This window comes from Brachyistius frenatus, unplaced genomic scaffold (assembly GCF_029030835.1).
Source record: "Brachyistius frenatus isolate BFR_SWC_R1_liver_20210118 unplaced genomic scaffold, ASM2903083v1 Contig_175, whole genome shotgun sequence".
NCBI lineage: Eukaryota > Metazoa > Chordata > Actinopteri > Embiotocidae > Brachyistius > Brachyistius frenatus.
Genome location: NW_027210774.1, coordinates 61733 through 205911, shown reverse-complemented (window position 1 = coordinate 205911; position 144179 = coordinate 61733). Strand labels below are relative to the sequence as shown.

The 144179-nt window shown below is 41.6% G+C and overlaps 1 protein-coding gene across 8 annotated transcripts; it reads left to right on the top strand.

Moving 5' to 3' along the window:
- The first annotated feature begins 39203 nt into the window (after window positions 1-39203).
- Window positions 39204-139907, top strand: myt1lb (myelin transcription factor 1-like, b). Of its 8 annotated transcripts, XR_011311793.1 has the most exons (23): window positions 40006-40305; window positions 71200-71313; window positions 76702-76747; window positions 79137-79170; window positions 104588-105069; window positions 108629-109801; window positions 114028-114162; window positions 116863-116953; window positions 118313-118423; window positions 119269-119495; window positions 119883-120169; window positions 125639-125872; window positions 127806-127927; window positions 129289-129357; window positions 130521-130583; window positions 130795-130878; window positions 133650-133871; window positions 134561-134655; window positions 135296-135399; window positions 135530-135577; window positions 136246-136320; window positions 136638-136700; window positions 137205-137231. XR_011311793.1 is itself a non-coding variant. In XM_069717446.1 (22 exons), the coding sequence occupies exons 3-22, from the start codon at window positions 76702-76704 to the stop codon at window positions 137343-137345; spliced, it is 3927 nt and encodes a 1308-aa protein (XP_069573547.1). In that variant the 5' UTR covers window positions 39204-39646; window positions 71200-71313; the 3' UTR covers window positions 137346-139907. The 8 variants fall into 8 exon arrangements, 7 of the variants coding, with proteins under 7 accessions (XP_069573547.1, XP_069573548.1, XP_069573549.1 ...); XM_069717446.1 differs by lacking the exons at window positions 40006-40305; window positions 136246-136320 and adding an exon at window positions 39204-39646 and having other exon boundaries at window positions 135530-135673; window positions 137205-139907; XM_069717447.1 differs by lacking the exon at window positions 136246-136320 and having other exon boundaries at window positions 119335-119495; window positions 135530-135673; window positions 137205-139907.
- Window positions 139908-144179: the final 4272 nt, after the last annotated feature.

The window sequence follows — 144179 nt, the reverse complement described above, 5'->3', positions numbered from 1 at the left end:
AAATCCTGCAGCCTGCATGGCTGATCAAAACAGAACACACACGGTTGGCATACATTCTCTTGCTCTGATTCTCTGGAACTTTTTTCTTCTCATGTTGCTGGAGAGAAAAGCAATCTCTATGCTGACTGCACACATCAAACCAACAGCACCAGCAAAAAAAAAAACCAAAACCTGAGTAATGATTGATTGAAAGATGAAATAATCTTCAGAACTTTTGTTACTTCAAAATTCTCTGTATTTCTGCTTTCATTTGTCTTGATAGACTGTTCCTTCTGTTTTCTTCAATGCCATGCATTGTAATTGCCAAAGCAAACTGAAAGAATTTCAAGGCGGAAAACTGCCCCGCAATTAACAACTTTTTAACTGGCCTTTAATTAAGTGACGAGAGCAGTATTATATTTGAGCCAAAACAATTAGTGGCTTCTGCTCTATTTACAACTGATGAGATAAACGTTTGTCTTCTGCGGTGTGTATTTGAGAAGGACGACCGTGTGGTGCTTGACCCAAGATGTCCACTTGCTGTTGCCTCATTTCAGGCCGCGTGGCCACGTGAATGCGCGGAAAAATTCAATCACACACAAAAATACAAATCAGTCCTTCGTGTGCAGGCACACAGACGTGTACACAAACAAACGTACAGACAGACTGCATAGCACTGCCAAATGATGGGATCCTGAGAGGCGGTGGCTTTGACCTTGGCTGCCCTTGTGTGTGCCTGACTCCAGCTGGGCATCCATTAGAGGGCTCCACAACAGACGCTGGCATCTGCTGAGAGCCAAGGGTCGGATGCTAGACACACATACATGCGCACACTCAGACAGGCACACACACACACACACAAAGAAGTGCACAGATAACGCTAATGCACAGTTAGGTATAGATAGCATGTGTGTATCTAAGCATGTGTACGTGAGGGCATTTCATAAACACAACCCCAGTGGAACATGCCTGCTTGTGTGTAATGAAACACACAAATAGCCAATGTCACCATAGATGTGTGCATATTTACCGGTGCGTGTATGATGGAGAGTGACAGCGAGCTGGGATCGAGGGATGGGATGTTTGACCGGTGATTTGGAACCTGATTTGGAACCTGAGATTATATGCAAGAACGGAACAGGTGGATGTGATCATAAAACGTGTCATTTATTTTACATTAAATGATAGGTTTACAAATTTCCAAGTCTGTCACAGAACAGGCAGACATGACTATTTTGCGACAGGTCTTGCTTGCTGTAATCATTTCCCCCTGTGCATATTGGCCATTAAGACATCTCCTCATAATGCAAGTGTAAATGTCTTCATTCTGTACAAACGTGTATTGAAATACTATTTGAATACATGTTTGCACAATGTTGCAGAACTTTTATTACAAAATGTCCTCCTAATGTTACTGTCCCACTACTTCACTTTTCTTGGAGAACACAAACAGGGAATTCTATAACTTTACGACTGCTGAAGCCTCATATTATCTTCACATATAGAATTGAATGGTTGTTGTTGTTGTTTTTTGCACAGAAGGATTTGTCAAAATTGCTGAGGTTCATTGATTTTTATAGAAAGAAACCTTTTGAGGAGGTTTTTTTTTCTGTCAAGTTACATGTTCTCTAAAATAAAAAATAAAAACATTCTCATACTGATGTTTCCTATGTGTTCTTTGCAAACGTTGGCATAAATAATGTAGCAGTCTGCATGCTAAGACAAGATATCAGCGTGGGAAACCATTGCATTGATGCAGTCAAGGTGCCAAATCAGGATTCTGGCAAAGAAAAACAAGCAGTGTTGTTGGAAATGAACAAAATGTGGATCAGCTTTTGTTGCAACGCACCGCAACACCACCTGGCCATTTAAAAAAAAAAAAAAATTGTGCCTCATATACGTGTTATGCTGGTGCACTTCAGTGATAGATTAATTTCTAACTTCATAATATAATAAAAAAATAAATAACAATGGCACTTTTATTTATTGTTTGCAATATTTTGCCAACAAAAGAAGTTTTTAAAGTTTTTTTATTGGTTAAATCAGATTGGTGGCTGGTTGGTTTGCTGGCTCTGGGAAACCGTCTGATCCTCTCTGCATGCAGCCTTCTCAGTAGCACTCGTAGCAGCTGTTTGCTAACCCCCAACGTATAGCTAATGTTACATTACTTGCGTAAATGTTTGCTATATATCACCATGTGTTTGTGAACAGCCACGGAGATGTAAAAAAAAAAAAATAGGTTGCTAGCCACAGTGGGATGTTTGGATTGATGCATAATCTCAAGTGCTATGCAAGATAATGTTATCGTCCTTCTTAGTTTAGCTGCAAACTTTTCTTTGAACTCTGTAGTTTTGTACAAAACAACATTTTTGATTTGGATACTGTGTTTGTGTGCTTGTATGCAGTTCATTTAATTCCTTTTATAATGTTTGTTTTGCTTCAGCTTTGAGAAGGAGACATTCTCTTCCACACTTTGAAAGGCTGGATTGTCAAGCTTGCCCAGTTGTTAGTGTCGTTGACTTGTCAATGTGCATCCATGACCTTTGGTGGGCGCAGCTTCTGAAGGAGCACTGAAAGGAAGGGTGCATTTGTTTCAATGTTAAGTTAAAATATCAAGATTGTTTCTGTAGAATTGCTGACTTCATCTTTAAAACCACATTAAGTGATGAAGGTGGAATTCATCTTGCTGCATTGCAACAGTGGGGCCAACCATACTTTACTGACCTCCCTTTTCAGGCCTGGAAGCTACGTCCACTTTTCTATACAGTCTGTTACTGTTAATATGCGGTGTCAATATTTAATGTTGTTAATATGCAGTGTCAATATTTTTCAAAATGGTTACAGGGTTTCAAAAAGTTGTTTCAATGCTTCAGTCTTTAAGAAACGTGAACAAAAAAAATGAAATAGGTTTTGAAATATATTTAAAATCTGTTTCAGCATTTCAGTGTTTTAAAAAACTGTTTTCAGGGAGCTAAAAACTTTTTCAGTGTTGTAAAAAGCTTAGTTAGTATTTTCAGACCCAATGCTTAAGATTTAGTAGATACTGCAGCCTTCCACTTCTATAGTCCTTCATTGGTTTTCATATCATAATTGCACGCGTGGTACACTCACAGACACACACACAGTATAAACATGTATGTTATATATTGTTAATTCAAATTATTTTTTATTGTGCTCCTAGATTTCCAAGTGTGGGTCTTAATTGAATCTTTTGCACATGTAGGCCTACTCCTTTGTTAGCGTAAAAGTTAGCATAGAGCCCTGGTACGGTTTTACAACTTCATAAAAATACTCCTTGATTGTCTGTCAAGGAGAGTTTCAGACTTCAATTTCGATGGAAAGGTAGGAAACTCGATAGCAGAGGTCTGTATCATTTAGGAACCAAGAACAAAAGAATAAGGTAGTTCAAAGGAATATTCCCATTTATTTATTTCTACCAACTTTGCTTCAATACAACTACTAACGAGAACAACAAATATAGCCTATACACTAAAATAGTCACAGAAACAACACAACAGTGACCACACAGTAATAGATGGATACGGAGACTGATAGCTAATGACTAAATGGAAAGCACAATATTATTGTGTTTATTGTGTAGAGTAATTAAATGTGTAAGAACTGTTACCTGAGCGCAGCCAGTAATTAAGGTAGTAATTGGAAATAAATCTAATCTCAAATTGGGTAAATTTGGAGTAGGAAGAGATAGCTTTAGATATAGCACTGGGTTAGCACGATGTGAAAGCTTACTTGTATGCTGTGGCGTTGGAGCAGTTGTAGGGATGCAGTGAGGAATCTGATGATAATTGCACATTGAAGCGATGACTCAGTGGAGAGTCTTGAGGTTGAACTCCATAATATGCTCAGGTAACAACCTTTTTTTTTTAAAAACAATTAAAAAACAGAAGGGGTGGGGGCTAGTCTAAGTGTGCTGCACAAACAGTGGGAATCAAATGACATCATGCCACATGAAGCAGCGCTGCACGGTTGACTTGTTTTCTTCAGCTATCTCTTGACATTATTGATAGATGGATAAATAAATGTTAAATGAGGAACCTTTGCACAGTGAATGTACTTACCCTAAAAGCAATTGTAAAAGGAGGAAATCCAGAAACCGACATTTTAGCTTCAGTCTGTGGCAATAGATTTCGGGCAGCTCCTTCAGCTGGCTGGCCTTTCCCCTTCCTCCTGACAAAAAGAGAGGAAGACTAATTTTACCCTGTCTGCTGTCTGCAGTGTAGCCACTGAGCCACAACACCGGTATGCTGCAGACACCACCTCACAGCACGCCATCCTTCTCTCCCGCTCTATCTCTCTGCGTAAGCCGGTCAACTCCAGCACCACAACCATCATTAAAGCGTTCTGGCTGATCACACGCTTTAATTGGACCATACCAGCAGCCTGGGCAAAATGGCGCCTTGTTAGTTCAGCTGCAGAGCACAGCGAACACACAAACAAACAAGCAAACAAATGAGGATATAAACAAACCCCATGGAAACTCACTTGGAACGCAGAGTAGGCTGAGAAGCAGAGACGGAGCTGACCTGCAAACAAAGGACCTCATGAGAAGACATGTAGAAACAGAGTGCAGAAGGATAAGGAGCTTTCATATCAGCAATGTTCTTTTTGACAAGTTTCTAATGGTTTTTTTTTTTTTTTTTTTTTTGAGAAATGCTTCTTTCGTGTAGCAGTTTCTCTTTCACCAGCTGACTAGTCAGCGAATCCCTAATATACTGAATATGACATGTTAGCCAGAATAAGGACAAATGAGCACCAAGCATTCATTAGTACCACCTGTGGCCTCTGTTGGACTCGGAAATGAAGTCAATTAACGTGTGGTTTACCTTCGAAAAGAACATTTTCTTATTGATGGATTGATTTTTGGACAATAAGAAAAACATAAATACAGGGTATGGGCTCCATGTACATATGCAGAAATCACCCAGCTTCCCACCGACAGTTCATTTAATAAAACAATAAAATCGGGCTAACAATCTACACCCCCCATTTTTTTCTCACTATAGCTCAACAATAACAATAAATAGAGCACATTTGATAGAAAATTAAAAACAAATATAACATATAGTTCTCTTACTCTTGTGAGCATAAACATTGCTCTGAAACTCAGTTATGTGGCTGTGGTAGTTTTTTAACAAATAATTGCTGATCAACCCATATCAGGCTTAAATAAAGGCCTAAATTAATAACTTCCCATACTCCACACCTCTTTCAGTGCAGCTGCCGCCCACATCCGGATTAAGCCCCGCCCCATCCAAGTACAGATACGGATAGAGATCATTTAGTTGGTTTAACAGATACAGATACAGCTAATGCTGTACTCACTCATCCCTAGTAGGACCCAATAAGATATACTCTGGTTTGCCAACATTGAGACATGGCAACATGGAGCTTATTCTTACTTGGCCACCTACCAACTAATGGCCTGTGCTTAAGTATGCTGAACTTGTTCTCATGTTCATGAAACCAACTGCTTTTGCTTTGTTACACGGTGCATTGACGTGTTGAAAATATGATGCGAAATTGGAGCCAAATGATGCACATGGTCGGCAATCCATCCATCCATCCATTATCTATACCCGCTTTATCCTGAACAGGGTCACGGGGGGCTGGAGCCTATCCCAGCTCACTTAGGGCGAAGGCAGGGTACACCCTCGACAGATCGCCAGTCCATCACAGATGGTCGGCAATGATACTCACAATTTTATCTTTGTGACATAAGTGAGGCTGAATCATTTGCATAAATGAAGAAAAGCACATGAACATGTTGCTTTTAAATTACTTACATACAGCAGGAATAAAAGAGGCCCGAGGACACATACCGGGGGAACTTTTTGTGGGGCTGGATAGTAATTCATTAAAGTCCATCATTTGTACTCTGGCTTTTAGATAAGAGCCTATCAATTTGACGACTGACTCACTGAACCCCAAAGCTTTCAGCTTCATCAGTAGTGTAGTGATTAACAGCGTCAAATTTCTTTTGAATGCCTAACATCACCATTCCACAGAGTTCCCCCCCATCAATTTCTTTTGTAATGTAATCAGTCAGATAGAGCAAACTTGATTCAGTGGAGTGAGATTTCCTAAATCCGGATTGAAATTCATAGAGAAGGAGATATGACAATCAATTTGCTGAGACACTATCTTTTCTATGATCTAAGATATTATTTATAAGATTGACACTGGTTTGTTAAGACTGGTATCATTTATTTTCTTTTTTGAATAATGGAAAAACCTTTGCAGTCTTTATTTTATTAGAAAGTACAGTCAGAGATACACAAGGTTGATGATGCATTTGAAGTAAGGTGTAACATACAATTTCAGCTAGGCAGCCTGTAGGTATAAGTATATTCAGCTATTTTTCTACACACAGCATAAAGCTTCCACAAAATATTCAACAACAGTTTGCTCTCATCCTCTATTCCTAAGTGGTGCTTAATTTCGTGGTGGGAGTGCAATGATAATGTTATATATTTAGAACTAAGGGACTTGGAGAATCCAGTGGGTTGTTTCACTTTCACGCTTTGCTGAAGAAAATCCAAGGACCATCTGACAACAGTTGCTACAAGTCACCTTGGCGCTGCCAACAGGATGGCAGATAATTCAAAGTTGTTAATGCAGCACAGTTACCACTAAATCAAGAACAGTAGGTACAGAGTAGATCCTCTAATAACCAACAGCAGTTTGCTGTTGTTGCTTCACTGATTAAAAAGATAACTGTATTGATATGGGATCCTGCTGCTCAAATTTGAGCAGTTGGTACTGGAAATTGTCTGTTCCACTCAATCTGACAATCTGAACTTAACCAAAGACTTCTACAAACTACTTTGCTGTCCAGGTATGCAGATGCAGTATGTTGGGCATGTTGTCACACCAGTAAGAATGCCAAAATCAAAAACCATTTATACAGGTTACTTAAAAAGATACTGACAAATTACCTATTGAGTCGTATCCTGAGTGACTTGAATGCACTGTCATGACATGACAGTGAACAGATATTCAAATGCACAACACGTAGAACTCAATAAAGGATTTAAGCAGTTCACCTTTGTTAAATGTGATGGAGCTAAAATCAGGCCAGTCAGCTCCAAAACTGAATAGATGGATAAACAGGACCAACAGAAAAGCTACAGCAGCTAATCGACAATCTGGCAGAGAATGAGAAGAAGTGAACTGGTATACTGTATACACCCTGCCTTCTGAATCGCATACTATTTCTTTTCTCTTTTAGTACGTACTGCAGTTTTACAGTATATCCTTCAAAAGTATGCACTGTTGCATGTAGTATGTATACAATTGGGACATACTATTTCATCATGAAAATTTGCCTTGAACTTTGACCCTCTTGGTCATATCCGTCGCAATCCGTAGCACAGATGCAATTTGGAAAGAGTATGCTTCCTTTTATTGCCTCTTCTTCTTCTTCCTCTCATTATTCCTTTTTGCGGGTGGATCATTAGCGCCACCAACTGTCTTGGGAGCTCAATCGATGTGACATAGCCTCCGCCGCGCAGAGGATTGTGGGTCAAAACAACCAGAGTAGCATGTTGGCCTGCATCCTGCAAAATACGACCGGGTGTAGTAGGGCATTCTGCTACTTTTGGAGTACGACGTTTAACGTATTGGGACATATTAAATATTTTTCATGCACACTAAATAGTAGGGTAGTGTGAATACTGGAATGCAGGGACAGTATACCAAGGAAGTTAATAAGGTAATGGAAACATGGTGTATAAGTGGTTGTGGAGGATCAGGTGAATGGAGAAGTTGGAAAGGGTGGGGTTATTGCATAGAAGTTGGGAATGACAAAAGACAATGAATTTGTAAATATGGCAAAGGCTGGTGGGTACAAATAAGTTAAATGACAAAATGTATGAGCCTTGACAGGGATAATGGCAACCAAACCCAAAATGGGAAAACAGAGCAATTGAGCTAATTTAGTTGTTGAGCTATCACCCACAACTGAAATATTGTTTTTTATAGTTATTCAATTATTCTAAGAATGTCCATCTTCTGTGGAAGTGTTTTTTTTTTCTTGAGAGAACATGTTTCATCATTTCTTGGATTGCTGACTGTATTGTCCCTCTCGCAGCGTCTTCACCCACAGCCCTGCTGGTGATCTGAAGTTATGAAAGCTCTACTGTGAAATAAGTGATGACATTTTGGACATCTTCAATTGTCATATCTGAAACAACTGGAACAATAAGACCCTGGTTTAAGAACTGTAATCATGCTTTGAAGCACACTCAGTAGATGAGAAATGTGTTGTTTGGCTGGGAAAGGTTGCATTCGGGGCTCTGCTGTAGTGCTCTCTATTTGGTGCACTAAACAGGACACCTTATTTAGGACAAAGTGAGAGAGGAGAGGAGTGCTCCCTCCCTCCCTCTGACTCTCTGACCTTCTCAAAATGGGTGGAACGAGAGAAAGCGAGCAGAGGGAGGAGAGGAGAAAGATAGAGGCCATTTATCTATTCCCCCCTGTGCTCACCACTACCATCCAATTGGGACAGTGACGCTGAAGGTGAGTGGTGCAGCCCCGGAGCCTGTAGACATCAGACTCAAACCCGTCACCATTTTCCATACCAACATAGTTTTAATGTATTAATTATTAAAGTAGGACTTAATATCAAGTGACAAAGGAAAAATCTGAATAATGCTTTACATAGTAGAAGAAGATGCCCCCCCTCATATCCCTCCACACACACACACACACACACACACACACACACACACACACACACACACACACACACACACACACACACACACACACACACACACACACACACACACACACACACACACACACACACACACACCTTCTGTCACATGACAGAACACTTCTTTCTGACAAAACATTTTACAGCAGTGTTATCATGGCAACATCCATTATATTTTTCATAATGACTGTTGCCAGGTAAACAGTATAACTGCACAATTTATCGAAGTGAGCACATATTTTATCAGGCAATGTAGTGCTTGTCTTGATGATGTTAATTTTTATTTTGCCCAACCCTGTCTTTTTTGCAAGAACCCTTTGTGTTGTCGTTGAGTTAACACAAAGGGCTTTTTTTTTTTTTTTTACCAATGCAGAACCGGGTATGTTATAGTTTGCATATAGTTTGTATTTCCAATCAGAAAAAAGGTTCAGAACTTGAAAAGTTTGGACCTGAAGCACAAACTGTGAAGAAAACCTTTGACATGTCTTACTTGTCTTTGTCTGAGCAATATCTAGAATTGTCTCGTGTAACTTCGTTGGATGCAATATTTTGTATGTAAATATTTTAAATGAGATGCCAAAAGCGTGCAGATGATCAATACAATCTTAAAACATTTCATTTCACAAACTGATGTTGTGATATCATGATGCAACGTTTCCACTAGAAATTGGTGGAAATGCGGACTGGTGTAGTAGGTGTTTGTTGTGCAACATTTTAAGTTCTCATCAAATATGTTGCAGTTTTATGCTGGAGATGATAAGTTGCCCCTCATCTGCCACCCAGTGGATACTTTATAATCCTCCTGGTGCGAGCCAAATTTGAAGACAGGTACTATATATACTCAATGGAATCACAGCTGATATTACAGCACTCTCCACCACCATCACCGGTACAACAAATTAGGAAATACCTTTTTGTAAAAATGCTGTTTATCCCTCCAGCACACCTTTTTTGTAGACATGGAATGTTTTCCAAGAAGCCGTGAATCTATTGTGGAGGCTAATGAAAATCACCTCACTAAGACTCTGTATGCCCTTTACTTCCATTTGTCTCTCATCCGCATGTATGTTTTTTACCAACGTGTCACCATCTAAAAATAGAGCTTTAGAATCATCACTGATGCTCTCACTGTGTTGGTGAAATCCAGAGGTGTTATAGAACAAAGTGAAAGAAAGCAATGAACACTAATTAAGTAAGTAATAATCAGTGTAACACATCACCCCCACGTGCCATGAGCTGCAGCCTTCTCTGCACCAGAGCTATCAAACTGTGCAGCTTGCTTAATTAGCAAACAGTTAACTGCGACAATCCGCCTTGAGTGTCCCTCGCCAGACGTTCACATCTTTTCCATTTTGATGCTTGGAAATGACCCAAACCTGCTGATGTAGAAAATAATAACAATAAATGTGAAACTCTCACATGGTCGGTGAACTCGGGCTGTTAAAGTGTGGCAGCAGTGAAGTGTGCATGGGGTAACAGGGTATGTGTGAGGGGGCTTGAGGCCATCGGTGCTAGATAAGGCTCCATCATCACCATCAGCCAAGTATAAATAGCTTTGCCCTGGTTTGGTTGCTGGCATCCTTTAAAAACCACGCACACACACACAGTGTAACCCCAATCCAGTTGCCACCGTGCTGCCTCTCTGTGTGGCTTGGCTGTCCTTCAAGAAGTGTGTGCGTGTGTGTGTGTGTGTGTGTCTGTATTTGGGAAGGGGAATTTGTTGAGCTGCCTCTAACTGAATCTGTGTGTGTGTGTGTGTGTGTGTGTGTGTGTGTGTGTGTGTGTGTGTGTGTGTGTGTGTGTGTGTGTGTGTGTGTGTGTGTGTGTGTGTGTGTGTGTGTGTGTGTGTGTGTGTGTGTCCAAGAGGGTCCATGTGTACTTTTTAATACCCTGTTTGGCTCTCTCTGCAAACAGATGGAAAAAAAAATGGTAACTGCTGTAAATTACAAGTTTTGCATGTTTACACCTGTATTTTTGCAGCATTGGGCTCCTAAATACACACAAATGACACACACCCGCACACATACGGATACCCCTCCACAAATGAGCGTCATACACGTTCAAATGGAAATGAATAAAACACATTTCCCCAAATTTTAGCAGTGTAAGAACTCGTACTTCAATTAGTTTTCCTTCCTCGTCCAAACTTTTCCATCTCTCTTGAGGAGGGGAAGTGAAAAATTCTCCAAAATCTCCTCTAATCCCTGACAGGTTTTGTGTTTCTTCCTGCGTCACAGCCATATTGTGCTAATCTTAAAACCTCTAAACGAACTGCTGGAGTCTCCGTTTCACATGCTGAGGGGCCAGTAAACCACTGAGCGCTTGATAGGATATAGTTTGAGAGAGCTGGACAGGAAATAAAATGGTGTGAAATATCACTTCAGAGCATTCTGAGAGAGGGTTACAGTAACTGGGCTGCTACGTACACTTGCAGACCAGGCCGAGTCATAATCCTGACCTCACGCTATCTGTTCGACTGCAGCTGAATGTGAGCATGAGACATAATAGGGCAGATTAATTTGGTCTCTTGTGAACAGATGACTGTGAAAGAACATGAATGAATCAATGTCCAGTGTTTTACCAGTAATTTAATTTACCGGTTTTTTTCATATTCATTGTAATGTTTATATCATTTAACTTTGATTGACTCAGTATTGTTCTGAGATAGGGTGATGGGTGTCCATGTAAGTGTTTGTCGGTGTTTCCGGCAGTCACTAACATTTTTGCAGACCAGTCCAACACTTGAAATATCTCAACGACTGGATATCGCCATTAAACCTTGTACAGGCATTTGTGCTCCCCAGAGGAGGAATCTTGACGACTTTGGCGATCCCTTAAGTTTATGATATTATAATATTGAAGATGTTAGAAAGATGTAAGTCACTCGTTTGATAATTGCTTTATTTTGCTTTGTTTTTATTTTCCCTTTGGACCTTCTGTCCTTGTATTTGGTTGTCTGTAGCATCCATGTATCTTTTATGCAACCCTCCTCATCCTCCCTCCCTACATTTATACAGTATATATACACAGTATACACCTGACTTCAGTATAGAGTAAGCCAACTGTGTGTGTGTGACAACAAGCATGTGGGTATTACGGACTCGTCTGTCACCGCTACCGTCTGGCACCCCTGCCAATGACCTGACCACTGCCGTTGCCAAGATACTGGTGCTTGAGAATGTGTGTGTGGGTGGGTGCATGGATGCATATGCCTTTTTCCACATTTACAAACAATACAACCTATTCCCACAAATGATTGAATGATGAATTTCCACACTTACACAGACAAATAATGTGCTTCAACATAGCTGATGTATATGCTGCACACTGTCATAAATCTGTAAGTGGAATAGTGAGTCACAGTTTGTGCGGAGGAATCATTTACATTGGGAATTAATGGTTCTCCCAACAACAAAAAATTAAAATAAACTTCTGTCATTTCACATATTTCACCATGTACATTTGTTGTTTAGATTGTTAAACTGAGACATAAATAATTCACACGAGTCAAAAGAAATGCAAAATGCCACCTGACCTGTGGGGGAAGCAGTTCACTGCAGAAAAACTCACTGTATGCATAATATCATAGGAATACACTGGAAATATCAAAATGGTCTGCACTTATATAATGCTTTTTCACCATAGCTCTCTCTAAGCACTCTACAATGTGCTTCCCATTCACACACTCACACATCAGTGGTGACAGAGCTGCCACGCAAGGTGCTCACTTGTCATTGGGAGCAACACACGCAAGGGACTTTCAGGGGTGCATTAGTTTATGAAACAATTCCTTTACTGGAAACACAGAAACCCGAGCACATCAGTTTAACGCTGCCACACACTGCAGGCTGTCTATTTGCTAAACTTACACCATATAAACATTCACGGTCATTTGAATGTGCATGAAACATAAAATGTCCGACTAACACTCTGATGATGTTCTGCGCACTCACACAATTTGCATTTTAGTAGTCTATAGGTAGTCACAGTACATCTTCTTTCTTTTTTTTTTTTTATCACTTTGGCTCACCTGGACACAGAAACACAATCAGCAGGTGGCTGCATACTGCAGGCTGTCTGTTTGCTCAACTCACACAACTCTGCATTGCTCAAAAGGACCTCGAGCTGCCCCAAGTGACTGTGTGTGAGTGTACGCATTGTAACCATAAATTAACCGACTTAAATAATTCCTGAGAAAAATAAACGGGTGTGTCCCGCTTCCATCATGTCGAACTACTGTGCCAAAGACACTTTGGCATGTGGACAGGATGACCTGGGGATTGTACCACCAACCTTATGATTATTGGGCAACAAGCCCTACCATGTCAACCACAGCAGCCCCATATTACAGAACTGTATCATTTTATATTAGTTTATTATGAGAATGTGCTCAAAACAAAACTGAGATGCTGAGATTAATTTTACATGCTAAAATAAATGTATTAGTAGGTGTTAACCAGGTATGGAGTTGTCCACCGAGTTGCATTATGGGAAGCACAGCACCCAGTGTTTTTTGCGTCTGTTGCTTTCCTTGTGACCATTATTTTTTAAACTGGACCTCAAAAGTCTTCGGTTTCTTGAGTACCGGGTGAAAAGTCCCATTTCAAAAGTTATATTAATTACAATTTGAATATCTGGATTGCCATTCCATACTGTGCCAGAGAACAGACTTGAACTGAATAATGTTTTGTTTTTTGTTTTTTCAGTTTTTCAATAAACTTGAAAAACAAGAATATTGGTTGCTAATTTTGATACAATAACTGTCTCCGAGATGAAAAAAAAAAAAGTTGCCTTCCAAATTCTGAAAAAATATTTTACTGCCATTTCTTTTGCACAGAACACATTACAAACTACCACTTTATTTCTTAACATGGAACCCAATGTAATTCTGCTGTACCCGTTTCAACATTTAAATGAGAACTATAGCTCTTAATCAGATCTGTTATTTAAAACCAGGGAACTTATACAATTAATGATAATAATGCTACATGTTCTGTGCAGCAGGGTTAGCCTGTCTCACACTGTCTTAACAATGTACATTGTCACACACTACATCATCATAAAATGTCATAAAAGGATTTGTATCATAAAGTGATTCACAAAAGCATAAAACAATTAATTAAACAAAATACACTAAAACTCAGACCGAAATATGTAATTCGATGGTAATAGTTGAAAAGAGACAACCAATGGTGATTTCCATAACACGCAACAGGATTTTGAGTCTCACCTCCTTCTCTCATTAAAATCCACAGAGAAATCCTTGTCTCGACCATCCTGTCAATATCAACAAATACTGCCTGTTTGCTGTGTTTCAAGAAAAAAACAAGCAGTTTAACAGAAAAAGTGGAAGAGACTTTGAGAAACGTGGTCTGAAATGCAATTACAGCAGCCACGCTAGTAGGGCATATCGTCTGACAATTAAAGGTTATTGATTATATCAGTAAACACAATAGCATTAGTTTAGATTATTTTGAGCACTAAGGATAACGTTGCTCTATTTTTCCCCTGGAAGTCAACATTGCTGAGGTCCAAAGGTCTATGTCCAGCCTGTTTCCATCTGAAGACAATGTCATATGACCCCGTAATTGCACTATGAAACAAAGCAGAGAATGTGACCAAAGAGATGATTGATCTTCATCTGTGGGGCTAGATGGATTTGACCTGGAGCAAAAACTTCCTGAAGAGTACATAGAGAAGGGTCTGCAGCGCTATCCTCACTGTAAGGAGGGTGAAATCTGCAGCACATCATCAGTGACAACTGCAAGGGGAAACTTTGGATATATGATGATTGGTTGACAGACTGTGTGGGGCAGCCTGAATGTTTGAGGGTTAAAAGGAGGAAGACAGTTGACAGACTTGACAGTGTGAGATACATGGATAAATAAAAACAAGCATGCGCAAGACAATTAGTCTGCCTAACTTAACTTTTTGCTGAAACTGCCCACACATGCACAGATAGAGTTTCAAATTTATTTTCTGAAACCTGAAAGTCAGAAATTAACTTAAACAAACACTATAAAAAAAAAAAAAAAAAGTAGAGAATTCTGTTACCACCCACATTTATGCAGACATACACAACTCACAAAACTTGAGTTTTCCAAATAAATTGTATTGCCGGAGGTGCCTTCCCACACAAGCACATTTGACTTTTTAATACATACAGTCATACCCACCACATCTCCCACCTTGCATATTGGAATTTGGAGGCCCACCCGCAACTTTCATGGACATGAAATACTTTTCTGAGGAGAAATGTGAGAACATTTATTCTGTTGTCTATTGAGCCTCAAACTCACTTTGTTCAACAAGAAAATTCAATGAAGCATTTTACCCTGGGATTTTGAGATGTAATAAACAGAAACAGAGGTCAAACAAAACTCCCTTCATCCATGTTAGTTAAAAACTGGTGCAAAGATGGTTGTAACTGGGTTTTTTTTCTCCCAGTTTCTCCAATCCATAACACCATTTTACTACATTGTTTTCTTAGTATAATAAATGTTCAGGAACATAGGAGTCTTTGAGGAAGTCAGGAGCTTAACCAGCTTTTTGATTAAAGGAAGCAGAACCTAACTTCCCGGCTGCAGTTCCTGTGTCCCAAAAAGTTCCCAGTTTGGAGGCATGGCTTTCTGGTAGGCTTGAAGTTTCTGAAATCAAGCTGACTGGTCAAATAAACCTGTTGCTGCATCTTGTGCATTACATTTTCTCACACAGAAAGAAAACATTGGTTAACTCTATAAGTATAGCATTTAATTAAATTTTATTTATATAGCGCCAAATCACAACACAAGTCATTTCAGGTCCCTAACATAGTAAAGTCCTTGCAGCAGAGCTTCACAACATGATACAAAATAGTCTTACAATTCCCAAATGAGCAACAACTGGAAGAAAAATACGTCCCTTTAACTGGAAGAAAAATCTCTGACAGAACTAGGCATATGGGTCTCCACTGGTTGGAGTGAGGGGAGAAAAAAAGAGAAAAAAACAGCAAAGCTTACATGTAAACAAACAAACAGGTCACTGTGGGAAATCATCTTACTCAGGAAATTACCAGGGCTGCCCCCAAATACTCGATGAAGCATTTAAAAAAGAAAAGTCTCAGTCGTCCAAGTTTTCACGAGTCATTTAGTCATATAATAACAAAGAAAGTTGCGCCTTGTCAAAGACATGTATTACTAGATAACTGCAATATTACAAAAGTGTCTCTCTTTCTCCTCATCATGGCAGAGTTGCTTTGACAGTAAAGGCAAGTTACGAAACACACACACCGGCGGGTGCTTATCCTCCTATACCCTGACTGTCAATAATCGGTTAGTAGCCTCGATACTGACACTGTTAGGTTAAGATACAACATACCTTTTGAGATAAATTAACATTTGGGCTCTGTTTTTGTTATTGTAGGTGCAGCACAGGTAGTTTTGTGCGCTGGGAGCGCATGTAGGCGTGGCCAATTTGTTGGTCATTTGACGAACACAAACACTGGCACGTCTGTGGGCGCAGCGCAGCGGTAAAGTAGGAGGAATTACTAATTACAAGGCGTGTTACAGCTGACTTTAGTCATGGCTGATCAAATCAGCTCCTCTTGTCTCCTTTAAAACCACTGCAGAGCAGTATTGTAAATGTATTAATTGTTGAAGAAGGAGCAGACTGGCACCGCCAGGCAAAGTTTACGCAGGAGAAAACTGACCCACTAAGAGGATCAGTGTCTGAGACACGCAACCATGCGGAGGGTGTAGCAGCTTCAACAGTCTCAGCTGTGAGTTCCGGGCGGCATCGAGGTCAGCACATCAGGTGATGCATTTGAAATGTGGATAATTCAACTAAAAACTTTATTTGCTATTTCATCATTAATTACATTTCAAAGTGAGCAAAGAAGCATCATCCAATAAAGTAATCAGGTGCTGGAACAATGTTGAGGATTAATTATAAGTAAATTACGTACACTCAAATCCCCTGATGCGATTCATTTATTAACAACATTGATGAATCATCACTAGTATTTTGGAGTTGATAAATGAATTTCATCGTGAGCTTCGAGTGTGCATAATTTACTATCCAATTATTTATTAATTGGCCTAGGCTGCCGTGCTTAAATTGCCCCAACCCTTTTGTGCACAAATGATGTAGTGTTACACTATGTTGCTGGGCTGGGTAGATTACCCAACCAGATAAGTAGGTGAAAAGGCTTCTGAATTGTTATCCATTTATGTGTTATTTAATAGCAATTTATTTGTAGTTAACCCGAGTTGCCTTTGATATTACCTGGTTGAGTTTGGCTTCTGCCAACTACCTGATTCACATTTTTCTATATGATTAAGTGAATCAAAATGTTGCATTCAAAACATTTTGTGTTCATTATTTATGTAGTGGGATGAAATATGTAGGACATCCACCAAACCTGTCTGTAAGATTTTGGATATCTCATGTTCATGTGTGCTACTTGTCCACTTAAATCAATATAAAAAAAAAAAAAGTGGTTGCACTTGCATCTGGTTTGAGCTGGCGGAAACACAAGCTTGATTTCATCTCAAAATCACACGGACATTGCACTGCCCAAACATCACAGTCCACCCATATACGACCCTATGTCATAAGGCTGAGACCGTTGAGGCTTGACCCTTCGTCTTATATCATTAAACTGCTTCCTACACTAGGCAGCGGTTCTCATAATACCAGGAGAAGAAGCATTTAAAATAGTAGTTACCTCCTCCATCACCAGTTTAACATCATCCTGTGGAGGCCTTCTTGAAGTATCATTAATTCAGTGATTACGAGCCTGAACCTCCCTGGACAAGTTTCCTTCTACGTAAAGTTTGACTGGTCTGCTCATTCTGCAGCCATTACATTTGATAAAATGCTGTCGGCTGTGACAAACCTTCTAATTATCTGGTCCTCCTAATTGTACTACTGCAACACAGATGCAGTTGCGTTCGTGTTCACCAAATTATTAAACATTAAACATCCATTGGTTTTGTTTACTGCTGGGAAAATATTTGTTTCTTTAGCAGTTAGATGCTCCCTTTCACCTGCTAGGATTACAGATAGGGGGACAGGTTAGTTGCTAGCTGGTAGTGGGGAGGGTTTATCAGAGCATTTTAGCAGAAAACATTTACCTGCTGCAGAAGTTGATGAGACCATTTGATTTAACTAAAATAATAATGTTTTGGACTGTAAAATGAGAATAAGTACACTGAATTTTTTTATATATAATACACTGTAAAACTGTGGTAAACTGTAGAGTTGAGTGATCATTCTCTGTGGGTCACTTTTAGTTTCACTTAACATTTCAAAATACTTGAAACCAGTTCTTCCATTGTTACTATAAAAGATGGATTCGAGCAGCTTAAACCAAGATGTTTTCAAAGAGAAACAAAGACAAATAAAACAGTACTTACGAGCCAGAAAGTAATAAACCACAAATGTCCTTTAAAACATCTATTTTTAATGTTTAGTTATTTTTGTTACGCAGCTCAAGCTGAATCTGAAGTATTGTGGCTCTGAGAAAAATATTACTCACGACGCATGAAATCAACAACTTGAGTTCATGTGGAGAGTTTTTCCAAATGGGGTGAAACAGTTGTTTGCTGTTGTAAAACCAACATCTACCTGTTTTGCTTTAGTTTCCTAAATGTTTGTTGTTATGTGCCTTCAAAAACAGATGTACTCATATGATATTCTGCTGTAGCTGGGTAGATTGAAGTGAGGGAAAGGATTGTTTTTGCATGTGGATAAGAAACTGAAAACAAAAAAAAGAGGCAGCTTTGAGCTTCGGAGCCTTGTTGGAAATCATTAATAAAGGTAAACAAGCAGTGAATTAAAAATAACAACAAACTTTAGTTTGCTGTGTCATTTACTAAGGAACAACCAGCTGCTGAATAACTCTAACTCTGACAATGATTTATGTTTTCACTGTGCGACTATAAGTGTGCTTGTGTTTGACCGTTTGTCCATGTGGGTTGGCGTGTTCTCATTCTTATGTGTGTGTGTGTCTTGTGGTTGTGTGTGTGTGTATGTGTGCGTGTCGAAAGAAATGAGGTGACCTGCTGCCTGTGAACATGCTCTGACAGAATGCCTCGTCAGATGTCTGGGGAGCGCCGGCCAATCAGCTCTCCTGTCTGTCTGCTCGCCCAGCTTTGTCCCAGACACAGACACACATACTTGCACACACACAGTGACAAAACACACATGTATGACCACATACAGACACACTAAAGATGAAACAAAAGACATAAGGAGGGATACACATTGGAGCTGTGGTCATACGCTGTGGTATTAATATGTAAACACACACACACACACACACACACACACACACACACACACACACACACACACACACACACATTCATGGAAGTGAGTCTGAGTCACTGCTTTGTGTGTGTGTGTGTGTGTGTGTGTGTGTGTGTGTGTGTGTGTGTGTGTGTGTGTGTGTGTGTGTGTGTGTGTGTGTGTGTGTGTGTGTGTGTGTGTGTGTGTGTGTGTGTGTGAACATCATATGGCTTCCACTGAAAGGGAAAGGAAAGGTGTAACTGCTCTTCTATATGTGTGTCTGTGTGTGTGCTGCATGGGGTTTACAGCTATACAGAGCTCAAATCCTTGTAGTCAGAACAACTGTGTGTGAACCATGAAACAAAAAGGAGGACAAGAGGGAGGGAGGGACCGAGGAAGGAAATAAAGAAATTAGAACAACAGACAGGAAGAAAGAAATCCAGAATGGAGAGAGGGAGGATGAAAGGGAGGCTGAAAAAGATTAAAAAAAATTTTTTTTTTAAAGTAACTACAAAAGGAGAGATGCAAGAAGTTTGGAAGCAAGGACATGGAGAAGTAAGATGGTGGGAGACAGATGCAGGTACTGAGGCATAGATGAAGGATAAGAAAGAACAGATGGAGCCTGGCAGAAGAGAAAAGGTGAAGACGACAAAGAAAGGAGGAAGGAAAAGGTTGGAAGAAAGGAATGAAAGAAAGAAGGTGTGGAAGGAGAACAGAAGCCCAGGAGGTCAGGAGCTCTCCCTGAGAAACCCCAACAAGGCAACTGCAGACGTTACAACAGCAGCATATCAATAAGCACACATGACTACCGAGCAGCTTAACATACACAAACACAGATCGTCCCCCAGGGCCCGTCCTATCTGCAACACACCATCTGAAACTTTGAAACGTCTCAACTCAGCTCTAACACATTGACAGTGAAAGTAATAGAATTAATAATACAAAAATAGTAATAGTAAATCAGTAGATCATAAGGCATTGACACTGATGTGGAGACTGCAGTTCTGTGTAGTGTAATCTGTCATGTTGAATTTTGGCATGGTAAGTGTTGGGCAAGTTATTTACATTGCTACTAAATGCAGAGCATTTACTTACTTATGTTGCTTGCTACATTACTGTATATTGGGAAGCCCAACCCTGTCAGAAATGATCAGCTTTAAAACTGCAATACCCATATGGTTTATGTTTTTTTTACATGTGAAAACATGTAAAAGAAAGTTTAAAGAAGCATTACCAGCAGCAGCAGCGAGATTAACATCAGTGACAACAGCATGCTAGGAACCTGTTGTCATGGTGAAACCTGCTGCAACTAGTGGCTTACCTGAGGATATCGAGCTATAAAGAAGACACAACATATGAAGAAGACAGCTACTAAGGACAACCCTACGGTGAAATTGATGGCGTTGTGTCACATTGTGGTTGCATCACGGAGTGATAATTGTTATTTCAGAAGTGGAAAGTCTCTAAAGGCTGGATTCCACTGCATTGCATTCTGGCTGCGATATGGCCACTGGGGTTTATAGACAATGATTTTCATTCCACCAAATGCGTCGCTCCACATTTCAGAAGAAATGTGTTCTCCCCCTGCTAAAAGACTGCATGTGTAACACAGATACAAACAAAAACAAAATCAAGAATTCATGTTTTTTAATAGTTAAATCACAACAAACAGACAAACAAGAGGAACTAGAATGAACAAGAATTACACTTTCTTGAAGCACAAAAATCAAGGAAAAAAGACATAGGTAGACTAGGTGACATAGTGGCTGTATACAGTTAATACCGTTAATTGTTGAAAGAAGATGGAATGGAGCCTGAATGCAACTCTGCCAGGTGCTGTAAACATAGAGGTAACAAGCCACAGGTCAGTTTCTCCAGAGACTAAAAAAAAAAACTCTCACATCTTTTCTTTCATTGAAAGATGAATGTTTGAGAGTCAAACCTTAGATTTCAGTATCCTTGAACACACCAACACATATGGGGCTTTAATTTTGGGTTAACAGGCTGATAGTCCGGAGGTTTTACCTGACCAACACACATTTTTCCTCTTACCATAGTAAAGGTAATACTGACCTACAACTCCATAAGAAATACAGTTTCTCCAACTCTCCACAAAGCACACCGACCAACACAAGCTGACATGGCAACATTCGATAAACTCATTAACAATCTCAGGTGAATCACAGCATGCTGTGAGGGCCCACACTGCGTTGTAGATCCCCTGGATCTGTCCTCGGAGGAAGCCCTGCCAATCGTTCTGTCCAACACCACACAGAGACCTGATGTTTCTAACCTCAACTGCAGCTGCAGAGAAAAACTTGCTCTTCGCTTTCTCCAAACTCTGCAGTAGAAAGCACAGCAGCATCCCACCCTCCTCCTGCCAGCCTTCTGTCTCAGCTCACGCTCTCAGTGAGGGGGAAACAGGAGGCTCCTCCACTCATGAATAGTTGAATAACTCCAGTATAAGGCGAGACAGTGGATCCAAGAAGTAACCTCACTTAAGAGTAGCTATACAGCACAGTCATCGCTGTGTTATTCTCGATACTTGTAGTGGCCTTGTGTTGCCTTATTTATGTAGACCAGAGCGGATCCCAGATTTCAATGCAGAGGTTTATATATCCTTGATAATTCGGAGAAGAAAATAAGTTAAATTCCCTTTGATTTGGTTTTAGGTACCTCCTGAATGATGTGATCGTCTTTGTTTCCCAGTGCTTCATGTTGATCCTCAAGGTCGTCCTGTTGAATTCCCTGATGCATTTTAATGTTGAATGTATTTCTAAAGATTGTACTGATAATTGACTGATAGACTGTACAATGTCAAATGCCTTCGGACCGTCTGAACGGAGACAGGCAGAACTGAGGCACTGATGGACTAAATGCTCAATGTCCATGTGTATCTGAGGATAAAAAAAAACATTTCTACTGAAATTATGTTATTTAGGTTAAAATGCATATACCTTAAATGACTTTTGATTCATTGTGCAACAGCCAATCGTTGCATTCACTGTTGATATTTGAATTCAACAGTAAAACACATACACCCCTACTTTAGTGCTCCTTCAGAATCTCCGCCCCTTAACTTCATCGATGTGCATTGCCAAACAATGACTTTAACATCTGGGCTAGACGTTCCAGTCGTGTTAAGCATCGAGGTGAATTTCTCTTTGGCTGTGTGTCAAACACAGTCAGATGTACATATTTTGTACAATCAATATCTAGTAAAGTTATTTGTGGCTATATAAAAAAAAAAGAAAAGACAAGAGAAAGAATTAGTAACATGTTGTAATTCGAAAGAAACTGGAGAAAAAGAAAAAAAAAACTTGACACCTAAGAGTGCTGCTTCTAAATTTAGAAAAGTTTATTTGGTGGCAGCAGCAGAGATGAGCAGTTAGCTAGACTGCAGAGCGTACATAATACAGGAATAAAAATGGTCCCTTGAAGAAACCCTGAGGAACCCTATTTCATAGCATGATAATTTCACATGATAGTTTTAAAACTTTGCATCAGCAGTCATACCTCATTTGTGCCTTTCAATATGACATGATCAAGATGTGGCTCATCTTAAAATATATATATATTTTTAAAGTGTTATAATTTTAAGTGTGGTACATGTGGTCAGAGTGTTTACTATTTTAAACACATTTCAGATAATGTTTCAAAAGTGTAAAAATAATTGTCTTATACTGTACAGGGTTAAAAAGCAAGTACATAAGAATCTGCAAACACATACAAAACCAACAATTGCATACAAACATTTTAGAAAATCAACATGCACACACACACACACAGGTTTAAGTCAAAATGTATTCTGTATGCCCTCTGCAGCCCTCGGGTTAACTCATGTAACCTACTTTCATTCAACAGAGACATAATGATGCCTTAATATGGACCCATTAACATTAGCCGAGAAAGCACTATATTTACCTGCAGCTTGCAAGGCATGCTTTGGTCTGAGGCATTATCTACATAGACGGGGACAGTGATGTCTGTAATTATTCTAAGCTCTGCTGCCCTTCGGTCTCGATTTTGGTCTCAATCTGCAATTTTCTGTGCAAAAGAGTAAGTAGATGTCTCGTAGCTAAAGTGTACATCTACTGTACCTCGATAGCTGCCCAGCAGGCCACCGTGCTTAGAGCTGCATCCCGCCTGCGCCGGCCTGCTAAGACCCCCTGCCACAGCGACAGAGAGAGAGGAAGAGCGGAAGAGATGTTGGGGGTCCGCAGGAGATGAGGATGTAGGGAGGAGCAAGGGAGGAAACACAAGTGAGGAGGAGAGAGGCTATGATTGCCAGCCAGCATGTAGCCGGTAATTAGAATGTTGAGTTCCCTCTCCTCCTCTCTCCATCTTTCTGCCTCACTCTCGCAGCCATTCACACCTTCCTGTCTTACATGCTTGTGTGCTCAAGGTTAATGGAAAGTTGGGGGTGATTGGCTCAATAAAGATACATACACACATGACACATACAGACATCAGACTTTCTGTGCACTTTGAAACAGAGTGCAACTGTGTTAGACGCAGTAACATGGGTCATTTCTTTCCTCTTTTGTTTTAAGGGCATTTATTTATATTTGTCACAGACATAGTCCAAAAAGTAACGTAACATGTAGGTATGGTTTTATTTCCTCTGATGGGAGTATTGGTATGCAACTAAAGCGTGACAAACACGAGAATTCAATTCTGTTACTGAACGTAATAACAGTTTGTTTTTCTCTTTTCAAATAGGTGTAGCAGACAAAGATCAGGGAAAAGTAAATTTAATAGTCAAAATGGGATTTAAACCTCAGTGAGCCTCCAAAAAACCCAATACTTTGCATTTTAAAGTTGCACTTAGGAAGGTTTTATCTAAAAAAAAAAAAGTATCCAATTGCTACATGGAAGTAACCCATAGTAATGAATACACAGATCATTTTCACCAGTCTCTATAAAGCTCCCTTGCGTTTTTCAGAGTGATTTAGAATCATTCAAGTCATTTATTTGGTTTTACCGAATGCATCTTTAAAGTTTTAGTTCAAGTTCGCTGCTCTCATTAACCAGGCAGCTATTTTTTTTTTTTAGCTTTGATTAAATCACGATACATTACTTGTCAAACGCACAAAGGATACATAAGGTTAGCAGCTGGCCAGTGAACATATTGTCACAATAGCAGCAGCATAAGACATGTAGCAGCTGAACACCCAGGATGTTACTATTTGGAGTTGGTAGAGATCAGGAGGGGGGGGTGTCTGAGTGAGAACCTGAGGACACAATGCCCGCCCACCTATATTGGTAAACTGACTACACCTCAGGCATGTCAATCAACTCCAGTTATGTCTCCAAATATACCTCCCTTTTAGGCCAATATCTGATTAATAATGTAATTATTTTGAGAAGAACCATGAGAGCACTGGTGGCAAAGACCCCATAACACCATGAAGACTAAAGGAAAAAAAATGACTGACTTTGTATATCATGAGAAAAGGTGATGCTTTTTGATGAACATCTATTGAAACCAGGTTTTTTTTTTTGAGCTGGCCCTTATTGTCCTCAGTGGTATTGCATTTTAAGACACTTCCACATACGCTTCACTTTTCAGACCCTGAGTTTACGTCCTTCCTTACAGTCTTCGATCGAGGCTTCTTGACCAGTATTGATCAAGATTTATGAATCTTAGATGAATTACTGCTTGACGTGTCCATTTTATATTTTTGTGTGTTTTGTGTCAAGCAGGCCGACTTGATGTTCAACATTGTGGTCTGCTGAAGCCTGTCAGACAAATCACATTATGTTTTAGAGGTAAGTACAAGACAAAGTGTGTGTGTGTGTGTGTGTGTGTGTGTGTGTGTGTGTGTGTGTGTGTGTGTGTGTGTGTGTGTGTGTGTGTGTGTGTGTGTGTGTGTGTGTGTGTGTGTGTGTGTGTGTGTGGTCCCTCCAGCCACAAGATTCATTATTTACACGAGTGGTTAAACTAGGACAGCATGGCCTTCAAAGCTACCTGAAAACCCTGATATCTTCTGATATCTTCTCAGATGATGTCTTGCTCTCCTTTCTCTCAATCCTTCTTTCTCAGCCTTTCTTACCCCAACCATCTCCTCTTTCCTCCTTTTACCACTTCACAATAACCACCACCACTTTTTGCCGTCTCTTTCGCTCTCATTCACTCCTGCTGTCTTGTGTCATTTCTTACTTTTTTTCTCGCTCACCTGTCTGTTGTCTCTCCCACTGTCTTGCTCATTGAATTATATTTCTGCCTTTGCTTGATTCATCTCCATCTCCCCTCTTGCTCTCTATCACACATACTAACACACAAACATATATATATATATACACACATATATACATACATATACATATATGTAAATATACATACATATATAAATATACACACACACACACACACACACACACACACACACACACACACACACACACACACACACACACACACACACACACACACACACACACACACACACACACACACACACCTTAGGCTGCTCTACATGAGCATGTCCTCTCCTCCCTCCCTCTCTCCTCCCACTCATTCACCCCAATCTCCATCTCTCCCCTGGCCCTCACTCATTTTTATTACTGTCACAGGAGCCTTTCTCTCTCTCTCCCTGCCTCTTTCTCTCTTTGTCTCTGTGTTTATGAGCAGAGCTATATTGAGAGCGTCTGGCTGGTAGACACAGAGGAAAAGAGGGGGCGAGAGTGCATGAGGAGGCTAAAGGAGAGAGGATGAGAGAGAGATGGAGAGACAGCAGATGACAAGCAAGACAAAGATAGAAAAGGGTTAGATAATGCAGTAGAACATGCAGAAAATACACAGCCATGACCAGTTAATTGAACGACTACATGAACTTTAGATTTGAAGCTAAAACACGTTTTCTAATCAATGTAAAGGAGATCTAAAAGTGGGAGACAGGTAAATAACATCAATTCCAAGAAATTAATGTTTTGTCATGAAAACATTGAAAATTTACCATGGGTAAATTTATTCACAAAATAGTAATCAGCAACTACTGATGAATGCTATTTTGATATTTTTAAATCAACAATGGCTCCTATGACTACATGTATCTTGTATCTTAAAAGTTATCATCTGACTCCCCAGTTCTGATCACCTCAATAAAACATCTCAGCATCTTTTCAACTCATTTTGGTTTTATGGGGCAACATGTATTTCGTTTAGGTTCACCTCACCGCTCTGGTCGAATCCAGTCACTGCCGGCAGCTGTTTCCCATAAACTTATAAAAACCAATTGTGCACTACCTGCCCAGCACCAAATAGCAGACAGACAAAGGCTGTTAATGGCTGTAATGGTTCACTTTTACAAATTATGTAGCGTAGTTTTCAGCTGCAGAGAGCAGCTGCTTAAATTTTTTTCTGTAAACTCTAAAGACCAACTAAACACTACTTTCGACACACCAAACAGCAGACATACAAAGCTGACAAGGTGGTGAAGTACGTAGCAGTGATGGAGCTTAAAAGAGAGCAACAACAAAAGTGTATGCAGGACTTACATTCGTATAGTGGACACAAACACGTTTGCAAATTAAAGGGAAACTTCCCTAAACTTTGTACTGAATGTGAAAATAAATGTCTCTTTCCTTAAACTTTTTGCATTAACTTACTATTTTGGCCGTTTGCAGGCAGTGTAGGCAAGCTTTAGATGCAAATCTTCCTCAATGATCATATAATTTTGTCTCTATCCTCTGATACAACCCATAGGAGCATTTCCTGAATTAGTGCAACCATTACACAATTAGCACAAATGTTTTTCGTCCCAGCAACAACAATAGCTATCGCACCATTTGCTTTTATAAAACGAAAAGTAGTGCGCAGTTCCAACCGTGTGCTTTAAAAGAAAACAAAACCACATGCAAACTCACGTGATTGGGGTTAGAGAAAAAGACACACGACAAAATTAAAACTGCAAGCAGTGATATACGGGCCCTCGCACGCTGGTGAGTCGTTTGGCCACGCCCACTCGCAAAATACACATCAGATGTATCGTCTCACCACGCCGGATGTATGTGACATGTTTTGTGAGTTTCAAGCATCCTTTGACCTTAAACATCAACTTCCTGTGTTACGGCGAGACATCAAAATTTTCCGCATCGTCACGGTGACGCCCATTGACAAAGTCGAACGAATTTTCTCAATATATTATCAACCACATGTTGAAGCTATTCTGACCCGACTTTAGGTTCATGTGATCAACCAGCTCGACGTAGCTTATGAAAGTATGAAAAGTGTAATTTTGGGTTGTCAGCAGGTGGCGCTATGACTATGAGCGAATATTACCCCACAGGGGTCTTCAGGGCGGGGCTGCTATCATACCTGTAATGTTTGGAGAAGGTCGGTCCATGTACATAAGATTTAAAGCAACTTGTAGTTTCATGGCGAGACGCTCAAAATGGCCACCACTTCACGGGCACATGAATCGACGAAAACAAATTCTTTGAACAACTTTTAATACCAAACATGTTAACTGTGCCTCGAAAAAATGTCCAGGTCGGTCCGACAAAATCCTTAGGACAAGTTCGTTAAAGTACAACATGTGCGAATCACCCAAAATGGCGAATACATTTTAAATGGTGGACTTCCTGTTGAGTTGACGTAACGGTGCAATGTAACTTTTTTGTGTGTCTAGGTGTGATACACGTGTCCACCGGATTTTGTGCATGTAGGTAAATGTGGCCGCCGGGGCATCTCTTTAGGGGGCGCTAGCGAGCCATTTGGCCACGCCCACTCGCGACTCCACTAGAATGCAACATTTTTCGCCGGGAGAGATGTGTGTAAAAACTTTCACGAGTTTTTGAATATGATAAAGCCTCCAAAAATGCAGTTCTTTGCGGAGAAAAATAAGGAACGAGAATAATCATTTTACCAATATCAATAGGGCTTTCGCAGCTTTGGTGCTCGGGCCCTAAAAATAAACAAAAACACATTGCTAATGCATTTACTGGATTGAGGAAAACACTGTGAATTCCCCGGGTATGCAGGCGAAGAGAAAAGCAATCGATCTCAGGATAGCTGATCAGGCTACTCAGCAGATGATTGATAAACAAAGATGAATTAACTTTGAACAAAAACGGATGAAATAAACAATGAATAAATCACTCAGTATTTCAACCTTTTTATGAATATGAATGGACTCCTTTCAAAATGATAACAGATCATCAATATTTATACTTGTCACACTGCCGGGCGTGTGTATTACACGCTTTACTGTGACACACATGTCGTCTAACGATACGTTGTTGCTATAGAAATAGCAACAAGTCGATAAAATGCCAGTGTTTCTGCTGCCTCAAGTAGCTACAAAAATATGAATGCAGGTTTCAGAGATAGTCAGGCTTATTCCAACTTCATCTCTTTTAGTTTGGATACCGTTGTGCCCGTCAAAGTCTTGCAAAGGTCTGGGCACCCAGCATTATTGCTGTAATAGCAAGAAAGTCTGGCAAATTGACAGTTTAGTTAAGTTTATGTGAAAAAGAAAACAAGGGAATTGTAAATCTTTAACCAAAATGTGTGTTGTAAACATCCATCACAGTTTACTGACTGACTTCCTGGTTCATCTTTGATTTATTCTAGATGTTTGCATACTGTTTTCTCATAATGAGGGATTATTACAGAAACGTTGTCATTGCTTTCAATTTCCCTTCCAATTAAAGCATTTTTAATATTCTTGCGAAACTTATTGACTCTTGCTTATATCTGAAGATGCATAACCAGCCGAAGGAGCACAAGACCTGCAGCCTTGAGCAATGGAAAATCATCTGATGAGTCATCCAGTATTTTCCCTCCATCCATGGGTTTATATTTGGAGAAAGACAAGAAAGAAGCCTGCAGCTCTTAGTATCTATTGAAGTTGGAGGTGGGTGTGTAATGGCAGCAACCACAGTGAATCATTAGCTGAAAAGTTTCTTGTGTGATTACCACAACTACTCCTGCCTACAGGCAGAAAAAAAATGCCACAACTGGAAGGCAAATTACAAAACCTGATTCTTTCTATGGTGCAAATACAGCTCTCTTTTGATGTTTCTATTATTGTTAAGGTCTCCTGAACTAAGACAAACAGTAGATGAAACCAAAGGGGGGTGGCAAGAGCAAGTAAATCCCAAGGGCAGAAGGATATGCATCTGCAAGTATCGCTTTATTTGTCTTGCTGTGACATCACAGTCAAGGCTAAACATTTTTACAATGCCTTTTCAAAAGCAGCTATAGGTTTTGAAAACAAAGGCGTTGCTCGTTGTGATTTACCTATCACAGTTATTATTACCTGAATCTGCAGCTCCATTCGACTGTGTGGAGATTCATAACACGTTTCAGCTCATTGTTTACTCACCCTCACCTCCCCCATAGCCACAGTTTTATTAACTGCTGTTATTAGCTACATTTCTGCAGTTAACTAACTACAAAGTTAGTAAACTACCTGGTAAACATTGCATTCAGCAAATAAAGATCCAAGTTCTAGGAGCTGTTCGAGACCAAAATGGAACTAAAAGACATTGACTATTGGACACAATGTTAATCAGGTAGCAACAAAGAGGACTCTCAATGAATAGTTTTATTTCTCTGTAACATGTGTGTGGTGGTGGTGGTGGTGGGGCGTGGTTTAGCTCAGCTGCAGGAGGGACTGATTGGGGAGTGGTTCAGGGAACGGTGCCTAGAAGGAGCTTAATTAGCCCCAGCTGAATCACATCCCTGATTGTCCCTCCCTAACCCACATAAAAACACAAGCAGGTGACCAGATGTGTGGAGAGGACACGGAGTTGCAGGCTGTGGCTGTGAGACAGACAAAGGACATAGAAATTGTGTACGTGTGTTTGTGGTGGACTAAACACCTTCAGAAACCAGACTTCAGCTGACTGTTGTCGTTCATGCTGGGAGAAGCCACCACTGGTAGGAAGATGCATGCCACAATGTGAAAATGTATCATTTACATCTAAATCAATAATCACCTGAAAACAGTTAGTTCTAAGAGTGGCAATGTCAGTTGTCTACAAGATGGGTCAGACATGGGAGGGTTCCAAATATATTTTTTAACTTTATGATATCAACTTCCTATGGTTATAAGAAGTCAAAATTGTGTTCAAATGTTTTTGTTTTGATGCAGTCCCAAAATTATGTCCAAAAGTCATACTGATGTTATTATTTTTGAGGTGACAGAAGTACCAGACATGTCCTTTTCTGCCTGCTGGCCTCATGATCAGAACAGTGCAGACACTCTTTCAATGATCTTTACAGTCAGCAGTTCTTCATGTTTTACCCTGTGCTATAAACAGATTTCTACTTAATCCAACAAAGAATTGGAAACTTTTTTGTATTTACTGAAAAGTCCAAAAATCTATCATAAAGTTCCAAGTGGAGTGTGACAACAGTAAAAAAAAAATATATATATATATATATATATATATACTCAAGACTTAACACTTTTACTTTACCATGACGTGATGTAATGTTAGGTTTTGATGTTATATGTACATCGAAGAATAAGTGAAGAGAGAACAGGTTACAGCAATCCATCAATTAAATGCGTGTTTAAGCAGTATAGAGAAAACAAAGGCACAATAGGTGTCGTCAAGGCAATGGCGCTACCGTATGGTATTTGTGCTTTGAGCAGGTGTTTGCTGAAACGAGGCGAAAGCATGAGTACTCAACCATATGTGATTTAGCAACTGTTTAATAAAGACAAAGATGATGTTGAAAACAGCCCCCAAGGTCAGTTTATTGTGAACAAGAATTACATTGCATCGGCAAATCTGTGTCTCTGTGCTTCTTAAAAAAAAAAAAAAAAAAAAAAAAAGCCTCTCTTTCCTTGTTGTGAACACTGGAAGTTAAATTCCCCATCCTGGCCCATACTTGGGCAATAATCACTGTTTTCATCAGGACCCGTGTTGCTGGGGCTTGAGATTAAATAATGGAAAAATAAATCAGCTCTGTAATTAGGCAAACCATGATGCAAAAGAGAGCAGAGCTCCAGTGCTGTCTGCAAATACGTATTTTTTTTCTGTATGGCCCAAAATCAGCGGAATTTTACAAATTCAACTATTTTTCTTATGCAGCTCACGACCTTTTTTTCCACAGCGATAATGGCAGCGCATTAGATTGAACATATACGTTTAAAGTTCAATGGGAGTTGCACTGGCTCTGTCAAACCGTGGTTTTCAATTAAAAGGCGGTGCACAAAGTTAACAAAGCTGTTTTCAAAAGTGGTGCATAGAAATGTAGAATACTAGAACCGAATTTGATGTCCTTGAAAGAATAAAAGCTGATCTGGCAGCCTTATCGCTAGGATTTTTCAATTTTCCTTAGAGTGTGTAGTTATTAAGCTTAGTAATGAGAGTTGGGATCGATCCATATTTCAGTAGTTTATTGCTGAAGTAGAACCCTAAGCACTATATCTTCTAGTTTTAGTTGATACATGTCAAAAGGAGTGCTGCCATTTCATTGTAAAATCCCACGTTTCAACAGTCACACCCTCCTGCCCTTTACCTGAACAAAAATTATGGTAATTATGGCTTGGCCACGTCGGCAAGCTCTGATTGGTGGCCCTGTTTCATAGATTGGATGATTCATTGAACTTCCTACTGTAGAAAAGGGAAGCCAAAATATTGCTGATTGTTCACATCTTGGCAACCCAAAAGTTGTTCTAAATACAGTCTTTAGTCTGTAAAGCGCTGGAATATAAGTTGTAATATAACTGACTTTATAAAAGGGGTAGAGGATTGTTCACACTGAAACATCGAAAAGTTGCTCTGTTAAAGTGAACTAGTTAATTTTTTTTTAAGACGTCACTATGGCATAACCTCTGTAGACCCCCCACGGTGCCTTACAGAGTCAACCAAACTTTCCAAGAGACTTGCCCCCCCCTTCCCTCCCTCCTCCCCTTGGCCTATCCCATCATGGGAGGTTTTGATTCACAGGACTGACAACCTTATTATGCGGCACACTTATTATTGATATTACGCCGCAGAGGCGCGGTTGCCATGGTCACCGAGCGAGAGACATTTAATTTTCTCTCCTCCATCATCATTATCTATGGGGCCATCTGTTGTGGAAAATGAATTCAGCCTCATTTGCATGACTGATAAGCACATTCTTTATCTGTCCCACAGAAGGTCATATGCCATGGATTTGGGGACTGAGAGAGAGAAAGAGAGTGAGGGGGTGAAATGATGCGTGGTCTTACCTCTATGAATGAGGTAAATGGGGTGTATGTGTGTGTTGGAGTGTCTATCGGAGCTCGGATGTGCGCATGTGTTTGCATAATGCATGGCCATGTAATGTTTATGTATGCCCTCTTGCCATGCCTTTGTTCTCATGTGGGATGCTTCTGAATTTACATAAGCATGTGCCTGCGTGTGTTTGTGTGTGTGTGTGTTTGTGTAAGTACGCATCATCACGACTGCATGCAGTAATTTGGTGTGCGAATGTGTATATTTCCACCACAGTACGTGCGTCTGTTTGTGTTCTTGTGTAGGTTGGTGTTTGTGGGGACTATTTTTATTTGGAGTTTTCAACCCCAGAGGAAGGATATTTTTGCAAAATAATTTGATTTTAACCAAGTTTTAGTTTTCAAGGGTTACTTTTGGGCTTTGTTTTAATATGAGCATTCATATGGAGTCCTGTTTCTCAACACCTGATGAATAATGAAAGTCCAATATTCACTCCCCGTTTTAGCTCTGTTTTGGTCTCCAAAAGCAGCTAAATGTTACACTATGTTCACCAACTATTGCTGCTTAGCTGTAAATACAGTTTTGAAAGCCGTCTTCACACTGCTAGGAATAAATGATCGAGAATAAGTGAATCTTTCCTTTGCTATTTCATGTATTTTTGCCTTTGAAATACTCCATTTTCACATGTAAAATGTAAAAGAAGACAGTCACGCTCCATGTGTGATTAAATTGGGTATTTCATACATCATAACTGTCCTTTTTTTTCTTTTGCCACCTGAAGCCTGTACTACAGAGCAGGATTTGTTGTTCTTGAGGTAGGTTCAAGGTTACCTCAGGTTTCATTCTGGGATTTTATAGTACTCTGGAGGTGGTTCACTTAACCTCGCTGCGGCCACCTTTGAAAACAGATTTGATCTAATCTGTTTTTATCTGGTTAGATAATGATAATGGTTGGTATTTTTGTAAGAGTACATATTGACTGTGAAATCAAAAAATAGCGGAACCAAGCAAGTAGCCAACAAATGTAAATTATTATTTGAAGAATTAAACTTTAATTAAAAGAGGCTAAAAAAAAAGAAGCTCCTATAACCTGAAAGGACCTGCAGAATCAGATGACAGTTCTCTATGATTTTGTTTCTCTGAGTGACTTCACATTACAGGTAGTCCTTTAATATTTTGCTAATAAACAATTATTGATTAGCAACATTCAATCAGTTTATAATACTGGTGAGAATCAGGGTGAGGTTAGGCATATATTTCTGATGATTAAAACTGCAATAGGTTTCAGGACCATGAACTAGATGCAGTCAGTGGGGGTCCTTATAAGTATAGCAATGCAAACTCTCTCTCTCTCTCTCTGTGTGTGTGTGTGTGTGTGTGTGTGTGTGTGTGTGTGTGTGTGTGTGTGTGTGTGTGTGTGTGTGTGTGTGTGTGTGTGTGTGTGTGTGTGTGTGTGTGTGTGTGTCCCTATGGGTTTGTGTGCTCTGGTCTTTCATGTCTGGCACATTTGTCATCCCATTCTAAAGACCCAAGTCTCTCTCTCTCTCACACACACACACACACACACACACACACACAAAGAAACACGCAGTACTGTACATAAGCAGGCTGACGCTTGTTATTCCTCCTCTCTCTTACTCCCAGTGCACCAGCAACACAACCTCTCCTCCCTTATACATCTCGCTCATTCTTTCTCTTCTTCCTCTTCTCCTTCTCCTTCCCCCTCACCCCCCACCCGCTCTTCTCCCTCGGTCCCACTGAACAACAAGCCTTCACCTTCTCCCACGCTATCTTCTCAAGTCCCAAAACACACAGATTGTCTTCCTCCCCCTCTTTCGGCTCCCTGGCGCTAGCCTGCTTCCACTCTGCAGCATCAACACCTCTAACCTCAGCAACAACCCTCTCCCCTGCTCCTTCCATCCCAACTGCAGCTTTAGGTTTCCCTTCATTGCTTTCACTCTTGCTTAATCTATTTCCCTGTATTCCATCACTCTCTCATTTGAAACAGGAAGTCGTATCGTCTTTTTCAATGTACATAAGCATTTCTATGCCTACATGGTACACAATCATGAGTTTATCGACCTGTAAATAATTCACGAATTATTCATAATTATATATATCATATATATATATATATGATATATATATACTTATTCATAATAATAAGAATAATAAGAATTCATAATTCTTTTCATTTCACAACTGATATCTGTGATGTCACTCTATACTTTTTGTAGGGTTTGTTTTGAGACTATCAATTTTGACTGACATCATCAGCAGGTGAAATTTGCTCAGCTGTCACTGGAACAGACGATATTTAGGCATAGCATAGTCCGGGGTATTTGAAGGACTTCTTTTTGAATTTGCCTAAAGGTTGATCTTCAGTGTTTCTCAAACAGCAGATGACAAAACAATCCAAATTTATGGCCCACTTAATGAGCTTTAAACTCTGTCACAGCCTTCAACAGCAGGTTAATTATGCTCAAAGCTTTGGAAAAAGAGATTGTTTTCAAGGTCATTAATTGTCAAGTTCAATCCACATGATGTTTGTTTTCTGGATAAATATTGTATCTTTGCACCAGCAATTTATCAAATTTGTTTAAAGATGTTAACAAGGTTGCAGGCTTACTCTTAAAAAAACAAAACAAAGAGCTTTGTGAGAGTTCCAAGAATAGTTTGTCAAGAAAGGTTTTATCTCAAGCAGTGTAATTGATGGCAAGGTACAATATTTTAGAGCAAAGGGTCGGCCAAACCTTTAAAGAGAGCGCATTACAATAGTAAGTAAGTAACAACAGAACAAATGTGATGAGGGAATTTGTTTCTCAAATGTCTCAGATGCAGCTCATTAAAAAAGTGAAGACATCACACTGCCCATTTTGATCAATTTAGTCTGTGCCTATTACACATAATGCCCTTCTTTGTATCAGTAACCACGAGCATTGGGCTTGATTGGCTTAAGCCTTCAGTAAAATAGCCTCACCGAATGATCTTAATGTTTGATTTCTTTTTTTGTATACCCTGGGGACAGATGACTGCTGCTTGATTAAATTAATGTGGGTGTCGGATGATAATTTTGGGCATCAGTTGCTTTGTTTGATTTGGTGGCCACATGTTCTGCCTGCTCACAAAGGTACCTGAACACTGCCACATTAAGTCTTTTATTTTCGGCTTGGCTGCAACAGCAGGGCCATCCCTAAAATGTTAATGCCTGTCGCTTACCGACTGAATTGAGTGACATAGTGAGTAAATTATACCATCGGTGAGCAGAATGCTGCGACTTTCTATGTCCGTTTCAAATTAGAAGCCCCGTGTGCTTCATACATTGTCTAGCTATTGCGGCGGCCCGCCTGTTATTTTTTTTTTTATCTATACGCTTTAGCTCTGTGTTGTAGGAAGCTGGCGCCAGGCATCAGACGGATTGGGGACACCTGGGCCCGGTGTCTCCACATCATAAAGTCTCTGCCCTTCTTCACTTCAGAGAGACTTCTCCACTCACACGCATGCTTTTGTCATGCCACACAACACCTTCACACCATACTACTCACCCATCCATCCATCCATCCATCCATCCATCCATCCATCCATCCATCCATTTCATTACAGACTTAACTGACTACCATACATCATGTGTTTTCCTTTGTTCTTTTGGGTTTCATTTGGTTTAAGTTTGAATCAAGTAGTTTTGTTTGGCCTTCAACCTGCGTCTCCTCAGTTTTCGCATGGCTTTTGAGCTGGACTATGACACTATATACATGCTTTTGTTTTGCTCTAAATGGTGTACAATGATGAGATATTCTTTCAACTTGTTGTTTTGGAAGCAACACGTCTGGAAATGTGTAATAAATAGATGTGCGATTTCGTTGAAAGTAACCTACGTCAGAAACAGCCCAGGACCACCATCCATGGCAGACAATTTTACCGGTCACAGTCAGTAAAGCAACAGAAGTATAAATGATCGCTCAGTCCCATTAAGCATTCCAGCAAGCCTTAACAGTTAACAGAAGCACGAGCTACCCGTAAGTGGAATGCAGCCATCATTAATGCACCTGTGCCTTCCCTACTGGGACTAGTTAAAATGGCAGCTGTTAAAAAGGGTCGAATGTCCCTGTTTGGTGACTGAGAGAGTTTCAGCACCAGGAGCTGTCCATCACTCCGACTCAGCCGTCTCACCGCAGTATCTTGCGCCACTGAGGCTGTTTTAGCGTTACTGCAGCTGCTCACTGGCCAGCAATGATAGTTAACGGTGGCCCCTTTCATCTCCTCCCAGCAGCAACTGGCGTTCACCGCCGAAGAGCAAAACGCTCATATTTAATGTGACTTCTCCTAACGAAGTGTGTGCCTTCATAAGTTAGCTTTATGAAGGTAAGGTGATGTTAGAGTTTTGTTTACCGTAGAAGCTAACTAGAATAATAACAGCAACTCTGAACAGCCGAGCTTGGATTTTGTCGTAAAACGTGTGACGTTGACTTTTTTTTTTTTTTTTTCCCCACTGTTTGTGACAAATATATTGACCGGTGGGTTAACATTTGTGATTTTACTGTAGAATTTAAACGCTGCTTTTAAGGAAAGGTAAAAAAAAAAAAAAAAAAAAAAAAAAGTTAGTTGCCCACCACGTCATAAACACTGTATTTAACCATATTACATTATATTAATATATATTTTAACATCAACACTATTCAGCTTTTGACTAGGTCTCTCACGTGCCATAGTGACTTGTCACAACAGTAAAAAAGCACTATAGTAACAGTCTATTATTTATTATAGTTATTTTTAACAAATCAAAATGAGTGAGACTGAGAGAGGGCTCTTCTGGATCTATGCTGAAAAAAGTTCATATTCCAATAAATTAAAAATTCTAAAAATGAACCGAGTTGACTTAAGAGACACAGTAACCAAACGTGAGCCCTCAGTTACTTCTACTCGTAAAAGTTGGTTAATTATTTTGTTTGTGAAAAAGTAATATAGCTCATGTTGCTCCACTGTGAAAATGCCCTTTCTAGATATTCAGAGCAGTAGCGCCGAGATCAAAAAGTGCCTGTTGGTGTGTACCTATCCCTGGAGGCACGCCGCTCCTTTGCCACTGGTACAAACTGTATGCTGACAGCATTTGCCACATTATTGTTTTTTTTTTTTTTTTAAATAATTTTGTATTAATTGCAACACACAAAGACAATCCGCTAAGGGAATAACACAAAGACAACAAGAGCAGTCAATAACAATAAGAGCAGTCAATACAAGCAGTTACAAGTTGTTAGGTGTTGTGTGAGTTGGTGTTAATATACTGTTGGTGTTGGTGTTGCCTTTGTGTGTGTGTGTGTGTGTGTGTGTGTGTGTGTGTGTGTGTGTGTGTGTGTGCATTTGCCACATCAAAGTGGTAGACGGTACAGTCTACGGTCATATTAGACTGGCCCCGCCCCCTGATGCATATGCAAATCGGACGCGAGTGGCCGAGAGTTACGCTGAGTTACTGCAGTAAACGTGTTCGTTTCTGTCATCTTAGCTCAACACAACGCTGTAAGTGAAGGGATTGTTCTCTCCTTTTTTGTAGCTCGGATATGTGCGATGATTTTCAAATAACAGTAAAGTAGTTTCATATTCTGATCGTGACACACTGCTGTATTAGTGATTGTTCTGGTTCTATCCTGATAAATGAAAGAGTATGACAACACAATAACTGCTTAAAACATTGATCTCTGGCTAGTATTTTTTCATTTGGTAATGATTCTTCAAATGGCCAACCGTTTTCTTGTTTTGCGCGCATTTCTCCCCCATTGTTTATTTGTTTAGGAATATACGGCTAATTAATTGTGCTTGATTGGCATTAACATAGCCAAATACGAATTTAAATTTGGTAATATTGAATGCCCTGAGGGCATCTATGTCCCAACCCACCAGAGTACTTATCATGCCTTCCTCATCTGCCCGGCAGCATTGTTGGAGGGAGCTGTGCTTGTTGGTTCAGTAAAATGCTGCTGTGTGGCATTTGATTTGTTTACTATTTCACGGGAGATCAAAATATCAAAGTATCATATACATTTACTTCTGATTTGAGGAGTAGAATATGAGCCCGTGTCTTTGAATACTATTCTGAATATTTATGTGGAAACGTGAATATATTTGAAAATGTTATTGCTTGTCTGTCTTTTGAGAAGTCCCCAATCTTCTCTTTTGCCCTACAGGAGGGATGCTGCATTTTCAGCTGAGTCGATCCGACTGGGGAAAAATGAACGAATTAGCACCTCTTGTCCGGTAAGAAATGAACCTAATTTATAATCTAATTATGATGATGTCTCAGGGATCAAATTAGCATTCTCTGTGTTTGCATATCTGGGTAAATATGGCAATCATCACGTTGTTATTCCCATTTTCATTCACACAAGAGTGCACATGAATGTCACCCTCTTTATGGTTCAAGCATGATTATATTGTAAACACTGTCTCCTGTTTGGGAGCAGGACTCATCACTGAACACATGGCTCCAGCTAGCCTGTTTCAATACTCATTCATCTTCTCCACACTTTAATTCTGGTGCTCAGCCAGCCTCGAAGCCTGAGATGTGGGGGTGGCGGGGGGGTGTGTGTGTGTGTGTGTGTGTGTGTGTGGGGGGGGGGGGGTCGTTAATTAACAGCATGCCAGCGATCAGCCAGCGACTTCCTTTAAGTTTGCATCCTGTGTCTCTCTCTCAGCTCTCTGGATGATCCCAGGCCAAATAATGTGCACTGAACCACGACTGGAGCTCATTTGAGCCTTTTTAAAGGCACAAATTTGTGTCTTTCCATTTGAAATAAATGCACTGCACATGTTCCATATAGCACACTATCATCCCCATCCCTTCTCCATTCTCATTCTCATTCTCTTTCCTTTCCCTCCCTGCCTTCCTCCCTCCCTCCCTCCCATCCTCCCTCCCTCCCTTCCTCTCTACCCAGGGCCCGTGGGAAGAACTGACTCTGGGAGCAGACAGTCTGCAGCCCTGAATAAATGTATAAGAGGGAGAAGGGGAAGGGAGGGCACATTAGCAGGCAGAGAGAGCAAGGGAGGGAGAGAGAACATATTGAGTGTTGGAGGACATACATGCAGAGTGTACAGAGAGAGCGAGATACACAGATAGAGGGAGAAAAGAGACAGAGAGGGTAGGAAAGCAGTTCAGCTTGCAGGACTACCAAAGGAGAGAGAGCATTTTTAGCTTCCTTCAATTGTCTCTCCCTCTCCTCCCAGCACAAACACATGCTCATACACACTCCCAGCCTCTCTCCTCCTGACACACACACATACAAATATACACACACGCACACACACACACACACACAGACTCACACACAGGAACAATTGCTTTAGGGTATACCAGTCGGCTTTGGCAGTCCTCTCCTTTGTTGTTTTTGCTATTGGTTAGTCTCAGCGGCAGCGCGGCGTGCGCCTCTATCGCTGGGGTGGGTGCATGTGTATGTGTGTGTGGAGTCTGCGAGGCGGTGTGTGAAGGATGCCACTAGCAGTACCCGGGTAAGTCAGCTCCTTCCTTCTATGCCTTTCTTCCTTCCTCTTTCTGTCTCTCTTTTTTCTCTTTCTGTGAGCTTTCCTTTCTTTTTGTTCTCGTCTCTGATCTGCGGTCTCTCCATCTCGCCAGGGATTCTCGTCTCTCTCCACCTATCGTGCACGTCCACTATGCACAGCTCTCCTCTCTCTCTCTCTCTCTCTCTCTGTTTCTCTGGGCTGTTTCTGTGTGCTTTCTCTCTCCCTCAGTGTCTCTCTCGGTCTGCGTTACACCGTCTCCGCCATCCCTGCTTCTCTGGGCTCTTTCCTCGGCTCTCTCTCTCTCTCTCTCTCTCTCTCTCTCTCTCTCTCTCTCTCTCTCTCAGGCTGTGCCTCATTGGTGTGTCCTGATTCCCTTTTTCCATTAGGCTCCAGGCCCATTGGTCGTCTGCCTTCCAACCATTATCTCCACTCCTCCACCCCTCTGTCATCCTTTCTCCCTTCGCTCTCCCTCCTTCCTTCATTCCCAGTCATCTCTCAAGTCGTAAAAATGATTTGCATGCAGGAGGAGAGCAGAACTTTGCAGTGAGCACAGTAAGTGAATTGGGAAAGAGTAAGGGAGAGACTAAAGGAAAGACTGAAATTAGGAGGCAAGCAGGAGGAAAAGTTTAAAAGGAAGACCGCAGTTGGTAGGTAACTTATACTTGTTTATGGCATTGTGTCTTGGCTTTTGCACTGATTTAAGGTATTAGGTATATTTACAATCTATAAAGATAATATTTAGGGGAAAAATGTTCTGAGTCTTACTTCTACACAGTTTTTACCATTCTTGTGTTCGTCCCTCAACTGTTCTTTTGTTTAGGTTGGATTACTTTGAGTGATGTTATGGTACTTGCAGTTGTGTTGTTCTTGGGAGGCTATTGATACATTTTTGCTGCATGGCTTTGGACTGTAGAATAGCTTTACCTACTGAAAATTAGTAATGTTTTGCTTCTTGAATGTGGCTGAAGTAGAAACATGTCAAATCGTTTTTATATATAAAAGTAGCATTCTAAAAAGAGTGCCCCTTATAAAGTTTCTTTTGCAAGTTTTGTGCTCCTCCTAAGGATAATCCTGCACTACTAACTTCAGCTGAAGACATATCTTATCTCCATGCTTTTATTGAGCTGTTAAAGACTTTGTTATCACTATCATTATCTATCTTACTCAAGTCCTCAAATGCCAGTGATTTCTTTTCTTTTATTTATTTATTTATTTTTTTCATTTTGCTGCTGCTGAAGTGCTTTTATTTGTGCCAAAACCGCTCTCTCTCTCTCTCTCTGTGCGAGGTGTTCTATTTGCTGTCACTCTGAGGTCTGGAAGGTAGTCACTGTGACTGCCAAAAAACAATTAGAAGCAGTGGAGAGTGAGGGGAGGAAAGGAGAGAATTGGAAGTTGGAAGAGAGCTTAAGTTCCCAACTTCCAATACAGTAAACTCTTGCATGCGTATAAACACACACACACACACACACACACACACACACACACACACACACACACACACACACACACACACACACACACACACACACACACACACACACACACACACACACACACACACACACACACACACGCGTGCACCAGTCCCTTCGGTCTACATTTCATTTTACAAACTGTATTTTTCCCGGTTTGTGAATAAGAAAAGACAATGCAGATGTTCTTGTATGTGCTTTGTTGTGCTCCCGTGGGTGGCATATACTGTATACACACAGCAGAAGGCAGATGTACTGCAACACGCTTCATTCTGTCAAGACAAACAAAGCTCTGATACAAAGTGAGCTACTTGTGTCTCCTCTCCCTTGCCCAAAGTGTGTCAAAATGAATGTTTCTCATGTCAACAAATGATGGAGACAATGTTTCAGCACATCCTGGGATGCTGTACAGAATGGTAACAATGCCACGATGCCTACAGGATGTAGAGGCAGTAAAAGTCTTTCTGTCAACATATCTATTTTTGTTTTGCAAAGTTGGTGGTTAAAGATTCAGTCTGATCTCAAAGTTAAAACGTGAAAAAATGTCACTGCAGCTTCTGTCACAGTAAGAATGGTAGGTCTCGTGTTTAGTATAGTGTCCTTTAGTCCCCTGTGGTGTCGTTTACACAAAGGGTTGTGTCTTTTCGTAGAGGCGATCGGGACAAACTGCTTGGCATGAAGTAAAGCCATGTACCTTAGGATGTTCCCTAAGCTGCAAGAGGAAGGAGATGTCTTGCTTGTTAGTGGGAGACTTGTGTTGGTGTGCTGAGGGAGTGTGTGCACGATTGTGCCACCGCGGTGCCTGACGTGATTTGCTGAGCGAGCCAAGGACAGGGAGACAGCTGAATGTGATTAAATTATAGAGGGAAAGCACGCTACCTGGGTCTTACTGAGACCAATGTTGCGGGAACCCCCCTTTCCTCCCTCCAATCCTCACTTTCTCTCTCTCTCTCTCTCTCTCTCTGTCGAAGTAAAAGAACCCAGCCTCTCATAATCACAACAGTCTAGTGAGTCGGAGCTAGAGGGAAGAGGAAATTGGGTGTTCATGAGATTGCTGAATATGGACTGTGTCATAAGATGCACTATACTCGGTTACTGCCACGTGTGACAGCTATTCCCTGCCTATATCCTCAGTATGTTCTTGTGCATTTTTGTTATTTTTCTAAATTGTTGATCAACTACAGTATTGTAATGCGACAAAAAAAACAGCTGCTATTTCAGTAACAGGTATGAAATGAGCCAAATGGATGGGGGTCTTTACTCCAACCTTGCGTGGGAGATACTGTATGTCCCTTACTCCTCAGCAGCCTAATGAATGAACAGCAAAAAGCCTCCTGGGGATCCCCTTCGTGCAACTGACAGGGGTGGGTTGGGAGGAGAGTGGGGGGGGGGGGCAGTGGCGCGCTAACAACGCGCCTCTCAACATGGAGGCTGGATACTGCATGTACACGCTATGCTCAGCATGTCTGAGCCATATAGTACCGTAAAGCATGACTCTGCATTTATGCTGCAACATCTGTGTGATCTGCTGGTCACTTTAATTGCAAAACATTTATATACAAAGTTGAAAATAAGATAAGACATAAGATACAAAAAAAAGACAATAAGCAAGAAAACATTCTTGGATATTTTGACCTGTACTGTATGTACATATGTGTGTGTATTCATATTGTTTCATTTTAATTCTGAGGGAAGTTTACAACTAATGATGGTGAGGTTATCTTTCATATTGAATAACAATGATTTCTTTTAAAAAAAAAAAAAAAAAGAATTACATTTAAAAATGATTGATTCCAGCAAACAGAACTGAGTGGGCAGCCAGTGAGAGTGTTTTTTTTTTTTTTTTGCTGAACTCTGTGGCTGGAGGAGAGGATCAGCTGTGAACAATGTGGACCTCATGCGCCCTCTGTGTGAGGCTTCTCGTTTGCATTTGTAAAAGAAGCGGCTGCTGACATTAAGTGCATCAAAGAGACCTTGCATCATAATGTTGTTCAATACTACGCAGTGCTACAGTAGTTTAATGTTAACTATCACCAAAACTAGCAATTGTAAAATTATAAAATGTTTTCGTCCAACAAAAAGGTGAGGATGACTTTATCTTGAATTGCATTACTGCACACGCTGAGAAACTGTCGCCAGCCTCTCGGAATAAGCCTCATCTGCAGCCTCTGTTCTACTGGATGCAGCTCCCAGTAGATTGTGCTACTTTACTCCGGACCAGCCTCCCAGTACAGAGCAGATGACCCTCTCTCACTGCGGTGAAGGCTAAAAAAAAAGGTTTACAGGCTGGCCTTTGAACATAACCTGCATAACATAACATAACATAACATAACATAACATAACATAACATAACATGTGGTGCACCCTACAGAAGTGCTCCGCTGTGTGCATTCTTTCCTTACAATACCAGTTCAACACAAATGTGTTACGGAGCAGTTGGGATTCATTATTAAATATTTTTTCATGAATCAAACATTTTTTTCTTTCGTTCTCTCAGTGATTTGAACAAGGGCCAGAAAGATCAGCCTGTGGTTGAGCTGTGAACGTGTATCTTCGTGAAAACTGCGTGAAGATACCAAAGGGAATCGACGTGGACTTCCAATCAGTTTCAATGACGTGGTCAGGCTAGGGCGGAGACGAGATTGATCTATTTGAGCAGACACATTGTCAATACTGACATCTACTCAGTGTAAGATGTAGCTGCTCCCGTGTCCTTCACACATGCATTCCTGCTGCGCAAGCTTCTGCAGGCTGTTAATTCTGGTTTATTCATCACTCAGACCCAAATTCATGATTTGTAAATACTGGTAAACTGGAAAACGAAATGCCATGTTACATTTTCAGACTACTGTATCTAATTACTAAAATACTACAGTCTGGACAGGGACAAACTAGTCAAAAACATCACTATTCGTTTAATTTAATACAATTACAAAATCATATCTATGGAAATTGCTGCTACAACTGCCCTTGCTTTCACACATCGGGATACAGTATAATTGCTTTCCTTTGCATGGCCGGGTAAATGGGGAAAAAAAAATAGTTTTTGTTTTGTGATCTTGTATGTTTATTGTACGATACAATCAATGCAATGGGACACTTTTGGTCTATTTCTTTCAAATGAATCAATGCAGAATGAGAGGAGAATCAGCAGCTCATGAGAAAAAAAAAAAAACCCTCAGGATTGGGATTTGGATGTAGATTTTGGATATGCCAATTACAATCTTACGTTGAGCGATGTAGTTGTACAATCACTTGTATAATCGGTAGCTGTCATGTTTCTACTGAAATGGAACAAAGAAAGGTTAAACTACTTGTTTATGGAAAACATCATAATATTATTTTTGACGTGTTTCCCACCTGCATTGTAAAATAGGCACATAGAATACATAGAGTACATCGAATTCCAATGTGGGTTTTCCTCAAGTGATAGCACGGGTGCCCCCCACCACACACACACACACACACACACACACACGCACACTTTTGTGCCTTTCCTCGGGGAAAACGTGATCTATCTCCTGGCGGGCAGGCCAATTAAAAACCAATCAGGCTGCTTGGAGTGCACTGGTAATGGGAAAGCCAAGGCAGTGGAGGAAGTGCGGCTGATTAATGGACATTTTCACCTTGTGGCATAACAGCCTCCCACAGGCATCCATCACCCCAGGGGGCAACGATGGCCCCACACCTATCCAAAACTGTCTGACATATTGTATAAGTTGCAAATGTTTGAGTATATGATGATGAGCATAAAGTGCCTGACTAGTCTGTAGTAGCTTTTTTTTTTTTTTTTTATTAACTTGCCCGGTCTGTTGGCCACTTAGATCATTTGCTGTAAGGCCGCATCCTAATAGCGGGTTGCGCAGCTCTGCATCTTTTCATGGTTTGACGTTGATCAAGGAAATGCTGATCAACTGTTTTGGACATACAACTGGTGGAATGATTCCAGAAATATTAATAGTTTTACAGCTGCCCCGTCCTGATATTTGCAGACTCCAGATTTGATGTGGCTGCCTATTTTCACTTGTTTGTTTGTTGTTTTGTCAGGGAAAAAGTGGACTTCCCCACAGGGTGCAGACACATTTCTAACAGTAGAGGTGAGACGCTCTTACTATGGAGGTGGAAACAACGTTTGTGTCTTTCCCTCCAGTACCATTCTAAGGCAGCAAGCATTCAAAAACGAAAAGTATTAAACGGTGTGAGCGCGGTTTGTTCCATTTCAGGAGCTGCTGTGACCTACTTCACACAGCCTGGCAGTTAGCTGTAAATAAGGATTTTCATAACCTGGTTTGGCCTTTTCCCATTAGAGGCACAAATGTGCCTTGAAGAATATTACAAAGAGCTCAGGAGCAGCTGTTTAGAGTGCTGCTACGATATCATCGAGGCACTGACCTTGGGACTGCTTGTGTTTTTGTTATGCGATTACAATTAGTTTCAGTACGACATTTAGTTGGAAGTGAAGGTTGCGTAAGCAAACCATGAGAGAATGGGAAGGTACACACTGATGCAATTCAATCTTTAGTGCCCACTGCTAAATCTTCTGTATGCTAATGTTTTCTATATGTACTGGGCCCTTCTACACTGCTTACCAATCGTCAGGGAGGAGGAAATACATTAGATGCTAATTTGAGCTAGTTTAATGAGCTACACCACCCATCCATCAAAGTGTGGACTTGAAGTTCCATTTTCAGCTTCCGTTTAAAGATGCACTGACTGACTGAGTGCGTAACATATTTTTTTCCCCGCTGGCCCCCTTAGTTCAGAGTGTTACTGGCCCTTGGTATATTTTAAGTACAACAATGATATTCCATTTAGATTTGGTTGTTAATGATATGAGAACAGAACCTTTCAGGGAGCCTCGATGACCTTAATACCGAACTCTTAATACTAATACCCCGAGACACTGCTGAGAGATCTCGGTGTTTCCCACATGTTGAGAATAACCGTGTGATGGCGGGTGGAGCAACCTGTGGCTGATGTGGACATAGGGATTCCTGTAGTTTAGTTTACAGATTATTTCCTGTAGCTACAATCTACAGATGTCCCCTAAATGCCTTACAAGCAGAATGTCAATAGACGCTACAGTTTTCTGATGTTCCCTAAACGAGGTGTCAATAGATGGTAGTTGGAGGCCTGCATGCAGAAAGGCTTCTTGTGAACACGCAGTTATTGCAGCGTGTGCAACGACAGGTGCGTAGTCAGACTTTTTTCATTTAGGTGCGCCAGCAGCATATCATTTTGGGAGCTCCCAAGATTCGTCACTGCGCCTTTTGAAAGTAAGTGGGCAGGATCGTACGTTGTATTATTGTGGACATGAAAAAGCTAGCTTACCTTTTGCACGTCGGCCTGCACACCGCAGCTAAATAGTTTGGCCTAAAACGATCAAGACCGATCAAATGGTGAAGTCCGTGCTCTACAACACAACTGCTAACAAAACTCTATGACCCGAAGATAGAGTCACCAAAACAAGTGAGAATGTAGTTTACACGGTCTTACTCTCCTATAAACAGCTCAGCTGTCGGCTGCTGGAGGTCAAACACGTCCGATTCCCAACCAGCTCCCTCTCCGTGATTGTTAAACCGCACAGCTCTCCACAACGGTGATTTTCAGATGTACTTAGGATACTAAAACGCCCCAAACTCCAAATTGCATTTTGAGTCATTTTAGTCATGTTCATAAATATCTTCCTGTCTGGGCAGCACAGTGGTGCAGTGGTTAGCACTGTCGCCTCACAGCGAGGAGGTTCTGGTTTCGATCCTGGCCGGGGGCCTTTCTGTGTGGAGTTTTGTATGTTCTCCCGTGGGTTCTCGCTGGGTACTCAGGCTCCCCCCCCACCGTTCAAAGACATGCATGTCAGGTTAATTGGTAATTCTACAAATTGGCCTTAAGAGGTGAATGAGAGTGTGAATGGTCTTTGTTTCCATCTGTCTCCATGTGTTGGCCCTGTAATAGACTGGCGACCTGTCCAGGGTGCACCCTGCCTTTGCCCAAAAGTGAGCTGGGATAGGCTCTCAGTGCATGCCATCACTGCAGCATCATTACTGAAAGTGAAGGAAGTCCCCCCAGATTGTTTGGGTCAAAGAGTTTGGTTTGGACCAGATACATAACTGTAAGTATCACTTTTGGATTGTTGCGAGGGATCTGGCATATGCAGGAGGGAATGGGGACAGAAAGGGAGGAAGAAAGGGAGAAGGAAGGAAGGAAGGAAGGAAGGAAGGAAGAAAGAAGGAAAGAAAGAAGGAAAGAAAGAAGGAAAGAAAGAAGGAAAGAAAGAAGGAAAGAAAGAAGGAAAGAAAGAAAGAAAGAAAGAAAGAAAGAAAGAAAGAAAGAAAGAAAGAAAGAAAGAAAGAAAGAAAGAGAGATGAATAAAAAGGGGGGAGGAGAGGACTAGGTCAGTCTTTGGGGAGGTGGCAAGATATTGGAAAATGATTACTAAACACGCATCCATTATTCAACAGGGCAATCAGGGAGGGCACAATCTCCTTATTTGTGCTCGCTCTGTAAATCAGATTTGTCGGTTTTGATCACTCTAAAATCTCCCAGTCACACACTGGCAATATTGGGTGAATATTACACTGTCTAATGGGTAATTGATGACGGCATGTGACACCGGTCGAGACGAATGGACAGGAGCAAGGAGGGGGAGGTGTTGATAAAGGAGTTGATTATTCAGTGTAGTGTTGCATTGAGCAGGCATATTACAGGTTTCCTCATATGCACACTTCAGCCTGCTTCCTCTTTTTCCACAGACGTACTAATGCGCAGGTTAGAATGAATGCACAGTCAATTTAAAGCTGCATGCCATTATTTTTCCTGTGTACGTAATAGCTACGGTGTGTGTGTGTGTGTGTGTGTGTGTGTGTGTGTGTGTGTGTGTGTGTGTGTGTGTGTGTGTGTGCCTGGCTGATGCCCGTACCACAGCGTTGGGAGACAGGCAGGCAGACATGATGTGCTCCGAGTCGCAGCATCTCAGTGAGGGTGGCCTGACCTCTGCCTTCAGCTTCGCTTCACAGGACAGCAGCAAATGAGAGGTGTCATTGCATGACAGCAGCACAACCCCTCTTTAGGACTGACGGCTCATCGAACACACGCGCGCACAAACACACACACACACACACACACACACACACACACACACACACACACACACACACACACACACACACACACACACACACACACGCGGTACCAAATCTGAGGATGGGGACAAGAGTATGTGTACACACGCATGCAAATATGCAAGTTCAGGCAAACGCTTGCGACAGTTGGAACATAAACAGACATAGATGCGTAAATATTGACACACACTTCCACAAATACGCCCGGAAAACACAGCGCAGATCAATTGCTTTGTTTTCGTGAACATGCCGCTTTTGTTTGGGGAAACAATGATTTGGATTCAATTTTGACCGCTCAGTGCTTATGTCTAGCTTTGACTAGCTCCAAAAATCAAACTCAGATACAGAAAGATTTGTGAACAAAAAAGCAAGAGCCCTCACTGCAATCCTTTGAAATGAAAAGGCCGTTTTACTCCCAATAATCTGGGTGTCTAACGTGTGCATTTGATTTGAATCAATTACTTTCTTTTGGAGTCCAGGTTTTTCTGAAGCCCATTTGTAGAGTGACATCTTGTCAATGAGGCTCAGTTATCAGTGAACCTATCACCTGCAGCCAGCAGAGTACAATATCAGCGTGTCATCACAGAGAGGGACATTTTGTTTGTTGTTGCTTCAAGGCATTTACATGAAGAACAATGAGATTTGAAGTCAGTCATTTATAACAGTAAAGCCATTTAATAACAATAAATATATTTACTTGTAACAATGTAAGGCTGAAAACGATAAATACAGCTTTTAATGGCACTTAAAAGTATTCTAAGAGGAATAATACAAGAAAGGACTAATTACTGTTATCCACATGTGCTCCATCTCATGGACCTCATGTCTTTGTGTGTTTGTCTATATGCTTTATGCAACATGTCTGCGATATATCTGTGTGTGTGTGTGTGTGTGTGTGTGTGTGTGTGTGTGTGTGTGTGTGTGTAGGTGTGAGTGTGTTAGTATTGAGACACCACTCCTTAAACTAGGGCATATCCACCTGCCACCTGCAGGCCTCCTCAGACACGGCCCCCTGAAACCGCTGACGAGGCACCTCTGGGCCTTCCTTCTAACTTCCCCTAACACACACGCACACACGCACACACACACACACACACACACACACACACACACACACACACACACACACACACACACACACACACACACGGCTCTAGTTGATCCATCTCTCCTCATGTACCCTTTCCCCGTCTGTCCTTCCTCTGCTCCCTCTGTCACTTCCCTTTATCTTAGCCTGTCTCTCTCTTGTCTGTGTCTGCGCACACATACCCTCTCCAGCTCCTCCTTCGCCTGTCTTTCCCCAAAATATCTTGCGTCTCTCATCCCCCTCTGTCGATCCTCTTGCTCTGGCTCTCCGACTGCAGTGCATCTCTGTTTCATTGTTATATTGTTGTCCTGATCTCCGTAACAGGATTTTTTTTTTTTTTCCTGTCCTAGTGGATGGGGAGGGGAGGGGAGGGAAATGGGGGTGGGTGGGGGGGGGGGGGATGTTCTCCTCTTCATCTCAGTTCAGTGGGTAACGAGCGGGATGGATCACATATTTACTGTTAACAAGGAGGATGCCATTGTTTCTCATCCTCTCTCACCAATTGCACCCCACAGTCCCATGCATAATGAATCAGACCCTCCGTGTCAGCATCGGTCTCCGCATACAGACAAGAAAGTCATTGTGTGTAGTGTGATCTGCTACAAAACGCAGGAGAAATTTGAAGCCATGCACTCAGGGCTGGATTCTCGCTTCCATTCCATTGCTGCAATCTATTCAGGTCACTGCCAGGTCTTTGATAAAACGCTTCTTTGCTTTGCCTCTGTCAAGCCCCCACCGCCCCCCTCCGTCCTCCCCTCCTCCCCCCGCCACCTCCCCGCATCTTGTTCATTTTCCTCAAATCTGTGTACCTCCCGCCATGAATAAATAGTGCGACACTTTTTTAGTTCTTTAGTCTTAGCCCTCACCGCCGCACGCGCCCCGAAAGACGGAACTGCCCTGCTCGTGTAAGTGACCTAATTTTCCTGCTCGGCCCAGCGTTTTCCGATGTGAGCCGTTCCAAAATAGCTTGGCTACAGCAAAGCGTGGCAAACTCATTTCCATCTTGCATAACAGAGACCAAACATTCCCCCCTTCCGAAGCTCAATGGCGAGATGGCACATACTCTCACAGGCTGAATCTCAACTTCCCACCTCACTGTATGAGGACGACGGTGATGTTATCATTTGTCACTTTTTCATTTTCATCCCACAGTTTGTGCAGTATATCTGTTTCAGTCACTCATATCAACTGTGCGTCATTTCCGAGTGCAAGTCTGACTTGGTTGATTGAATTAATAGAAAATGCTCAACCCAGGATATAAATTATAGCAATGTAAAAAGATTCGTTGCTACAAGGCGGCAGGCAAAATCAAAAAGATTACCAAAAAAAAACAAAAAACATATTCCGGACATGGCATATCTGAGCTAAAGTGTATTTCATAACATCAAAACAACTATTCACATGCTGTTAAAAGCCCATTACATAGCTAGCCCTGAATAGTATCGCAGCAAGAAGACTTTACAGAACAGTATAAGGCCCGAACATCCACTTGGCTCGTATGTACTCCCTGTCATTGAATCGGTTTTGGATGGAGATAATGAGGAGCAGGGGGTTGAGAGAGAAATAATTATTTTACCCATGGCTGCAGCGCTTCTTAACGGGATCTGTAGGGCGCCTTCACAAGCTAATGTCAAGAAATGGAAACAGATGGAAGGCACGATTATTTGATCTGCTGGAGCTCTTAGTGGGCTTTGTAGTAACTGGACTAGGCTGCTTAGAGGCAAGAGAGTAGGTTGTATACGTCTGTGGGTGCGGGTGTGTGTTCTGAGCGACGTGCCTTAATGTGCCCGGGTGTGAGTGGCTATTGTCGGTGTGCGGACGCGAGCGTGCTTGTCCGTCTGTTCACATGTTTGAATGGATCGCACGTGCTTTGTGTGCGTTTTTTTTTTTTCTCCTCCTCTAGCAAGAGTAAGATCGTTTCACATGTCAAACATATGGCCCTCTAATTAAGACCGAGCGGTGAGCAGTAACACAGGCAGAAAGCTCATTCGCACACTTCCGCCACGTATGCAGGCGCACAGGTCTCGGTGGTTTCGCTGCTGAAGGCTTTGCGTGCTGCTTTTGTCACAGAACACCTCGTCATGTTTCCTGTGAGTTTGGTAACCGGGTAGAGCTCTGTACCTCTGGGCAGCAGGCAGGCTGAGTTTGTGTGTGAAGGGTGCTCCATTCTGAAATGTTCATTCACACATACTTGAAGAAATGCACTCACGGGTGCGCGGGTCTCATGCGTTTCACTCCTGTGCACTCAAGCTTGTAGCCGTATCTTTGCAAGTTGATGAATGTCAGTGCCTCCGCTGTTTCTACCGCACTGACTGTTTGTAAAAATGGACGCAGCCTCGGGGTCTGAAAAGTGAAGCCAATGCGGGAGTGCCCTCAACCTGCAATAGAACTGATGGTCACTATGGGCTGGCTCCAAAAGACTCGCATTCAAAAAGCTTTTTTTTTTTTTTTTTTTTTTCACAAGTCGTTATGATGTCATTAGCTAAATTCACTCCTTCTAATCAGTGTTATGGTGGTTCTCCTGAAAATACCTCCATTAATAGTTTAATATTAGACCTGAAAGAGATGTATGTTTGGGGGGCATGTCTGGTTTGATTGACAAGCCTGAGGTGAAGTCAGGTTGCTTGGCATAGGTGGGTTGGCATAGTTTTCTCAGGTTCTCTGTCAGATGCAACCCTCACTCCTCCCCAGCTTGTCTAAAAATGGTCATTTCCCGATAAAAATAAGAAAAAAAAAAAAAAAAAAAACCGTTGGCGATGGTTTCAAAACGGCAGCTCGTGAACCAATAAATGACGTCACAGTGGGTTGCTACTTGGACCATTCCCACGGTGAAAAAAATGCAAAAAGACACATCAAACGAGCAGTGACATAAGACTCCGTACTGTATAACCCACACACATAAGACAGAGAATTAGTCAAGCTCTGTCTTATTCTATTGATCTTACTGCAATGCTTGAGCTGTCTCCCTGCCTCTCTGCACAGTATTCACAGCTGCAGAGGCATGTCCATGTACTTGCACTGCACAGATTGGCCTTCATGTGCCGAACAAATACATCGAGCTACCGTATGCGCGTAGATAAACCCATGAACGCACGCATACAGACAGTACGGACGCATGCAAGCATTCTGACAAAAAACATACAACCTCTCTCTTTTTCCCATCTCTCAGTCAAACACACATCCTCGCGCGCGCACACACACACACACACACACACACACACACACACACACACACACACACACACACACACACACACACACACACAGAGTCACCAAATGGGGTACATTATCACGTGTGGTTTCCTGTCAGGCGAGTGGTTGGAGGACGTGGCTGGCTGGTGTGTGTGTGTGTGTGTGCGTGACTGGCGGGCCACACCTGTCAACAGTGCTCCATAGGCTGGGTAGTGATGCTATCTGACAGCCCGGCCGCCACGGAGGATGTGTGTGTGTGTGTGTGTGTGTGTGTGTGTGTGTGTGTGTGTGTGTGTGTGTGTGTGTGTGTGTGTGTGTGTGTGTGTGTGTGTGTGTTCCGTGACCGTTTGGATGAGTCACTGTTGTGCCTCCGCTGCTATGTTCCCCAGAGGACCCTCTCGTGTCTGACTGGTGGTTTCTGTGTGTGTGTGTGTGTGTGTGTGTGTCCGTCTATGTGCTTTTTCTCTGGCTGTGTGTTCAGAACCTATTAACAGCTGGCCTCTTACTCACACAGTAAACAATCACGTTGAACCATCAAAATCTTTAGCGATCCAGTCTCCAGTAGTGTTTTCACCATGCCTCTGCAACACCATTCAAATATGCAATGTGCTGAAACACTCACACTCTCCATCTGCTGTGTGCTTGTATCTGTAACACAGCAATCTGCTTTTACTTCATGGGGTGACTATACATTGAAGAATAACACCTTTGCCATTGTGATGCAACAGCTCATTGTAATGCGCGTCATGTTGCTTTAAACTTCATGTTTCAGCCCACTTCACATCACATCCAGCAAAGGACGACTTTCTGGATGCAACCCTCAGACACCATTCTTCAATCATGGCCGCTACAGACCCAGAAATTATGAAGCAGCTGTACCCTCCAGTGCCTCTCAGCAGCACATGCATTTGGCTGAAATATTCAGCCCAGCTCCCAGCGTTACCTTGCATGTATAATTACCGGATATGCTGCCTGCTGCTGATAACTCTCCCAAACAATGTTTGAAGGGGGAAGGCGGCGATGAATTCCCAATGAAGTGTGAAAAAGACTGATTAAAATTGCCGTGGTCAAAAGCCAGCGCACCAGTGTGTTCTGCTCTCACGGACCAGGGGAGATGAGGAGACAGGCTCTGCGGTTGAGATAGCTAGCTTTTTTTTTTTTTTTTTTTTTTTTTTTTTCTATACCGCGCACGGGACCGATTTTGGGGTTTCTATTTTAGTCCGTAGTGGAAATTGAATTGGCATACATTTTTTTTAAATATTTTTCTGTTTTGGCTGACTGTCTTTCTAAAAAAAAAAAAAAAAAAAAAAAAAAAAAAACCATCCTTGAACATACAACAGCATCACCCAGCGACCCGTTTTATTGTACAGCAAAAAAAAAAAAAAAAAACGAGAGGTTCCCAGCTTCACCTGAGTCTGATTAATAGTGCTGGAATACATCATGTGTTTTTGAATACAATATTCCCTTTCAGTCTTGCATTCCTCTTAACACGGTCCCTTCATGATCTCTGGAAAAAAAAAAAAAAAAGAAGGTATTTGTGAATGTTTGTACAGGCTGTCAGTAATAGTTTGGGTGTGAATTTTGTTCTGTGTTTTGGTCCTATTGTGTACTTGTTGGTGCAAATGTATACATACACACTTTACTGTAATATGTGGGTGTGTGACCACCTGCGTGCGGCTGTGTGCCGGAGCCCGGGCACCTGAGAGCCTATTTGCAGAGGGGAGGGAAGGAGGGATGGATAGACGGCGTCTCGTCGGAGGCGTGTGGGCGTCAAGCTCAGGGCACCTAATTACAGCCGCGGCTCCAGCAGCCTGCCTGCATCTCCCTCAAGCCCCCCGTGTTTGGGTGCATCTTCCCCGGCAGAGTCAGACGCTGCACTCCCCTCGTCGCCAAAAAAAGCTTTGGTCTCAGGAGGGCTTCCACCTTAGTACAAAGCACGGCTGTGTCTGATTCGCTGCTTTAAATGAGATCCCTTGCCTATATTGGCATTCTCTTTGTTGACAGTTATGGGATGGGCTGCCACACGGCATGTTTAGCTTGTTAACTTGATCAGGAGGTTTCCATATCAAGTCTAGCAAACGTTGGTATTACAAATCTGAAGGGACCTAATTTGGGCAACTCTTGTTTAGAAATTAGTTAGCCAGCTAGCCCAGCTATGTACCTCTGGGCTAACAAGCCTTGACTAACGTAGAGAGGGCTGTTTTTTTGTCGACTGATGTACAGTTCAATAATTGGTGGCTATTAGTGAGCTTGCTGGAAGAGCAGCTCCGTAGCTGGTTAACCCTTTCCTCCCTAAAAGGGCCATTGTTGTCTTTCATCTCATTTCTAAGGATTAAAAGGCAGAGGGATGGCAAGAGAGCAGAGGAGAGGGGAAGACAGAGATGGATGCCTATAGTGGGGGTGGGTTATTATTAAAAAAAAAAAAAATTGCCAACAGCAGATGCCAGGCACAGTGGTTTCAACCGGGCACACTTTGAGAAAAACACAGCTGCCTTCTCTGCATCTGGGCATCGGATTGAAAGAGGAGGGAGGAGAGGAGCGAGACCAGAACAGAAGAAGAAGAAGAAGAAGAAGAAGAAAGACAGGGAATAAGAATGAGAGAGTAGGAGACAGACTGTGCAGGGAGAAACAGAGGCAACACTAGGGAACAAGAAGGAGGAGAGATGGGAAGAAACAAAGGCTGACACAGATAACATCTATCAGCACAGCAGAAACATGGGCCGGGTTTACCATTATAAATAGAGAGATACCCACATCCCCCTCCCACCTCATCCCCAGTTTAGCATTCCCTTCCAAAAGCTGGGAACCACTAACTGGGCCAATCCACAACAGGGATTAGCTATCTAGCTGCAGAGGCATTTAAATGTGCTCATAGCAAGCACCGTGCTTTAAGTGGGAGTGACTGTAAACACAAACAGTGAGGTGTCAGGGAGAAGAAAGAAAGAAACACACGATTTATTGTTTTTACTCATTTTAAGGGACGTCACATAGCATTTTAATATTATGGAGGAGACATGTTACACAGAGAATGCAATAGTGAAGCAGCACATTAAAAATATATATTTAGCTTTAATACAGTATAATGTTCTCATGAAACAACTGGTAGCAACGGGATACAGCACAGGGAGAAAGAACGAATAATAAATGCAGGAAAATGTACCAAAAATTCACCAAAGTTTTGAGGATTTGATTAAAAACAATTACAGAGCATACCAAAAGAAGGATGCACTGTAGAAACCCAGCAGAGATATATAAAAGACTGAGGAGATGTGTTTTTGAAAATGTTGACCCTACAGATATTGAGTTTAACGAATATACTGTATTCCGCTCTGTGTTTGCTCAATGCCCAGGGGAAACTATAGAAAGTGTGTCATTGGAAGCCACCCGTTGTGCTTTGTGATATGCAAACAAGGAGTTAGATTAAATGTCCTTTCTTTCGTCCTTCCCACCTGTGGACAGTGGCCAAAAGTCAGCGTAACTGAAAAGGGAACCACACACTGTTATTGTTTAGCAATATGTACAATTTCAAAGACCCTTGCACCACAGCATAGTTGTTTCTCTTCATTGGTTTCTCTTTTCCCCCTCTGCCTCTCCACTCTTCTTTTGTTCTACCTCTATTAGAGTTGTCCTTGACTGCCAAGCGAGCGCGCAGTGCAGCCTTTGGTTGAGAGGAGCCAGTCAAACGCTCTCTGTCTCTCTCCTGTTGAGACAAGAATAGGAGAGGACATAGAGGAGCCAGAGAGACAGGAAGGATGCTGAGAAAAAGATAGGAGAGCCGTTTTTTTCAATTCAGCAAACATCTTCTTAAATCCACAAAGAGCTGTGAATGAAATAGGACAACTGTTAGCAGGAAGTAGGCTTGATGACTAAGCGTCTGAGGACAGGGGAGAGCTCCGGGCATGTTGTTGGGAAACACAGTGAATGAAAAGTCATTGTCTGCCAAGTAAGAAACCCTCTCAAATTGCGGTGCATCATTCTCTGAGATGTACAGGAGAGCTTTTGGTCCCAGAAAAGCTGCATCTCGGTGTGGAATGGCAGGATAGTATATTCATTATACCATTACAAGATTAATACAGAAAAACACTGATAAAGTTTTGCAGAAGCATTTTGGTGGTGGCCTCACAATCAAATATAAACACCATTTACCGATGTTGTTAGCCCACTTGCATTGAGCATTTTGCTAATATAGGGTTTCAAAGTGTTGGTTGACAGTGCAAACATAATGACCGAAAAATCTGAAGAGGTGAGATTTAGGCTCCCGGACAACCCCAATCCTTTTTCCTGTCTTGTCAGTATTGTTTTTCTGCTATAGAGGGTTAAGGGTTTATGTTTGCTATTTTGCATTGCACCTCCATACAGAAGGACATACAGTAAGACAGGAAAATAAACAGATATCGGACAGATGGGCAGGCAGACAGGTAAATGGGCAGACAGAGGAGCCGGCAAACAAATGGAGACACAAACAGATGACGAATAGACAGGCAGATAGTCAGGCAGATTGGCAGAGCGACTGACAGCCTGGCTGCTTTCCGGTAGAGAGGTACTGGCTAGAGAGAGTGGCTGGCAGGCAGACAGGCAGATGGACAGGCAGGGACCCATGCACACAGACAGAGACACAGGCAACAAAAGCAGACAGACAGGAGGACTGGAGAAATAACAGATAGAGAGACCGACCGGTGGAGAGACAGGCATGCAGAACAGCAGACAGGAAGGCAAGGCAGAGAGGTTGCCAGACAGACATGCACCGTTGGTAGCAGGACAGGCAGTTGGCGTAGGAAGGAGACATGGGGACAGCAAGTGCCTCTGGCAGAGAGGGAAAGCGAGATAGAAGGAGACAGAAATAGAGAGAGAGGGAGAGGGATGAGGTCAGTGCACGGCTGGCTGGCTGACTGTTGATCTGTGGCACTGGGCTGGCAGAAGAGACTCCTCAGGGAGAGAGCAGCTCCACACAGCCTCCGTCTACACCCCCCCCCCCTCCCCTCCGCCAGCCCTTCATCCCTCCATCCCTCCATCCCTCCATCCCCCAGCTGGGATGGAAAGACAAGCCTATGAAGGGAGAGACTTGTAGCAAACACTGGCGCAAAGAGGTGAAAGAAGGCAAACGTGCACAGCATTAGCAGGCTGAGCGACGAATGTCATCCTGTGGTGGTTGGAAAACAAGAAGGAAAGCGTCTCGCTCTGAATTAGGTGCGGGAATATGTAGAAGTGGTCACTCTCCTCTCCTCTCCTCTCCTCTCCTCTCTCCTCTCCTCTGAAGGACATTGTGGCAGAACTTATTGCCAAATGGGCCTCAATAGGAAACCCTAGGCTTCTACAAAGGGAGACGTGATATTTACTTTACCTTTTGTCTGATAATATTATGGACACATATACTGTACGCTGAATAATAGTTTTGCGATACGTATTTTAATGATCTGCATCATAAATTAACAATCGACTTCTAATTTAGCTGACCCCAGCATGTCATGTTTACATTTATTTATCATATTCACTTTTATCATTTTGCACATTCAAAGCCTTCAGCTGACGCTCTACACCGATAGCAACAGAGGAGTGAGCCTTCCAAATCAGCAACATTATCAACAAGCTGTACTTAACCACTAAAATGCAAGCAGACATTTATATTGCTGGAACGATGACACATTTCACAGATGTGCAGAGCTCGTCAAAATAAAGTAAAACGACGATGTAGAAAAGGTTCAAATTATCTTTCGAAAATAAATAAAGCATAGCCGATACTGAAGAGTATCATATAATACTTCCAGAGCAGCATTTGAAAGGAAAAGTGTGAGCCTGTGGAGGTATTTTCAGGACACAGACGAAATGTTAGACTATTATGGTCGTTTTGACTTACCCCGTGTTTGGACATTTGAAATATCGGATCATATGTCGATATGTGATTTGAGGTGCTGAGGATGTTTTTTATGGCTTTCTCTCAGCTCGAGTTACACAAGGTTAATGTTACAGCCATGTGTGGGAGTGTGAATGTGCGTGCGTGTGTGTGTGTGTGTGTGTGTGTGTGTGTGTGTGTGTGTGTGTGTGTGTGTGTGTGTGTGTGTGTGTGTGTGTGTGTGTGTGTGTGTGTGTTTTGCTGCAGGGTGCAAAGCTGCTCCAAATGTCCATCTGCCGAGTTCATAATCCACCTGAGCCCACTCACACATGCACATGTGCACCCCCCACCACACACACACACACACACACACACACACACACACACACACACACACACACACACACACACACACACACACACACACACACACACACACACACACACACACACACACACACACACACACACACACGAATGCATGCAGTTGTACATGTACACACATTCACACAGGCACATTCAGAAAGAAAACCTACCTCACTCACTCAACATTCAGTACATACCTGTGCAGCCAGACGGAGTGTTTTCCTTGTTTCAGCTCTATTCAAACTTCATTCTCACAGCTATTTGCATAAAAACATCCCACCTTTTCTCAATCTGTCACCTTGATGTAGCTGCAATACGCAGTGTGATATCAACATAACAAGTTTTCTGACAAGAATCCAGAAATGCACACGTACATATTTCACAACAGGTGTTATGAGAAGCACGAAGGAAAGAAAGGAATGAGTTGGAAGATCTCAACACTCACAAACAGCAGAGATACATACACACAGCCATTCATACATTGTATCTCTGCATGTACGTTTACATGTACACACAGTTTGTGTTTGCAGATGATTGTTTTTTCAGCTTGTATTTCAGTGTGGGCATGTGTGCTTGGCACGCCGAGTGCCAAGCAGATAATTATTGAAATGAGCTTGTGACTCGCTGTCACTGGTACAACTGTGGCAGGATTGCGGCATCAAATTCATTTACGAGTGGCACATTAAGCGCCTGCTTCTTTTGTAATATTTGGTGGATGTTTATCAATGACACTTATCAAGGTTCAGTCACTATATTCTCTTAAGTGGGATAAATAAATGTCCAAATAAAATGCTGCTTTATGGATGCCGTGCTCACTTATTTATCGACCAAATACAGAGCCAGCGAACATCATCTCTGTTGTACACAAACAGGTGTCGTGCAGCTGACGTTTTATATGTCCTTGTAAATGTAAAATTTTAAACCCTTATTTCCACTTGATTTGAGGATTGTCTCTTGGAGGTAAGGACTTGATTGTTGGAACAAACGGATTTCCATATTACTGCGTGGCACTTTGAAAATGTTGAAGATATTATGTTCATTTAAAGTGATTTTAAAGTCTCTTCGATGCGAGTAGCTGGAAACAACACACTTATTTATGACAAAATAAGAACAATTCCCTTTTGCTCCACAGTCTACAGGCCCTTACAGTGGACATTTTGACTTTCAATCGTAGAATGAAATGCAGTTGTTCCTCATAACACTTATAATTAATAATGCTCTCCCGAAATATCCCAATATAGTGAGGCATAACAGTCTGAGTGAGCCCAGCATGCTCAATACCAGCACCCTAAAACTCAACCAACTAAATGGGATTCTTTTCCGACTGTGACACGTGGTAATGAAAATGGTCCACTGTGAGATATGTCTTTTATTGTAAAAACACAATAGTCTCTGGTCAGTATATGTTTAAGAACCTTGCTATTGTAATACATCCACCTTTTTACAAAACAAGCACAGAATGTGCAGAACATACCAAATTTAAAACCATTATTAATTCTGGCTTTTAGTAAGTCGTTCTCTTTGGGTGTTTGTGTGTTTTAACCAGTTTGGCAGATTATCAAACCTATCAAAAAATGTGCAGTCAGCTTTGTAGAATTTTTTACTCAGAAAGTTTCTTATTTGAATCATAGCTTTGCCAATTAAAATGCTATTCAAACTTGTAATGTTCACATTTACTATTTATTTATTTTGTTCATGGTATTTTTTGTTGTTGTTGTTGCAGAAAAGCATGTTTTACTCTACCTCAAAAGAAAAGTAATAACATAAAGTTTTGTGTTGTTATGTGTCCTGACAGTGACTTAGGAGAAGCATGACAGACAACAAACACCCGAGGCTGGACTAAACAAAACCTGTTGATGACACTATGGCTGTAGTGACACGATGTTTAGCATGTACGTGTACAGGTTTGAGAAGAACGATAACTAGTCAAGGATGGCAGGCTTAGACAGTTACTATTAGCAGAGCCTTTGCATCCAACTTAAGAGTTCTGATATTGCATAGTCAAATGAATACAAACTTAAAACAAATTAATATCATCAACAGAAGTAGCTAAAAATTTTTACTAAATCATGATTAAAAAAAAAAAAAAAAAATTCTTAAATGGGGGGGGTTCAATTTTATTCCATGGAAATAGGCTGTTTGTAAAGTATTTGCAGCGACCTCTGAATTACCAGCTCAACCTTGCAGACAAGGCTTTAGGTAGTTAAGAGGGCACTACCTACCAGTGTGTGAGTAAACCTCTGAGAATACTTTCTGGCTTTCGGGGAGCTGTTTTGAATTACGGTGTGATTCATTCAAATCAAAACAAATTCTGTCTCATATTGTCCAGTGCCTTTGACTCCCACACTGGAAATATAGACCTTATTTGAGTAGAGAGTGAGGGGACGTTTTCTATCCCTTTCTATTAGGCTGTTATTTTTGGTGCCACAGGATACCCAGTGACTGTGTAGAGTCTTGTCAGTGACGAATGTGTTTGTGTGAGAAACAAGGGTGGGGTGCCTTCCCACAGGAAGATGTGTGTGTGTGTGTGTGTGTGTGTGTGTGTGTGTGTGTGTGTGTGTGTGTGTGTGTGTGTGTGTGTGTGTGTGTTTGAGATGGATGGAATTGGGGATATATTTAGTGTTTTTCTATCTTGCCTTCAGGACTGTGTGTGTGTGTGTGTGTGTGTGTGTGTGTGTGTGTGTGTGTGTGTGTGTGTGTGTGTGTGTGTGTGTGTGTGTGTGTGTGTGTGTGTGTGTGTGTGACGGAGAGAGAGTAAGAGAGAGAGATGGCATGTGTGTACAGTGGCGGGGTGTTCTCTCTCGCTCTCCTTCTTTCTCTCTCTGGCTCGCTCCCCTGCGGTGATTCAGTGTGTGTGTGTGTATGCCCATTAGCTTGCCTAGTGTGTGTATATACCTCTGAATATGAATGCTTTGTGTGTGTGTGTGTGTGTGTATATATATATATATATATATATGTGTGTGTGTGTGTGTATTTGCCTGACTGCCATGCTTCGGTGCCTATGCTGAGATACACCATGCCGGGGGTGCCTTTGTGTGTGTGTGTGTGTGTGTGTGTGTGTGTGTGTGTGTGTGTGTGTGTGTGTGCGTGCGCGCGCGCGCGCACGTGTGTGCTGTGCCTGCTGTCATCCTGGGGTAAAGCCTCAGGACATATAGGGTCATGTGACAGACAGCCCTATCCATCTATCTGCAGACTGCATCATTGGTATTCTGGGTAGACACTGGCAGTCAGGCAGGGGGTGGGGGTGGGAGGGGGGCAGAGGAAAGATGGAGGGAAGGTGTGTGTGTGTGTGTGTGTGTGTGTGTGTGTGTGTGTGTGTGTGTGTGTGTGTGTGTGTGTGTGTGTGTGTGTGTGTGTGTGTGTGTGTGTGTGAGAAAAAAGACAGAGATAGGAAGAGGGGGATTTTGGGAAAGACAACTGGAGAAAAAGTCCAGACGAGAACAATAGAGCTCATCAGTGCATTGAGACCTGGGTGCAATCAGACACACACACACACACACACACACACACACACACACACACACACACACACACACACACACACACACACACATAAAAATGTGCCCGTGTTTGTACACTGTATACAGCATGTCTGCACATGCACACAAACCACCAACCTGTCATCAGTAATGGCAAACGCAGGCACACACACACATTTTGTACACACATGCACCTCCGTGTCCTTATCGGTTCATAAGGGAGATTTGATATGACTAACGAGAATGACAACACCACAATGACTAAATGATGGAAAATGCCATCAGCAACACAAAAGGAGCTATTTCATTAGCGAGGGCAAAGCTCTCCAACACGGTGTCAGTTTAGCGCAGCTTTGGGTTAAACTCTCCCTTCTGAAGTGATAAAAGACAGCTAACCTTCAAGGATGCCTCGCTACCCATTTTACTGCTTAGATCTCGCAAACTACATCTATAGGAAAGATCATGTATGTTTTCTTTGTAAATAAGCCTTCAGCCTTTCACAGACAGCCACATGCAGTGGTATCAGTTCACCAACCAAAGTCCCAGAATCTAATATCATTTGCCTGCAAAACAGTCAAATCTGCTTATATTGAAATTTCTGGGGACAAGTGCAGCATTCGGGGATGTCATTATTGATCAGTGTCGTCAGTTGTAGAGTAAATGTTTTGTGTTTTGATGAAATGCATCACATTTTTAACATTAAGCAATCATTATGCCCAAGACACAAGGACAAACATTATTAAGAAACTGCTTCTTAAAATTGATAGCTGAAGAAAACATTAAACATGAGATGGACTTGGGAAGTTGCCATGAACAGGTCAGACTGCTACCCACAGACAGTGTCGAGCCTGTTTAATTCTTTTGTAGCTTTGCCAGTAGGTGCGGGGTTTGATAGCGTTTCATCCCATCTGAATTGAAGCCCAATAACAGCATGTATGTTGGCGGATTACAAGAAATAAAAATTGCAGCATAGAGAGGCCAAAGACATGGTTTAGGTTGTTAACAGTGATGCCAGTATGCAGCTTGTCCATCAGGACAAACATCAGGACTTTGACAGGGTGTCACTCAAAAGTTTTTATTATATTACACATGACAGCACAAATGTTTAGTTTTCATGGATTTTAGAAGGTTACTTGCGGTACAATCAACTGATGTCCCCTAAACGTCTCTCACGCAAGGTACTGCTTGACACTACAATTTAATACCGTGATGTTGCCAGACCCAAGGCCGCTGTGTGAATACATGTGTCTGGGCGCGCTCTATAGGAAATCTTCTGCAGTCGTTGCATCCTACTGGGCCTCAAGTGAATTTTAAAACTATTGGAGCAGCCTTTAGATCATTTGTATGCACTGAAACGATCTGAAACTCTGATTGGTCTGCCCTTCAGAGTGGCTGAGCAAACATTAACGTGAACAGCCCTTCCAGACGATAATCACAGCACAGAAAAATGTAAACGGGGTCCAACACTCTGGCAGAGCCGGGCTAACAATTTACCGACGTCTAGTGAACGGCTCACATGCCATCAGTAGATGCTTGCTGCACAGAGGGAAGCCTCCCGCACTGCAGCGTACGCGGCTCGTACCCTTTGTGCGGCCAACAATTAGTTTGAACAGAATTAAATGAGCTGTTTTAATGTAAGATGTAAGCTACATAGTTGTCGTTATCAATAATGGCAACACTGTAGTGGTTCACTGACACCGATGAGATTTACTGCTGTGTAAACAGAGCAAAAAAAATGATGCTTTGTAAAAGGAAAACGTGATGGTGTGGATGCAGCGAAGGCATCGGAATTTCGTACCGAAATGACACCAAAAAAAAAAGTATCAAAGTTTGGTACAGAGCCCTCGTTTTGACACAACTATTTTTTCATCTTCACTCTCTTTAATTGCCATTCACATCAAAACACTGTCCCTGCAGGTCCCTAAAACAGTTTAGAAAGAATCCTGAACGTTTTCCTTGTGGCATCGTAAATAACAGCGAGCGTGAATAGTGTCACTTTCTATAGGCGGAGGTGCCGGTACAGCCCTGTGTCTTCCTGTGGCTATTTCAAGTCTTGGATGCCTTACTCCTCGACCTTGGTGTTCTATAGCTGCTGGGGATGAGAGATGGTGTTAACACTTCTAAAGGCGTAAATCACCTCTCCCTCTCCCCCTCTCTCTCTCTCTCTCTCTCTCTCTCTCTCTCTCTCTCTCTCTCTCTCTCTCTCTCGCTTTCCTTCACTGCAATGTTGTTCTCTTCACTTGCTATCTGTGCTGAGAGGTGATTGGAGTCTTCCCAGTCTGATAATGGGCCGCATATACACACTCAGTCTCCCTGTCTGTCTCTCACATACACACACACACACACACACACACACACACACACACACACACACACACACACACACACACACACACACACACACACGCACACACACGCACACACACACACACACACGCACACACACACCTTTTTACAACCACAGAGCAGAGAGGAGTGAAAGAGAGAGAAGGAGACTCATCAAGTAATTAAGGCCTTGGCTCTCCCTTGGAAATTAAAGGAATGGCACTTTGCTCTCCTCTCTCTCTCTCTTTCCCCGCATCGCTCTCTCTGTCTCTCTCGCTCTCTCGCTTCCTCTTCCTGCTGGGCTGATTGCAGTCTGGCTTATTTCCTCACCTGAGTATTTCACTCTCTCTCCCAGGCAGCCAACCCATAGTGCATTGTGCTGGTGATTACCCCACTGTGGGTAATTGCGGCGGCTGTTCGCCCGATGTTATTTCCCCCACTCTCTGCCCTTATAGAGGAGGCACCTCCCTTGAGAAAGAGGATAGGGGAGTGCGCTTTTAGCTCTGTGTGTGTGTGTGTGTGTGTGTGTGTGTGTGTGTGTGTGTGTGTGTGTGTGTGTGTGTGTGTGTGTGTGTGTGTGTGTGTGTGTGTGTCCTGTCCTAAGCTAATAATGAGTGCACTGCATGTGCTCCCGTGTGCTTTTGATATATTTATTTATTTTTTTCCCTTCTTGAGTCGGCTCATCCAGACTGCTTGCCCCGGACGCCATGCAGCTGTGTGTGTGTGTTTGTGTTTATGTTTGTGAGCTGAGTGAAGCCCAGCAGGTCACGCACACGGTCAGTTCCATCTCTCATGTCCTTGAAGAGAAAAGTGGGTCAGAAAACTGCTTTTACCTTGGCTCACTTTTCCTCTTTGATAAGAGCAGGAAAGTCATAAAGAGCCAGTCCACTTCACTACCGGACAGCTTCTCTCACCCCTGAACCTCAGTGTCTCAGACAACACTGCTGTGTCCAAAGATATTTTCAGGAAGAGATTCTGTTTTTGTTTTGTTTTTAAGCTGGTGTAACAAGAGAGGACCCAAAAGTTAAAATATATTTGTTGATTTGATAATAGTGACTTTGTGGTTCACTTTGTGTTTGTCTGCTTATGTGCCCAGTGTGAGCTGGCTCCAGCCCTGCAGCCTTGAATAAGATTAGTGGGTAGACAAAAAAAAAAAAAAGGATGGATGGATGACAGTCGAAAGTGGTTATAGTAGTGCCATGAAATGGAAACGGGCCAGCTCAGTCCATTCGCTCCATTTTTAGGAGTGTGTTTTCTCTGAGCTCTTAAATCATGCTATAGTTTAGCACGATATAAATTCTCAAGCAGATGTACTTTTACCTTAACTATTTTATAGGCTGTTACTATTTACGGGTGGTAAATATCTCATATATATTATTATATATTTGAAGTACAAATAGACATTTTTGTTTTGACCTTTTTTATTTTGTTATTCCATTTTTCACGACAGTGAAGCACACTGCTTTAACTTCCAGCCAATCAGAGGCTCTCGGCTCTCATGCGTCCACATCTTGCCAGTTCGTTCCATGGATGTATTCGGGGGAACTGGATAATGTGTTCATTCTGATGCAGGTTGCTCACTGGTGCATAGGTTTCTGTAGGCTTTTTCACGCTCCCGTGTTTTTTGGGCACATCGTGCTTGTGTATCAGGGTCCTTCTTAGGTCAAGTTGTCTTATTGTGTTCACACCAAACCCCGAAGACAATTTTCACCTCGGGTTACTCGGGCGAGGACGGACGCTCAAGTTAAATATTTAAAACTTGCACGGATGCAAATTTTCATCCTTTTGCATCGCTCAGCGCGAATTCGCGGACTTTCGCATCGTTGCGTTGAAATAATTCACTTTGCTTTTGGTCTGAACACACCAGTAGTTAATGCATAGCCAAGACTTCGACAGGCCAAGCTGACTGAAATCCTGTCTCCTTACACACATGAATGGGATGAAATAAAATACGGCTCTTCTGAATCTTCCAAATCTTATCGGACCGAATCAATTAATCAAATGTTGCTTTCGTTTTGGGTTTTGTGATACTCAGAAAAAAGTATTTGAGGTGTCAGTTCCTCCTTTTTCTTTATTGTGTATAAGAAACATGTTTTCTTTTTTTTTTTGGGGGGGGGGGGGGGCAGTGTGCATCAAAAGATGAAAACAGAAGTTGCAATAAGTTGTAACAGGTTTGGCCAAAATGCAAATTGAAGCAGAAAAAAAAGAATTCAGCACTGTTCCTGGTTTGTTAATTTTAGCTTGAGCAATCACAATGACAAAGTTCAAACTAAATCAACCAACTGGCTGCTGATGTAAACACCCTGAGTAACTCTGTTTTGATCTACTTACAACTCGACATTTAAGCTCTGTTTGAAGGGCATTTCCATCCGAAGAAAAATACGTTTTTTTTTTTCTATATCTGAACCTCTGGCTGTAGCTCAAGCCATTATTCTGCCGTGAAGCAGTTAATGAGGAGGTGTGGCTGCAGCAGCAAAACAGAGCAGCAGCGGGGATGTGCCTTTTAACTGAATGTGCATGGATGTAATGAATAAAACAGCAACACAATCAGTCTATCTGAACGTGAGAAATGTAATCATCCTTCTGTAAGAATCATTACAACTACTCCAAAAAGTACCACTTAGTCAAACAGGTTATTAAATACATGCTACAGAATAAATGCTGACCACCTCTGGAGCCTTGCTAAAAGGCTGGAAAAAAAACATCCTGTAATATCGAGGTTGTCTACTTTCGGGGTCAGAGGATTTATTTGGCTGGTTTGTGCTCTATCACTGTTTTGACAGTGTGGTCAGTGTAATGCCTCGCTGGGATTTAGAGGGTTTTGGTGGTTTAGTTAAGGGATATAGTGGATCAGCTCTTTTTTATACTGAGAACCTTTTTGAATTACTAACCTCTGTGCTGTCTGGACTCGGGGAGAGCTCCTGCACAGACACGCTGAATGGACTGCTGCCTAAAATAATGACAACAACAACTACAAAATTTGTTTAAAAAGTAAATATAAATCATGGCCGTGAATCTGCCCTCTGCACAGCTGAACAAATAAAGACCACCCCCACTATATTAGCAGACATAAGGGTTTGGGCTCAAAATGGTGCCTCTAAGTTAGAAATAATACGCGTGCTGTTGTCTTTTATCATTGCTGTCCAGGGGAGCCATTGATTTCAACAGAGCATTGTGAATAGTAAAAGAGAGAATGTGCCAGCTGGCTTCATTATCAAGCTGAACCCATCTCCAATAAATACATATTTGTAGTTAGGCACGCATTAATTTCAGTTCTCATCCCCAAGTTATTTCCTACTGTCACACCATCACTCCCCTTTCTCACCTTCTCTCTTTTAAACTCTTGTTTTTTTGTTTTGAATTTTTTTTTTTTTGCTTGACATGCATTACTTGTTTGAGGATTTAAATATCTTATTTATACATGTAAAGAGTTTTCATATGCAACAGAGTAATAAAGAGCAAACAGCGACCCTATTGTCACCTAAGTCTGGGATCCATGTCGTTACACTCTGACAATTGTGTGTGTGTGTGTGTGTGTGTGTGTGTGTGTGTGTGTGTGTGTGTGTGTGCGCGCAAGAGGCAATGGACAGGCACTGAAAAGAACACAGGATATGGAACAGAGAGTGGGAGAGCAATAGGGAGAAAGATTTCATCTCCTCTCTGCCTGTATACATATCTGCTAGAATGTAGGTCAGGCAGCCCCAGTCACTCTCAGAGCCTGGGAGAAAGAGATTGTTGTGCGTGTGTGTGTGTGTGTGTGTGCATACACATCCTATGAATAAAGCATGTGTCGCTCTTGTAATATGTGCTCATTTGTGTGTGCCCCCTTGTCCTCATGTGCCATATGTGTGTGTGTGTGTGTTTGTGTCTGTATACGATGGGTGTGATTTTCTTTTTCTATACTTGTGTGTTTGTGGGAAATGCCTATCATGTGTAGGATGTGTCATAGAAAATGTTAGCGGAACTCACAGCCCACTTCCCATACTGCAGTGTATAACCATACAATAGGGTTTCATTACTGTGTGTGTGTGTGTGTGTGTGTGTGTGTGTGTGTGTGTGTGCGCAGCCAGTCTTTCTGTGCTATTTACAGTGTATACCTTGGCTTAGATAGGTAGGAGTACTGAAAAGGGCAGGCATAGTCCCCTCATTTACTTCAAGGAATAGACTGAGTAACCCCTCCACACACACACACGCGCACACACACACACACACACACACACACACACACACACACACACACACACACACAAACAAATTCACACGTGTCGGATTCTGGTTTGAGAGGAAGTCTAATAGTCCTTGATCGTAGTTTAAGGATAGTCTGTGCACATATGTGTCTATAAATGTGTGTATGTGATTGTGTAAGACCATCGCTCACAGCCATGTCTGGCTTCTGAGCAGCCTTCAGGTTCAGGAAGACTGATGCTCTTCCTTAGTATGCAAATTTAATGCAAACTTTGTGTACATACCGTGGTCCTTGCTCCTCCCCCTTAAACCGCTCCTCCCTAAATGCCAAAACAGTGGCAGAAAACTGAAACTGAAAAACATGTGGTGTTAAAAAAATAAATTTAAAAAAGAAAAAAGAGAGACGTGAAGAGAAATCTGAACACTGACATTAAAAAAAACACAAGAGTATCAAATTTGAATAAAATACTACCATTGTAAGATTAACATTTTTAAATGTTAATCTTCCATTCTTGGCTGTTTTTATTTTCAGTCAACGTTTTTTCAGTAGCAACACAACTTTTTCCAACATGAGTTTCAATGCTAATTTTTCCTTTTTTGTTTTGTTTTCAATGCCAAGCTTTAATGCCACTGTAAATTGTAAGGTCTGTCACTGTCCTTGGTGCTGAAACTTGCAGACGGGTACATCGCAGTAGATCCACTGCATAACTGAAATACCATAAACACACACACTTACAAAGCCTTCTTGTAATGACTGTTGTTGAATATTTTTCTGTTGTCTGGTTACACTCTTGCCATTTGTCTTTTTCCGTTTGTCTTTCTCTCACTCTTTCCTGCGTTTCTCACCTCCCCTCTTTTTTTTTTCTTTTTTCTGACGCACACACAGACATAGACACACATACAAGGGAATGTGGGCTGTGTCCTGATGAAGAGTCAGAGAGCTGTGATTTGTCATCAGCCTCCACATGAAGACCTTCATCAGAGGACAGACCCATCACTTACACTCTGATTATAAAGACCAAGCGGCCAGCGATGTGTGTGTGTGTGTGTGTGTGTGTGTGTTTGCGCTTAGGGGTCTCTGGCACCTTAAGAGGTAGAAGGACATAAAACCATGTGACATCATTCAGACCACCCTCGTTGTATTTCGTCAAATTCAGTAAAGACATCTAGAAAGTGTTCCTTTTACCTTCCGAGCCACTATTTTATATGAAGTTATACATTTTTACATACACAGGGCAGCAGCCACCAATGACCAAATTCACTTTGAATTTGATTTATTCCAATACTTTCTGGAAGAAAATGCGTTTAAGGTGCCCCAGTGGCTGCACTCTGATACAAACCAGCCTTTGATGCAGTTTTCATAAAAGAAAAGACTGGGCCGTGGTCATAAAATGAAAATACTGTATGATTGTCCCATTGTTTGTCATTAGGGTTTCCCGTTAATAACCATTTTCAAAGTTGTTTGCGCTATCCCCTTACAACCTACTCGCACTGTTTCCCTGCGTATTTATTCACACTACAAAGGAAGTATACCAAAAAAAAAAAAAAGTGAAAGCGGACGTGTGTGTGTTTTGCGTATGCGTAAAATTAAGAGTAGAAAAGGGACCCCCGCTGGTTCAAAGTAAAGTCCGCTTATGCACGGAAGCACCACCGCTCCTTTTACATAACACACACCAGGCACATTGAGCACTCACTGTGTGCCTATGGTTGTGTTTGTCCCGAGGGAACAGCTATTGTTTTGATTGAAGCTGCTCTGAGATAGGTAGGGAACAACTGCGGTGTGTGTGTGTGTGTGTGTGTGTGTGTGTGTGTGTGTGTGTGTGTGTGTGTGTGTGCGCGTTATGGGCTGTCTGGTGTGCTCCCTATGGGGGCCTTCATTCTTTGTGATGGTCCCTATACACTATCAACACCTCATCTGTTCGCTCCCATACGCTCTCTAAATTAGCAGCACCGGATGGAGAAAAACAATGACAGGCAAGCGTGCACAGGCAGTGTTTTAGTGCACACGCTCCCTCACTCCTCCATCCCTTCTGTCTCTATCTCTTTTCCGTGTCTCAGGTTATTTATTTTTTTTGACGGAGTGGGACTTCGACCCCCTCACTCACTCCTCTGCCACTTTCCGACTCTCTCCCTCCTCTTTCTGGGCTCCTCCGGCTCAGCGAAGGATGGAGAGCTGAGGAGAGAAATCATGGAGGCAGGCACGGATCATTAGCTATATTTGTCCCTACTTCCTGCTGCAGATGATAGATCTAGCTAATTACCCCATGTTGCCAAGCCTATCACACACGACAAGCGGCCGTCGTTACGGCGGAAATCATCGTTCGCTTTGCTGTGTGCTGCATAGCTGATGCTATATGACTATTCATGAGCCTGGAGTCAAAGGAGAGGAGGAGAATTCAGATCCTGTCATGGCTGTGTGTGAATATGATTGTTCTGGAAATGATTTTAATGATGTATGTTCCCCGTTTTCTTCCTCCCTTTGTGTAGAAAATGAATTTGGAGGAGAAGTGGTGAGCCGTTCCTCTCCAGCTGAACGTCAGTAGGTCACGGTGGAAGCAGAGGTCTGGACCAAAGAGCTGTCTCAAGCCCAAACCATTTCAGGTAGACTTTGGTACATGCTGTCTGCACATCACACCATATCCAATTCAAAAGGGTGTTTCTTCTATCATGTTCATATTTTTCTGGTTCTGAGGCTGATTTTCATGATTTTTAATTAGATGTCTAATTTATCCCATTTCTTGTGAGTGTTTTTTTTTTTCTTCACAATGATTTAATAATTTTAAAAATATAAACAGAAACATAGCAAAACATGACTGAATCAATATCAAAATTATACATTACATACATACGTGAAATGAATTTAACAAAAAGAAAGGAACATATTACTGGCATAATGGTATAGTCCTAATCACTCATGATATCCAGTCCTAAAGAAAATTAAAAAGATGAAAGTAGTCGACCAGTCAATTGACAAAAGGGAAAGCGGTGATTTGTCAATCACACCTTTTACAGGTTTATTCAACCAGAATTTTCAAAAATAAAATGCAGAATGTGTAAGTATATACACAAATGATTTAATCTACAAGTGTATTGTTGAAATGACAGTTGAGTTTCCACTTCACAAAAGTTTCAAATGCGCCAAATTTGAAATATGCAGTTGAGTTTTGTTAAAACGTTTTTGGTACAAGAAGCTCAGATGAAAAGTTTACAAGTTTCTAGTTGCCTGCTTGTTTTGGCAATAGGTGGAAATCAATATTTGTAATGTGTTAAATACGATCAGGGTATTTGTATTTTCATGGATGATTTCAATTTGAGAAAAAAACATATTCAAGCATGAGCTTGAAATAAACCTGTTTTTAAAGGCTCCAGTCACAGCTTGTTTCTAATAGCAATTTAATGTGTTCTGTGAATTTTTTTTCGATGCATTGTGGGCAACAATTCTGAGTAGAATCAAGATTTCATGAGCGAAATAGCGTTAGATCGACTTAAGCTGTATCAAAATCATTAGTGTTACACATCTCAGTTCAAACCTGTACTGTAACAGTTGTCTGTTATCACCGGACCAGCTGATAAATTGTCTTATTGCATTCAGATCACAGCTCTTCTCACTCTAACCATTTTAGGGCCCTACAGAGCAGCTGTCCCCGTTAAAACCCATTTTCTGTATGAGCTAGGAAGGATTTTAGTCTGTCTGTCCGTCTGTCTCTATCACTCTCGCTCTCTCTTCTCACTCCAGCTCTCACTCAGCGCCCACTCAGATGCTATCTCCACAGCCCTTCACACTAATTCAGATGCACTTAGCATCGGTTTGGCACCCGTGTTTACTGTCACTAGATGATGCATGGCGTAAATACCTATTTGCAGTGAAATTCGATAATGCCAACGCAGTTTTGGTGGCTCCATATTGCTTCACTGAACAGAATACCGATGTGAAAGTGTGTATCTGTGTGTGCGTGTGTGTGTGTGTGTGTGTGTGTGTGTGTGTGTGTGTGTGCATGTGTGTGTGGCAGAGGGTGGGGTTGGGCGCCATATGCCTGAAACGCATTCTCCCAAAACTTCAAGGTGAAAACAAAGGGAAACTGATAACAATGTGAATTGTTGTGACAGATGTCTGAGCCCCCCCACCCCACCCCCACCCCCCACCCACACACACACACACACACACACACACACACACACACACACACACACACACACACACACCATCACCGCCTCCAAATAAACACACTCACACGTACAGAATGCTTGTTTTATGTCTAAATACATATTACAATAATCTCTGAATTTCTTATCATGTTTCATATTACCAGTAATATGCTGATTTGCCTCTATCAAACAGTAAGAACCTTTTGTTTCTTTATACAATTTGCCTTGTCTGATGGCATTCCAGCATCCTGAATAAACAATGAATGCACACTAATAATAGACAAAGCCACTTAAAATTTCCAGGGAAGACAATTTACATTTTGTTTTCATATTGATCTAGACTATGATCAATACAAACACAGATGGCATTTGGACAGCTTCTGTTTCCAAAACGAGAGCTGAATAAAGAGTCGAGCTGCATTCTACACCTCATTCACAAAATGCATGTATTTTCAAAGAACGGCAATTTTCTATTAAAATCGTTCTTAAAATGCTGAATAAAATACTTTGGGGCTTGGTTTTGAATAAACAATGTCTTACAGCAAAACCGCTGTTATATAATACAATTTTAAAATCTTTAGAAAAATTAAAGTTAAAAAAATCATTACGAATTGAAAAATATACAATATATTCTATATTATCTCTATCTCGTGAAAAATTGAATGTCTGGGCGAAACTATCAACTGTTCACTGACAAAAAAACAACAAAAAAACAACAATTAAGCTTTCAAAAATTCATAGACATCCCTTTCTGGGTTTTTTTTTTCGCTGGAAAAAATACTATTAATTTTATAGCACAATCAGTAATTCCGTTAAAGGAGCTGGTTGTGGGTAAATATGCTGAATTTTCTCCATGGTCTGCTTTATTATCCGTGTTTGCTTAACTAGCCGACCTAAACTTTTGGAGCCGGGATCAACCTGACTCTGGTTATTCATCTGGGCCTATAATGCCACTGATCCAGGGTCTAATTGAGACACAGACAGAGGAGTAGGCCTCCCCCTAATCCTCAATAAGCAGGCTAACCTTCATTACAGCCGTGGCATTTTCCCATGGGGCGCTGAGAGAGAGAAAAAGCCAGACAGAATATGAAGCACTCTCCAACATATGGCAAGCCACAGAGGCACGCATGCTTCCTGGGTCCAACTCTCACGAGGAACCACGAGGGAAGGAAGCGAAGGCGGCGAGACTTATATTGTCGCTACCGTTATTGTTGCTGCTGTTTTATTCAGCTGCTGGAATCACTTGTTGTTGACGTTGTATTCAGCACTGATGCGGGCTTCGCTTAGAACCACGGCCCTCAGAGAGAGCCTGACAGCCTCAGATAGGCACTGCTCGTCTGCGTGAGTGTGTGTGTGTGTGTGTGTGTGTGTGTGTGTGTGTGTGCGTGCGTGCGTGCGTACGTGCACTTCAACACACATGGATTTAAACAAATCAATCTCATATTTTACGTCACAGCTGATATTTTTCTTTTAACAAGGGAATATTCTGAAAGTGGGTTGTTTTTCACATTTCATTTATTTTCATATAAAAACCAGTAGCCAGTATTTTCCAACGTTGAAACTGACTCTACAGGTCCTTCAAAGACATTCTTTTCGTATACCGTATCTATTGTAATGTAATTATCAGTGGCATTTTCAATGAACAATTCCAAGTGCACAATAAAGCTTGTTTTATGCGTTTTTGCAGTTTTATTTTCTGAGCTTGAAGCAAATGCTGTCGTCATGCTACTGAAGACGTTTTGCATTTCTAACAGCAGGAAAAGACATTTGTTGAGAGAAAACGAGGAAGAACAGAAACGGTGCCTTCCGTGGCTAAACAGACAAAGAAAAGAGCACCACCTACAGAAAACCCAAACTTTAAAACTAATGGGAAAAATAATCACAGCACCACCCACACTGTTCGACTGACGAGTGATCTGTGTATTTCAGAGCAAAAGTGGCAGCAACAGATTCAAATAGCAAAAACGGAAACGTCTCAAAGTTGTGCATTTTAAAAATTAGTCTGAAATTGGATCGATTGTGTTTTTTTTTAACGATACGAGAGCGGCCTTGTGCGAGGAGTCGGCTCTTGCATCAAGCGACGAAGACACTTAGGGCAGGACGCTTTAATGTCTGCGCCCTATTGTGTGGACATAAAAGAGCTGTAGTGCTGGAAGAAAATCTAGGTATGCAACATGACTTCGTCTCTGCTTTGAAGTGCATTTCACGTGTCGCAGGGATACTATCACTACTATCGCTGCTCATTGTGCAGATTGTTCCAGAGAAGCTTTGATAAAACCGAACAATGTTGAGTCCGCTCAGTGAGATGGGGCTAACTCCACTTTGCTCACATGACTACTTCGGAAACATTTAGGGCTGCGCGCACGCGCGCGCGCGCGCACACACACACACACACACACACACACACACACACACACACACACACACACACACACACACACAGTCTGCATGTGCGCCTGAAAGGGGAGAGAACTAGACCGATTGAATTTGGTATATCTTCCCTTTCTCTTTCTTTCTTTTTTCTTTTTTTTTTTTCCTAAGGAATGATGTCTTTTTCATTGCCATGGAAACCCCAGTTACCTTTCATGTAATATATACGTTAGGTATATCAGTCTTTCTTCCACGTCCTTACACATCCACAAACATACCCTCAGCCTCACCAAAATACTTCAGGTCGATCCCCCCTCACTACACCTAATAAGATTTACAAGGTATCCTTGCTTTTCATCATTTTATTTCTCTCCCGTTGAAACATTTATGGGCATTCATAAAGAAACACGCCATTAGGGCTGAGGGGCTCCACAGTAAAGTAAGTACGATGTTAATAAATCATGTTTAATAAAAAGAGACATACAGACGGAACTGCGACCCCCCCCCCCCCCATCATCCAACCCCAGCAAGCATGAATATTTAGGGACACATGGAAGTAACAAAACAACATTCAGAGGTGTTCAGACTCCTCAACAATTTATGATGTGTTGTCGATGAGATAAAGCTACCTCCACAGGGATATGTAGGTCTGACATACTGTACATGAAAGAGACGCAGAAGGCAGGATAATGCTTACTCTGGCATATGAATAGCTTGAAAGGGTTGAATACAGAAGAGAAAGCTGTATTCAATCGTTGCTGTTGGGGTGTGTTATATGTTCTGTAAACCTGTGCAGTTACTGAGCGGATGGTCACACATTTATGAATGGCTGCTTGATTTCCTGAACTGATGGGTGAGATGGACAGATGGGATCGAGAGACTGATAAATAAGGAACACAAAAATTGTGAACTGCCTCATTTCAAAATGAAAACAGTAACTTTATCAAATATATTAACTGTTTAATTATTAATCAAATATTTCCCCAAATAGTTTTGGTATGGATTTAAAAAAGGAGACATTGTAGTCAGATTTAGGAATCAGTTCATCGACCTTTTAGTCTAGATTTTATAGAGTAGTTGTATTGAGCAATTTTGAGTAAATGCAACTCTGGTTATGATACACTAAATATGAATTATGACTGAAGAGATATCCAAGTGAAATTTTGCATAAACGCATTGATGTAAATTCAGCAGAGCTGATATGTTGGCAGACAGATTTTATTTGTCCCGTTTACTCTGCAACAATTCAAGATCTAAATGTTCCTTCGCCTTTTATTACTTTAATCACAGACGCAAATGCTGTCAGTCTTCTGCATGAGATGTCTAACATCAGGTGTGAATTGAAATGTTTGACAATGGGGAGCGGGGGGGGGGGGGATTACTCTGAACCTGAAAAACATGTATCCAAATTAAATATAATTTGGCGATGCTGTCTGTTGTGTGTTTAACAGCTTGTTTGTGCCTTCTCTGCAGATGGAGGTGGATGCAGACGATAAGCGCCATCGCACACGCTCCAAAGGTATCTGCACGGATACACGCACATACACACGGGCGGCGCTGCCATTCAGGGTGACCTTCACTCCCCCAACACAAACACACATGCACAGACACGAGCGCACAGATACAGTGTACACACGCTACTGCACAAATCCCAGACTGTCACACTCGAGTTGCCTTTTCTCACTGCTTTCTCCTATATCTTTTTTTTTGTCGTTGTTTTTTTTTTTTTTTTTTTGGTATCTTGCAGGAACAGAAATCACAAAATCCACATTTTAAGAGCTTAGTTCAAAATGAAATATGTACCGGTGACATCTAATCCTACAAAACAACACATATTACAAAATACAAACAAATTATGGAACCTTAGTTTTTCAAAAACAAAAGGGTAACTTTCCGTTTTTGTTCGACAAATAAATGATACTTTTTTCTCGACATCTTTTTTTTTGTTTTGAACATTTTCCTCTAAGGAAAGTCTTACGGTAATTCCCCCCTCCGAACTAAGTCACATACAAACTACATCAAACACTGAACAGGTTCACAAGCCACCATGTAAGTCCCTGCCCAGTTGCTCCGTCCACTCTCAGAGGTCTGAAACATCTGAGATGAGGTAACCCTCAAAGGATCCTCTTGATACATTTTTGATCAATTCTACTTTAAAAAAAAAAAAAGTATCTAACATCTTTGACCAAACAAGGGAAAGGGAGGTGGCCTTTGTCCTCACATTATGTGGATCGAGCACTTTGTCAGCTCGTGTGACCGGGTGTACAGGTGTCCTCTGCTTGTCCGCAACAGAGGACACCAAAGATGTGCCGGTTCAGAACTGTCACTTAAATTCCTCTTCATGGCATCTTTCGCTCATTTACTATTTCCCTTCACGTGAGAAGTTTATAGTGAACAGCAAATTCAGACTCCTGAAATGTCTTTAAACACATTAGGAAACGTATCAAATGTGACACACTGCATGATGTGACTGTATAGCGTGCATGCCACAGACATTTTATGTTCATACATTTTACATTCATGATTCAGATAAAATAGCAAACAATAAATATGGTGATCTGTTGAGGTAATAGGGGTGATGTCACACACAGCCTGTTTCTGTGTTAGCGCTCTGCTGTGCATATTCACACATTAGTAAACATTCTGTTTATTGTACGTTTTTTGGGCAATTACCATGTTGGAAAGAATAAGAGCGTATGCCGGTTATTAGGCCTTGTAGTGGATTTTACTTTGCAGTCCTGTAACTTTTACTTCTTTCATGAAGCTCATTGTATCTCCCCACTGCCTCTGTGTATTTTCCTGAGATTTTGGAGTTTATTTTACTGATCACCTAAACAAGCCAGCCAGGTTTACTACACCTAGTGTACGTCTGCTCTGTGTTAACTATTCAGCCCATGAGCTCAATATCAACATTTTGTCATTTAATCCCTTGGAGGATAACGCTACTGATATTTGATCGTCTATTTTAAACTGATGTCTACATGGATTTTGTGTTGTTTTTTTTTTACATAATTGGACTGGACGGGACTGCAGTGGATTGAATTGAATTGAATTGAATTGAATTGAATTGAATTGAATTGAATTGAATTGAATTGAACTGACAAAATGACGTTTATTGTCCACAGCAATGGAAAGCTCACCAAAATAAAAGGACATATAACATAGAAACAAATGTGATAGCAAACCACTGAAGAAAAACATTGAAATACAATATGCAATCAGTTGATGCAAAAAACAACAACAAGAATAAGAATCAAATAATATTTTCATTATGAATCTGAATAAATTAAAATGCAATACAATTAAATTAAATAAAGACTTTGTTTGTTGTAATAATGTCCAAACCTAGAATATGCACAGCAAACTGACCTATTTATTAGATATTTTTATTTGATTTCTACAGACAGTCTTCTCATCACATGTTACTAATAAATGAACACATTAATATACAAATATACATCAGCCCTCCATATATGCTGTACATACAAGCATTCATTCACAGATATACAGTGTAGACCAATGAGTCTTTAAATGAATGATTTTCCCTTTTTAATTGTGCAAAATGAGAAACAGGATAACGATAAGTCAAGGATACATTTTCTAACTTTTGTTTTTCAGTTGGGTTGTTCTCAAACAAATTACTACATTTTACTAACTTAAGGTGTTATAATAGTGGTAATTTATAACATGGTCAACCTTCACAGATCATAACTCACAATGATCAACTATTCAGCAGGTTCATTTTTATGTGTTCTCCAAAGAGCCTGTGGACTTAGCTGCTCAAGTTAGTCGTGTTTCATAATGACTCTCTCTCTCTCTCTTTCTCTCTCTCTCTCTCTCTCTCTCTCTCTCTCTCTCTCTCTCTCTCTCTCTCTCTCTCTCTCTCTCTCTCTGTCTCTTTCTCTCAGTGCCTGTGGATCCAGCATTAACAGAGTTTTTCAGGTCAGTGAGATTGAAAAAGTGCACTGCACTGACACACACACACACACACACACACACACACACACACACACACACACACACACACACACACACACACACACACACACACACACACACACACACAATTCACAGATGGGCGGAAAATAGCCAGAGTTACAAACACATTCACACTAATACACACAGACACACATATGCACACAATTGGCCTCTTGTTATCCAAGTGTCAAGGTAGAGACAGTCAAACCTGGATTAGCTGTCACTTTATTACCAACCTTTCCTTTCCTGTTTGAAAGCTGCCTTCATATCAACAAGCTGTCCCTAATGTCTGCTTTGATGACACCTCTTATTTCTGTTCTTCTGTCTGTTCCTCTGTATTTTTCTGTTTCTCCAGCCACAGAGAGATACTTCACATAATTGTACTGTTTTTTTCTCTTTATTCCTGCCTCCTAGTGTGAATTTCTCACTTGGTCTGCCTCTCTTTGGACATCTTCAGTCTCACAAAAGACGATAACAGCGGTACAGAAAATGCAAGCACCAAATTCTTTTTTTTCCCCTCTAGTTAATACAATTTCTCCACGTGAAATATTAAATAAGAAGGTCTCTCCACTGTTAATGATCCAAATAGATGAGCTAAATAATTCTGTTTTTGTCTCATGCATTTGATGAAATTCAACATGATAGTCGATTATCAATTTATTACCCATGCAGCACAGATTTTTCTCTCTCTCTACGCCTACAGCCCTAAAGTTCTGTTGGGTGAGTTGAGTGGGTGGGAGGTAGAATCCAACTTTATTGCACATTTAAATATTTCCTTTGTCACTGGAAAAGTTTCCTCAGTATTTATTTCAGAGCTGTTAGTATTTTTTGTTTTTTTTAAATGCAAACGTGTGATGAAAACTGTTACGTAAAATGCATTTTAAAATACACCAGTACGTTATTATTTAGATGTTGTGAATAAGATAACACTTGATAGAAAGGTGTATTTACAAGATATACCGCATTCTAACCCGCATATTCCACTGAACACGCGACGCGTGTGCGACGCGACTTTGTTCCGTCCTCTGTGTGGCTTCATATTCCACCGGCGGCATGTCGGACGCGGAGTGCCTTGTTTGCCTTGTTTTGTCTTTCTTCCTCATTCGGCCGTTTCTTTGATTTCTGTGCTTCTATCGTGGGTAAACGTTGTTAAACGGTTTCTTTTTTGTCCGTTTTGTGGTTCTCATTGTTGTCAGCCTGCTGTGTTTTAGTCATTTTTCAATTTATTGTGTAACTACTTGACATAACGTGTCTGTATCAGGGGGAGAATGCATTTCCGGTCCAAATTGAGACTGCGGGGGTAGGCGGTGATGTAGTCAAATATTTTATTATGACCAGGCGTTTGCGCATGGGTGTTTTATTTTGAAAATTGTCCCGGAGGTATATTTTTGGTGTTTTCTCGACCAAAGTTCCTGCCCTGCCGATCTGCTCTGTTCAGACTGCTGCGGCCTCCGAGCGACTTCCGTCAGAAATAGACCCGCTGCCTATCTTCAGCGGAGCAGCGCGGCGAGCCGCTTCTGGGACGCTGGTGAGACGGATTGCGGTGCAGCCGGTGGGATGTGAAGCATTGACTTTAATGACGGCGATTCACTCCAGCAGCCGCGTCGGACACGGAACCAGTGGAAAATGGCCTTACGATTTTCGTTTTACCCAGTCTTTGAGACAGTTGAGTTTTGAGTTTTACCCAGTCAACTCTGAAAATCCAGTTTAGGTTGTGGATATGGCTCCAGCTTACTCATGTGGGATGTTTTTTGAATGCTTTTTTTTTTTATATATACAGTGGGTACGGAAAGTTTTCAGACCCCTTTAAATTGTTCACTCTTTGTTTCATTGCAGCCATTTGCTAAAATCAAAAAAGTTCATTTTATTTCTCATTAATGTACACTCAGCACCCCATCTTGACAGAAAAAAACAGAAATGTAGAAATTTGTGCAAATTTATTAAAAAAGAAAAACTGAAATATCACATGGTCATAAGTATTCAGACCCTTTGCTGTGACACTCATATTTAACTCACATGCTGTCCATTTCTTCTGATCCTCCTTGAGATGGTTCTACTCCTTCATTAGAGTCCAACTGTGTTTAATTAAACTGATTGGACTTGATTAGGAAAGGCACACACCTGTCTATATAAGACCTTACAGCTCACAGTGCATGTCAGAGCAAATGAGAATCATGAGGTCGAAGGAACTGTCCAAGGAGCTGAGAGACAGAATTGTGGCAAGGCACAGATCTGGCCAAGGTTACAAAATAATTTCTGTAGCACTCAAGGTTCCTAAGAGCACAGTGGCCTCCATAATCCTTAAATGGAAGAAGTTTGGGACGACCAGAACTCTTCCTAGACCTGGCCGTCCAGCCAAACTGAGCAATCGTGGGAGAAGAGCCTTGGTGAGAGAGGTGAAAGAAGAACCCAAAGATCACTGTGGCTGAGCTCCAGAGATGCAGTAGGGAGATGGGAGAAAGTTCCACAAAGTCAACTATCACTGCAGCCCTCCACCAGTCGGGGCTTTATGGCAGAGTGGCCCGACGGAAGCCTCTCCTCAGTGCAAGACATATGAAAGCCCGCATAGAGTTTGCCAAAAAACACATGAAGGACTCCCAGACTATGAGAAATAAGATTCTCTGGTCTGATGAGACCAAGATTGAACTTTTTGGCGTTAATTCTAAGCAGTATGTGTGGAGAAAACCAGGCACTGCTCATCACCTGCCCAATACAATCCCAACAGTGAAACATGGTGGTGGCAGCATCATGCTATGGGGGTGTTTTTCAGCTGCAGGGACAGGACGACTGGTTGCAATTGAAGGAAAGATGAATGCGGCCAAGTACAGAGTTATCCTGGAAGAAAACCTCTTCCAGAGTGCTCTGGACCTCAGACTGGGCCGAAGGTTCACCTTCCAACAAGACAATGACCCTGAGCACACAGCTAAAATAACAAAGGAGTGGCTTCAGGAACAACTCTGTGACCATTCTTGACCGGCCCAGCCAGAGCCCTGACCTAAACCCAGTTGAGCATCTCTGGAGAGACCTGAAAATGGCTGTCCACCAACGTTCACCATCCAACCTGACGGAACTGGAGAGGATCTGCAAGGAAGAATGGCAGAGGATCCCCAAATCCAGGTGTGAAAAGCTTGTTGCATCATTCCCAAGAAGACTCATGGCTGTACTCGCTCAAAAGGGTGCTTCTACTCAATACTGAGCAAAGGGTCTGAATACTTATGACCATGTGATATTTCAGTTTTTCTTTTTTAATAAATTTGCACAAATTTCTACATTTCTGTTTTTTTCTGTCAAGATGGGGTGCTGAGTGTACATTAATGAGAAATAAAATGAACTTTTTTGATTTTAGCAAATGGCTGCAATGAAACAAAGAGTGAAAAATTTAAAGGGGTCTGAATTCTTTCCGTACCCACTGTATATGTATATATATATATATCACCACTTGCCACCTCCCTCCACCAGCCTACATGTCAAGTCTCAGATACCATCAAAAGTTCTAGCTGTAGGTTTTAAAGTTAACTTTTAACCTACCAGGACAAATGATATTAGTTCACTGGAAGATACTGTGTCACTGTCACGTTTTGCCTTGCCTAGGCTTGAAAACTAAGGTGCCTGGTGTTGTAACAGCTTTATGGACTCATGCTGCACAAGGTGCAACACAGTCTCTTGGGAGGATGAGGAGTGTAGGCCAAAGGATATAACTGGAGTTCATTAATGTTAGTCTCTCATTAGCTTGTCCACGGTTCCAGTTCTGAAAGTTAAGGCACCCATGCACACACACACACACACACACACACACACACACACACACACACACACACACACACACACACACACACACATATATATATATATATATATGAGTACACACTGTTTGGGAATTCAGGGTTTGGTATTTCGGTGTCCTCTACTTGTCTTTGCAAGTTGTTTCCACCCCTGTAGTGTGAATTTCATTTTGTCCTTGGCTGTGTTAGGGGGTGGTTGCAGCTAAGATAAGGGTTCCTGCCTTCCTATATATCAATAAATAATATTCCACCTGGAAGATTACTGTGTAGCCTTTAGCTGATATTCATAGATAGTACAAGGTGCACTCTCCCTTCCCTCTCTCTCCTTCATTTCCCTCTTTTTCACTCTTTTTCCACTTTCCCCATTTTCTATCATTCTCACCTCCTCTCACTTTTCCTCTCTCCCTTCCTCCTGTCCTCGCTCTGTCTCCCTCACTGTGCTGCTGCCTGCAGATAGTAATTAATCAGAGGATCGATGTGAAGCCTATCTCCAGGCTGAGGCGTCTATAATGTCGATAATGCTGCTCCATGGCATCTTTCCCCCGGAGAGCTTATAGTCTTCGGTGCGAACACTCTTGCTTTGCATAGAGCAACCTGGGCTGGTTCTTATGTGTGTGTATAGTGCTGTGTGTAGGTTAGCGTGTTTAAATGTACATTCCTTTCTTTCATGTAAGCCTGTACTCATATTCAGAACATGGGCTTAGAATTGTTGACTACTGTAGTTGACTGAGAGCAAATTCTTGCGACTGGAACTATGGGAATGCAAACTCAAGTGTGCTCATATGCAGCAAATATAATGAGGCAGTAACTCTGAAAGGTAAACGCTAAGAGGTAAAAGTCATCAAGGTAAAGACAGGTGTTTAATTGTAAAATCTATGTCACCTTGCGCTGCATAAAAAAAAAGCCAACGTGGCCGGATCTGCGCTGCGCCAGGTACAAAAATAGGACCCACGTTTTCACCATCTGTTGGTGCCACTACAGAAAGAAACAGTCATTTGTAGCTCAAGAAATATGCCCATTTATGGGTTAACCTCCAATAAGTCGGGAACTGAAACAAGCTTCAGCTTGACTCTGAAAGCAGAAACCTCTGCCAGCAGCTTCAAAATCAATTTAAAATGTAAGACATGAAAAATACAGAAGAATGTCGAACCTTCTGGAAGTGTTGTAGAGACCAGGTTAAAGGGCCATATTTTCGTACCCGGCATAATGCAGGCGCAGCACAGATCCAGGCACATTGTTTTTTTGGTTTTTTTGCACAGCGCAAAGGGCTTTTATCCATGCTCGCGCAGAGTTGCAATTTTCGTGGATCAACGTGAACCCAGCTGTGCCAATATGGTCAGAATGGCGCAACAGGGGGGTGTCCTTGAAGATGCGCCAGTGCAGTGCAATTTTGGTGTTAACTGTGACGTGAACTTGCACCTTGCAAACCAGCTCTAAGTGCAGCGCGGGGGCATTTTCATGGCTTCAGTGTGCAGAGCGCACTTGAACAGACCTATTCAACATCCCGCAGACAGGATTGGTGGATGTCCTATGTATTTAATCCCATTTACATAAAGAATCAAAACAAGATTTATTTGAATGCAATCTTCCGATTTAGTTACTCGTATAAAAAAAATTAAGCTCACTCTTGTCCATTTAAATCGGATGTGAATTGCATGGACGCAATGAAGTAGCAGTATGTCAGTTGTGAAGAACCAATCCAACTTCAGTTTGCCTTTAGTAAAAGAAATGTACAGTTGTTGATGAATTTGTAAACCCTTGACAGCTCAAAAGTAATGAAATTACTTGGCCTGGCTGATCTGCGCTGTTCAGCTTTTCATGATCTCCCGTGAGGCTTCCATCAAAAATCAATTCTCCACCTATCTATAGCGCCACAGAGTGTCAACCCACTTCCGGGACGCTGCAGACACTCACCATGGTGTGACCAGTGGGATATGAAGTATTGACTTGAATTGGCGCCAATCAGCTTCAGTGGCCGTGTCAGAGACGGCAGGCGGCGCAGACGAAATTGGTGAAAAACAGCCATGAGAGTTCCCTTGAATTATAGTATGACTAGTGAATTGCCTGTTCAACAAAGGCTGTTTGGCAGTATGATTGTCTGGCTTGTTGCATTGCTGTGTAGCGTTATTGAGAACACCACGCTGTGGACGTTGGTGAAGTCACGCTTCACCACGCTTTTCAACCATGTTGAAAACATTATCACAATATTTTTAAGTAAGGCTTGTGATTTCTAATTGTGAATACAAAATGAAAGGAAATCAACCCACTCCTGCATTTTGCAAAAGTAAAAAAAAATACATTCATAATGACCACACAGAAGTCAAAATTTCACAAATAACTGTTAGGAAAAAAACGTGGTCAGTTCTGAAAAATTTCTCACGAGATACCTCTAATTGTACTAAAAAAAAATGTATTTTATGTAATTTTATCATTTTAAGGGGAGATGGAGAGGTTTCACTGCAGGTATGTGATATATCTCAGGCCAAAAGAGCATCATGGACAAGTAAAATAACTGGGTGAAAATATGTACTTTTAGCCTGCAGGTAATCAAATATTTCACGTCACGTACCTGTGAAAATATGATTTTATTTTTAAAATAGCCAGTGGTGGAATTTAGCTAAGTACATTTACTTATGTACATGGTTCTCACGGGACAGAACCTATATCAATATATGATGATCTTATATGGTACTGCTGTATAGATTAAACTATCTAAGCATGTAGTTATTAAAATAAAATGATTACAACCTTAAACATCTACAGCAGTAAAATGAAAGATATACAATAATGCAGCATAATATTAACCTAAATACATCATTGAATAGTAAAAAGCTGACAGTATGTACTTTTACTTGTCATAATAATGTAAATGGAAGCTCATTGTCTGCAGTGTTGTCACCTTTTCATATTAGCTGAGCTCGCGCGTAACCTCGATGTGGTCATTCGAAAATAGTAACAGGTCCCACATAGCATCCACGGACAATGAAACTCTCGCAAAACGCGAGCAGATTCGAGCCCGGCCCAGCGGGTGCACTCAGTAGAGAAGGGGATTATAGCCGCTTCTGTGGCTGCGCTCGCAAAGCTGGGTTGTCAGGTTTGCAATCGTTTTGCCATCTAAAACGATGGATGTAGCATTTTAATGAAAATGTATTAATATCGAACGTGTCTCGGGTCCAAATCGCACTAAACTGGACACAACCCTGGGTCCCTGGCAATACACCCGGCGAGTTTGAAACAGATGGGGAGAACGGTTCTCGAGCTATGCAAAGGGAAAACAAACGCGCACGCATACATAGGGATTACTCGCATTATATAGAGAGATGATAGACTTTATACTGCATACTAAAAGTCAGAGTCTTGAAGTACTGCAATGCATAGTGCAGCAAAGAGAACATGGACTCCCCACATCACTTAGGTTGAGGTCCAGGTTCACTGTCATGTGGGAGGAAGCTGTTTAGAGAAAGTGCTTCCAGCATGTGGCCATGTGTCATTGCAGCTGCCTTCATCTGTGTGCAATGAAAGCAACAAAGACATTGACGGCAAAGGCATCCCTTCGCGTTCAAAGCTCCAATTACATGGATGGATTTCTTTTATGAAAGAAAAAGAGCAAAGGTGGCTTTAACAGAGACCCCATGTCAATAAACCTCATCACGGTTTTCATACGATGGGCAGGGCGGGGAGTTTGTGCTAGACAGAAAGCTCACAGCATAAACATTCCCTCTGCATCTCGTCTCTCATTTGCATATTTACAGTCTGCCATGCTAATCATGTTTATTGGGGTGTATAAGTACTTCACATGAGCTCAATAGGGAAGGATAGCTTTGTGCCAGAGACTGTATGGTAGAGGCACTGGGATAAAAAATTGTCCCCAACCCCCCCATTTCTGGAAATAAATGGTTCCTCCTGCGGTAATCCAATTTCAAAAGACAAAAAGAGCCGTCTTACATAACTAGGACAGCGCAGGCTCCTGCTAATTATGGCGTTAATGCACAGTGAAGAATTCCCCTGATTTCAAACAAAGGCCAAGATTTGTGCAGATATTGTTGGGTGTTGTGCAGTTGAGAAAGTGTACTTCTTACAGTATCACATCCAAAAATAGAACTGATTTCCTCATTGTGGAAAAATTATAGATGTCTGGGTAACGGGAATAAGATGCTTGTTAATTTGACTGCATGTATTTAGAAGAAATTTTCGGGAAAATTACAAAGTACAGAAAAGCTATCACTGCCAAGTTTCTTTTAAGATGTAAGTCTCATTGCCTGGCTGGCTGACAGGCAGAGGTAAACAATTCAAACAATTCAAATGAGTTTTGATCAATTGATTTGCATTGATCAAAAAATTGAAAGGAAACCAAATCCACATTTGCACAATTTCCCCTTGAACACACAGATTTCATTGTCAGTCCAAGTGTGTTTTACGTCTGAAGTGTTGAGAACAGATAAGTAAGGCGGATAACTGCTAAAGCCCTTTATTTTTCCCCTGTCAGATTTCTGCTTCCGTACAGAAGACGTAACGTTGTCGTCCGCCGTCGACTGCCCGAATGAGAGAGGTGTATCATCTTTAATTGCCAGTGTCAGAGCAGAAACTTTGCCGAACATGAAATGATCAAATCAATGTATTTATTCAACATACTGTAATTGTGGAACGTGACAAGCATTTCTGTAAATCCCTGCTCTGGCTGTTCACACAACACGCACATACAAACACATATACATTCATATATATATATATATATATACATATACACTCTCTCCTTCTTTCATTCCCTTTGTCTCTCCCACATGTGAACACTTGCTTGCCCATGGTGCTCTCCCATATCCTTATTACTCACCGTTCCCTTCAATGATAGAACGAGCAAGATCAGTCTGTCTTATAATTACTTGCCCTTGTCTACTCGGGGTCATTGCTCCGAGCTGCCAGCCACCACTGAGCCTGTATGCCCACTGGCCTGAACCCCTGCAGCCATTCTGCACATCACTGCAGGGCTGACAGGCGCTGCTGTATCGATCTGAGAGCTGGAGCGCGCAACAATGAAAGTCTTTTTACTTATTTTCTATCACCGTCTCAGTCTAATGCTCCGCACGTATACCCACACACAATCTGACCCGCTCTGCATGTCAGATAATTAAAGACAACTAAAACAAATATGAAGATATCTGTTCATCAGCACGCCCGAGACTCGTTTCTATCTCACTCATTGCCTTCGGTCTCTCCTTTCTTCCTTCCTGCACGTTCTTCATGTTGACATTCCTCCATGGTTTTCCATCCTGCCCCCTTTCGTCTTACCTTCCTTCCTTCCTTCCTTCCTTCCTTCCTTCCTTCCTACCTACCTCTTTCACTTTACCCCTCCCTTTCTTGCCTGTCTCTGGCAGAGCTAATTCCCTCTTCAGATGGTGCAGCTCTCATTTGCATACTTATCAAAGTGTTTGGACTATCCGACAGAAGCTGTAGGAAGGTGGGGTCATTAATATGTTAATTAGCCCCCGATTTTTTTTTTTTTTTTTTTTTTCCTCGTACTGCCTTTAGACGGTGGTGCACCATCCTCCACCTCTCTGTGCGCTTCACTCTCAGCCTTTGAATGTTGGAATAGACTCAGTGGCCCCCACAATTGCTATGGACATCCACACATGAGAGTTAGGGCAGTTTCACAATTATCGATAGTGTGTATGTGTGTGTTTGTACATGTTTTTGTTACCAAATTTCATACTCTATTATCTTGTATTTTATTGAACTCTGAGTCCTACCTCTGGTGTTTCCTCATTCAGATGTGTGATAGGCAGCGTTTCCTGTGTTTCCTTCACCTGATCTTATTGAGTCTGTTCTCCACAATGTACTTATTGCGTTGAGTGCATTGGGTGTGTGCATGCATTTGTGTGTGTGTGTGTGTGTGTGTGTGTGTGTGTGTGTGTGTGTGTGTGTGTGTGTGTGTGTGTGTGTGTGTGTGTGATCCAACTGGACAGTCTTTTCAACTATGCTGTGGGCCAAATGTGATCTTAATTGACTTGCTCGCAACATACGATAATCTCCCGCCGTTATTGTAGATTGCATAATGAGCCACGTGTGAATGGAAAACTTGCCAGGCATAGCAACAGTAATTGGGGGAAACAAGTTAGAGTAAACTGTCAGTTGATAACTGTAACCCACCTTTGAGTTTGAAGCTTGTCTAAAGGTATAGAGACATCCACACATCTACATGCTTCACTATACCTACATTAAATCTGACCCTGCCCTTCAATAAAGGTCGGTTACTGAAGAATCTTTCTTTTTCATAGCCCACGTCTTAATCTGCATACTGGATTTGAATGCTGTTCCCATGTCAGTTAAAGTAACATGATTACAATAACTGTCCAATACAGAAAGGTTGCAGGGTCACAAGTTAAGTCACTCAGCTGCAGCAGGGACATCTTGTTAATTTTGACTTATCTGCTCATGAACAAAGGCTAATGGGTCATTGGAGTGGTGGCTGTTCTAACAAGGCTATGTTGGCAGTGCGCTGCAGATTAGTCAACACTTATACGACGAGCAGCTTTGGCTGACATTAATTAATAATGGCACAGGAAGTTGAAAGTAAAGTTGGCAAGACATCTTGGGAATTGATGTCTTTGTTGCTATTCAAACTATGGGGAGGCTGTGGCTCAGACACTAATCGGAAGGTTGGTGGCTCAATCCCCAGCTCCTCCTGTCCACATGCCTAAGTGTCCTTGAGCAATACACTAAACCCTAAATTGGTCCTGATGGTGTACCATCGGTGTGTGAATGTGCTCCTGATGGCAGCACCTTGCACGGTGATCTGTCTCATTAGTGTGTGAATGGGTGAATGGGAAAACCATGTTAAAGCGCTTTGAGACCGAAAGGTGATGAAGCACTATACAAGTACAGACCATTTACTTGAATGTACTGTGTGGAAAATGGCAAAATACACATAATTCTGACATTCAGTAATATGTTGGCAAACAGAGGAATGAGGCTCTTGAAAGGAAATCTTGAAAATGAATCATCATTCATAGCAGAAAGACTGTTACAATGCTCCTGCTCACCAGTTTTGATATTAGCTTTTCAAGGATTCCAACAAATAGGAGTTCAAACAGCTCTTTCAATGAGCATGCTAATGTTAAGTAGACTTTCTTTCACTCGCATGCTTTCACCTCTTATGCTGTCTCCATTCTGTAAGTTACTGCACCGTTGCCACTATATATTTTTTTAACAGACATCCACAGTAAATTGGTTATAAAATTGTGATTTTACACACAAACAGACAACTCGTATTTTGCACACTCCATTCTTTTTCTGTCCTTCCTGTAAGATAGGACAGACCTGAGGCAGGGTGGTTTAACAGCTAGATGAGGATTTGATAATGAAGAATGAGGACAGAACTAAAGGAAATGCAAAGAGATTAGACAAGACAAAAGGTGAGATATGGACAGCCCTCACCTTGTTCTTAGCAACAATAAAAGACCTACAAATTCACCTGGCCTTGTCTCTGAGGACATATTTCTCTCTGTGCCAAACTGAGAGGGTGTTCAATTCAACCCACACAGGGCAGACTTAATAATTACTCTCACATTGAACGCAATTTCCTGGCTGTGGGAAATGATTGGCAGATTGTATCCAGGGTGTCAGGGGGCCAGCCACGCCCCTCCTGACTAAGGCCGAAATTAGAGAACAGCAGGAGCTAAATTACACCTTAGCAAAGACCTCTGGCAAGAGGACAGGAAGGGAGGCATGATGAATGAGAAAAAGATCAGAACAGAAAGGTAGAGGGTGAGTTGCGTGGGAGCATGGAGATGATTGGAGGAATAGCTTGGAAATACAATTGTAGCCCTACGCAAGCACACACACTGATGCTTGTAGACACACAAAGGCACGCACTGAGGTAATGGGTCTGCAGTACTATTAGAGTGCAAAGGAAGAGACACTTAAATGCCATCTTTGCAGTTGGGATGCTTTTTACTCACTCACACAGACATGCACGCAGGCAGCCATCTCTGCTCTCTCTACTATGTCATGCTCTCAGAGCACTCAGACTGATATGAGAGCAGCAAGCAACCAACAGAGTGGCACAATGCGTCTTAGGGTATACTACAGTGGAAGAGCTCAACAGGAGCTTGAAGTGGGCAGAAAGAGTGACAGAAGATTGTAATAACTGATGGACAACATCTACTGTGCTTATTCGGAAGGAAGTGCCCTCTTATCACTCCAGAATTTGACTTCAAATATACTGTAGGTTGCATATTAACTTTTCATTACTGTCAACCAATGCAGTGAAAAGAACAAAACCAACAGTGAACTGGTTTCTCTTGCAAGTATCGTGTTTTTCCAGAACCATTATATATAGTATTTTCCTGTGCTAAAGAGCACATCAGTTACTTTGAATGCACACTAATATCATATATAACAATTATATTATATTGTCAATCCCACATACACCATTACACTGCAGGAAATACTCACTGGAGCAGCAAATGTTGATTATAATAATATAATATAATATAATATAATATAATATAATATAATATAATATTGTAACGTCTTGCTGTAAGGACGTTCATGTATTAAGTGCCATGAAATAACCTATGTTGTGATTTGGCGCTATATAAATAAAGTTGAATTGAATTGAATTATTCCACAGATGAAAATATTCCCTGATAAATGTATTTACAGTGGCTTAAGTAACATTTGTTTTAGGAAATTACTAAAATAAAAAAAAAAATTTACCCTGTTTTAATGTCTCCGGTATAGATTAATGAGTGTTATGGGCAGGATAGAGAAGCCAAAATAGAAAAGACAACACTGTTAGTTTTCAGATAATAAACAATGAGAGATAAAGAATTATTTCAGATTTATCCTTTAAAATGTATATTTTTCCTCAAACAAGGTTAATATTTGGCCTGTGATATGAATTCTTTCTTTCATGTATGTTTTACAGTGTAAATTTTGTGAACTAAATCCATTATTTTCTTAAATTAGAGACATGGAGTGTGCATCACTGACATTTTCTGACTTGACTGACAGATCCTGGTAAACTTATTCAAAGAAACTTTTTATTTCAGAAAGGAATACAAGGATAAACCACTTGTTAATGTGGATATGGGTATTGTTTCTACTGTAGAGCAGCCTACTTATGACAAACCACTTGTTAGTTCGTCCAGTTACAATCAAATATGTTTAATTTTGCAGCAGCTTTTCTCAAAACATTCCTGTGAACTTTTATTTGCCATAAAATTGCAAGAATTGTCCAAAAATTGGAAGTTGTGTAATCACTGCCCATGATAGAAGCATACTGCACATCACAGACACAGCTAGAAATATTTCAATTTTCTTTTTTTTATTTCTGAACTTGAAGGACCATAGTAACCAAGTTACAACAAAACTCACGATACTTAAAAGTGATGTAGATTTACAAAAAAAAAAAAAAAAATCCCGTGACTTCAAGATGGAACACTTTACTCTACTTTCGCCAATGCAGGTCTACGTTCTGTGCACTGGGAGCACATGTCGGTGTGGCCAGCTTTTTTGGGAATTTGGTGAACGCAATTGAATCTCGTGCCGACTTCAGTCATGACCAGTCAAATCAGCTCCTCGTCATCATCAAGATACTCACCCCGGCGTAGGATTTCGCAACGTCAACAGTCCAAACTGTGAGCTTTTTGTGGCGTCGAAGTCGGTATATCAAGTGATGCATCAGAAATGTGTATAATTTGACTCAAAACTTTACATGATGTTTTGATGTTAGTAAATGAATTACATCGGGAGCTTTGAGTGTGCATAATTTACTTCGTAATCATTAAATAAATGACCCGAGCTGTCATGCGAAAATTGCCCTAACCTTTTGTGCCTAAATCACATTGTCCCACTCCGTGGCCTTACATGGCTGGGTAGATTAGTAAACCAGATGAGTAGGTGAAAAGGCTTTTGAATTGTTACTGCCTTATGTGTAATTTAACTGCAAATCATTTGTAGTTATTGCCAGTTGTCTTATTATTGGCTTGAGATGCCGAGATATACTACTTTGTCATGATTCACATCCACATTCAACAGACAACCAGTTTGATCGTTTATATGATTAACTGAATCAAAAATCTGCATTCAGAAATCTTGTTTTAATAATTTAATAGCTCACTGAAGCTACAAAAATAGTCCTTTGTTGGCAGCATTAGACGTGGTTTGAGCTGTTGGAAACGCAGATATGATTTCACCTAAAAAATGACACCAACGTTGCACTGCACAAGCATCTCTCATCTGTACCGATATTCCCCTTGTTGTGCCGCAACTGGGTTCATGCTGAGGCACGAAATTATCAACTCGACCCAAGCACAGAAAAAAGCCCTTTGTGCTGCACCAAATTGCAAATACACTTGGATTCGCGTTTAGACCAGCTCTGCGCCAGTACCAAAATAGGGACCATAAATCTTTTGTAGAAGTAAGTGCTTTGAATGCATTTTGAAGTATAATTTCTTAAAACTGAAAGGATGGACAAAACTCAGGTAATGTACCATATACTGTTTTGACATAATGTCCCATACATGTCCCATAAACCCCATTATGTTTCTGTTTTTCTGGTGTTTTTGGCCATCAGGTAAGCGGTTTGCTTTCCTGATGAGAGGAGATGTTGAAGGGCATTGCTAACTCTGAATGAGAAGTCATTTTTGCTGCTCTTCTTTCTTTCTTTTTTTTTTTTTTTTTTTTTTTTTTTTGGGGGGGGGAGGCTTACTTTGTGCTGTAATGCTTTCTGCTTTCTTCAAAACCTATTAAGAACACTTTATTGCCGAGAAACTGCGGGGAACCTTACAAAACTGCAAGCTCCCCCAAATATGTCAGAGATTGGTTGAATTTGAATTCATTATTGGAATTGCAAGATCACAATGCCCAGGAGGGAGTGACTTGTGCCTCTTGTCTGATGGTCCACTAAGTGTTTGCCACTAAGACAGAGGGTGCACTGTAGGTTTACCTCTATCTGCGCAAAGTGCTACCAGCCTGGCTTCAAGGGCCCTCGACTGGAGCAGAGCCCTCAGAACAAGCTCTTCACCTGGCGAAAGAGAGGGGACAGAGGCAAAGGGCATCGCACTGACACACACACACACACACACACACACACACACACACACACACACACACACACACACACACACACAAAACATTCACACCTACATAGACTCTCTTAATGTGTGCTGACACAAATGCAGACATACAAGCCACACGCACACCTCCTAAGCCCTCACACACACACAACCTACTTCACATGTAGAGCAGCATTCCCAGCTGAGTGCCTCTCTCCAACCTGGCAATTTGAGCGGAAAGTGAATCCAGCTAAAGTACACAGGGCGTCATGCTGATTTCACAACAGGGGGGCTGAATGGCAGAATGGCCTCACTACAGCCCTCGTTACTGATCCGGCAAGATCCGAATCATCTATTTCAATAGCACTCTATCATTTGTGCTTGTATGTATGTACAAGTGGAGCTAGATTGCAGAAGTCGCAGTTTGTTTTTTTTTTTGGTGTTGCAGCATTGTTGCACTGTTGCTGTAAGTACTTTTATTTAGGGCGGACAGACCTCTATACTTCTCGTGAGCGATGAAATACATACCACCACATGCACAGATACAGTTCGTACGTAAACACATAATGTACATGTACACCCGGCAACCTCTGACAGTGATGTTTTAGGTGACATTTTGTTTCTAGGTTGCACAAGATGCTCCTATAAATGAATCATGAGTAAATCTGTGAGGTGTGAATAATAGATGGGAGGAGAGGTAAAAACAAAGGAGTGCTGTTATTATTTGTTAATAAGACACTCTGGAGCATCACTAACTAGATCTCATTACCTCAATACTCGCAGGCATGCATGGGCATACACCAACAGCCACAGACACACACATGTTCTTCCACCCACATGCACACACGCCTTGCGCACACACCCCACATACCAAACACATACCGGAGTGTCTCATCCTGCGTGACTATTTTTACCTGTGAAGCCTGCCGTTGCTTAGCAGTCTGTAATTACATCCCACACTCCACCAATGAATGATTAGAAGCAATGATGGATGGGTTAGCACTGTCACCTTAGGATGCTTCGGTGCAAAGCTAATTATGTGACCATACATGTGTCACATACGTGATACATGTGATAGCCCTCTCAGCCTGCTGCCATAACTGTGGAACAAGTGTGATAAAGGTGAATGTTGTGTCTCCTGTTAATCATCAGATAAGACATAATGAAGTAACTCCACTGCTGATGAATAGATCTCTGTAGCTCAGTGGTGTTTTTAATATAGATGAATGACAGAAACAGTTCCTTTGGTCTCATTTGGCTTGAAACTTTCCTCATTAAACATTTCATTTAAATTACTTACTTCTGTCTTGGGAAAAAAAAAAAATACAATTACTGTTTTTCTATTGCCTGTTTTTGTTTCTTTCGCAAACTGCTATATTTTTTTTTATATAAAATGTCCCTTTATAATCAATGTCCTGATTTCATCATAATCCTCCATGAAAACACTGTCAAAAATGTTTTGATCTTTTCATTTATTATTCTGCACTTTGGGCAAAATTTCGGAATGCACTTTGTTTTTCTTTTTAGTATCAGAAAATATAGTGCTATGGATTTCCTGTCATGTATGGCAAAAAAAAAAAAAAAGAAGCTATATGGACTTTGTGCTTCCGCATAGACAGTTTTTGTGTTATTTGACTGAGGTGATGGAGTATGCATGTCTGCTTATACATGCAAAGTGTGTGATTGTGCGCAGTGTGTGTGCAGACGAGAGTGTGAGGGGTTGCGTTTATGATTGCCACGACTGCAGCTGGGACTGTTGGCTGAGTAATTGCCTGTCTTGGTAGGGAGAGCGTGGCAGTGAGCTAAAAGTCAAGTGCTCTCTTCCTGCTGTAGACCTCATTTGGATTCCACATAGCTAGCTAGCAAGCTAACGCCAGCCTTGGGCCTGTATTATTCATAGCTTGACAGATAGCTCTCACTAAAAGCATTGGAATTGGGCCAGGTGGTGATGAAGCGACAGGGGGAAGCAGCACTGCACCTCGGTCTCTGCCGGCAGAGAGGACGGGGAGGAAAGGAAAGGAAAGGAAAGGAGAAAGGAAAGGAAAGGAAAGGAAAGGAAAGGAAAGGAAAGGACAGGGAAAGGACAGGACAGGACAGGACAGGACAGGAAAGGAAAGAAAATAACAGGAAAAGAGAGAGCAGAAAAGGAAAGCAGAGCAAAGGAAAGGTAAGGACAGGAGAGAGCAGGAATGGGAAGGAGAGTAGGGAACAGGAAAGGAAAGGAAAGGAAAGGAAAGGACACGAGAGAATCGGAGTGGAGACGTGAGTTAAGAATAAGGAAATTGATGATACGTGGTAGACTGGAGCAGCAAAGAAATGAGCAGCTTTAAGAGAAACAGTGAAATGCTTAGTGGGATAGGTAAGGGAAGTTTAGATACAGAGATGAAGAGACCATGAAGGTGAAGAGGAGACAGAAGGTGAAGAACATAATCAGAAAGAATTATCAGAAGGCCATATGAAGTTAAAGAACAGCGTGACTACAAGATATTAAAGCAAAGACATAGAAAATTAGTGCACTTCCCTCAAAAGTGAGCAAATCGAGAGAAGACAGAAGCAGAGAGGCAGAGCAGTGAGTGAAAGCGTTTCAAATAGAGGAGAGAAAAGGGGTCTGGAGAAAGAAGAAGAGAACAGGCAGCCATCCACCCCCGCCAAGCTCAGGAACCCCTCTGCCTCCATGTGCAGAACCAGATAAGGTCGCATTAATCAAAATCTGCCACTTCCCCTTCCAAAAAAACATAGTCTATGCCATCAACCCCCCTCTGTGAAGTATCTGTCACTGAAACAGAAATTTCCATATTTAATGGGAAAGCTTTATATCACCAAAAAGACAGTGTGGGCTGAGGGTGAAAAGAACAGAGTTGGTTGGATCTGTCAGCTCTGTCATTAGCTTACACACTTTAGACTGCATGTGGAGCCTTGAGGTTCGGTCAGTTTGGCGCTGATACAATTGTTATTATTTCAACAGTATGATGGAGCTGGACAGAAACTGCTCCCTGCCATGTACAACTACAATCACTGTTGTAATAACAGTGTATTTTGACAATATTATATGGTCTATTCTACATCTGTTTCTTAGCACATTAAAGAACAATGGTGCTTTTGTCCTGATATTCTGTCCTCACACAAACTTCTACTGAGATTTAAAACATGCTTTGAAAGCATTTCAAAACCAGCGCCGCCCGATTTACAGTGGCATGCACATGCAGCTTCATCTCTCATGCCATTTGTTTATTTGGTTTTTTTTACCCTTTGTAATTTCTCTCCCTTTATTTTCCTCCTGTGCATAATATGACAAGCCCGCAAACTACCTTTCTGACATTACCCCGCATCAGATAAACAGGTGGTGTTTATGCTTTTTTTTTCATCCTTGTCTTTTTTTTCCTCCCTTTTTGCTTTTTTTTTTTCATAACTGCCTCCCCGAGGAATGACATCAAAGGGAATAACAGATCATGTGCAGTGAGTGTTGAGCATGCCAGGGGGACATGGGCATGAAGAGGGGAAGGTGGGGGTGGGTGATGGGGCAGGCAGCTGCTCAGGGCCAGCTCCAGGCCCGGGCACATCCTGACCTCTAACCCCTGAACCCCACACAAGCCCTCCCTGGTCACCCCACCCACCCCCGGCCAGCCCTCCACTCAGAGTCAGCTGCCAACTAAATTACATCAATGTCAAAAAAGCCCTCCTCCTCCCTTGGAGAGATAGGGCTTGGTAAATATGACACAGAGCGGGAATCACAATGCAACACACAAAGGGTTGGCCTTCTATTCTGGATGCCAGAATTAAAATCAAGGATAAAGATGATGGTGTTTTTTTTTTTTTTTTTTTTTTGGTTGTAGTCACCAAATCCCATGAACAGACCAAAACCATCCAGTGCATCTATACGTTCTCTGTTCTTCAGCTGGTCTGTGGTTCCCAACCTGTTAGTTCCTACTGAAGACGTAAATCTTAAATAAATGGTCCATACTTACATACTTGTATTTTCACTATGAGCAAGAAGTTCTGTAAAACATAGTTAGCAGTTTGGACAACAATATAACAATATCATGTTATGTTCTATGGGAATAATAAGATCAAATTCGCCTCTGGCTACACAAACGATGAGTGTTCTTCATGTCAACTCATTGTTTGTTTTGGAACATCACCAAACACGGTGTTTAAGTAATTTCTTCAGCAAAATTCCCAAATGTTATCTTGTTCTAGCTCAAATTATAGATTTTCAGATTTTCTTTGTCATATATCTTATAGTCGTTACGACTGACTTTTTAAAAACAATGATGGGCATTTTCCGCAACAAACAAATGGTTAATTATTAATAAAAAAAATAAAAAAAAAGAATTGAAAAATGAATCAATCATAATAAATAACCATCCAAGTGATTTTTCAGGATATAATATAAAGTCGGGCGGCACAGTGGTGCAGTAGTTAGTATTGTCACCGGCATCTCCCACCATCCAAAAATAACATGCATCTCAGGTTAATTGATGACTCTATATATTGCCCTTCAGGTGTGAATGAGGGCGTGAATGGTCTTTGTTTCCGTCTGTCTCTACACGTTGGCCCTGTGATGGACTGGCGACCTGTCCAGGCTGGACCATGCCTTCGCCCAAAGTGAGCTGGGATGGGCTCCTGCCCCCTGTGCGACCCTGTTCGGGATAAAGCGGGTATAGATAATGGATGGATGGATGGATAGTGTAAAGTCAGTGACTCAATATACACGGCAGTTTTCAGTACAACAATGAAAACTAAAATAAAAGGGTAAAAGTGTTGTTTGGACTTTGCTGACAGTCTAATTAGCCTTCTTCTTTCTGTCCATCCACATCATCATATTTCCAACAAATAAACAGCCATTGTGACAGCCTCCATTGTGGCTTCCACAGACAAATGGATAAGGAAGAGGAAGGAATTTCTTTTCCAAAATGGCTGATGGGCTCGCAGTTAACTAGCTAGCCCCTCTGTGTGTGTCTCTGAGTTGGGCAGATTGATTGAAGTCATTATTGCTGGTGGAGAGACTCCTTACCTGGCTAATCCAGGAGTGATTTCAGCTGCAGGATGACAGATAGCCGCATTACACCCACTGAATCTGATGCCTGATGAGCTCTCATGCTCGGGACTTCTGCTTGAAAATTATACTAGCTAATATGCCAGTCCAATATTCGACCAAATTCAGAAGGAGTCTCAAAGCACACACGCTTGATAACCCTGACATACTAAACCATTGCGTTTCTCTTCCAAATAAACTGCATAATGTATACATTTCTTTACACCTGCGTTATGCCTTTCCTGGAAATAAGATCAGAATACATCACAACATATTATGGCAGCAACTAATGATGTTTTTTTTTTTTTTGTGATTTAATCTGTTATTTTCTGTGTCAATCAGATAAACAGCCATTGGTTTCTAAAATATAAAAAAAAAATTGTCAAAAGAAATCCTCTGATTTTTGTAGTCCAAAAGCCAAATGTAGACAACGAGGGGAAAACAAAAGTCCAATATCTAATCAACTAATCACTCCAGCTGTACCCCAGAGTTTTAACATAACATTACTCTCAATCCCGATTTTCTCCTCCGTTCATATCATATGATAGAATCTCCAGAATGGTTTTGGTATCTCCCGTAGTGCAACAACAAAAACTTTCTGAGTAGCTCTCCTCCCCATCTTTAATGCTTTCAGCTTACTCTCACATCCCCCACACGCTGCTCACCAGCTCCTTGATACGGACACTATCAATATGGTGCACAAACAACCTGTGAGGAGGCGCTTTCTCCCAAGCACCAGGTTTGGTAGTTGTCAGATAAGACAAAAGGAGCTGTAAGGAAGCAGTTCAGGTCTTGGATGGACTTCGAAAGTGAGGATAAATTAAAGAGGATGTGGCTGAGCCCACTGGAGTGGTTGCTCGCCACTGTATCTCCGCCATGCAGCGCTCCAAGGCTCTCGCTGGGCTTGGGATGAACGCGAGACTAGGCAGACAGCAGGGTGTAAGGACATCGGCAGTGGCACGGATAAACACGAGTGCAAGAGTTAATGGCAAAAGTCAAGGCAGTGCAAGTGGCAATCTGACTAAAGTTGAGACTGCATTTATTAGCGGCAGGCTGCAAATATTAAAACTCGAGCAATGAATGGGCAACAACAGGCTTATTGAACAAATGAGATGAACAGCATGTCGGTCGGTCGAGGAGAAAATAATTAAATAACCGTCCTGTAAAGAAATGATGAATCTGGCGTATTAATGCTTTGTTGAAATATGTAACCAAACATGAAAAGATTATACTTAAATGTTGCTCTCATTGTTGAGACTTCTATATAAATCCAAGTGGACATCTACTTGCAGCACACACACACAAAAAAAAAAAATTCACTTTCACATAAATATCGTCTAAATTTTACCGACAGTGGGGATTATTTCAAGACCGCAGCTATGAAGTAATATTTAATGTGGTTTAGGACAGTCTGACAGGCATTCGGTGTGTGTGTGTGTGTGTGTGTGTGTGTGTGTGTGTGTGTGTGTGTGTGTGTGTGTGTGTGTGTGTGTCTGTGTTCATGTGTGAATGGGCCACAGCAGCTGATATGCAAGCTGGAGCCTGAGCCGCCAGAAAACGCCCCAAATTGCAGCGTCTGCCATGTGCTGAGCCTCCTGCACCAAGACACTGTCTTTTGTTCTCCCCCTGCTAGCGGGAGAAGCCTGACAGCTCTGAAATGATCCTTTTTCTCTTTCTCTCTCTCTCACACACACACACACACAGAGAAGTCTCCTTTTTTGAACTCTTCTACCATATATTTCCTAGTTTTGTGCACACACAAAAGAGATATGTTAACACATGCAAACATGCACAAAAACATACATTCTCCCGTCTGTCTCATTCCTATAGCCACTAATTCCCCCCCCCCCTCTCACCCCTCTCACCCCCTCCACCAACTCTCATTTTCGCTCCCCGTCTGCCTTTCTCTCTCATTTTTCCTCACTGGCTGGCTGTGAGGATGGCGAATCCCTCACGGATTTCTGGAGGGTATCACCATGGAGACGGGGCTCTGCCACACGTGTCTATAGATCCTCCTGCTGGATAGGGAGCACAGTCAGAGGTGGTGCATTCCCTCCATCTCCAGTGTGTTCTGTGGAGAGAGAAAGAGGCTTTAAGGAGAGATAGTGTGTGTGTGTGTGTGTGTGTGTGAGGAGGGGGGGGGGGGCAGGAGGAAGTGATGGAAATATGGAGAGAAATTCATGTGCGAGAAGGACTGAGGTAACATATATATATATATACTCTAAAATATAGGTGGGGAAAGTGGATGTGTGGGCGGAATAGGAGCAGGTGAGGTTATGATTGGGTGAAAATAGAGGAGGTCGGGTGACAGGGGAGGAGATGACAAAAGGAGAGAGGACTCAAGAGAAAAGCATCAGCGAAAGGAGGCAGAGTAAGAGGCAACAGCATCCTCATCCTCGTGTCAGGGAGACAAATAGTGTGTGATGCTAATGACTGGCTAAAGCTTTTGCCCCTGCTGTGAACAGCCGCTAATATGACTGCTAATAAAGGCACCGTGGAACGCTGTCGCATTCCAGCAGTCGCTCAACTGTCACCCAAATTTAGCCAAACGGGAGCTCTCCTTCTCCTGCCGCTCGTTTCCCCTGCCTCACATTAATGCTCCAGAAACGTGGGACCCCCCCCACCCTGTCTGTATAATGTTTCAGGTTTCTTTCTGCATTAGAGGGCCACTTGTTAACACTGTAATAGAATTTGTTCCATCTTATAATGCTGAGGATGCCCACTCCATGAAATATGAAGTAGTCGTTTTGTGATCTGAACCTCTTTTCTTCTTTGATTGCTACCTCTCGTACTGCACACTCTTCTTGGAGGATTTTGTGATTCTGCCAGGGGACAAAGCAAAAGGAAACTTTGAATGGTACAGTCTTTTCTCATCACCTTCCTTTTTTTTTATTTTTTTTTATATTTTGCACAATGCCTCCAGAATTTTTTTTTTTTTTTTTTTTTTTTTTTTTAAATTTAAATGCCACCTAATTATTTCTGGAATTTTAATTGCCATGTGCAGTGAGTGGGATGCGGTGCCTGTGATGACGAATGTTGTAGCCAAGGTCACACAGCGATGTAGCCAGGGAACGTGGGATGGCCAAGCTGTGGAGGCTTCCTGTGGCTTAGTCATCGTGGGGCTTAGAAGCGTCAGGGCAAACACACCTTTCACAGTGTCACTGCAACCTGACAGCTCAGGGACAAGAGGACACCTGAGAACCAAGTTGTTCTGTAATGCAAAGCATCTTAACACTGGTGTGATTAAAAGTCATTTACATAAAATGTTCTGTGGTTGCTTTCAATGTGCAGGAAGTTTAACGTGGAATCCAAATATCTGTTCCACTGTAGGTGGAACTTCGAGCATAGTCAGGTTTTAAAGCATGTTCACTCGCTGCTAAATGGCATCTTTGTTTGTACAGTCCTGACCCAAAATAATGTTGTGTACTTGACTCCTTTTAAAAATACAATGGAAAACACACTACCCAGCATTTGTTATTTGCTATCCATTAGCTGATGTTGCAAAGCAATTATAGCAATTCAATAGCTGTTTTTTTTTTTTTTCAGAGGGATTCAGGTGCAGTCGTATTAATACCTGTCAGCCACTGAGCAATGCTGTGGCTTGATGTTTGACAGCAAACACTTCCTTAAGACTGCTTTATTGTTAAGATAAAGGTAGGAATGCGGGGCCAGAAGACAGAGGGAGAGGAGGGTGAGGACCTGTGTCTCTCTGCCTTTCACACCACTTCTCCGTCTCGCTCTTTCCATCCCCCTCCTCCCTCCCACTCCCCTATGCTCCTCTCCTGCCAGCCCGCCTGCCATGGCAGCCGCTAACCTGCTGGGACCGGTCCTTGATTTATTTGGAGAGGGCCCTGGAACAGAAGGGCCAGGATGAGTGGCATTTTAATGTGCTTTTGAGATGTTTGGTCACAAGCACTATTGATCACTGTGCTGCAGCGCGCGCACACGCACACGCACACACACACACACACACACACACACACACACACACACACACACACACACACACACACACACACACACACACACACACACACACACACACACAAACCCCTCCCTCACTGTCCCGCAGACCCTCTCACTGCCCTGGGGGAGAGGTTGTCAGGCAGGGAATGAGTTTCCATGAGGGTTTAGATTAATGAAATGAGGCCCCTGGTTGCGGGGGGGTACAAGGGGTCAGACCATTAAGGAATCCCTGGGCCGGGTGAGATTGAGCCTGCCAGCAGACTGGACCCTGACTGACTGATGGACGTGCGGGACTGAGGAGAAAGTGAGAGAGGGATGGTGGAGGATGCATTGGATATTTGATGGTGGTGCACACTGACATGAGAAACAGAGGAAAAGAGGAGAACAAAAATGGGTAACTAAAACCGTCAGCACCTGACCACTGTGCTGAGTTTCTCCCATGGCTGCTCCATAAGAAAAGCAGCTCACAGTGTCAAACAACTACCATTTTCCTACTTTTGCAGCCTTGTGCCATTCATTCACATCTGATCTTTTTGTAAGTAGTGCAGAACCGGGGAAACATCCAGAGGTTGTAAAAATAGGAGCCAGGGATATTTCACAGCTGAGTGAACATGCCCAAAGCGTGTTTAGCTCTCTTCCACCCCAGCCTGGACAGAAGGGGTTCATTTGATGGCCAAGACACTCAGCAGAACTCATAATAATTCTGACCGTGTGTGCACTCTTGTTTTCATGTCCCAAACGTGTGCAAAGCCACAATGCACATACATTTGACTCATATACACAAACAGCTGCACACGTTCTAAAGTCCCACACATGCAATTTATGACTGGGCGCCACGCAGGTAGCAGTTTGGGTCTCTCAGAGGTTTGATGAATCAAATGGATTAAGCTCCTGTGATCAGTAGCCTGAGCAAATACACAGATTATCAGATTATCAGATTAGGATCGGTCCCCCTGCTGCCGAGGGGAGCCAGAGAATACATTAAAACCTGAGGTGCCTTGGCAAGATTCAATTAATCAGGCTACAGGTTGTCTTTTCCCCCTCCCCCCTTACAGTCAATCCTAAACAAGCAGCTGCACTCAGTTCATTACAGAACAAGGGCATATCAGTCCGGAACAAAGTGTTTGCAGGTCATGCACAGTCATTTTCTTTTGCCTGAAGAGCAAATTCATGTTACCTGAATATAAATTGGTGTGAAAATAAACTGAATCTTCTGCTCTGTTTCCTTAAAATTAGAGATTTGATCCATTTGTAACAGTTTTCTATAAGAAATGGAGCATTTGATTATAATTGCTCAATAGTTAATGAATACATATCTATTTAAAGTTGGTTCGGGAACGTTTTCTATTTCTCTCAGCAGCAGCAGAACTTGAGAGGCACTAGTTTCCTTGCAGAAAGCGGCTGTTGCTCCCAGGCGTCTCTGTCCATTGTTTTCCTTTCTGATATAGTTTGGAAGTCACAGCATTTAAACACAGAAGCCTGAGTACAAATCAGCATCAGAATTTATGGCTAACATCTGCCATCTTGTCTCTTCTCTGCAGTGTGTACGGCTGCCCTTTGGCCAAGAAAAGAAAGAGTTTAGAGAGACAAACCCTGGAAACCTCCCCCAAGAGGAGCACCTACCTTGATGACATGGACAACTCCACAATGGAGGAGTGCTATGAGACAGACGGTACCGAGGAGATGGACGACAGGGAGGACGAAGAGGAGGAAGGACCTGTAGAGGCGGAGGAGGAAGAGGGGGAAGTGGAAGAGGATGACGAGGAGGTTGAAGGCTACATGGACTACAACGAAGAGCAAATGGAGCACGAGGACGGGGAGGTGGAGAGAGGGGACGCAGATGGGGAGGAAGAAGATGACGAGGAGGAGGAGGAGGAGGTAGAGGTTGAGCAACAAGAGGAAGAGGAGGAGGATGAAGAGAGGGTGGAGGAGACGGAAGAGGCGGAGGAGGAGGAGGAAGCAGTAGAAGAGGTGGACTATGAAGAGGGAGAGGAGGAGGAAGGGGAGCAGAATCAAGGGCAAGGTGAGAGCACTGTCTCATCACGTCCTGAATAACAAGGACATAAATGTACTGAATGCATTCGAACAACTTTATAGAATTAAAGAAGAAATAGTTCAACACGCTAGGTTACGCAAGTACTCACTTTTTGCCTGAGAATTAGTTGAGAAGAGTGATTCCATTATCACGTCTGTGTGGTAAGTATTTAAGGTTGCAGCCAACAGCCGGTTCACTCAGTTCAGCAAAAAGACCCGTAATGAGGGGAAAAAACTGAAAAGGCTGTCTCTGTCTGAAGGTAACAAAACCATCAGCACCTCTTAAGATTAGAATGTTTAGAATCTTGGTTTTTTTTAACAGTAAAAATAATAATTCACTGCTTTATGGTGGGTTATGTGCTGCCATATTTGCCCGGCTGTCTCGGTAACATCGTGGTTTCTTCACCGAGTTGCTTCGCTTCTGTTAACTAGCAACAGAGCCAAGGCATAGTCCAACATGTAACACCTCCTGAAATGTGAATTGTTGTTTGCACTTTGACCAAATGAGACAAGATAATTGGTGAGGTTCAGAAGTGTCTTTTGTTACCTTCAGACAAAACCCGGCTTGCTGTTTTTCCCCCCGTCAACAGTTGTTCTGCAAAGCCAAACTGACAGGCTGCTGGATCTGGCTTCATTTTTACCAAAAAGACGTAAGACTGGTAAAAATCGAAACTTTCCACCAGAAAGTGAATGGAAATATTTCCCGTCATTTATACATTTCTCTATCAATTTAAAAATGCGTCCATTAATTTGAATGCCACATCTACATATTTGTGGTTTCACCTTTGATGGATTTTAGTTTGGGGCAGTTGGACATGATGCTCAAACGCAGACTGTGTTTTGCATTGGAATAAGATTAAAAGACGTGAAACGACAGACTGAATCCACCATGACTGAAACCACACAATCTTTTATTCATACAGTGATCGGCTATCTCTTTGACATGGTTTGTTTATGTCATTCATTTATTTCTACATTTACTTGCATGTGCACTCAAAGCATTTGCTTTCGGTGTATTGGCACCAGATTATTTATAAACTTCAACTTGCGTGCCCCTTTATTGATTTTTCAGACGGCTGTTTAAAAAAATATATATATATGAAAGCCTTTTTCTAATTACAGATAAATGATCTAAATTATGGGTTAAAATCAGAATGGTCCTCCTTTGCAATTGTTTTCCATTGTTATTGTTTAACCTTCTCCATAAGACCTTTGCCACAGCCTAAAAAGAACAAAATCATGCTAAGTTAATGAAACTGCTGCCACACTGCACGCATTCTTCTTTTTTTGAATCAAAAGATTTTAAGTTGCTGCTGTTGCAAATCAAAGCATGAATTTTTAATTGAGCCTCTCCGGATACAAAAGCACCACCTAGTTTTTGGACTGGGATTTGAGAAACTCCTGCCCCATATGACCCCCACCCACCCTCTCACACCCCACCCCCAACATGCCCAACACCAGATCTGGCAGGTTTCTCTCCAGCAGATTCTTCTCCGCACCGCCGCATTACGATTGGACCTGACAGTGCCTTCAAGTCCAATTAAGAGCGAAGCTCTGAGAGAGGAGTGTGTTAACCTTGTTTGGCGCGCAGCTCTACCCACCCAAAGTGTTGATGCGGCGTCTCAGCAGCCGCGCTCTTATTTTCTTGCAGACGTGAAAACATCTCCACAGACTGGTTCTCATTAGAGCCCACAGCCGAGGTCTTATCCTCAGCAGTCAGACGGTGGACTGCTGCCACTGTGTCTTCAGCCTGTCAGCAGCCTCTCTCTCTATGTAGTAGCTGATTACCGTGTATTTTTGATCAGTGCTCCACATACCACACCATGTCGTGGTTGCCAGTAGGAATTCTGCAACGCTTTCTCATCGTTAATCTCTCTAATCGTCATGATGTTTACCTTATTGGAATAGAAGGACTTAACAGCATTTGAACCATGCGAAAAGCAGAAATATCTTTCCATATGCATCATTACCACAGTCCCTATTTACCCCGACACAGCTGTACTGAATGTTTGCTGGGCAAATTCCAATCTCCTACATGTAACAAAGGTGACTTTCTGCAGCTTCTCTGTGTCTCTCAGTAGCATGCACATCTCTGTAGCTAATCCAACACCAGTTGAGGGAAGGGCAGTCTCTCTGTTCCCTCTTTAATCTGTTTCGCTTCCATATCCCTTTTGTGTACCTTGATTGCTCTTCAAATTGCTTTCCCGTGCCGTGTTTTATACCATCAAAAATTAAACCCCTAGTGCAGAAGGTTGCTGTAAGAAGCCCCTTCACTGTCAAAATATGTGCCTGGTCATTCGTGACTGTTCTGTCTTCTCGCTCTAAAGCCCTCACTAGGCAAGCACCAGAAACGGTGTTGCTCTCGTTAGATTGGAGTGTGTGTAAGTGAGCGTGTGCACACTATGTGAGTGAGAATCAGCATGATCAGTGTTTTTGTGGTGTCTGTTCTATGTTGTGTGGATTTTTCCGGGTTTTTTTTTTTGCACATTAACGTGTAATAAGTCAAATTCATTTCTCTGTGTATACTTTGATTACAGAAAAGTCTTTTGAACCTATTAATATTTAATTACTAACATTCATTACTATTGTGTTTTTTTCTCTTCTGTTTTTCTCTATTATCATAATTTTTTGTCTTGTAATTTGCTTATTCCCAACAAATGTCATGAAAACTTGTATTATGATCTGTGTGTGTGTGTGTGTGTGTGTGTGTGTGTGTGTGTGTGTGTGTGTGTGTTTTTGTGGGGGGGCGCTTTGGGTTAATTTTCTCTGTAGGAATGTAAGTGGCAAATGTGACGCCAATGTGAACGATGTGCTCTTGGCGGCTCAGGGCGGAAATGTGAAAGGAGAGATTGGAAGTGCTCCAGGAGTGAGTGCTTGAAATTACTGACAGAAGAGGTTCAGTAACCTTTTGCAGTCTGTCAGAATCAATTAGGCACTGAAAGGAATTCTAAAGATGCTGATGATTGAATGAAAAAAAGAACTTTACAAGCAAACGATGAATAGCTACTGACTGGGGTTCATCGTGTTACACATGGAACATCATATTATTTCTCAGAGTTTTAGACTCTCCGGTAAAAAAAAAAATGTTCTCTCGCATTCAGAGATTTTTTTTTTTTTGTTCAGCATTCTTACAGTGCTTAACAATGACTAAAATGTCATTTAATTTGCAACTTTTAGCAGAGCTTTTTTTTTATTGATTTGTTTCATCATAAGAACTGTGAATATCTATTTGTAAAGAATTATAGGAAATTTAGGTAAAAATAAGATTTATTTTTACCTAAATAAGCCAAAGTTATGGCCCCTTGTTTCATAAATTATTATTTACCAGAGCATCTTTCTCTTTAACTTCCCAAAACACTATATTTAACTTCCTGTGCTGATTCACAATTCAGAACACAAGCTGCTGTTAAGACTCTCAAAGTAAATTATTAGGGGAAGCAAAGAGTTCCTTATCCAATTTAGATGGACCGAGCCCAGAAATCTGATTTACCAGTAAAATAGAATGACGGAAATGAAATTACAAGACGTTTGCTCTTTCTCTCCAACAGAGGACGATCAGATGAGCAGTGGCGAGGGGGGCGAGAGTGATGGTGGAGGTGGCGGCATCAATGCCAAATCAGGCCAGACAACGGAGAAGGACGATAACAACAACGAAGAGTACGAAAACTACGACGAACTCGTGGCCAAGTCCCTCCTCAACCTGGGCAAGATAGCAGAAGACGCTGCCAACCGAGCCATGACGGAATCTGAGATGAACAGCAATTCGTCTAACAGCGCAGAGGATGAAGAGGACGAGGAGGAGGAGGAGGAAGAAGAGGAAGAAGAGGAGGAGGATGACGAAGAGGAAGAGGAGGAGGAGGAAGAAGAAGAGGAGGAGGAAGAGGAGGAAGAAGAAGAGGGTGAAGGGGATGAAAGACAGAGGGGTGATCTAAGCTTAGACATTGACAGTGACGTAGTTCGGGAGACGGTGGACTCCCTTAAACTGCTGGCACAGGGTCACGGTGCCGTGTTGTCTGACAATTTAGATGGACAGGAGTTTGAGAACAGAATAGGCGAGAACGGAGACGAGGCTGACTGTACCCACAACGGGCCAAATGCACACAATGGTGGCAACGGACTAATTAAGACCAGTAATGGACAAATAGAAAACAGCGATGAGGAAGTGTGTTTAAGCAGTCTGGAGTGCCTAAGGAACCAATGCTTTGACCTGGCTCGGAAACTAAGCGAAACAAAGTCCGTACCATCCCAGCAAAATCATTTCTCTTGTGGGGATCCCAATCAACAACCCCAGCATCACGGCTACGGGGATTACCACAGTAGCCAAGACGACAGGCGATCGCTTGACAGGAACTATTCCGACATGGACAATCTCATGAAGCTGGAGGAGCAGCTGAGCCCGCGCTCGAAGGCCTTCGCCAGTTGTGCACGGGACGAGCGATATCACACCCACCACCGGGACTTTGATGAGGACACAGCCTCGGTGACATCAGACCGATCAGAAGAAGTGTTTGACATGACAAAGGGTAATCTGTCCCTGTTAGAGAAGGCCATCGCACTAGAGTCAGAACGCGCCAAGGCAATGCGGGATAAAATGGCAGCTGAGGCGGCCAGGCGAGACGGGGTGAGGTACACCCATGACGACCATGGCCCGCGGCATGGCTACGGTGTTGAGCGTAAAGCCCGGCTTCCTGATGGTCTGAAGAAACCTTTCTACCATAAAGGTGAGTGGTTCTTTCAAACACTGACACGCTCAGATGCACTCCACGATTCCACTGGAAACCATATCTACACGAGTGGAGACATGTTTACCTCATTTAACAAGCTCAGGTAAAATGTTTGTCTGCCAATGTTTGACTATTTTATCTATCCTGTACTGGAGACGAGACAGCCCACATGCATTCTGGGAACCTCACTGTAACCCCAGGACAAGCTTTTTCAGCCAATTTGGAAATTCACATCTCGGTAGCAGCGGGAGCGGCAGCAGTAGCTTATGTTGTTAAAATAGGCCAGCATGGAAACATCAGAGGGTAGGCTTGTCAGGCATAAGTAATGGCAATCTGCACGGCCTGTTAGGACCGCAAATCTCATCCTTGTGATGCAGCTTGGGGTAAAGCTGCCTATTTTTAAACCAGCGCAAGCACTTGGGAGAAGAAACTACAAAATAGAGGCCTTGTGCCATTAGAAAGGATTCATTCTGCAGGGACCAAGGCAGCTTTTTTTTTTGTCTGTTTAGGTCGCTTTTGACCTACCGTTCAGATTAATACTTACTGATACCTCAGAAAAAACATATAGACACATCTGGCTAATTATGCATTACACAGAAAAATTATATTGGCATTTCACAGTGGTCTGATTGCAAACTCCTTTGTTTAAATCTTAATTATTCTTCTCATCATATCCTTTACTGCAACAATATACAGACTTAACTAGGTTAAATAATTTCCTCCCATAAGGAAGATATCAGATGAGAGTCACAAATAGGAGCATGCTAATTCACAGCAGGATGATATTACACCTTAAATGCCACACAACTCACAGCAGGTTTATATTGTGACTTAAATGCCACACAAATGCTAATTTCAAAAGCCTTCCATGGCCTCCGCATCTGGCTAATGTTGGAATAATGAGAGGACGCAAGACAGTTGCATCACGATAACATCTTTCCTCTGGCAAGATAGTCGAAGACACTCGTTGACCAGGGTTCTCGTGTGTGATTTATAAAACAGGACATGGCAGGGGAGGGGTGAAGGGGGGCGGGGAGGGGGTGGGTGTGGGTGTGTGTGTGTGTGGGGGGGGTTTAGAGATGAGCCCTGCTCCCTAAGAGAAGCATGAGGTTGAGATGAAAATTGAACAGTATCAGAATAACCGATAACGAACGACAGGCCCACTGACTGCACATTAATTATCCAGAGATGGTATGGTAATGGGGCCATTTGCTATGCAAAGCGCAGACCGACCCCAGCCACAATCAATATCCCCTGCTTTCTAATATGCCTTCCACTTGACTGCCTGCACCCTTTCGCAATAGAAGTGTGGCAGACAGAATGCCCCGTGCATCATGTCTGTGTACACGTGTGCGTTCATGTGTACGGAAATGGAGAATTATTTCCAATATACTGTTCAAACATTAACATTGAATGCAATAAGAAGCTATTATAAAGAAGACACGTTTTACATGCAGCCCGAGTTCCTTATCAACATGAAATTTCCCCTGCCGTTATTGCACTGGTGCCAAACAGAGAAGCCAGACATGACATAGCAATATTGTATGAAACTTATATGCCCCCGACGTGGCAGAGATGGATGATAGCCACGGAGGATAATGAGGTGCTTTTGTTCTGATGAATGAGACATGGGATTGTGTTTGGTGACTCACTTGCAAATGTATGAGTAGGTGTACCTTATGCCACCTCTCAATTTTGTCCTCTCTGAGCAGTCCACCCCCCCTTTACCAGATTATTCTTTTCTTTGCTCTTGTTCTATCATATTGGTCCATCAGTAAATGCCTCAGTTGCAGCTACTGAGTTACACAAGCCTTTGAAACATGAATCTGTGGTCTTTCTCTCCGTGGTGGGAGATAATCGCCCTTCGCCTGCTTTTCTTACAATAATCTCCTGATAAATGACAGATGACAAATCACTCCAAATTGATTCTACAATGTGATACATGTGTCACGTCCTGAAACTCTGCTGTGGAAATATATTATCGGTTAGGACTTTCTTCATTTAAAACAGCAATTTTAAAGAGCTGTTGCAGCCAGTTGCGGTAAGAAGAATGCTTGACCTTGTTTGAGGGTCAAAGTATTTTAAAGGAGGACAGTTCCATTTCCAGAAACAACGCCAGTTGGCACAGCTCGGCATCACTTTTTTTTTTTTTTTTTTTTTTTTGGTGGTAACCATATCTGATCTTGGTTTGGAAGAAATAGGAGATCCAGGTTTTTAGAGGAGAAAGACAATCTCATCCGGTGTGTGCATGTGTGTCTGCGTGTGTTTCAGGGTGTGAGTGAGTGTGTGGGTGTACTTTTTGTACCCTTATTGTTATACTCAGGTCAACAAGCTGTCACGAGAAGCTCAGACTGATTTTAATGAATAAAAAGTGAGATACAATTTTGATTTGATTTAAATTGGAAAATGAAACAAAGGTCATCAACCCAAAGAAAATTCACAAATCTCACAATTGTACTACAGTAAACAAACTTCATGATCAAAATATCTGTCAACCAGCAGATGCTGGTCTTTGTCCTTGTCAGTCTTCATTCTGTTTTTTCCAAATAAATACAGAAATGAATTATGGCCAGAAAAAAATAAAAAATAAAAAAATCCACTCAACTTCAAATGTGTTCAGTTTCAATAGTCAAGTAAAAAAAAAAAAAAAAAAATTCCCCTCGGGGATTAATAAAGTAAATACCTACCTACCTACCTACCTACCTATTTTGGGCAGTTATTTAAAAACTGAAGATACAAAATAGAAATGCAAATAATATACCAAGCTTACTTAAAATCATATTTACATTTTTATTAAACAAACCTTAGCATGGATTATATCAATGTTAACTTTGGCATCTGATATTAATTTAGGTTTGGTTTTAGTCTTTTGACAAAAATGTGTATTACTTTTCGTCAAATATTAGTCCTTAAACTTTTGGTTTAGTCAACTAAAACCATTTTAGTCTAGTTTTCCAGTCTAATTTTTATGTTTTTTGTTTTTAATATCTTCTAAGCACTTTGAGGTTAAAGCTGTTGCCACCTTTGTGTACAGTTACCATGTTTACAGGTGTTATACTCATTTATTTTGAGGTTAATGGAAAAGGTTTGGAGTCCATGTCCCTCTGCTCTGCTGTGATACAACAGGTTGACTCTCCTCAGTAAATCCAGTTTACGTTATCATTTCAAACTCTGAACCGCTCTCACCAGCGAGTCTGTTTAATGTCCCGTCCAACTGATTTGGACATTTGCTTTCTCGCATTCAGCTCCTCAGGGTAATGTTTCGATAAGTTCAGGGTTGTAGTGCATGTGAGCAGCAACGTCTCTCAGATTATTCACTGAACATTACGCGCTCACTCAAATCCTGTCAAAGCCTGTCTTTAGCATGATAAGCGATGCCAAATATTGAACAATATAGCATTAGTACATTAATCCAACAGTATTTCTTTAATGAGCACCTGGACACCAATTAGCTGTAGACAGTGTTGTCATTAATTCTGGAACTGAAACATTCCTTCTGACAATGACACAAAAGAGCCCTGACTGAAAGCGACATTAACGTTACATCTATATCGTCCCAACCACAACAGCAGAACAACAGGTCAAGCAGATAAATCTCCTGAATAAGAAATATTTTTGGGTGGGAGAGGAAACTTTAACTCATGAGGAGAGGCGATGTGTGATTCCACAGATGCTGCAGGTCACGGAATAAGAAATGTATTCTTGTCTTTAAGTATTCAACTGTTTTTTTTGTTGTTGTTTAGTTTCCCTTATTAAAAAAAGGCTGTCATCGAATTTTTTTCATCATAGTTTTTAATTGGCGGGTTTAAGGCATTTTCTCTAAAATGAGAACTGCCATATAATTGAAATTTGATATGAATTTTTGACACGATACTGACTGTACATAAAATAAATTGATAAGATCTATTTCAAATCATGCAGTGGAAGTGGTGTCTACAGTCTTCCTCAGACAAAAATAACATTTTGAGAATTGATTCATTCACAGTAGAAATTACATCCTTGGCAGTTGCCAGACTGACAAAGCAATGCAGCTGTTTATTGCTTTAAGATCAGTGTCTGCCTATCCTTCATGCCAAACTCTCTGCTCCTAATAGCTGGCATTTTTGAACCCCCGGTTTCTTGCTCGCCCCAAAATATGCCGGCATGTTGTACTCAAGGCAGTGGCACAGCCTTCCAGCATTCTGTGAATGCGTAATCACCTCCATATACCTCTCTGCTTACAGATGCTTCACGTGCAGACAAGAAGGACAGCCGGTGTCCAACACCTGGCTGTGATGGCACGGGTCATGTGACGGGCCTGTACCCCCACCACCGGAGCCTGTCCGGCTGTCCGCACAAAGACAGGGTGCCACCAGAAAGTAAGCACATCAGTCACACCCCAGCCCAACACCAGTTTAGTGTATTTACCCCGACCTGTGTCCTTCATGTTCTTTGATGTTCCGTAATCGGCATGTTACCCGTGATCGCTGCTGTGTCTGTGTGCTGTGTACTTGCTGCTGTGGTTAGACTGTGTGGGTACTTCAGCGCAGGCTATTGTGAGGTGGGTCGCAGCTGCACTATTGCGACCTTTTGCACGGGGCCATGGTTTTGCTTGTTGATTGCCTGCCTGGTGTGCCATGATGATGAGGTAGGAAATGAGGCCTTGGTAATGTGCTAACAGTGGCAAAGCAGCAATTGGTGAGCTGGTCAAGATCTGTCAGTTAGTGGTTTCCTGGACTGCATGAGAGTTATCTAATCAGCTACATTGACTAACAGTGATTGAGAGTGATTGGTCATATTTCCATCCACTGTTGTTGGTTTCATCATTGTCGGGGACATTCTGTATGGTTTGCATGTTTCTTCACAGCATGGTTTGTCACTGCATATTTGACTGAAGAGAAAAGTTTAAATGTCATGTTTTTGTCCTCCATTAATATGCGTAGCTTTTTTATGTTCATTGAGTATTAATTTTTTTTTTTTTTTTTTTTTTTTTTTTACAAAACTTGGAAATGCTCATAAACCTTGATAACACTGAGCATGCTTCGATCATCCATTATTTAACCCCCATTCATTTATTTGTATTGTTTGCTCAATTAAGTTCTGTTGAATGGAAAGGCAGTGTCATATCTCGAAGCCACAGATCAAGTGAATTGGCAATAAAGATTAGCCTTGAATGAAAACCGAGTTTTCCCTTTACAGAACTCACCCTGGCTCTTTAGTCTCATTCACCTTGTGCAAACTTCTCAATAAAAGCCCCTTTACACGTTTCATTAACTGCAGCGTGAAAATCAAGTTATGATCTACCATGACCCAGACTGCAATCAAAATAAAAGAGGGTTTTAACAATGGCAATGGAATTAGTTAGCATTAAAGTCAGGCTTGCAAAGACCAGCGATGTCACAGATGAGTCTTGTTCTGTGGAGTGCCGCCCACACAAAGGTCCCTAACCTGAGACGTACTCAACTCCCAGAAATGTGAAATGAGTCGAAGCAGTTGACCTTGTCTCGAATCAAGAGCCCCAAAATGGAATTGGGAATGGGCCTGAATTGATTGTCACTGGAGATTTTGGAATATGATGTCTGAGTTCCTCCTCCTCCTCTTCCTCACTTATGTCAGGCTGACTTTTGGGGGAAATGATAGCGCAAATGGTGTCGGGATACACACAACGCATCTTCAGTCCTTGTCCCCCAATTACAAAAGGATACTTGAGATTGAGACACTTCTTGCTGAAGGGTGACCTGCTTTAGTTATTAGCAGATCTCAGCATTAACAGCCATCTAGCGGCCGGTCGCTATGTTTTAGGTAAATTACAAGTGGTCTCACGCAGACAGACGCTTTGCTTTACCACTTTAAAGATAAAAATGAGTACATGTCACACATGTGACTGCCTGCAGGGCAGACTCAGCTATGGGTAAGTCCCCCCCCCCCTCAACACATTTGCCGTACTGAATGGACGATACATTATTAATGCAGTGGCTTCATTTAATTGGGAAATCACACAGGGCAGCCAGACTATTCCTTGTGAAAAATGACGATTAAATTAGATCTCAAATTCATTAATTCCCATTCCTGTTTGCTCATTGTAGCTCTTTTCTGCAGAATATTAAGATATTTAATCAGGGAGTCCTTGTTTTTGTCTTTAAAGTCATTTACTTTTGTAACATAAAACGCTTCTGAGACCAGTTTTGCCTCCTCACTAATGTTGCTGTATATGTAGTTATATCTGTGCCCCCTGTATCAGACCCAGTGCTTTAATTTCTTTCAATTCTATCCGTCTCTTATCAGAGGGCAAGGCAAAACTGCATAATGTATTGGCTCGTGGCATGTTGAGGTGGCAAGCTTTGTCCAATTACCTGGACTGAACACCAATTAGTATGTAGGGGAAATAGGATGACGAGGGGTGAAAGTTTAAGGGGGTGATAATGATGAAGCTGATGCCGATGGGGTTTGGCCCTGCATGCCACTGGTGTCGAGACGACCCTTCCCCGCGCCCCCGCCCGCGGTGCTCCAACGGTTCCTCTTGGACATCCATAGATCATTAATCTAATTGGCTGGTTGCCTAGGGGATGTGAGACAGTTATGGACTGTTTTAATGCTAAATGGTATTGAAGACTGCACTCTCTGTCCTAACAACGTACGGATGATAACAAAGCACACTCTATCAAGGAGCCGTATTCCATCTGTCTGCTTCTTCCATTGATTTTACGGCTTGTGTTTGCATGATTGCAAGTTGTTGGATGCTCTGCTCTTTGCATGTCCAAAATTTCCTTCCATCCCTGGCTCTTGCTGGCTTTGTCCTGTTAAACTTAAATGACATCTTTTTATTCATGACTGTTCCTTTTCCATGAATACTAATTTGAAAGAGCTGGATAAGTGGAAGCAATATGGTGGGAAACCTTGCCTGCCCTTTCAAACTAGTGTTCATTAAAATGAAGAAGAGGTCATTTGGGTTCACACAGGCTCATTTCTTAATGATGTTTATAATGCCAAGCTCCTCACACACTAATAGAGCTCATGCGTGTTTGTAAGGGGCTCCTAACCTTCCCTGTCTTTCACTCCTATCTCCTGTCCGTACGAAGTTGTGGCAATGTATGAGAATGTTCTTAAGTGTCCTACGCCTGGCTGCACGGGACGCGGCCATGTCAATAGCAACAGAAACTCCCACAGAAGGTAAGAGCACAGCCCATATGAACGTCGCACTCTCCATGTTGTACCCTCCTTTTTTTGTGGCCCTTATTTTGGAACACACTTTTTCGGGTGATTATTTTTTTCCATCCTGAATTTTTTTTTTTTTTTTCTATTATTTTTGTATTTCGTCATTTTTAAACCCATTCTTTTTTGTCTTTTTCCAACGCATCATATTTTTTTTTTTTTTTTGTGTCTCCCTCATAATGTTGGCTCGTTGTAAACAATCAAAGTAGTGCAGCTGCTCAACAATTCCATAGTTTAATTGAGACGGATTAGAATGCAGCAATTCGCACCTTCCAACGCATAAATCATTTATCAGCTCGAGGCGAAAAATGGCATCCGTCAGGTGCAGGTTCGGAGGGAGAAGTCGAAATAGCACGGCGCTCTTGCCACGGCTGTCAGACGGGGCGAGGTGACAGTGAAAGAGGAGTGTCACCCACAGCAGATGCTCAGGGAGTTGGGCATAGCAGCAGCCATTAGCACCTTCCTGCCACTCAGCCAGGGTGACAGGAGAGGTGCAGACCTGGGAGGACCAGAATGGCTCCGTGCTGTGCTCAGTGACGCGGCTTGCAGCGCAAAATAGGCACGCGCGGTAAACTTTCACTTTTAGTAGAAAGAGCTGATGTAGACCTCCATATAGGGCTTCACACTTTCCCACCTGACACGCTCTTCTCCCCTGCACACATCCATGCCCGTCTGGTGGCAGATACTCGTGAACACAACTCTATAATGGCTTCAGGCCATTGTCAAAGATCGTTTTTCCACCGCTGACCGACACACTGCAGTTGACAGACCGGATGGAGAATAATAGGAGTTAAGGATAACAACAAGAACTTTTGTCACGCACGGTCAGTTCGTTGTCCGGAGGAAGTTTTACAGACCTAAATTCTGTTGGAACACACTTAAAGTGCACATTTTCAGTGTATGTGCGCGTGTGTCCCGTCAGCAGGTGTTTGAAGGAAAGAAGCTGCAGAATTCATATTTGTCCACGCCTGACTATCTATTTCTGAGAATTATTTGAAGCTTTTCAACCAGAAACATGCAAGCTGTTGCTGATTGTGTTGTTATTTAAAGTGTTAAAAAGTGATGAAAATTAATGAATTTGCATTTTAAGCAGAAACTTGCTGAACTACAGTCAGGCGCTCTCAGAGTGGTAGGCGCGGAGTGACTTGGCTGACAGGCAGATGTGCACGAGCTGTTTTTAAAGCCTGGCAGACTGGCATACTGGCTGACAGGCGCTCAAACACGTTGAACGTTTTACGGCATGTGCATTCAATGTAACATTTTCACTCATCAAAATGTGTGTTCCACAATGCCATTTAGGTTGCTCTCTCATTTCAGTCTGTCAGGTTGTCCCATCGCTGCAGCCGAGAAGCTGGCCAAAACCCAAGACAAGCACCAGAGCTGCGAGGGCCCAGCCAAGTCCAACCAGGCATCTGATCGAGTCTTAAGGTAGTATTCAGTCTACGCTTTCATCCACATCTTTTATCATGAAATCCAGGAATATTGTAGATGTAAAATGTGTTGGTAAATGTGTCAGTCAAATGCAGCTTTGTTGATTTAAACATGATAAATTACTCATGTCACATTGGAATGTTTTGTTCTTTTTTGCTATTCATTCTGTAATTGAGATTTGGCGTCTCCCCTTTTTGTTTTATGTTTATGTTCTCCTGTCCCCTGAGAATATCTGCAAGAGGCTGCATGTTCATCTCTTTGCTCACTATTGAAGGCAAATCTCTTCATAAGATTTTCATAAAACTGGCCTCATTTATCAGAGCGAAGGCAGAGCTATTTGAAAGAGTTTCTTTGATAGTCGTAAAAATGCTGTGATGAGCCATAAGCCATAAGTAATTGTCAATTTTATATTTATTATGTTTACTTGAACATCAGCAGTGTAAGATCGTACATGTCAGTTCTTAGTAGTCTTAGATTAAGACTGTAAATATATATAAAATGATAAATGCATATCAAAAGTATGCAAGAGTAACAAAAGAAACTAAATCTGGCATGGCTTTATTGTCGACAGTTAATAAAAAACACGCGTTTGTTAAAGGAAGAGCAGGAAAACATCCGTGCAATGGCATCAAAAAGCAAAGTCCTGCACCCAAAGTTGCCGCTTCATTTTCCAGCATCATCCTCCATGCACTAATTCTGGAGTATCACCATAACAGTCTGCTCCTTCCCTTCTTCCCCTCAGTCTGCCCATTATTTAACCAAACCCCAAGTTTCCTCTCCTTCCCCTGGGCAATGTTGAGTGCCTCGGTCCAACTTCCACCCCCTCGTCATTTATTTTCCAGGCCTATGTGCTTTGTCAAACAACTGGACTATCCACAGTATGGTTACAAGAACAATGTTTCCACCAGCACGCCCCGCTCCAACCTGGCCAAGGAGCTGGAGAAGTACTCCAAGACCAGCTTCGACTACAGCGCCTTCGACGGCAGCAACAACCACCAAGTATATGGAAAGCGGGCCATCGCACCAAAAGTTCATGGACAAAGGGACATCTCCCCCAAAGGATTTGATGGTACTATTTTACAGTAAAATAAAATCACAGGCAGACATTTATTTTTTTTTATTTCACCATAATACTCTTGTACCCACACAAGATTTAGAAAATCGTCCTCAAGCATAGACACTTCAGGGCCACATCTTTTGATTGGCATTTTTTTTAAATGTATTTAAATTACACTGTCGATGAAAATAACAAATTTCATTGGCCGGCGAGGGGCTTTTTTCAAGGCTGTGTTTTATGACTGAGAGGAATGGCAGTAAAAGCTATGATGTTCTTAATTTAGTTTAAGATTACACTTTTTGTCCCACCAAACTTTAAACAAACATAAAACACACTTCATTGGGGATATTTTCTTGGAGAACTAAACTTGAGTTTGAATTTCTTCAATGCGTCCCGCAGCCAAACGTTATTGCAAGAACTCCAGCTCCGCCAGCAGCACCACCAGCACCTACGCCCCCAGCAGTAGCAGCAGCAGCCTAAGCTGTGGAGGTGGCGGAGGGGGCGCGAGAGGAGGTGGAGGGGGCGGGGGCAGCAGCGCCAGCAGCACTTGCAGCAAGAGCAGCTTCGACTACAGTCACGACATGGAGGCTGCGCACATGGCAGCCACAGCCATCCTCAACCTGTCCACGCGCTGCCGGGAGATGCCCCACGGCATGGGGGTAAAGCCCCAGGACCTGTGCTCACAGGTAAGAGGGGAGAGGAGGGACTCTGGATGTTTGACACTGAAATGGTCAAAATATTCAGTTAAATTAACAGATTTAAATCTAGGTGTAGTGTTGCCAGAGCTCATCGGAATGATGCTCCACCACTTTTTTTTTCCAAGTGGGAAAATAAAATGTTCATTTACATTTTTTTAGGTGTTTGAAGATCCAGATTTTCTCTGCAGCGTATATCATGCAAGAGAGAATGAAAAAAATAGAATGGTCAAAGTTTTCATTTGCATTTAAGGTGTATTTAATTAATTCACAACATTAACTCATGGCCTTGTTTTAATCAGCTACCGTTTGCCCTGTTACAGCATTGCATTATGGAAACTCAACACTTTCTGTGTCTGTTTCAAATTAAAGGCTTTCAAGCCTTTCAGTAGAAAAAAAAAAAGCCTTCATTTCTTAACTCGGCTTTTATTGTGAAACATTTGGAATGTGTTGTGATCGAAATATCACACTTTCAACGAGTAATCCAGAACAAATGTTGAACACAATCATATTGTTGACCTTGCTAAACCAAAGCGATTAAAATATCGACCCTACCACAGCAGTTACACAACCTAACAATGAGCCACAACTTACAGAGTTACATCCGTATATTTGCTCATGTACGTGCATTACAGATTTCAATACTTCAGCAAATAACACTACATCCCTGGACGTTAACGATTTCTACATCAAAATGTCTGGTTGAGACGGACATGTCTCCTGTTTTATGGAGGAGAAGTATTCCCTGATGTGACACAGTGGCCTCGCATGACTCATAAGAGTCTTATAAAGGTGTAGTGTTCGCTACACTTTGTAAGACTGTGGCCTGCTGTAGCCAAAGAAAAATCCACTGACAGATTATCTCGGTGCTTCCTTCATTATACTAATGCTGGCAGTGAAAACTGACAAAGATAGGGAGATTTCAACTGTGCACACCACACCTGCACATACACACACACACATTCCATTGAAGATCTGGGGCTGTGTCTTACACTCAGAGCTCAGCAGGGCAATTTTTTATTTTCCGTCTGGGGATCAGATAGGCGCAGGACGAAGCACCGTTTGACACTGCATGAGTCCAGTGTGTCATTTCTGAGGAGATAAGGTGACAGTGTTCCTGTATTATCTGCACCCAGATGCTGAGCGGGAAAATGGAGGCCAGAAAAAGAGTGCACAGCACAAGGCTAATGCTGGCTTAATGCTTATGTTGACAGCGGAGAGTGCCAGAGAATCAGAATGAGGATGATAGAATTGAAAATAAAGAAGGAGAGTTAAGATGGTGGGAGCTTTCTAATTGTCACAATACAGGGAATGAGGACAGGAGAGAGGAGAGGAGAGGAGGTGCAGCAGTCAGGACTTCCTCTGGTCCTACCCCATTTCATTGTCTGAACCCTCGGCTGCTCCGGGGCCAGACTACCTGTATGCTCTCAGGGCAGGATGGGGAGGACGAGAGACTTCAGAGGGCTTTTTTTTGCCCCTTCTTCCTCTTTCATCTCAACACCTCACCTCGTCACACACTATTCCTTCCTTTCTGTTGAGAATGAAACTTTACACACACACACACACACACACACACACACACACACACACACACACACACACACACACACACACACACACACACACACACACACACACACACACACACACACACACACCCCTGTTCTCGCCTCCTTGTTTTTTTCAGCCAGCCTATCCACCCGTATCTCGTTCTCTCAGTCTCTTGACTGAAAGACTGAATTCGAAATAATTGTTCTTCCCTCATGTCTCAGTAATCACCTCGCTGCCCCTCAGATTTACCTTGTGCTGACCCTTCAGGCTGAGAACCAATGAACGATAGTGTAGCAGCTCCACTCAAAGTTCCAGAAATCCTTAAAGGAACTACCCTGTATGTAGTAAACACAACCCAAAGAGTCTCTGCACACTTTGCAAGTTAGAAAACATGACATCAGGTAGACTTCAAGTATTAAAAATGCACACACAGGCAGCTTGCCAAATATATAAGGAATAATTTTAATATTTCAGCAGGATTGAGGTTAAATGTTCAGAAATAATAATAAATATGAATAATTCATATTACAACAGAACAGAATTCAGGAACTAATTCTGTTCTTTTTCTACATTTCCTGGGATACGTGTTGGAAAAGTTAATCAACCAGAATCAAAAAGAGTGTAGTGTAAATAAGACTGGAAATATATTAAAGGACCAAAGTCAGAGCAAGGTTTTTTTTTTTAAATCAGTCTTTACTTGTGTTGGTAGCCAAAGCAAAGACATCAGTGTTGCATAATTAAACCTGTCAGAGCCACGAAGGACTCAGCTGACTGCATTTTAGAGAAAATGTAATGGATTCTGGCTGTTATAAAAGCTTATATGAGGATTTCAGTGTCTGAATTGGGTAAAATAAAGTTACATAGATAAAAGAAGGTAGTCATTGAACGACTCAGATCGTCAGTCCATCACAGGACCAAGACAGGAAGACAGACAACAAATTACACCTGTGACCAGTGTAGAAACACATATTAACTCAACACGCATGTCTTTGGACTGTGGGAGGATGCCAGAGTATAAAAGGAAGACAACCCATGCAGGCACAGGGAGAACATTCAAACTCCATACAGAAAGGCCCTTGCTGAGGTTATTGATGTCAAAGTTGGATTATATTACAAATCAAACTTTCTTTTACTTATATGAAGGAAAAAAAAACCACAATATCACTAACAATCAACTGCAGTTCAATTCCATTCACACTCAGAGCTTGACTATATTAAGAGTAGACAATATAAAGAGATGGATGACACGACAACTCCCCAAAAGTAAAGCCTGAATAATTCAGTCTGTTTTAGTTCGAGACATGAGCCAAATTAAAAAGAGTTTGGCTCATGTCCAAAACATATACAGAATATAACGACTTATATTATTGATAGAAAAGTTGTTTTGAAAACTTTGGAAGATGCACATTTTGCGAAATGATGATAAAGTTGTGTGATATGTAAAGATAAAGTTATGTGAATAATAGGAAAAGTGTCTTGATTAAAAGGAATAAATTAGTGTCTGGTTATAAAAAAGAACGTTTTTTTTTGTTTTTTTTATGTAACAAGTTTCATGTATCCATTTTATATTCCAGATTTTCTAGTATAATGTCATTCAAAGAATGTTAATGTTTAGATATGTTGTATGTTATATATATATATTTATATTTATATATCTATAGGTTGACAGAACCTCCGACAAGATGTATTTCCCTGTGCAAAGCTGAAACACATTCTATGGACATCCGAACAGTTCAGCTAAATGAGATCATCTTGGTGTCTGCGTACTATCAAACTGCACTCTAAGATGTAAAACTGGCAGCTATGGATGTTTGTTAAGTTGAAAAACATGAAGACGGGGAGGAAATGTGGAGCAGAGTCAGAGAAAGAACCACCACCCTAAAGAGTGACACTCAAGTGAAGAAAGGGTCAGAGAGGAAGAAAGCTCGTATTTTTTTTAAACCTGGAATAGGTGGGCTGAAGTAATGTGGTGAGAATTAACCAATTGACCCCTCATACTGGGGCCCTTTTACACCTGATATTACCATGGCAACAGAGATCAGGGGTTACCAGCTGGCTAAATTAGGAGGGGGTTGGTGCATCCTCACATATCTTTGTCATTAGTTTGATTTAAAGGACAGTGACATACAATACACAGAGAGGTCGGTCTGCTGAGCATATTCACAAAGACAAGTCACGCGCGATGAGGCACGTTCCATAGGATCTATTCCTTCACAACTTGACCTTTATTCAATGGAGAATACTATTATTTTTTTCTTCCCACAGTCCAAGTTTTTCTACTTATCCTCAGTGACCCTCTTTCTTTTTTTTTTGTCAAGCTTCTACTCAAATCAGAACATGGAATAATATCAGCTGAGTAGTTTTAATTTAGGTGCTAAAAACTCCTATGATGAGTGTTCTTTGTCCGATCACCCTGTTGTGCTTGATTTCCAAGCCGTCTTTTATTAGTGATAGTGTGATATTTGTCTCCACAGAATAATAACCCAGCAACAGTAGTAGTTTGTTTGTTTTTTTTTACACTTTTTTCTATTATCCTGAAATCCTTGCTTGAGCCACAATTGTTGCAGTATTCATGCCCAGTCCCAAATCTATCACCCTGTGTGTTTCAGTCAGTGTGCACCACAAAGGTTTTGGCTTCAGACACCAGGAGAATCCACCCCTGGGGACACTGTCGGCTGGAATCAGCATTAAAGCGGGCTTTCCTACTCATAAAAAGGAGCAAAGAGAGTGAGGAGGGCGAGGAAGAGAGGGGAGATGAGAAGGGGATTCAGAGAGAGGAGTATTTATGAGAGCAATCATGTACATGTCTACCAAAACACAATCCTTAATACGGTGGCACTCTGTTATATACATATACAAGATATAGGTTCAAGAAAAAAAAAATGCAAGGGTAGATTGAAAAATACACTGCAGAAATAAAGCGAATGCTTTAGTGGACTGTCGGTCTTGTACATGGCCCACTTTGTTGGAGAACACAGTATAGTTCTGCCTCTATTTTTGGGTATGCTGCAGTCTTGTTCAGCCACTGTTGCTCATCACTGCTCTCAACCCCACCCCTAACCCTCAGTCCCTGCCCTCCCTGTGATGTCCACTCACATTAGGCTCACACACACCCAACACAAAGTCACACACACACACACACACACACACACACACACACACACACACACACACACACACACACACACACACACACACACACACACACACACCACCCACCCTTGTGACTGCACAGTACAGACCCTGGTGGGATAGAAGGGAAGAGAGAGAAAGAAAGAAAGAGGAAAGGAGGGGTTCACAGAGGGATGCACTCGTCCTTGAGCGCCGACAACCTCTTCTTCTTTTGACCCTCTGATGAGTGTCACGATTCCATTGTTACTGTACACTGCATGTTTCTAAGGTTTCTTCTTCGCCAGATTTGGGCAAAAAATAATTTGGAATATTATTTCCGATATTTGAACTGCATGTGTTCTCGATCCGTCTGTCCAAGGTACCCGAAAAAAGTTCAAAAGTGAAACACTTCACCGGAGAAATAGAACATTCAAGCACTTCTCGTGTACTTTCTTCAGCATTCAGTATGTATACAGTGACTGTTTTGCCCAGCTCTGATCCTAAAAATATGAAAATGTTTGACTGCTATTTAATCAGAAACTCTCTCTCTCTCTCTCTCTCTTTTATCCCTTTCTCTCCATCCCTGCCTCCTTATGTTCTGTGTATCCCTCTTTCCTTCATCATAATCATCTGACTTAAAACACACAACACAATTGGCCGCGCGCGCACACACACACACACACACACACACACACACACACACACACACACACACACACACACATCACCTCCACATATACGGACCTAACCTGACTCCAACTTAAACGCACAATCACCACATCCAAATACACTTTCCAGAGTCCCAGTCTAGATGTTGATGAGAACGGTACGTTGGACCTGAGTATGAGCAAGCGTCTGTGCAGCGGCGGCAGCGCAGGGGACTCGGTGCTCACCCCTCTAGAGCCCATGTCCCCCCAGAGACAAGCCGCCCTACTGGGCTCCCGCTGCTACGGCATGGGGGACGCTGCCGACTGCTGGGACCTGCCTGTAGACTACACCAAGATCAAACACATAGACGAGGACGAGAAAGAGGTAAAGGGGAAAATAACCAGGACGATATTAGAAATGTAGTCAGCCGCTAGTATCTGGTAATGGTCAGATAAATAAGTATGTATCATTTTCTCGGGAAGGAAGGTTGATAACCATCTAAATTTTGTATCTTTAAAATATAACCTTCCTTGGTTGAGCCACACGAAGACACATTTTGTTTCATTCCTGTTGAAACAGAAACTTTAGTTTTGATCGGCAAAAGCCATAAAGTTAAGTTCTTCTTTGCCTCAGAATGTTCCACCACAAATGTATTTCCCCTTAAAATGTTGATGGTAAATGCTGGGATCAAGAGAGAAACGGTGATGAGTGATGATGAGAAGAATAAAAGAGAGAGGTTGCAAATGACAAGCGGTCATGATGTTGGCGACAATTAATAACACAGTAGTAATGGCTATGGAAGCTGACAGACCATACACTTGGCATGTGTCACTTATACGGTCTGTTCAACGTGTCTCTGCCCAAATTATCTTCCTCCAAGCCATTGATTCAACACAGTGTCTCCAAGTCAAATATTTGCTTTGCTGTCTGATTGTCTTCTAGGTTTCTCACCTCCCCGTCTGACTCGCTGTTATATTTAGAATCATTAGAAAGTCATATTAAGGATTTTTGAGGGAAACCTAATGAATCCGCATGTTAATTGATGTTAGTGTTGCCATGCACGGAGGTTTCTGCTCTGTTTGTATCATGCTCCCCGCATGCTGGCTTTCTGTTTTTACATTTCGCTCTTCTCCAAAATGAATTATGCAAAGTAGCACCTTGGGAGGGAATCGGAATAGCTCATCTCATCAAAGAGCTGCTGGAAATCAATGCACCACTGCTGGGTGCGCCTGTCGGTGTGCACAGGCGCATGCATGTACAGCACATGTGCCTCTTTTGCTGTGTGTGAATATTCATAAGAGTGTGTGTGTGTGTGTGTGTGTGTGTGTGTGCGTCTGTACCCACGTCTCTTTGGGAGTGTGTCTGTGTGTATATGCGAGTTCCATCCCCAGCCTACTTTTTGCTCTGCATCTCTGTATGTATGCATGTGTCGTTCTCCGTGCTCTCTGCCTCTCAGCCTGCGCTCCCTTTAATTGGAGAAACTCGCTGGCTGACCCAGCATCACACACTCCGAGACAGCTTGGGCGCTGGATAATTTGGGCTGTATCTGGACCTGTCTCTTTATGGGCATTACTGTACACACACTGGTAGCATGGCAGAAAGGAAAGAGGATTTGCATCAACAGCCGTCGTGCCCTGGCTGCATGCACTGCAGACAAAGCACAGCCTCACATAACACAGCGAGCAGCGGTGTGACACTACACCACAGTGCCATCTAGTGACTGACTGCAACCAATCCAACTCCCTCACTGTACTGTACTTACGCGCACACAAGTACGATAAACGCGTACAACGGTACGTAACCACAAATGAGCCCCCCCCCCCCCCCCCCCCTCCCACACACACACTGGTCTCCTATCCCGATTGGCCTTGTAATGCTGGTGTGTTAACATTAAAGATGGTTTCATGAAGTAAATGTGCCTACCTGCACACACACACACACACACACACACACACACACACACACACACACACACACACACACACACACACACACACACCAATCGTTTGGCGCTGAAGCAATGGCAATAGCGTTCAAATTGACAAGACTGTGTGCTCTGACAGGTGTGCTCATGATGTCTGCGTGTTTGTTAAAAGAGATGAGGAAGGTAAAGGAAGCAGACTCTCAAAAGTAGGAGTTTGCACCACGTGCTGACGCACGAAATAGATTGTAACTTTCGGACTGTGGAGTGCGTGTGCCGTATAATTTGCGCATACAAGCATGTTTCTTGAAAATGTATCGCCAATAATGAAGTGAGTAACTTAAAAAGAACACTTTTATTTCCTCCCTCCTCCCTCTCCTCCCACCTGAACCTTAGCCGGATGACCTGGATCCCTTCCACGATCTGCTGGAGGACCGTTCCTACACCACAGATGTTAACATGCCCAGCCCCAAGCCCAAGTATGCCCAGTGCAAGGAGAGTAAGAAGGACCTGATAACGTAAGAGTCCTCCTCGTCTTTCCAATTTGCCAGTGTTCCTCCTGTCCACCTGATCCCACTTGCTTCTCCCAATCATTGCTTTGCTTCCCCCTCCCCTTCCATCTTGTTTCCTTTTTCATTCTTCTCTTTGCTCCAGTTAACCTCAGTGAACCACCTCTCTTTTTACCTCCCTCCCCCACCCTCTGCTGCTTGCAGTGGCTTGCTATAAGACTTTTATTTACCAGCTTTGTCCACATGTCCACACTGATCCCAGACCCGGTAGCTTCTACTTATACCTTCATTGCGGTGTCCCTCTTTTAATGCTTTGGCTTTCTTATGACACGGTATCATTCCACATCAAGTGTAGCTGATCTCAGGAAGCACAATATTAATCACAGACAGTGAAGCTAAACTGGAAACAATGAAAACCAACAATGAAAAAAAATCAGAAACAACCCCTTTTTCTGTAAGTTTCACATTTTCTTCTCCTTCCTTTTGGACTTATAAATCTGTCTATTTTTCCGGTGGCAGATGTCCCACACCGGGGTGTGATGGAAGTGGTCACTTGACGAGCAATTTCTCCTCACATCGAAGGTGTGACTTCCTTTTCTCCTGGTGGATTCTAAGTCTATTTCTCTTTATTGTTTTCAGCTTACCTCAACAATGCTGTCAAACACCTGTAGACAGAATGTCTCGCTCTCTCTTATTTGTTAGCCCTTTGACTATTGGCAACTTGACGTGCTGCAGCAAGGGAATCACGAAATAAGAAAAGACTAAATTAATTAAAGATTGGGTACATGTTAATTTTCTAGCTAAACCCTGGGATAAAGTTATTTCTCAATGGGCCGTGTGTAAAGCCTTCTAAGCTGATGTTATTCAGTCCTCCAGGCCCTTCCCACAGTGCAATGCAGACTAAGCATCTACCATTCAGAGCAGCGAGATTTAAGCAGAATTGCTGAGGGTTGCGGTGTGAGTCTGCAAGGACCGAGTGATGTCAGACATTCCTGCACCTACTTGAGATTTCCCCTAAAACAACCAATTCCCGATTGGGACAAAGTTCAAGTTTTTGAAAACACCCATGTGTTAATGTACTGTACTTTATATGCTCTCAGTCCTGTTTGAATCCAGAGTAGAGTGGCTGCAAGAAAACAAGCCTTCCATTTCCCTATAAATACAAATACTCAGAGGGTTAACTGTTTTAATCAACTCTCTGCACTTGCATCATGGCTTTTTTTTACATTTCCTGTTTAATTTTTTAATTTTTTTTTTGCATGTCTTTGAAATGGGGATATGAGTGACTGTTTTGTGTCACCGTGGTTGGAGTGTCTTTTCTTTTCTTTTATATTTTCGTATAACTAATGTTCCATTGGTGTATTTTTCAGTCTCTCAGGTTGTCCTTTAGCTGATAAAAGCATTCGAAGTATGCTGGCCAACAACGCACAAGAGCTCAAGTAAGGCCTGAGATGACTCACTGATACTGTTTATGATGATTTGTATGTTTTGCTTATTCTGCCTCGGGTAATGTCAACTTTAGAGTTAGTGTGCATAAATGTAAAAACTGGTTATATAAAGCACAAATATGCCAAAATATAGCGCTTTACTTCACTGCGCTTTAAGGAAAACAATTTAAAGCTCATATATTAAGGTCCTATATTCTATTTTTAGTCTCATATTTTCAACAAATCATACAAAATTACCATAAACAACAATGGCGATATCCCACCAACAAGTATGTATGAATGGGTGTGTATCCAAATATATCTTATTGCTCTGTGCCATGGGGGTCCATTTTTGCCTCAAAGCACATCTTGTTTCTTTACCATGAACACATACACTGTAGTTTACTTTGACTTAGTCCCACATACACTGTCCTACAACCCAGAATACTTTCTAGAGCACTAAATGTACATCAGTCCACTGCCGAAAATAGTCCCGAACAAATACACCTACTTCTTTTGTTTAAGAAAAGTGTGCTAAAAAGTGCAATGGCCAGCTATTTCAGAAAATGATCTAACTTTTTTCCAATATAAAACTAAATATTCACAACCCATTTTAAAGACTTAAGTGTTCAGTAGAAACTAATGGGCTTGGAGTTGAGAGCCACAGATACATTTTTTTTTAAAAGTACTGTTAGACGTAATTGTTTGTTTTAGTCTTTGAAGGAATTTATGAAAATATAATAAATGTAGAATATCACCATTCTTATTCTTAGCCAATCTATTAATTAGACCAATGTGCAAATACATAAGATCTCAGGGGATGTCAGAGCCCGTAATTATATATTTATTTATTTTTTCTGGTGAGGGTTCAAACATAAAAAAAGGATTTAGCGTTTATTCATGCTGAAAATATCATTTCATGTTGAAATCCTAAAAGTGAACAGTGAACAACTTAGCTAATGTATATGTTGCTTGTCCTGCTGTATATCGACCTGTTAAAACCATATGTCGGCAGCTGTTTCATGCTGAATAGACAATGAACTTTGCAAAAAATTGTCCAACCTATAGATTATTGCAATTTGTATTTCATCCTCTTAAAGGCACATTGCATATCATCCTTCAGCTACAGCACTTTTGCTGTAGACCCTGAGCCCTTTTTGTGTTTTCTGCCCCAGGTGCCCGACACCAGGGTGCGACGGTTCGGGACATATCACTGGCAACTACGCCTCACACAGAAGGTAAATCACGAATTCAACAAACACATGAACCATTCTTTCTCTTTCCTTTCTTTTCTATCTGGTAAAGATCCCTGTTTTAACTATTCTCTCTCTCTCTCACACATACACACACACTCACACTCTCACACACACACACACACACACACACACACGCACGCACGCACGCACACACACACATACCGCATGCTCTAACACTATCATTTATCTGCAGTCTTTCAGGGTGTCCGCGGGCCAGGAAAAGTGGGATAAAGATCATCCACAGTAAAGAGAACAAGGAGGACCAGGAGCCTATCAGGTACAGTACAGACACTGATCATCAGTCTTCTGTCTCCCTTTAAAACCTTGATGCTGAGGCTCTTCCTAGTGCTATGCACACTGCTCACTGCTCACTGCTCACTATACATTTCCCATGTGACATATGACATGACATATGACTTTACATTTCCTGTTTTAAAATGATGCAACGAAGCTGCATGAATGCAAGCAGAAGTGCACTGAATATTCTGATTCCTGATCAGTGTTGCCGTGTCTTGCGCAGTCAGTGCATGTCTTCCTGTTTGACATGCATTACAGTAAGCGGGAATAAATCAGTATTAGCTCTGACAAGACAAATGTGTTCTTAGTGTAAAGTTTCAACCCGGGTCTAAAGGTGCAGGAGAAACTTCAGAAGTGCAAGGTTGTAGCAGTTTGGGGGGGTGGGGGGGGGTTTCCGCAGTCTCTGGTGAACTCCTGCAGACGTCTAGGTAGGGAAAGAAAGAGAGGCGAGCAGAGAGGGAGAGATGGAGGCAGAGAGAGATTGATTGACTCTACCTAAATCCCACAATGGGCTTCTCTGGCCTCATCCCTGCAGCTGCATTGATTTCTCTGGTGGTGCAGAGCACAAACAACACAGTTTGATCATTCTCAAGCTTGTCATTCTGTTGGATTCTGAGGACGGTTTGCCACAGGTAACAGGATGCTCTGTTCATTATAATGTGTCTTTATCGGTGTCTCTAACTAATAAAATCAAATAAATTAAGAGGATTTAACACATTAAAAAAAAAAATTTTTGATTGAAGAGTTTTCCAGTTGTGCAGTATTGAATGTAAAAGGAGGTAAATCAACTCTACATCTTGATCTTTCCAGCTACCCTCTTGGGAGTAGGGTTAATGACACCATCCTTCTCCATCTTCCTCGTGATCTTATTATACCCAGAGGGAAGGTCACTGCACCCTCCCTCAATATTCTTAGCCTATGTGTCCTTTTCAAGACAAAGATCATGACCTGACCATGTTTCTGTCATTTGGAATGCGCTCCTGTGCTACAGGGCCTGGTTTAAGCTTTTACACTCAGGGGCTGCATGAAAACAACTAGGGGGAGCAGTAGAAGGGTGAAAACATTGTATTTGTTATCTTTGGTAGACTTTTGGGTGAGCATGTGAGGGGATTTTCTCACATTTTCCAACTTTATTTCAGCCGTCCCTTGTGAGATATTTATACAAAATAGTATGTGATCAAATATAATTACAGGTATTAATAAAGAGTGGCCATATCAATGGTCCTTTCTTGCACATTCTTGGACAGTTAAAGGGAAACTCGAGTATTTTTTACCTATTTTCCTATCATTTGGCATCTAAGTGACTAATGGAGACAACAATTTTTGAAATCAGTCCTGTATAGAGTGAGAGTGCTTCAGGGGCTCAGCTAAGAATCAGATTATTCATATGATTTTCTGACAAAATTATTGAAAGGAGCCCCAACCGGAAAGTAAAGTCTCGCTCAACTCTCTCTCAACGCACTGCCTTAAGATAATAGCATTACCGCCACTCTTTCTCCAGCAGCTGTCTCCACTTTTTGAACAACATTTTTCTTCAGAAAAAGGGGCTTTAATTTAGGATTTCACTGCAAAACCCAATAGTAGTGTAATGCATCAATTTATAGCACAACTAGCCACAAAGGCAGCGCGTCCCGTTCCAACAGTCTATGAAAGATGCGTGAAGAGTTAGTTTTTCCATATTTTGTACAACACCAAGCCATGGTTTCTTCACTCTAACACACCAGCACTCTCTCCAACGCTCACTCACTTTTCCGAATTTGTCTTCCTGCAACAACTCACCTCCAGCAAGCTTTTAGAGCAATACTTCTGTTTGGTGTCAGCGATCATTTCCGTAATTGTTTTAAGAATCATCATTAAAAGATGATGATATAGTCAAGGGCATGGCAGGGAAATTGGGATTCAAATAATGAATTGAGTGGCCTACAGAGGAGGAATGGCTAAATCAATACAGATAGATTTGGGGATAGAATGAAATTTGAACCTGGACAGCGAATTTTGGCAGAATGTGGTCAATATCTGAAGGGATCAGCAAAAGTTTACATAAATATGATCAGATATTTCTCCAAAGACTCCATAGAAACTGATAATGGATTAAAATGTGTGCTGGCAGTGCAAAATAGAAGATGGAACTATATGTATAATACTGTAGTCAGAGAGTTAATGTTTTGGAAGTGTAGTGAATCAAGAAATTAACTGATTAAGCAAATTCCTCGTACTGAGGACAGATCTCAGATACTAAACTGTACAAAGCAGTGCACCTGATACTCCCTTTTTTTCTTTTCGCAGTCAAAAAGCCATAAAGTTGAACTAAAACCAGGAGGCTTCTATTGCAGAACAGATGCTGGTTTTAACCATAATCCATTTTGCAAGGTGTGACATTTGGTATAATTTGCTGCCTCATTGCATCTGATTACCACTGATGTTGATGCACTGTCACTATTCCAAAACTGTGATAAGGCCGCCACCGAGACAGCTTTAAAATAAGATGATCATATCTTTATTTATATCAAAGCTAAAAAAAAAAAAAAAAAAAGATATAGGTAAACAGAAAAATGAAATTTGCTCACATAGTACTTGGTGTTTTACCACTGAGAAGGCAAGCACAGCCAGTAGCTGACACTTCCAGGTTAGTCTTTGTAGAAATAAGGATGCTGTCTCCTGTTTGAAGAAAAGCTGAAGGATGTTTTACTTGCAAGTGAAGTTATAAAAATCCGCCACCCATTAAATAAAGGTCACTTTGTTTCACACCAGGTGTCCAGTCCCGGGCTGTGATGGTCAGGGACACGTGACAGGAAAGTACGCATCCCACAGAAGTGCATCAGGATGCCCCATCGCAGCCAAGAGACAAAAAGATGGCTACCTAAATGGCATTCAGTTCACATGGAAATCTGGAAAGACGGAGGGCATGTGCTGCCCAACTCCCGGCTGCGACGGCTCGGGTCATGTCAGCGGCAGCTTCCTGACACATCGGAGGTGGGCCCGGAGTAATAAACATTGGTATTCGAAAGAAAGAATTACTATGTGTTGTTGCTGCAACTGACTTATTTCATAACCAAGATGGATTGAACGAGGTGTACATTTTTTGTGACATGGGCCATACATATTTTAAGTTTGATATGAATAGCTGAACACTGCAAAGATTGTTATCTGTACTACAAATATGTAGCTGGAGCCAGTAGCTAGTTTGGAAGGCTGGAAACATGAGGGAAATTGTTAGTCCACGTCTGTCCAGTGGTAACAAAATCTGCCATCCCCTCTGAACCTCTCTCATTAACAGGTCAAATCTTGTTTGACGAATTGCCGGGGCAACCAGGAGACTTCAGGAAAGCTACTGGCCCAGGCCAAGACATAGTCAGGTGTCTAACCTTGTAAAACCTAGTGCTGCTAGGACAGAGTCCGGCTCGCTGTTTGCTCCTGTTTCCGGTCTTTATTCGCAGCTAAACTAACGGGGCAGCTGCACAGATATTCCCCTTACAAGAAAGCGAATAGGTGCAGTTCCTAAAAACGATTCTCTTTAAGTGTGACACTGATGGAATATTTCGTCATCCTTCCTTTAAATAAAACACAGCAGTCTATAAATCATGTTGGGTTATTGGTATTTTGCGTGTGGAAAACCACAACATGCTGAAACAATGCTATCGTCTTCTTGTCGCCGCCTCCAGTCTGTCAGGTTGTCCACGTGCCACCTCCGCCATGAGGAAAGCCAGACTCTCTGGGGTGGAAATGCTAACAATAAAGCAGCAACGTGCCAGCAACGGTAACTACAACTACCACTCACCCACACAATGCGGCCAATCAGGAACATGGACGCGGAATGATTTACTGAAGAGAGTTCCAATTTCAGATAATAAACCATTTAGGAGGGGCGTGTGTGTGTGTGTGTGTGTGTGTGTGTGTGTGTGTGTGTGTGTGTGTGTGTGTGTGTGTGTGTGTGTGTGTGTGTGTGTGTGTGTGTGTGTGTGTGTGTGTGTGTGTGTGTGTGTGGCGAGCAGCATCAGGATGTAAATAGAAGAATGGCTCCAATCTGGGTTGGCAGTATTCAGACATGGACTATCTGAACTTGCTCGTGGTCGTGTGCTCCATCTGTTAACCACTTCACCCTGGGCTGTTGTCAATTTTAATATTTTTGACGAAGGAACGTGCCAAAAACTTAATGCAATTTGTTTGAGATAGTTGAGCCTTAATCAGCTAAAATGACCTCTCCATATTTTGTTGTGGAGGCGAAGACAGTCTCTCACACACACAACAGAACATTCCAGCAGAAATCCTACACAAAGCAGTCACATAGAGTCATTTTGAATCATTTCAGTCCCAGCATACTGTGAAGGCTGTAAATCTCATTCCTGACTGAGGTCTTGTAGTCTAGTGTCAGTTTTAATGCTGCTCCTCCTGCACAGGGCTGGAGCACGAAGAGGAGATCAAACAGCTGGATGAAGAAATCAAAGATTTAAGTGACTCTAATTCGCAAGTGGAAGCAGACATGATCAAACTTCGAACACAGGTGAGTCCCTTCCTGTACGCTCCACTCACTGACCTGTGTCTGTATCTGATTCGGCAGTACAGTGTAGCCGCCCGTGATGATCGCGAAAGCTGCACTGTGACATTGTGTCATCCACCCTTCCTCTCTGCAGATCACAACAATGGAGTCCAACTTGAAGTCCATAGAGGAGGAAAACAAGGTGATTGAACAGCAAAATGAATCTCTCCTGCATGAGCTGGCCAACCTCAGCCAGTCACTGATTAACAGTTTAGCTAATGTCCAGCTCCCTCATATGGTAAGGGCCAACAGGAACGGCAAGCCAGCAAGTTGCAGAATATAGCAAACCATAGCATTACTTGTGTATTTAACCACAGCCTACTGTGCATGCTTAGTCTAAAATGTGGAGCACTGCTTGTCTTTCCAAACAGTGAGGGGGAGTTGTGATAATTCGGTTTGATTGGGCATGTAGTTTGTCACAGTGGTTAGCAACTCCAACAATTACAATTAACCTTCTGAGCTGAAACAAAAATGTATTTAGCGTATATTGAGGTTTTGATTGTTCTTTAAAGCGATAAAATGATTAAAAAGCTTCACTATATTGTATTGTAAATCGGTTGAGTTTTCAAAGCAAATTGTCTTTCATTGTCATTTTAATTCTTGACCGTTGACGTTTTTTTGAGGAATGAAAACGTCAAGGAAAAATGCAAATAGTTAACCGGCACATAAACATATAAGATTAAACGCTTCAGATACTTTACTCTGTTCACTTTCATTTCAACTTCCATTCTTTTTTTGGGCTCTTGACAATATCACAATAAGTACTACATAGTAATCACGCACAATTATGTCCTGTTTTATCCATCACAGTGCCATTCTTTCATGATATCCTCTTACATAATGGACCAGTTACCATTCACTGACAAAGGACTTTATTAAACCTCAGTTAAGTATCCTTCTCCAAGTGTTAAGCCATTCTTATAATCATACCCTGCTTTTATATTTCACCAGTTGTTCAGACAAACAAAGACTCATTTATTTTATTCATTTTTTTTTTCTCACAAATGATAATATAACACCAATTGGTTTTGTCTTGTGTGTCTTCATTTGTGGTCCCGCTTCTATTTTTTTTTTCAGTTAATCCGAGGGCTGCTGTGTGCCGCTTTATGTGGAATACTGCCCTCTATTGTTTATATTTAACAATAACAACTTACTTCCTCAAAATGAGCTAATAGAAATCTATCCCTTCTTTCCCTTCCCAGAAACCACTGGCACACAAAGAGCCTCCTCTAAGGAATAACAGCTGCTTACAGCTGCACCAGCAAGTAAGTTAATTATTTGAATCATTCAAACTGTTTTACTTGTTATGTTATTATGATCGAGGCAAAGAATGGAGTTTAATCTTAAAATCAACTAAATACCTAGAATTTACAAGTCTCAAATTGTTAGGACCTTTATTTGCTTCCTTTTCTACTTGTCATAAACCACATACCATATCCATATGTGTGTCCATGTTGTTCTTTCTAAATGTGCTGTAATGATCTGGGAATGTGATGGAAGATGAGAGATTTGCTGTTATAATAAAGCTTGGTCCATCACTGAGCAAACTTAAAACTAAAAATGTACAAAAGTACTTTCAAAATGACACAACACTGATTGGACATTTTCTTATATCATTTTTTTTTTATGGACACACACAACTCAGACATTTTTTGAATTAAATCAGATAAAAAAAATTTTTTTTTACATATTTCTTCTTTAAATTAGAAGGAGATACGCAGAGCCTTTTCTTCTACCAACCTACATGTCATGTTTTTTTGGACCTGCAGGAGCCAATAAGCGAGCAGAACTTCGATGCCTACGTCACCACTCTGACGGATATGTACACAAACCAAGAGCAGTACCAGAGCCCAGAAAACAAAGCGCTGTTGGAAAACATCAAGCAAGCTGTTCAAGGGATCCAAGTGTAACATTTCAGAGAAGGGAGATTTTTGTTCCCCCGGCGGCTGCGCGTGGTGTATCAGGATCCACACACAAACAGGCAGTGAAGATTTGATCTCCTCGATTTGGTGCAGTAACTTATATAGTGTTATATATTCTAAATTCTAAATTCTGTTCTTTAAAAAAAAAAAAAAAAAAAAAAAGGTATTATGCTTAGGAAGACCTCACGATAATTTATTTCTCTCATTTCTTTTTATGTCTTGCTTTGAGGAAGAACATAAAAGAATAAACCGCAAAATAGTTTTTGAGGACATTCACATTTTGTACGTTTTCATATGAGCTGACATAGTGTCATGTAATGTTTCTAGCTGCTCATGTATGCACATTTTTAGTGTATATTTCTGAACAGTAAGCTAATGATAACGGAACGTGAGTTCTTTTTATTGCTTGACAACAAAGCATTTTAGATGAAAAAAGTGGACAGTGAAATAAAAGTGAAAAAAAAACTACAAGCGAGGAGGAAGCTACTTGGTTTTGGACTTGATGATTTTAAATGTTGTTTTTTTTTCCCTTCTTCTTTGTCTTCTTACTCTACTTGCGTGTAGATTGTTCAAGAGCAAGAACTGGTTTGCAAATCGCTTTATTTTCTGACAATGCTTGAGAAATGTTTGTGCTTTGTTTTGATGAAAAGAAAAGATGTGTAGCTGTAGGTGGGGGCATTTCTAATTGGTGCTGTAAATGATTCTGGAGAGGAAACTGACTTGATGTATGTATGAATGTATGTATGAACAGTTATATTGTAAACATCATTACACGGAAACCCGATGGTGGAAATCCCATGATCTAGGAGAGCCAATTAATTCCTAGAGGAACACATCTGTGCAGCGCATGCATGTTCACATGCTCATCCTTAATTAGTTTTAAGTAGAAAAGATGTGTAAAGACAATGACGTATAGAGACTACATCCTAGCCTTTCTTGTATCAAATCTGCTCAATTTCGAGACTTGTGTTGCGAGGATCAAGAAATGTCTCAGCAATATTACAACTAAATCATTTGTTTATAGTAGGTACGGGATGCAATCTGCAAAGGAAAAAAGGTTGGGTATATGCAATTTCTTGTTTATAAGCATAGCGGGGTAACATGAATCTTTTTAATATAGCCTATGTAAAATATTGATTTTTATACAAATCTTTTAATACAAAAAGTCTTTTTAAAAAAGAGGAGCCAACCTGGACATTGAGTTTTAGAAGCGAAAGTAGCTTATATGAGTTCCACTTTTTTTCTGTACGATTTTGCACAGGGACACCTTCGTTTCCATGTTTTGATGTTCTTACAGAAACTAAAAGCAGTACCCGAGAGCCTAATAAGAGGGTTTCAGAGGGTTTTGTAAAGAGTATTTATAGAGTATGACAGCAGGACTTACAGGGTCACTGTCCCCACTTATGTGCCAGTAGACTATTTGCACTTGTCCTTGAAGATATTATCCTTACGTACGGCAGCGTGCAATTTTCCAGGTGACCTCTTTGGCACACGATTGGAGCAACCAACTGCTTGGAGCCACTGTTGGTGTGGATTTAGTACCACTGAGAGAGGAAGAACAGGGACTTGAAATCAGAGAAGAGGATTATAACCATAGCAGTTATACTGTAGGCTATTATCAAGTGTAAAAACATTAACAAAGTTCTTTCATTTTTGCTATGTTTTAGGAAGATGAAGTTATCCCCCAGCAGCACTTTATATCTAATCACTGTACAAAGGATTAAATAGTCAATCAATTCAAGGTTTTAAAAAAAAGCAGAAGAAGCGAAGGCCGAGTGAAACGAGACCTTCGTGGGGTGATACAATCCAGCGTCACATCCGTATGCCTGACTGTATACGCCCCGCCATTCTGTTGTCCTAGTTGTTAGCGATCATGTTCAGAATTTGCCTTTTTGAGAGCTAATGCAAAAGGTGCTTGTCGTTCACCTGATTGAATCTCATTTATTGTACTTTACTGTCCTCTTTCAGGACTCTACTACCCATCATCCATGACTGCATACGCCTTTTTCCACAGCATCGTGTCTGCAGCTTTTTGCCAATATAGTAATGCTTCAGTAGAGTAATAGCTAGTACCAGTTTTTGAATTAATTCTCATTATCAGTGAAAATGGAAAAAGGGATTTTAAAGCACAAACTGGCTGCTCATCTGATGTTGGTACATAAATCACAAATCTGAAAAGAGTTATTTGTGACTATCTATAGGGAACACAAAAAGGTTGTCACATATTTAGAATGCTGACTTTTCATATAAATTATTGTGAATTCATCAGAGTTTATTCTTTTGTTTGAGCCAGTTCATTTTGAGATTGATTTCAGTGACCATTAACAAAGACAGGATTTTGTATAAACTATTGTGCTCTCTGTGGAACTGAAGTTTGATTTATTTTTGTACTACACAGCATGGATTTGTTGACATTTTAATTTTGCTATAAATGTGTGAAATCACAAGTTGCTGTGATATTTCATTTATAAATTGTGAACTTTGTACAATTTTTGTCATGCTGGATGTTGACACATCTTACTCAGAATAAAGAAAAAATGTGTTGCCAGAGGCCTGTAAAAGGATTTCTTTTGTGTGTTCATTAATCATTCCCAGAGAACCTGTCTTTTTTATTAATTGTAAAACTGTTACAGTTGTATTTCATATAAACATGCCACCTGCAGATGTCAGCAAACTCAAGCCACAATCCACATATCCTGCACACTGTGCAGTGTGCCGCTGCCAAAGATGAATGATCCCTGTTACCGGAGGCTACGTTGATATTGCGAGGGCATTTTGTTAGATAATATTTTACATCAGTGATTGGCAAGTTGCAGGCTGTGGGTCACATCTGGCTCTCCAAAAAGATATTTGGCATCCCCAACAAAAGTTCTCCATTTCAAAGTCTGCATCGAAACCTCTGCACATATCTTCTTAATTCTAATGTAACTGGATATGTTTAACAAACTTGACCCTGCAACGGGGTTTTTTTAAGGCGGCAATATCGACAGTATTATTATCAAGTCAAAATGAAGCAGGTCAGCTTAAAAAAAATATATATTTCTTGCGACTAAACACAAAAGCGTGCTTTTGTGGCGATCAGTGACAGCTGATGTTAATCGATTCGTTTATCAACAGAAATTGGCATAATCAAATATTTGTTCTTGTCGCATCAAAGGCTCCTCAAATGGGAGGATTTTTCATTCGAACTGTTGACAGCACAAAACCTTTTTAAAAGGCATGTCTTTACTGTCTTCTAACATTTTATAGACAAAAGACTGAGGCTCCGAGAGCTTATTTTTACAGACCGAGTAGTACTCCCTGCGACTATCAAAAGTGACTCCTCATTGTGTGTATGAAATATGCAAATGGTGCAGTCAGTAAGTGTGGGGTTTATTTTTGCTCGATTTGGAATCACCAGTGTCTTCTCAACGGTTGAAACAACAAAAAAAAGGCCTTCGTGTCATTTTTTTTTTGTTTTGGAACATAAATCGAATGTTTCATCCCATTGTTTCACTTCATACCACAGGCAAAAAAAAAAAAAATTAAAAAAAATATTTGAAATAAAGAAAGGAGAGACAAGTAACATAGAAAGTTTGCAGTTTCTCTATGAACTCTAATCATCAGGCAACTGGAGATTTGTATTATTCCGTGTATGTGTACATGTGGTATCTGCATTGGTAATTCTCTGTAAAAAGGTCATTTCTACTTGTACTCACATTTAGATTACTAATAGGGCCGGCAGGAACAATACAACCTCCAGGTTATTTGTGTATGAGCAGAAATACAGTGTACATTCTTCAGTTTTGCACTAACATTTTTCATACTGTGACTGCCCTTGTATTTTCAATTTATACATCGAAATTAAATTGTTTTCTCAAGGTCAGTCTCTTGTGCTTATTATGAACTTTCTTTAAGCATTTTATTGAATACATAACGTACATCTTCTCTTGTATCTCTCTGCTGTCCTTTTCTCTCTCTGCTCTCCCCTCACCCCAACCGGTGGAGGCAGATGCTCCGCCCACCTCTGAGCCTGGTTCTGTCGGAGGTTTCTTCCTGTTCAGAGGGAGTTTTTCCTTCCCTCTGTTGGAGCTTTTTCTCCCTTAAAGAGGAGGTTTTTCCCCTCCAAGCTTATGTGTGAATTGTTGAATTGTTGGGTTTCTCTGTATAATATTGTAAAGTCTTGCTGTAAGGACTTTAATGTGTTAAGTGCCATGAAATAACCTGTGTTGTGATTTGGCGCTATATAAATAAAATTGAATTGAATTGAATAACGGCGTAAAGGAAAACAACTCAAACTTAACTGGGCACCATGCAAGTGTACAGTATGCACCTTAACCATGTTGCTACCAGGGCACTACAGATTACTGTATTTTAAACTAGAGATCATAACAAGTCTAAAGGGATGATTATCAAAGGTCTGCTTTTAAGAAAGTCTAACCCAGAAAAACATTCAGGCTTGTCAGAATGTTTGGACAACACACCTTAATGTTCTATGGACTGATGATTCAAAGACTGAACTGTTTCTGAAGAGTCCTGTTAAAAAAACACAAGAGTTCCACAAAGAGAACGTTATAGCTCCACGTTGAACATGGAGGCAACAGTGGGATGTTTTGCTGCTTCAGGGCAACTTGACATAATTGAGGGAAACAGGAATTCTGCTCTCTGACAAAAAGAAACCGAGGGAGGGAGAATGTCAGGTCATCAGCCTTCGAGTTGAAGCGGACCTGTGTTATACAGCAAGACAGTGATCTGAAGATTACCAGTATAAAACATGTTTTTTTTTAAAAAAGTACGTGTCCTCTTTTTTATGCAGCTCTTTTTAACTCCGTAGGTCAACTTCTGCTGCAGTGGCAGCTTCTGGACACATGGAGGGATAACATGAGTCACAGTAGCTTAGATTTGGAAGTTTTAAATTGACTTTAACTTTTTTTTAATCCGTGGAGCTGCCGGGGCCTAGATTTTGAACAATGCACCAATGGTCATTGACGGAGTTAAATATTTGAACTAAAACTCCCCGCAAATAAAATACCACAATCCATAGAATGTCTTGGTGTATTATGGAAAGCACAATGTGCTGCTGAAACAAAGCTGCCCTCGTTAATCTGCGCATCGGGACTACGAGGTTATGGAAATGCGAACAATTGCAATGGAAAAGCATTGTTAGTGGTGGAAATGAAAACAATGACAGAGTAGCGTGCCAGCAGACACACAACTGCCTGTGACCCGCACAATACAGTAATCAGGAACAGGGATGTGGCCTGACACTGAGCAGAGTTCCAGTTTGAGATAATAGACCAATCAAGAAGTTGCAGACTGTGTATGTCCAGCGAGCTACTGGCAGTATAGCGGCTTGAATCGGAAATAAATTGCCAGGCTTCTTATATGGTCATTAAAAATGGGTTTTGCAGTGGATCTCCATTAAGGAGGACAGGACCGAGACTCTCATGCGTTGATTGAAATAAATAGTCACCAGTCGTGCGGCTTTGTTCAGTAGCTGGTGTCTTAAATGAACTAATGCCAAATACGCTGAATATTATTTTATGAAAAGTTGTTTAAAGCGAAAACACATGCAATACCGTCTTTATAATACATAGAAAGGCATATCTAAAATGTTGATATAGCATAATGTCAACACGCTATCTCAGGGCCCGGAAAGATTGTGTATTGATATGTAGTGTTTTTGTCTACAATTTCCAGCAGATGTCAGCAAACCCAAACTTTTAATAAAGGAAGGCAGTAGTGGATTAAAAAAAGATGCCTTCCTGTAAAAAAAACATTTTTTTTAAACTTTATAGTCTAGTTTGACTTAATGAGCCATGTAAATGTGGAACATTTAGTTTATTCCCGCTTTCCTCTCTGATTGAAGTGCCAGTTGGACCATTTTCAGACTACCTCCCAATATGCTAATTATCTGGCCTGTCAGAACTCCAGGATTAGCCTGCTTTAGGCTTTCCATGAGAACTGTAGGAAAGTCGTACGTTTCAGTCTTTTCATAAATTACATGTAATGCTGCGAACACATTCTGGCCAAAGAGATGTTGAACACCACTTCTTTAAAAGCATTTATTGACGATTTGAACGTCAACCATGGCTTTTATTGTATGAACACATCATAATGAATTGCTTTAGGGACCAAATAAAAACCAAATAGGTTGGTTCTGACAAATTCAATCGCTTTTATCAGGGCAGAACTGACAATTACAGTTTGCAGGGCTCAGGTACTGTGTGTTCTGGCTCGTGGTCGGAAAATATTCACCTAAGAAGCCACATTTAGGGAGGAAAAACACTCCGGTTAATTGACACTTGGTCTTTTATTGATTGGTAGGCCGAGTTATTGTCACTTTGCACTAAAGTACCCTAAAAAGGAGCTGTATCAAGTATCTTAGTTAAAATTGTGTCCTTGAAACACCTATTAGGTGACATCATTCAATAACAGGTCAAAATCATAACACTTGACCTGCATAGTAATTTAATATTCTAAACACATTTTTGTTGCATCTGTACTTGTACTTAAAAAAAAAGATTTTGAATACTGGCGGGGGACAATTTAACTTGTAACAAACAGTAAGGAAAGCACAGCTGCAATAATGATGATTAAGTTCCAGTAAGTATTCAAGTCCGCCAATGATTGTGAACCAGCTTGTAGGAGTGAATGTCGCCAAATCATTCATACACTTTCCCTACTGGGACAAGTCCAAATGTCTGAGGTGAAAAAGCACCATGGAGTTGGCTCACCTTTGGTATTTCCTTACTTTTACATCAGGAGGTGATTTTACCTTCTTTGTATCATTAATCTCACCGTGCCAACGGATATGGGCCTAAAGGGAACACCATATCATTA

Excerpts from the sequence above, each read along its gene's own strand:
- myt1lb (XM_069717446.1), top strand. The coding sequence starts at position 76,702 with ATGGAGGTGGATGCAGACGATAAGCGCCATCGCACACGCTCCAAAG. Across the intron at positions 120,170-125,638 it reads CCCAGGACCTGTGCTCACAG|AGTCCCAGTCTAGATGTTGA; the intron begins GTAAGAGGGGAG and ends TACACTTTCCAG. Across the intron at positions 136,701-137,204 it reads GCTTACAGCTGCACCAGCAA|GAGCCAATAAGCGAGCAGAA; the intron begins GTAAGTTAATTA and ends TTGGACCTGCAG.